Source organism: Podarcis muralis, chromosome 1 (genome assembly GCF_964188315.1).
Source record: "Podarcis muralis chromosome 1, rPodMur119.hap1.1, whole genome shotgun sequence".
Lineage (NCBI taxonomy): Eukaryota > Metazoa > Chordata > Lepidosauria > Squamata > Lacertidae > Podarcis > Podarcis muralis.
In genome coordinates, this window is record NC_135655.1 from 81,209,237 (window position 1) to 81,350,409 (window position 141,173).

The window sequence follows — 141,173 nt, forward strand, 5'->3', positions numbered from 1 at the left end:
ACATTACCAATTGCTTTCGAATAAAAAAAGAAACAAGAAATAAAACTCAGTGCCCGCTTCCTCTGCAAGAATAGCCGCGCTCTGGCCCTTTAAGAGGGCAACGCCTCCTTACGCAGGGGAGGGAATAAAGCAGCGTCCTCCTCCTCATAGCGGGACCGGGAATAGAACGGGACTCCCTGCACGCATGCGCGCCTCAGTGATCTACGCAAGAGGAAACCTGTGTGGTGGACTTCATGGGACTACGTCAAGACGCAGGGCACGCATCAGGGGGCGGGGTCCCGAAGCTGGAGAAGGATCCGCGCGGAGCCTCCCGGGCGCTGCGTGGGGCGTGGGGGGGCAGGGAGCCTCCGCGCCCCGCGAACCATGTTCCGCTACCAGGTGAGGAAACGCTTTGTCGGGGTGTGGGCGCTGCCGGGCCTCCCTCCCTCGCTCGGGCGGAAGCGCCCAGGGCCACCCTTGCCGTGACCTTTGACCCGTATTTGGAACTCTCGGCTCTCTTCTCTCCCCCCTCCCCCAAGCTGTCCGGCGCCGCGTGCTGGAAGAGAGGGGCCGCTCTAGGAGTCTGTGGACAATGACCCAGGAGGACCCCTGTCCGTGAACCCGGTGGAGTCTGATCTAGGCTGTGGGTGAGGGGGGGGGGGGAGCAGCCCCTTCCCGTTCCCTCAGCTCAAGGGGGCGGGTCTCCCAGTTGGGTGCCCTGTTAGGATGTGCGAAGGAGAGTGGCATCCTTTCCCCAACTCTGCTGCCTATGCCCTAAACAAGCGAATAACTAGCTGCTTTCATGTGGAGTGGCCTTTGGGGAAGGGTCTATTCTGAGGTGCTGATTTGTGTTTTCGGGTCCTGAGGGCCCTTTCCATGCCAGAAACATGGGAGGGGGTCAGTCATCTGCAGCATAGATGGAGTTTGTGTATGGAGCACCCACAAATCCATTGCTATTCTGGGAATCCCTTAGGAAAGTCATGTGGGAAGAATGTACCAGGTGAATGTGGAATGACTTGCCCCAGTGAGACATTGGGGTTTGAACTATAGAAGGAAATTCGGGGATGCAACGGAGGTTCGCATCACTGCGTGCAAAACTACATTGTATTAAGGAATAATATATATAACTGATTGGCTTTTGGACATGTGCTTTAGGGGATTTAACTAATTGGGCTTGCACATATTATCTATTCAGTAAGATACTCTTGCAAAGTTACAGGAGTTCTCCTTTGTCTGCAAAAACTGACAAAGGAGGCTAAAACAGCAGAAACTGAGAATTCTTGCATATTTTCTGTGCAGTGTTTACATTTGGATTCTGCTTGTAGATAGAACGTGTGATAGAGCTGTTGATAGGAACTGAAGAATACTGTGTTCTGAGGAACAGATCACTGTGAGACTTTTAGGATAGAGTAGTGTGAAAAATGTCATGCAATTTAGTGTACAGGCATACTGGATTGCACTGAGGCAGTAGCCTGCAGCATTCATTTGGAGGACTGTGTTCTGTGATTCAGGCATGTCTGTTCCACATCCTTTTTAAAGTATGCTAGGTTTTTTTCTATGGGGAACTTAATAGGCTGGAGCTCCTTCTCCATCTTTCTTCCAGTGTAGCTCCTCCCATGACAAAATCTGAAGTAGTTAAGCAAGGAGTGAGGAACCTTTTTCCAGCCTGAGGGCCTCATTCTCTTGTGACAAAACTTTTGGGGGCTGCATGCCAGTGATGGGCAGGGCAAGAACTGAATGCAGGCGGGACAACAGATGTGATTCTTTATCCTTTGTACAGTGGGAAAAGAGGGGAGAGTGCCCTTGTGCCGGAATCCTGCTTGCTGGTTTCCCACAAACATCTGGTTGGACACTGTGAGAACAGGTTGCTGAATTAGATGAGCCATTGGCCTAATCCAGCAGGCTCTTCTTGTGTTACATTTAAGTGGCTTAAGCAGCAGTTTAACACCCCTGGGATAGTCGTTTAAGAGTGCAGAGTCAAGGTACCTAACTTGGGATAGTTACCCCCTTAATCTTCTTTTAGTACTTTGTCTTGCGGCAAAGATGGTAAAAGCACAGCTCCTTTCTTTTCAGGGTTGTTCTGAACTGCAGGTCCAAAGGAGGACTAAAAAATGCTTGAGTGATCAGTTCTATTGCTTTATTAAAGAAAGGTGTAGACTTAGAGCAAATCAGCCTGCCGGGTCTTCCAGCCTTTACAGACACAGGACAGACACTGCAGCAGAGAGATGGCTTGTCCACACCCAAGCAAACATTCCTATGTTCTTTATACACAAAGCAGCATACATCACTCTGGCCAGGACTCCCCATCATTCCACCTGACTAGGTGATGGCATAGGTGGCAAATACCCAAATCTTACAGATAGTTCTCCTTTCTGGGCTTGGAGCCCAAGCCCCCCCCCCCCCCAAATAAGGATAACATAAAAGTAAGCCAATTAGCCTAAATCAAAGCAAGTGAATATAAACATATGAGCTCATCGCTAAAACAACTACAGGTATCAATTAATTGTGGGGTTATCTTGACTACCAAGATGGTGTTTGCGGAGCTTCAGGAATAGTTCACTTTTGATTCAAAACAAGGGTCTAGCAATTCCAATTTACACAAGTGATTGAAAGCTTGAAATTAGGTGGCTGAGTTTAATTCTTTTAAGTTTGTCAACATGAAATGCAAGAGTATCATCTTGTGTATGGTACAAGAAAGTGACTAGAAATAAAATGAAAAGAAGCTCCTAGCTTGCGTGGACACTGGGAGCATTGGATAGGCATTCTTTTTCACATTCTGAACACCATGTAGGAATCAAGGGAACTGTTCTTGTTTTATTACTGTGCAGAAAAAGGCCTTTTCCACATGCTCTTGTGTGTGGAAGAACTGCTTAGTTGTTACTCGTTTGCATAAATCCACATTTGAGGTTTCACTACTGTTTGACAGATGTCTCATTTTTAAATCGGACTATGGGGAAAATTAGATTTCTTCCATATTCTCTTAACTTATCACCACTAAATGGACACACCACTACTGTCCACCCTCCTCTGTTATGCTGTGAGTTTTTATGTGATTTAATGGCTGTTGGCTACACAAGGTATAACAGTCAAAAAGCTCTCCAGACTTTTCCTAGAGTCTTAAGCTGGAATCATCGGGAAGCTGCAAACAATTTTTTAAAAAATAAACCACACTTTCATTTCTCAGTCTCTTTTGCTGATGCAAGTGAAACTGATAGTTTCTTTTTTGGCCAGAAAAAGTAAATTGCACTTCCTATCTTGCTGTTTTCCCTCACTTCCAAGCAGACTCTGCTGTTTTGGCGACAGACCATTGCTCTTCCAACCCAGTAACCTTTGGAGACAGGATATAAACTGGTATAGAGCAACAAGGGGCTTGAACAAGGCTGATAGAATTGTAGTTACTGTGCATTAAGCCCAAATGTATTAGTATGCTCTGGTAGGTAATGGGTTGCCATGCAAATCCGTTGACCAGTCAAATATTGGTCCCTACGGTAAAGATATTTAAAACCAGGAATGCTGCTGTCTGGGTGGCATCTTACCTCTACAATGGCTTTTTTAAAGTTCACTTCGCTTTCTGTTTTAATTTCATTCTTGCAAGATCATTTTTGAAAAACAAAAACAAAAAAACTGTGCTGGTTTCAAAGTTCTGGATAAAAGTCAGAGAAAATCTAATATTGGGCATATTTTATATATTCCTGATAATGTATAATCATCTATGTGTTACAAAACTCTCTAATGTATTTCATGTGTTTACGAGGTTTTACTTGTACAGTTGTTGGCTTTATTTTGTTCTTTGACTGCGTATAAAGAATCTATATCTGATATTATGTGAATATTAACATTTTTACAAACTTGTTTAATGTTATTAAAATAGGGTGGTGGTTGTTTTTTTTTTAAAAACTATTTCATCCTTTCACCATGGCTCTGTTTGCACATAACATTAAGTCATACATAAAAGCAAAGCAATGGTTCACCATGAATGAACAGTGTGCTGCTTCATGCTGCTCAGTCACGATCACTTTGCTCTACCCACCTTGGAGCTGAGAAACTGATCAGGGAGGGGATGGCTTTGTGCTGCATGCAAGCCAGCAGTTGTGGTTTGTTCTTCCCAACAAACTATGAGCAGTAAGCCAAAAACAAAACTTGGCTTCGTCTCATGGATTGTTTGAAAAGAAACAAATCATGAGTCCTGCTTTGCACCTACTGCTAAGTCAGTTCCATGTTTTTGTCTCTTGGCAGCATAACTGAGCAGCATCCGCTAGCACACTTGCCCATTTGCAGTAAGCTGAGTTGAGTGTTTCAGACTATGTATGGCTTGCTGTGATGTGTGAACCAGGTCATAAACAGTCAACTATTTTGTTCTTGTAATTAAGCATCAAATCTGTTTAAAGTGTTCCATTTCCTTTTCTAATAAATTTAGTACTCTTAAGATATTTTACCATTACTTGACAATATTTAAATGAGTATTTGACTGGTGAGTTGACCAAATATGTTTTGCCTCTTTCAAATGCTTAATACTGGAGGAATGCTTATTTGGATAGACATTTTCTTTTCTTATCCTGGATTTTCATACACATTGGCTTATTTGCCAGAGGATCTGTCTGTAAAAAGGTAAACCATGTGAAATGATTCTTCATTCAGAAAAAACTCTTGGCTGGTTTCTGTTCCTCTTCCTATTACTTTTGTTTTTTGCTCAGTGCAGATACTTTGTTTAGTTTCTTTCTGTATCCGACACAATTCGGGTCGCATTGTTTTACCTAACTAGAGAGCAAAGTCTGGTTTGTGCTTTGAAAGGTGCTCCGGTCCAAATTTAGCTTGAACTGACTCATGAGTAAAACCACTCCCTGGATGAAATTCTTTCTGGCATGCCAGAAAGGAAGTGAGAGCATGAGAATACCAAAACTATGCAATCGTTTGCAAAAGGTGTGTTAAACACCCTTCTTGTTACAGGGAACATCAATGTGGAAAGCATGGTATAGCCAGTTTTCGGTCTTTGAGCCACTTAACTCTGCAGTTTTAAAGCAGAGTGAATGATTGTGGGATAGCAGAATGCCTTCTCACATTCATATAGTTCTCTGAAAATACAGGTAGTGAACTATGAGTGTGCTGCAGCCTACACTACTTATCTGCTTGTTCCAAACAGGAATAGAAAGACACTTGAGTTTTGCACACAGCTCAAGACCAGGTGTCCCCCACATGTCAACAGCGCCCTTTGCCTTTTTGAATCTCATGACACCTACAGAACTTTATATTCATAATAAGGAGTTGGTGTAGCAATATTACAAGACGGGAAGGAGTGGGAGGAAATCACTGTGGAAGAGATAAGTTGCTGTGGGGGTAGCAAAATTAAAAGTGGTGAGTTTTGGTATGATCTGCCACAAGTTGATCTTTTTGAGAGGCTTTTTACCATAACAGTGCTGCATTTGAAGCTGCAAATGGATGAGTACTTAATTTTGCCTTGTAACATAGGAAGTGGCTTTCAGGAAGCTGCAGACTGTGATGGTTTGTGTGGGGATGTTGTCTTCTCTCATGGGGATTTTGTGCCTAGTTAATTCAGAATTGGTGCTTTGGTGGTGGGTGGAAGGGGTATTGGTAGCATATGTCTTGGAAGGGTGAAGGAAGAACTGGTTGGAAGGATGAAGATGGGGACCCATCTACTGAAATTATGACTCATGCCTGGGGAGGAGGGGGAAGAGTTTGTGGGGAAATGCTTTGGAATACTACAAGAGGATGTTGAGATGCCTTTCTAGTTCCTGAAATCAATGCTGTGGGTTTCTTTTCTGTTAAGTCCCTTGAGGACTGCCCTCTGGATGAGGATGAAGAAGGCTTTCATAACTTGGCTGAGGAAGATGAAGATATCGACCAGTTTAATGATGACACATTTGGAGCTGGTGCAATTGGTGAGTTTGTCTAACAAGTGTACCCTGCCTTTTCATTCATATGCCGGAGGCTGTTTTATATATACTTCTTTTAATATAATATCCTTACCGTGCTGAAACATCCTTATTTCTTCCAAAGTTGCACTGCTGATATTTGGGCTGCTTGTTAAATCCCTTTGATGTTCCAATCTTTTGCCCCAGGAGTTGTAGGCAGATGCTGCTGCAGCTGTAGAACAAGGAGGGAGTGATAGGGCAAGAATGGCAGGATCTTAAAGAAATATATCCCGTGAACCGCCCTGAGACCTGCAGGTGTAGGGCGGTATACAAATTTTAGTAAAAAAATATAACAGCAGCAGTAATAATAATAAATGTCCTTCCTGTCATTCCTTTGCAGATGATGACTGGCAAGAAGCTCATGAAAGGTTGGCAGAGCTGGAAGAGAAGCCTGCACCAGGAGGAGAGCAAGTGGATCCGGGAGTTGCCGATGAGATGGACCTGCTGGGGGACCACGAAGAGAACCTGGCAGAGAGGCTCAGCAAGATGGTGATTGACAATGAGTTGGAAGATCCAGCCATCATGCAGGCTGTGCAAACTCGGCCTCCTGTCCAGGTGTGCAGCAAGTGATAGTGGGGTTACATAGTGGTGGGGAAAGAGCAATCTCATCTCTTTGGTAGGTTGCATAGGTTGGAGGGACCTCCATGTGACTTTTAATCCCTGTGTTCCCTTCTTTCCAGCAACAAGGTGGGCTCAACTCGAGCATCTGGGATGGGCCTTCAGTTCTCAGGCGCATCAGGGGACCGCTTCTGAATCAGGTGCAGTGCTTTGTTTCATCTAAAGGGAATCTTGGTTTTTCCATAAAGGTGACTGTCTTCCTCCTGCCTCTCGCCCCCACCCCACCCCGGCTTCCATTATCTAATGTTTTCTCTAGTGCACTGTACAGAAGATAATGACACTGTCTTTGCATGGGAGACTTGCAGACTTAAGTTCAATAGCCTACATTCTGCCTGCGTCTCTTCCCCAAATGTATAAATATTCAAAGTAAGTTGCTGGTGTGTTCTCCCCTTCTGCGCAGGAGGTCCCCTCTGTGTCAGTGCTGGAATATGCCCTTCCACAAAGACCTCCGCAGGCCCGAGAAGAGGAGCAGGACCTCTCGGAGCGGGCGCTGCCCAGGCGGTCATCTTCGCCAGTTATTGGCAGCCCTCCTGTCCGTGCTGTTCCTATTGGGACGCCACCTAAGCAGCCCACCATGCCCAACTTTAACCAGCAGGTATTGCTTCTTCCTTCTGGAATTGAGGGTGTGTGGATCTGGGATGGGGGCTTCAGCAAAGAACAGAATGAAAGCAAAAGGCACTCTGCTGCGTTGTGTAGCACAGAGGTTGCCACAGAGGTCTCAGTTTAGCATCTGCAAAGGCTAATGCTATTTTCCACCTGCGCCCTTGTCCCCTTGGAACGCTTGCTTACTTGCCCTTTTGCTGCTCTAGATGTCAAACTCTCCCATGATAGAAGCTTGTCTTCCGTCTGCCTGTCTCTGACAAAATGGGAAAACAGCATTAATTAAATATCTGAAACTTTTCATAAAAATGTAACACAGATGCCCTTTCAAGGATGTGACTTTCTCTCCAGTGGCGTTTTGAGTGTTCAGTGAAATGTGGGTCCAATCTGCTATTGAAAGAAGTGCTCTTGTTTGCTTTTGTTGTTCCCTTTCAAATGCAATGAAGGTGATTGCTAGAAGCATGATATCTTAATGGTTAGGATGCAGTCTGGTACCTGGAGTTGAAAGGAGCATTTGGTGGTGATGTTTAATCTCAACTCTACTGATTTGCTTATTTTGCTTTCATTTTTCTTCTCTTTCAATAGATCCTATGTCCAAAGCCTGTTCACATTAGAGTCCCCATTCAGCAGCGTTACCCAAGCCCCTTCAGTGAGAGAATGTCTCCAAACCAGCTCTGCAATATGACGGTAGTTCTGACTGAGCAAATCTCTGTGTTGGCTTGTGGTTTAACAACTGTTCTTGCCCTTAACTCTCCCCCAACATTCCTCGCTATTTAAAAATGTTCATGAAGGCCTTTACTCATCAATGTAACCTTCAGTCTCTCTTCTGTATTGCTTTGTTCTGAAATAAACCCCCTTCTGGCCTTGAACACATTCAGAATCCCTAGGGGGCAACACAGAGCCTGTCAGCTACAGGAGATTCCCAGTGCACTTTTGTGTGTTTGTAAGGTTTACTTGACCTTCAGTTTGGCTTTTGGTATAATTGTTCATTGTTAGACAAGAAAGCCTAAAACAAAAAAGCCTAAAAGGAGAAAGAGCTCAAATCTCCTGTCTTCTGTTTAATTTTCATGACACCCAATTTCATGTATTAAGATTCTTGGGTTTTGCCCTTGAAAGGACAGCACATACAACAGTTGAAATTTAGTGCTCCTGCTCCTTAGTGGTCTGGTGTACCCTTTTAATCATAAAGCAATTTAGCAGTATTGCAGCTTGTAATATCCTTCAGAAGAGATCCTCAGTATGGCTCTCCAGTGTTGAGATGTGATGATGATACTGTTTGCCTAATGCTAGAATGAATTATTTTGTCTTGTCCTGTATGATAGGAATGGCCAGTTATTTAAACGTCTCGTCTTGCTTGTTTCAGACGCTTCTAGCTTCTGCACTGCTCCTGCCTTCTGTTTTCTGTCATCTCAGTAATATCCAGAAGGAGGAACATAGGAATGTTCATGTTGTGTCAGACTGTTTCTACAGTCGGTGTGTTCTATTTTCCTTTTTCCAGAACTCCTCCCTCCTGGGCCACCCATTCCCTCCCAATGTTACTCCTGTTCTCACCCACCTTCAAAGAGCACAGCTGCTAGGAGGAGCGCAGGTAAACATCTGACTACTGTCTTGCTCTCCTTTGCATTTTTGTGGTTGCATCCTCTACAGCGGGGGTGGGGGACCTGTGAATCTCCAGAAGTTGCTGGACTCAAACTCTTAACAGCCCCTAGCCAGCATGACCAATGCTCAGGGATGATGGGAGATGGAGTTGAGCAACATCTGGAGGGCCACAGGGTCCTCACTCCTGGCCTATGGGCATTTGCTCTACTATGCAAGTTCTTCCTCCGTATACCTGCTTCTTGTGTTTGCTTCATTTGCCAGATCATATATTCGGAGGAGCCATCAGCAATGTAGCATTGGTATGCTTCTTTCTCTTGCATACCCTAGCAGATAAAGTTCTTGCAGTGATGATGCTGTTTTCTCCTGCTTCTCCCTACAGGCAGGGAGGCTGTCTCCCAGCCAGTTTGCACGTGTCTCTGGACTTGTCAGCAACCCTCTTGCGTCCATGAACCCCAAACTACTCCAGGGCCGAGTTGGGCAGATGATGCCTGCAGCTAGTGGATTTCGTGCCTACTTTGGGGCACCACCTGCCCCTTCATCGCAACACCATTCCCCATGTCCTGGAGCCCACCTGCAGAATTTAAGGTATCCCATTTGCTTCACCTTTCTTCCAGTAAGACAGCTAAGCTGAATTGCGTGTGGGTTCTCCATTGCCCTTTCCTGAGAGAACTTTATTCCCTAGGCCTCAACCGCAGATGTTCCGGCCAGATACGACCCACCTTCACCCACAGCACCGGCGACTCTTGCACCAGAGGCAGCAGCAGAACAGGAAGTGAGTGTTGAGTGCATCTGTGTGCTTCTGCTGGTGGAGGGAGGGAAAGCTTAAATGCCTTCCCAGCACAAGAAGCAAAGTTCTGCCAAGGTTGTGTATACCTGGTGTCAAGGAAAAGCTATTTCTGTGTCTGATGTAGCCTGTATATAAATATATATCAAGTGCCTACAGTATGTCTGCCGCAAAAAATCTACATAAAATCATATTTTTTTGGAAGAATAATTTGGTGGGCATCCAACTCATTCCTGTTCATTGGAGCCCTCATTTTCCACTGATTCTACAGAAGTGGATTCCCTGCAGCAACAGAAGGTTGGGCTTGATGGCCGTCTGACACACCTTCCACTCTGATTCTGTGAAGGACTTGGAGATTATCCTGGACTTCCGAATGGAACTGGAGTGGCAAAAAGAAGTAGGAATAGGAAAAGGAATGATTAATTCAGGCAGTTCATAATCTTAACAAAATTAGTTGCCTCAAGTGGAAGATAGCTGCTAGTTTAGATGGAAGGGAATTTAGACAGTTCATGGGTCTGTATTGATAGCAATACAGCCAAAATGGCTGGAAATTGAACCTCCATATGTTGGGGGCAGTGTGTCTCCAGGGAGGAGGTGCAGAGACCAAAAAGGGATACCTATTGCCACTAAGCTGTTTTGGAACATCTGGTTTGCCACTGGAAGCAAACTCAACAGATGTTTAGCTTTACTTTGCAATACAATTCTTAGGATGATAGGCCTCAGTATCCTATGCAGCTAACTCCCTATCTATTGCTTTTCTATTTTTTTAAGCCTTCACCAAAATCTGCTTGCGTGTATTGGCTTTATCTCTGTAACTAGGATGAGAATTTTGTTTTTATTGCCAGTTTTTCTGATGCGGTCTTTGGCACAGTGATCATACCCCAGAGTACTGTGTCTCTCTGTGGAGGTATTTCTCAACATCCTGTGGTTATGCTGGTCACCCCTTCAAGGAATATCCTGCAAGTAACTTCATGGCCTGTCACAACAGAGCAAACTGGTGACTGGGGTGAAATTTGCTTATTCAGAAGAAATTTAGCCTCTTTTACCTGCTCTTAAGTTTGGAAGCTTAGAGCCATGAACTTGCATGCTGGATTGACCCCAGGTTGTTTCTTGGGACATGTAAAAATACAGCTGAAGGAATTTGCTTGAGTGCATCTGTTCTTCTCAGACTTGTCTTGTGCCAAGAGACTTCGTATAAATCCCAGACCGCTGTCCTGGAGCACTTGCATGCTGTGTCCTACTGTGTACAGTGGTACCTTGGTTCTTGAACTTAATCCGTTCTGGGAGTCTGTTCGACTCCTGAAACTGTTCGAAAACCAAGGCGCGGCTTCTGATTGGCAGCAGGAGCTTCCTGCACTCAAGCGGAAGCCGTGTTGGACATTCGGCTTCCAAAAAACATTTGCAAACCGGAACACTTACTTCCAGGTTTGCAGTGTTTGGGAGCCAATGTGTTCAGCAACTGAACCATTCGGGAACCAAGGTTCCACTGTAATTGGTCTGTACTTTTCCTGAATTTTGTGGCACCCCTTTCAGTCAGCACCGGAGCTTAAATGGGTCAGCAGGGGACAGAGGGAGCCACCGGAATAGCCACCAGGAGCAGATCAGGAAGGACCCTTACGCCAATCTCATGCTGCAGCGGGAAAAGGACTGGGTGTCCAAGATCCAGATGATGCAACTGCAAAGCACTGATCCATACCTGGATGACTTCTACTATCAGGTTGGTGCTTCATGGAGGCCCATTGTAGCACTCTGCTTCTTGTCTTGCTGGGGACAAGTTTCCCGTCTTGGGTTAAAGGGTTCTGTGCCTCTAGGTTTCTAACCAGCTTTCTCTTCCTTTAGAACTATTTTCAGAAGCTGGAAAAATTATCTGCAGCTGAGGAAATGCATGGTGATGGTCCCAAAAAAGAGCGCACCAAACTAATCACCCCACAAGTTGCCAAGTTAGAGCATGCCTACAAGCCAGGTAAGTACCCTTGTGCACCAAGGACTGATCTGAGTGCATGTAGCAGGAGGAGGAACTAGAATCCAGATGTGGAAGGGAGGACTGTGCTACTTCAGCCTTGCATGGGGTGGGGGTGGGGTAGGCAAAGAATGCCCTGCAAATAGAAAAATAGCACATGGGGAGATGTGTTCCTTGTGCTAAGCTTCTATTCACGTGGTGTCTTTAATATGGAGGATCATTAGAAACATACTCCCCTCCCTCCCGCTACTTGTTGGGAGTGATTTAACCTGTTCTGCTCCCTCAGGATTCTACCATCTCATTCTGCTGCATATGAAAACTTCACCCTATATACCATTCCAGGGCTTGGGGAGTAAAGGAAGGCAAGCTTAGACACAAGGAACAGATTTCCTTGTAGGTCTGCATGTATTTGAGCCCAAAATATAGCCTCATTTCCTAGATGGTTGATTAGGAAAGCACAGTTTGGTTGATGGAGTGAAAATGTAATTGGGAAGGGATGGGGACATTATAATTTTGTGTAGCAATAGCAAGATGTTAGGGCAGGTAGGTTCGCTCATGCAATTTCACCTGCATTGCCTTTTATTTATGTTTGCAGTGCAGTTCGAAGGCTCACTGGGGAAGCTCACAGTCTCCAGTGTGAATAACCCCCGCAAGATGATTGATGCTGTTGTGACGTTACGAGGGGAAGAAGATGTAAGTTTCTCTGGCTAGGATTACTTGGGCTCCCTCCATAGATAGCATAATGCTATGGGTTTGTCATCTTTCTTCTCAAATATGGGTTCTTGCCGTTGTCAAACCTTGTTCCTGCTCAGGTTGCAGAGGGGAACTTTCCTGTTCAGTGGGAACTTTTCTTAGCATGTCTTGCACTCTTCCTTAGGAGACAAAGGAGAAGCAGGTTCGAGATAAAAGGCGTCAGACTCTCTTCACTATTGAGAAGGTAAGTCTGAGACTTTGGTGCATTCCCCCTGGAAAGCGGGAATCATCCAGTACAAGGTTAAAGGGGAGCTACTAACTCAGCCCTTAGTGGTTAAACTGGTGGCAGCGCAGTTTAACCATGATGGGTTATGCCATCTTGGATTTAGAATAGAGGGGCTACTGTTGAAATCACTTGTACATCCTTTTGGTGGTTTAGCCGTGATTACTGCTTCTATTTGGGGTCTCAGTTTCCTACTTAGTCTAGTTTCCTTTTAAATGAAGTTAATGAAGGGAGAACTTTCTGACACTGAGCTGGAAAGGACTCCCTCAGAAGGTGGTGGACTCTCCTTCCTTGGAGGTTTTTAAGCAGAGGTTGGATGGCCATCCGTCTGGGATGCTTTGGTTGAGATTCCTGGATTGCGGAAGGTTGGACTAGATGGCCCTCGGGGTCCCTTCCAACTTACAAGTCTATCAATCTAATTATCTGGACTTGGCCTAGTCTAAAGTTTTGGGGGAAGGTGGGGGGATGGCACAGCCTATCCATTTGGCAGTGTTATTCATGTATTAGGACTGTAGTCATATAAGAAGTGACATACGGCATTGAGTTTAGATGCATGTCTAAAGCCCATTTCTTGATTACTAGACATACAGCCTCCTCCTGGATGTAGAAGACTATGAGAGGCGCTACCTTTTGAGCCTGGAGGGCGACAGGCTGGCTTTGATGGAGGAGAGGAAGCAGAAGATCTGTGACATGTATGACAACCTGAAGGGGAAAACGCCCAACCAGGAAAGGTAAGAGTAAGATTCTTGTACAATTCCAAAAAGAAAATAGTTCCTCCCAATGTGACAGAGCAGATACTCGGGTGCACAAGCGGCTGTAGGGGGAATTAGTGACCATTGGCCTGTCCCCCAATTCCACAGACGGGGGAGCATCACATGAACACAACTCTGCTAAGCGGGATGCCCCACTAGCCGAAGCCTAGATAGACAGGATTGTGTTTCCTTACTGATAATGGCAGTATTGGGGCTGATGGAATAAGCATTGCAAGAATAAGTTTCAAAAACTAGTTGGTACAGATTTGCTTCTGGGGGGAAATACTTGTCAAACTGTTTCCAAGATATTAGGACAGACTATTTGGTAATAAACTTATTGTCATTCCCCGCTTCCTCACCTAGGCTTCTTGTTTTAGCAGCCTCCTGGCCTGTGGTGGGGACACAACTGTAGCCTTCTCCATAATTACCCCTCACTTCTAGGTTGTGAAGTGGATGTTCCCCCTTAGAGTGCCATTCCTGGCCCAGGGAGCTCCCTAGTTGCCAACCCAATATGATTTTAAAGCTGTTTTGGCTCAAAATAATTATTTGACCTTAATGAGGCCACTGCTCCTGATGAAATGGGAGAACTCTGCATAGGTTGCTAGATGCTGTACCTTTCATGAAGAATGTTGTGACTGTGAGCAAGGCTGTGACTTTCAAAGCTACCCCAGCTCTGCATGCCACTTAGAGAGGAAGTTCGGTGGGGGAGAAGAATCACATGCTCTGGCGCCACCTAACAGTGATTTGTGTGCTCTTTTCTGGCAGGCTGTGTGATGATGCTTTTGTGCAGATCATGTGTATTCGGAAAGGAAAACGTCTGGTTGCCCGGATCCTACCTTTCTTGTCCACTGAGCAAGCCGCTGATATACTTATGGCCACAGCCAGGAACTTGCCATTCCTAATTAAGAAGGATGCTCAGGATGAGGTAAACACTGCTGAAGAGAGGCCACTAAGGAGTTGTCTTGAGTGTTACAGGAATGGAAGAGTTCACTTGCATAACTAATGCCTTCTCTTACTAAAGTAAGAGGAAAGTACAGTAGTCCTGTTTGTGTGTGTTAGGACTAGTCTTTTTTGGAATTGACAGGGGTATTTCAACAAAATGACTAAGGCTACAGTCCTGTGCATGCTTACCTGGGTGTAAGCCCCATTGGACTTAGCAAGACTTAAACATAGGAATCCTCTGTAAACCATGACAGCCATGGTTTTACAGACAGATTCCAGCTCCTGTTGGCAGTCTCCCTTGATAATCTGGAGAGGCCGAAGCCACAAATAGAGCACATCTCTTCTTCCAGTCGTCCCATCTCCTTCCTAGTCTTTTAAAGTAGGGTGTTAACTAGCATTTGTAAGAAAGTTTATAACATGTTTAAGTACCAGAGGCATAAACCTGAGAATGTACTGTGTTTATCAAGACAAAGGCTGATAAAAGTTCAAGAAACCAGTTAGAAAGCGGCTTTCTTGAAAGGGTAGGAAAATGAAGATGGAGAGTCTGTTTCTCCCACTTTAAACTTATATTTATCCATTATACCCCACTGTTTGAGGAGCTTCCTCCAGAAAGCAGCTTAGTTTCCAATAAAAACCATTTCCACCTGATAATAAAATATAAAAAGTACCAGATACAATACAATGAACAATAAACCAGCATTTTAAAACAAAAACAAACTCAGTGCTATAGCAATGCTATGCACAGCACTCAGCATAAAGGAGTTTTACTGCAATATATTAATGATTAGACTCAGAAATTAGGATGTCAGTCTCTGTTGTGGAATATGCTTGTCCTGTGACAAAAGCATGGCATTTTTAAAAACCTTTTCCTCAGGTGCTACCCTGCCTATTGAGGCCGTTCTCCCTTGTTCTCTATCATCTTCCGCTGGGAACTGTCGCCAGCATCCTGCAGCAGCTAATGAACCTACCTCAGAGCACGACGACGACAGCATCGGCCAACCTGCACCTCACAAATGTGCTCCAGAACAAGGTTTCTTCTCTTTACTCCACTTTTATCAGTGCTTAGTGTACCACTAGACTTTTTTATGGCTAGGCATTGCTTCAGGATAGAGGAGGTATTAATGATTAGGCTTTAAAGGCACAGCTGCTTACAAAGATTTGCTAGGATGCAAGGAGTGCCCTTGCTCCCTCACCTGAATGAAGCTCTGCAGTCACTATCTTGTTCCTAGGCAGCTGTTCTCACATCTCTTGATTTTTGATATCAGTTACTTTTCTTTTGCCCTGTCTCTTCTGTACAGCTGACCATTTTACGTTGTTTTTTAAAAAAAATCAGATTGGCCCTTTTAATTCTAAATGGAAATTTAGTCATTCTTTAAAGTAAGATGGACTTAACTGGGGAATAACTTTTTACTGGAGGTGTACACAGGGTTGCAGCATTAATTTTCCTTTCTGTTCTCCCCCCCCCCCCCCTTCCACTTAAGTTTGGCCTCTCTTTGCTGTACTTGGTCTTGAGCCGTGGGGAGGAACTGCAGAGTTCAGATTCTACTACAGAGCTCTTGCAAGACAACCAGTGGTGAGTCTGGGCAGCCCGGCATTTGCTGTGTCTACTTTTCAAATGTATTCCTTCAAAAATGAAATATTTTGAGTTCGTTTTTCAGACGAATGCAGCTAATCCACAACAGTAGGTGAAGACTAGTTTGCATAGTTTCTGGTACATGTTGGTAGCACCTGAGAAGCAAGTTACTTAGCTCTACAGGTTTGCACAATTCCTCCCTTGATTCCATACTGTTACAATTGCCACTGCTGTACTGCATGTGGGGTGGAGTGCGGAGACATTTGATTGCTCATCTGTTTATTGCCCTTCTTTCAGTGCACATTTTGTCTTTGCCACCATGCTGGCTGTGTTTGCTTGGGGAGGGAAAAGCACTCTGTATATACTCAAACACTCAAAGCAGGTTCTTTAGCTGCTAAGTTGAGGCTGGTAGTCCTTGCTTTGATGTTTGCACAGAGATGGCTCACCATGTGCTTAAGAGCCCGTCAAATTACACCTAGGAGTAGGGCAGCAGGCTTGAAGCTCTGGTGATCTTGTACTGTACAACTTAAGGACTAAGTATATTTGGACCTGTTCTCTTCATCTCGGCCATATAGCATGTGAGAGCCATAGTTTATTGCATTTATGAACCTTCCTTGAGAAGGATCCCAAGGGGAAGGAGCATTTTTATCTTAAAATTGCTGGGAAGAGTAGAGGGGGAGGCAGAAAGCTGCAGCATCCTCTTCTGAAAGTCTAGCACTGTAACCACTTATTGTAAATACCCACATTGGTAGGTTCAAGACCTCTCTCCTCCTCCTCCTCCTGTCTCAGCCTTGCAAAAGATCAGCAGCTGGAATATTGATCATGGCTTTTTTAGTGTCTACTAAAGCTGTCAAGGTTGCTTCCTGATTATAATTGTAGCTCCAGAGGACTCTCAGCTGTCTTCCGTAAACTTGGATCACCGTATTCCTTTTTGCCCTTTCAGCCTCCTTTAATATCAAATGGGATCGCGCTAAGGAAACAACTTTTCCAGAAATGGTCTCATGTTTGCCGTTTCTTCACCAATTGGTAGTCAAATCTAAGTTGTGGCCAAAGACAAATGTTCTGAGAGCAGTGCCCCTGTTGAATTGATCAAGTTTGACTTTAGAACAGTGTCATGTGGTGTGAAGTACTGTCAATCTTGCTGTGTCCATCCTTGTTTCCTAAAATATCTGTCAACATGGGGTAATTGTCTCTTATCTCCCAGTAGTAAATCCCATCTATTTACGGTAAAAAACATTTTACCTGCTCTACCTTGCAAATACAATTCTGGAGTGGGTTACAGATCAAATCCTATGATGTGCTAGGCATGTAAACTCAAGCGCCTATCTTGGCAAACCTCCACTTCCATGCCCTGCAAGCCATTCTTACAATGACCATTACTTCCTTGTCTCTGGCAGGACGGAACTGATGTTCATGGCAACCAGAGAGCTTCTCCGGATCCCTCAGGCAGCCTTGGCCAAGCCAGTGTCCACCCCCTCTAATCTCCTGTCTCTCTTCTCTCGCTATGTTGATCAGCAGAAACTAAATGTGCTAGAGACAAAGTTGCAGTAAGTATTGTCATGTTATCCGCACATTAATAGAAGTCAGGCGTGGAAATGGAGAACGGGAAGGAGAAATTGTGTCTCCAATATATATATATAATTACAATTATATATATAAATATATTTAAAAATGGAGAAAAGTGGAGAAGATATTGCTGTGGCACTGATTCTCACACTCGCAATAGTTCCACAGTAGGGGTTAATTGTTGGAAGTGCACTAATAAGGACTGGCTGGAATGAGACTTTCGTGTCAGATCACAACTGTTGTAGTTTTTTGTAATATTTAAGTTTTGAGGAAGCTGTCTGGCATGGGTGAGGAACCTGTGGTTCTTCAGATGTTACTGGATTCCAACTCCTATCGGCTCCAGCCAGCGTAACCCAGGCTTTCTCAACTTTGGATGTTGCTGGGCTGTAACTCCCATCATTCCTAGCCAGAATGGTTAGTGATCAGGGATAATAGCAATTGTAGTTCAAGAACATCTGGGGACGCAAGGTTGAGAAAAGCTGGCGTAGAGCCAGTTGTCATGAATCATGAGAGGTGTATTCCAGCAGTGCCTGGAAGTCCACAGGCTCTGCACCCCTTTTATATGGATATGAAACAAAATTGAGCTGGGGAAAAAGGGAATCTGGCTGCAGTAGCTAGAAAGAGTACACATTCTTGACAGTTCTTGCTGCTTTTTTCTGTTTCAGGTTAATTCAAGGAATACGATAGAAGGCCTCAAACTGCTGCCACGCTGGTCCCCATCACTGCTGCCACCTCCAGAGTATTTTAGTGGGTGAAGAGGAGGCAGTGCCTTCTCAGAATAAATCCTTGTGGGATTGTGTCTCTGGTCCAGCACAGAAGATTGCTCTCTTGCTCTGAGCTTGGCTGGGGATGTGCTTACCTTCTCCGCCCCTCATTGCTAGTTTGCAGTTCTGCATGTCCTTGCTGCATTGAATCACCCCAAGCCCCCCCCCCCACTTTCCCTCAGCACTTTCACAATGGCTTTCCCTCCCTACACAGACCCCTTTCTCCTCAGCGCACTACTGATGGACTAGCAAGGAAAGTAGTTCCGCTTTCCTGTCTCCTGTCACTAAGAACACCGGCCTGGGTAGGAGGAAGAGAATAGTCCACATTTATTGTGGAAATGGAGAGACCTGTTGGTGTCTCCGTTATGTTGGGAGTGTTTTTAAATGACGGGAAGTCCCTCTGATTGGCCCACTGGTGACTCTGTCTCCCCACCTCTTCCAGTGCCACATGCCTCAATATGGCGTCACCCAGTCCTGCAAACTGATCCGCCTTTTCTGAACCTTGTGATGAAGCAATGTCATCTTTGCACATTTGTCTAGTCTTCCTGAGACTCACTTTCTACCTGAGCTTTTTGTCTGACCTACACCTTGCTTCAAGCTCCAGCTGGCCAAGATCCCTTGTAGACTAACCAATAAGGTACCAGGAATGAATTTTCCTGGAACAGATTAATCTTAGTGAGTTTCAATATCATACACTGCTAGGTCCTGCTGTTTTCTTGCTCCTTTTTTTGGAATGTGGTGAGGTGTTTTTTTTTTATTCTTTCTTTGCTTTTAAAAACAATTTGCACATGTAGGTATTCTACAACCAGTAAACGCCTGTTACTAACTGGCTGCCTCTCCACAGTATTCTCCTTACACCTCCCTTAAATCCAGATTTCTAACTTACTTTCTCACACCTTCCTTTTCCCTACAGCCTTTCAACCTTTCTTAATCCTTTTCCTCTACTCTTTACTCCTCTCCGTAAACACGATCAAGTGGTCCATTATTATTATTATTATTGTGCTTTTACTTTTTGGTTTGGTTATGATTAATGAAATTTCTAAATTTACATTTTTATAGGGTATTGTAAATAAAAAAAAATTCTATACTTGTGGGGAGTGTGCATAGTGTTCTGTGTATGGATTTTGCTTTTTATAAACTAGGGGGCTGTCTCATTCAGACCCAAACAGCAGGTGTTTCCGTATGGGCTGCTGGTGCTTGACAAATCTAATATAGTAGTAAAGTGTGAATAAAGCCTCTAAGAAAAAATAAACATTTTGCATGAATCAGTTAAGTACATTGGCTTAGGTGGTACTACCCCACATCAGTTCTCTTCATTTTTCCTCATTGCCATGGAATGGCTTGTTGGCAGGGATTAGAGCACACCTTGGCCCAGGAATTTGGCATATCCCTTGGAGCTGCACTTCAGGGTTTTATCCATTGCCATATCCACTATGCTTAATTGTACTCAGGTACAGTGGTACCTTGGGTTACAGCTGCTTCATGTCACGTGTTTTCGGGTTGCGCACCACGCCAAACCTGGAAGTACCAGAACGGGCTACTTCTGGGTTTCAGTGCTTGCACATGCGCAGAAGCACTAAATCGGGCTTTGTGCATGCGCTGAATCGCAACCCATGCGTGCATAGACACGGCGCTGTGGGTTGCGAACGTGCCTCTGGCACGGATCACATTCACAACCCGAGGTTCCACTGTACAGCTGTCTGTCAGGGCTGGGAAGCCATTGCCCCCTCCAGATTTTGCTGAACTACAACTCCCAACAGCCTTGGCAAGCATGGCCGACGAGCTGTAGTTTAACATCTGGAGAACCAGAGGTTTTTTTCCAGACAGAGCTCAGCTCTAGTATCTCTCAGGTGGGTGCCACTGCCATTCTAAAAGAACAAGGGAGAAGTTCATGGTGAGCTCCAGCACCTCTTTTGCTAGAAAAGTAGCACTGTGGAGAGCCAAATGTTCCCTATCCCTGGTCTATGTAAAGGTTTTTGTTTTGTTTTTTTCTGTTGAGGGCTGCATTCCCTTGAGAGAAATCTGAGAGCCAGGGTGGTCAGAATACCCTTTCTCTCCCCCCCCCCCCTTCTGCTATACCATCCTCTTCTGCTTTCAGGATTTTCCCTTTGCCACCTGCATGAAATTAGGCCTTGCTCTAAGACTAGTTATATGTAGACAATGCTAGCTTTTCATATTCCCCCATTAGTGTTTTTCAGTTTGTGTTCTTGGCTACCTTTAACAAAAAACAAACGAGCTATCTTGACATTTCTTGAGCTCCTTCTAAATTTTACATTGCTAGGTTAGGATTAAGATACTGCCATTTTACTGTGAGGGGCAACAGTTACTAAGCTTAAGGGAAATCAGCCCTTTTCCACAACATGTTAGCCAGCTCTTGCAGCAAAGAGCAAACAAGATTGCCATTTAAGATTAACAAGGTTGGATTTAAAATGGTTTTTCTTGTAAGAAATTCAGGTGCAGATTTATTAACAGTGGTAGGGCAACAACAGCCGTAAGAAAAATACATTTGAACAATTGTTTATTACTGCATTTATGTTGCCTTTCTGTGTGCACTTGAGGTGGTAACCATTTGAAATAACTTAAAACAAATAATAAAATGGAAAGATGGAGCAACCCAGCAGTTTCTCTCTCAAGGTTTTGGCAATCTGTTCAGGAGGAGAAAGCGCAACAATTGTCACCTCCAGCTTAAGAGTTCATCACACTGGCCATTTCAATACCAGTTTGGAGCAATCTGCTTGGAACTCTTCACAATCTGTGTTTTACCACCCTGAATAATTTGATGTCTTAAGCAAACACGGTTATCCCTAACTCTAGATTGTGTAAAAAGCACCAGCCTCAAGAGATCCTTGGGGCCCCCCACTTTCCTTTACCAAGAACTCACCATTTTATTCCTACTGATCCATAAGGGAGCTGGTCCTGTTAGCCCAATGCCGGCAGGATTATCCCCATAAGGTGTAAGTTTTTGCAGCCATATATTTGAGCTCCTACCTAAGCCAATTTTTGGAGGAATTAGACCTAAATACATTTGCTTGAAAGTTAAGTTCTTAAAACGGAGTTGTCAGGCAATTTGGGGCCAGAACCTTAAGTGAGGCTGGAATCTTATGCGAGCCCCTGGAACTCGGTAGACCTGTGTCCTGGTAAACAGGAACAGGACTGGGCTGCTAGGGCGCAAATGGCATTGGGTCTGGAGCGCTGGCTCGTCCTCTTCACAAGCGCCCATTACCGTTGGCTCTCAAATGTCATTCGCCATCTAGCCAACAGAGCTCCCGTTCCGCGATGACGTCAGAGACAGCGTCTTTGCAACGCCCCCCCCCCTCCATGAGCTGCTTACTGGTTTTTACCTGCAAAGGACAAGAGAAGAGGCCAATAGGAGCGGCGAGAAAGAAGCCTATTGGGAAGCGAACGACGCCGCCTCACCGGCCAATGCAGCTTCAAGCCACGCCCCCTGGGCATATTTGGACCAGTAGCAGCCGCGGAGGCGGTACCAAGCGGGACTCCGGCCCCTGGAGTGGGCGTCGCTGCTAATGGGGAGGGTTGGGTGACGGCGCGACGCGCATCGTTTGGGGGGAGGGAGAAGCCAAGAAGGAGGGAGGCGCTCAGCCTCCGGCGGTTCCTGGTCTCTCGTTGGCCGAGGCAGTTCGGGGCTCGCGAAGGCGGCGGCGGTGCTGCGCGGTGCCATGTCGGAGTTACGAGCGGCGGGACCCGGCCCAGCGACGACGCCTGGCGGAGCGGGCGGCCCCGTCGCCTCCGTCCCAGGAGCGACCTGTGGGCCCGGCCCAGCGCCCCCGCTACCCTCTCCGGGGCCTGGCGGCGGAGGAGGCACCCTGGGCCCTGGGGGACCGGCCCCAGGGGGGGTGACAGGCACTCCAGGGGGGAGCTCTACTTCCGCTTCCGGGTCCACCAGCTCCACTTCCGGGTCAGCCCGCGAGGGCTGGCTTTTCAAATGGACCAATTACATCAAAGGGTATCAGCGGCGCTGGTTCGTGCTGAGCAACGGGCTCCTGAGCTACTACAGGTGAGGCCACGCCCCGTCTGCCGGCCCTGCCAGGGTGGCCGGCCACGCCCCTTTCCTGCTCCGGTCGCGCCCAGGGCGCCTCCTAAGGCCTGTAACCCTCTTTCCCTCTGGCCGGCCTGCACCCGGCTGGGCATTCCTCCCCCTGGACAGGCCTGCGTGGCAGGAGCAGCAGCAGTAGCCTCCTCTGTGTGGAGCAGCCACTTCCCTGCCACGTGGCATGAGGGTGTCATGGCTTAGCCACGTCTTGAGAAGCATCAGGGGGGCTTCCACACCTCTGAGTCTCCCCTCAGCTATTCTGCCTTACATTCCTACCCCCACCTCAGATATGCATGGCATGTACAGTGGTACCTCGAGTTACAGACTCCACTAACCCAGAAATAGTACCTCGTGTTAAGAACTTTGCTTCAGGATGAGAACAGAAATCGTGCTCTGGCAGCTGCAGCAGGAGGCCCCATTAGCTAAAGTGGTACTTCAGGTTAAGAACGGACCTCCAGAACGAATTAGGTTCTTAACCCGAGGTACCACTGTACTGCATTCTGACATGAAGATGAGGGTGGTGATAGCCGCATTATTTCCCCTTTCTCCACACCTGCGACATTCTGCGGCTTTCTCCTTCCCTTGATGCCAGCCAGCAGAAAAGCCAAATGTGTTCTAAGACACCCTCCTCCTCCTCCACATCCTTGGCAGCATCGCTGGGCCACATCTTTTTGATTCTCTGTTGCAGCCAATGGCACGGGCAACACACAGTCTGAGAGATACATCCTCTGTGATGTGTTTTGGTGTACAGTACTTGATACTTAAAAAGAAATGCAAAAAATGTAGCCCTGTTGATATAATGCTATGATGGTCACAAGCCATTTTTCCAAAAGACCTGTGTTCTGTGTTCTGGGTGTGGCGGATTTGGCAGAGGGGCCACATAAGCTGGGAATAGAAATAGCTTTTCGGAAATCACTGCTTCTAACATTCCTTGGTTAGGAGAGAAATTCTTCCCAGCAAGTTAGAAGCTGCACATAAACTGTATTTGCCCTATGCATCCTTCCCTTGTTAGGATTGAGAGCTATGTTCAAATTCCTGCTTGGCTGTGAAGCTCAACAAGTAGCCTGGGGCATGTAACTAACTCTCAACTTAATCATCCTTATTGTGAAGAAAATTAGGATAACCCTGTACTCCAAGCATCCCCAAACTTGGCCCTCCAGATGTTTTGGGACTACAGTTCCCATTATCCCTGACCACTGGTCCTGTTAACTAGGGATGATGGGAGTTGTAGTCCCAAAAAACATATGGAGGGCCGAGTGGGGGGGGGCTGCTGTACTCCATAAAGGAAGGCTGTGTTACAAATGTAATGAAACCAAACAATGAGGCCATTTATTTATGACAAAACCTACCTTGTGTTACTTACTTAAACTGTGAGTTCCCAAACCATCCGTGCTTCAAAACTTTTCTTCAGATGATTCAGTTTCTTCATGAGTCTTCTGCAAATGCAGAAACAAATACTTAGCATTATATGTTGCCTGTCTAAGCAACCCTTCATAGCTTTCAGTGCTGTGTTGTATGTCTGCGCCACCCTTGTGCTTTCACATAAATGTTACTCCATATCACTGATGAATAGTAAAGCCCCAGCAGTTTTCACCTACTTTCTTCCAAACTGCATGTGCATTCCTATTCCAGCTACCTCTGCATGTTAAGTGAACATATATTTGTGAATTAGACAAATCTCTTCAAACAATTGCAGCCCAGCTGGTGCCAAACATACTGCTCTGCTTTCCTTTGGACCACAGCAGTGAGGCTAAGAGGAGGGTTTTGTTGCCTGGGCATCCCAGGACCTCCATACATACTGCCCAAGCTTGCACCTATTGTGCTTACTTCAACTAATTGTATTCCACTCATAAAACAGGAGGATTGTCAAGCAGCATATCAAACAGAACTTCTGGAGAAAAACTATTATTCCAGCTACCTTACTAATCAAAAGTATGTTGAAACTAACTTAATGGAATGCCTCTGGGATTTTTAGGGAGAGAGCTCAGGTTCTCATTTTTGCCCCTGCTTTGCTCGTCAGCTGTGTTATTTCCTAAAGAGAAGGGAAATCTAAGTAGTGGGAGGGTGAATGGAGATATGGAATAATGAGAAGTGTTTCTGGAATCTGGGCTCCCAATCTTACGCATGTTTGCTCTCATTATAGTCAATGACACTTGCATCCAAGGATAGCAGCCCTAATCCATGGGTGGAGAACTAGATTTGGCCAATGAGCCAGATTGTTATTTTCCCCACCTCTTGTGGGTCAAGGTTGACAGGTGGGTGGAGCCTAATCCAGTGTCCGGTAATAATTAGCTGTGTAGCAGGTGTTGCCTTACTATGCCATATGCATCTTTTCTTCTCTGTTGATGTTCTTTTGCATTGCTGTTAAGTCTGGAGTGCGAATGAGGCTCCTTCAACAACTTTCCCCTTGCACATTTTTTGTGGGGCCTCTGTTAACTTAACATTTTGAACTAAAAGTATGCATTTTCAGAAACAGACCTTGAAGGTGCAGTAGTAAAGGGAACAAAGAGTGTGGTCAAATAGTAATAAGGAGTCTTGTGGCACCTTAAAAGCAAAAAATTTATTGTTGCATAAGGAAGGTTTCGTAGATCAGAGTCCACTTTGTCAGATGCATCAGGACTCCAACCTTGAAAGCTTTTGTCATAATAAATCAGCCTGTTAAATGCCTGCTAAGAGGCTAGAAGCTCCTCCTCCATGGCCAGCATGGGAAAATAGGCTAGTAGCATCTTAGAAAGCGGACCTTCTACCAAAAGGGACAGAAACCCTTTCGTTTGTGGCCAGCGTGAAATGCAGCAGGTTAGTGAAGGAGTAGCACATTTCCTTCTTCCACCAACCTGTTCACTTACCTGCATGGAAGTCCTTGTTGCAAAATGCAAGGTTGTAATAAATCCATTAGTCTTTAAGTAGCCACAAGACTTTGATGTGCATGTTACAACAGACTAATATGGTGGTGACCAGTTTGACAGAGAAAGAGCCCCTTTTCACTAGTGGGTTACAGGAAAGATTATTCGCCCAAGTTTAGGAAAATGCTTATTTTTCACTCATAACTAGCTAAGGGCCCATCTGAACTGTGTTCTCATTCACTCATAGGCTGTGTACTCATTCACCCAATAAATCTTGTCCTCTGACCTTGCAACTTATTTCATTGTCCTCTTTGACCAGTGACATCTTGTTGGTTGATCTGCTCTGATACACACATTGAGGTTTATGGCTTTTCTGGCTGCCATGAGCTTATCTGTTATGGTATCACATAGTAGGTCATAAATGCCTTTAGACCAGGCAGCTGAGGAACATCAGAGAGCCCATAATTGGAAACCTGAAGCTCAGAGCAGCTAAAAATGGAGAAGAAAAATCCAACTACTTTGAATTTTGAGTAGACCCAATGTTTCAATGGGTCTTCTCTTAAATATGACTACTGTTGGATATTGCCAAATCATTTTTTTCTTTTTAATATTTATAGTGTTTCTCTTTTAAAGCAACTGGATTTTAAAGAAAATCTTAACTGAGCACACATTTAAATTGTGCACATGCAGGTTTACATGATATATACATATATATATATACAGTTGTATCTTGGTTTTCGAATATCGTAGTTCTCGAACGTTTTGGCTCCTGAACGCCGCAAACACAGAAGTGACTGTTCCAGTTTGCTAACTATTTTTGGAAGCCGAATGTCCAGTGCGGATTCCGTGACTTTTGATTGGCTGCAGGTGCTTCCTGCAGCCAATCAGAAGCCACACTTTGGTTTCTTAATGTTTTGGAAGTTGAACGGACTTCTGGAATGGATTCTGTTCGGGTTCTAATGTATGACTGTATATACAGTGGTGCCTCGGGTTAAGTACTTAATTCGTTCCGGAGGTCCATACTTAACCTGAAACTGTTCTTAACCTGAAGCACCACTTTAGCTAATGGGGGCCTCCTGTTGCCGCCACGCTGCTGGAGCCCGATTTCTGTTCTTATCCTGAAGCAAAGTTCTTAACCTGAAGCACTATTTCTAGGTTAGTGGAGTGTGTAACCTGAAGCGTATGTAACCCGAGGTACCACTGTATCAGGGGTGGCCAACTCCCAAGAGACTGCGATCTAGTCACAGAGTTAAAAACTGGCAGTAACCTACCCCCTTTTTGGAGATTCGGGTTAAAGTTGTTGAGTTTTTTCAGGGAGGAGGTAAAATGTTGAGCTTTTTTTAGGGGAGCCACAGTTGTTCAGCTTCTTTGGGGGGATCCAGTGATCTACTGTAGACGTCCAGTGATCTACCGGTAGATCACAATCTACCTGTTGGACATGCCTGGTATATATAGCGGAGAAGGGCAGGTGTTTGGGGGAAAATACTTTGGCAATCCCACCCACCATTGAACCCAGTGTGTTTTGACCATATGCAATTTTGGCTTTATGCGCTATCCCCAGAACGTAACCCCTGTGTAAGTTGAGAGGCGCCCGTACGAACAAGCAAGTGAATGCTTACACATAATCTCTAAAACTTCATCATGGCCATCTATTAAGCCCTCTGATTTGCAGCTTGCTTTTCTATGCAAAAACAAGGTCTATTAGAAAATTATTCAACATCAGAGATCAAGCAGTAAACGTGATACATTGCTGTGTCTTCCTGTTGGAGACCAGTTATCCAATGCATGTGGATCTAGGAAATGTCATACTATATAACACCACAAATATCCAGATTGGTTGGATTGTACTGTTTTCCACCCTCCCAACATCATGCGTCCTGTGGCATGTTCAGTTAAATGTTGATGTTTAGGGCTTTAAGGAAGCAGCATGGATATTATTTCTTTCTAATGCTGGGAGAAACACTGTTTTGTCCGCTAAGTACCAGCTCTTGCTCCTTGAAAGTTCTGGACACCATTATAGCTCAACTGTACGCATGTTTATTTGGAAGGAAATCTCACTTGATTCAATGGGACCTGCTTCCAAATAAGCATGAGTAGTATTACAGCATTAAAACCCAAACCTGTGTACAGTGGTACCTCGGTTTATGAACTTAATCCATTCCGGAAGTTCATTCTTAAACCAAAACCATTCTTAAACCGAGGTGCACTTTCCCTAATGAGGCCTCTTGCCACCAGTGTCCTTCCACCATTCGGGTTCTGTTCCTAGACCGAGGTAAAGTTCTCAAACCAAGACACTTTCCTGTTTTGCGGAGTTTGTGAACCAAATCGTTCTTAAACCGGACGTTCTTAAACCAAGGTACCACTGTATGTCTGTTCAGAAGTAAGTGCCCATTGTGTTTAGTGGAATTTAATCTCAAGTAAATCTACATAGAGATTGCAGCCTTTAGTCTTCAGGTAAGTGATCTGGCATGTGAACAGAGAAAGCCAAGCAGAAATCTTTTTTTCTCTCTGAACAGATATCATTCTGCAGTGCAAAAGGCATGTTGGCTTCGGGATCAAAGGTTTTGGTTGATCCTAGGTTATACAAAGGTTCTGTTTAGTTACTACCCAATAGATCAGTACACTTGCTTGTTCAGGAAATGCATACATTTAAAAATGGCAATACTGATTTAAATCAGTACAGCCAAACTGAGGCTCTCATCATTTAAATTGGATGTTATAGACTTTGGAATGGGTCTTATTAGATCCATGGGGTGGTTTAGAAACCCGTAGGTGAAAAGGAAAGGATGGTGCTTTTTGCTTATATATGTGATGGTGTGACACATAGATTGAGGTGTTGCAGTTAATATCCTATGCTTTTGCCAGGTTTGGGTTGTCCTGTGTTAATGGGCCATACATAACCTATTGTCACTTCCATGTTTAAAAAGGATTATGAGGGTGATGCTTTGGGTTCTGACTGATAGTAAACAGTAAATTATGCAAATCTAATACATGGCCAGTTTTGTCTTCCTTTCTGTTGTGAATTGTATGCTCCTCAGAAACATAAGAGAGTTAGTCTCTAACTTAATAATAATAATAATAATCATCATCATCATCATCATCATTTATTACATATACTATGCCCATCCGGCTGGGCCTCCCCAGCCACTCTGGGCAGCTTCCAACAGGATATTAAAAACAGAGTAAAATATCAAACATTAAAAACTTCCCTAAACAAGACTGCCTTCAGATGTCTTCTAAAAGTCAGATAGTTGTTTATTTTCTTGACATCTGGTGGAAGGGCGTTCCACAGGGTGGGCGCCACTACCGAGAAGGCCCTCTGCCTGGTTCCCTGTAACTGCACTTCTTGCAGTGAGGGAACCACCAGAAGGCGCTTGGAGCTAGATCTCAGTGTCCAGGCAGAATGATGAGGGTAGAAATGCTCCTTCAGGTACACTGAGCCGAGGCACCTCTGCAATAGTTTGAGTTAGCTTTCACGCTTTCCTGCAAAGGATATTGAACTGTAGCTTTTTTGAGGAGCCCAAGGCCCCCATTGTTGAGGCTGAACACAGAGCTGGGCAGGAGCGATGTCAGGACGTTGCATCAGGCCCCCTCAATGTACTTTGGAAGGTAGAGCCTCTGGACACAACTATAACTTCCAGGAACCCTTGGTTAGGAATTGTGATAGTTAAACCAATTTAAATTTGTAGTGGAGACATGTCCCTTTCCAGAGTTATTGCTACCCCTCCAGATCCTGGTCTACTTTACATACAATTTCTCTCTGACGTGCCTGGATATATGACATATTTACTGATCGGTTGAATGTATCACAACATCAGTTGTGCAGTGCTGTAGGCACAGGTAGTAGGGTGACCTTTGTCTTTTTCCTATGAGTCCCATCTGCCCTCTATTATAAGAATGTGCTAATGAGACACTAAGTCCCTTCTGATGAGGTTTTGGTAAAGTACTTGCACTAGTGATGTTCACTTGGACTATTTGTTGTGCTCTACTTATCTCCTGATCCATATTTTGTGAGGGTGGCAAGGAGGGTGGCTTTAGCGGTCCTATAGGAAGGAATGTTTTGTACAAACCTCCAAGGAAGACTAAAATAGCCAGTATCCAGGAGTACTGGCTACTGTCAGGGGAATGCCATGGGATTATTGGTGTTGAGATTCGGGGTCTGCTGCCTCCAGACAAACATACTATGGATGACTGTCTGCAGCCCCTTCTTATTAATGACTCCATCAGTGTGTTGTCTACTCATCTTTGAATGAAATCAAACCTATATTGTTAGTGCAGACCCTTCCTTTCCTCACACCAAATCTAGCCAACGGTATTAAAATCACCCTGTGCCACTTCTTTGGGAATTTGCCCCTGTGTAGGCATCCTGGCTTTTAGCCAGCGAACATATATTTTGAGGGAGCCATGCCTTAGGCAGAGATGGCTGACTTGTTAGCCCCTCTCCCGTAGTTTGGTCTGTATTATTCATAAAGTAACTGGACTCTGGAGGATAAGAATAGCTGGCAAGCCAGGCTCATATTTCCCCAGTGGACTCAGCCTGCTGGAAGGAAGGAATGCCAAGTTACCCTCTGTCCAAGCTTTAGGAGGAAGCAGTAAACTCGGGGCCTCTGCGATGAAGCATTCTGGCAGTTTCTCTGTGCCAGCCCCAAGCAGGCTGTGTGTGTGCATTGTTGTTGCCTATGTGCTACTCAGCCTTGCAGTGGAAAGGAGATGGCTCTGCCTTGTACCAGGTCAATACATAGGGAACTTTGTTCTTGTCTTGGGCTGAGAGCGGGGAGGGGTTTGGCGAGCCTTAAGGTAGGCGGAATGTATACTTAGTCGTTTCTGCAAAACTGGGAAAGCTGTAAGCGCAGCCTTGGGCAGAGGGAATGTTGAGAAAATTGGGGACTGAAATGAATGGTGGCCTGGCTGTCTGGAGGCCTTTTGCATTCCAACTGCCTCATCCACACTGGGCTCCCATCCATGAGACTTCCTGGCAAGCTCTGGAATTCCCTGTAGGCCTGTGTCTTGAGGATATGTGATACACATATACTGTATACAAACGTGCAAATGAATCGGCTGAGTGGTAATTGACTTAACTTTTACTCTGAGTAGATCCGTTGAAATAACACACTCAACAGAGCAGTGCGTCTGCTCTGTTGAATAATAGCTATAAAAGATAATGATATCTTTAATAATTGTACCTATAATAATATCTATAATAGATATATTACTGTTTTCCATTGTAGAGTGGCTCAAGTTCAATAGGTTACATGTAGACCCAATATCAAACTTGGTTTTTCTGGATGCTACGGCAAATTCTGTCTATCCCCGTAATTCCTTCAGCCCAATATTTCATTTCATTGTTTGGTGTTGAGACAGATCTCTCCCTGTGTTTTGAGGGAGAGGGTAAAAATGCCCAATTTCTGGACATTTGAAGGAATCGCAGAGAATTTTTCTGTGTTGTGGAATTACCATTAGACTTTATCTGAAACACCCATCAGTGAATGAAACTATAATATAAATATTCATATGTTTGTGTGTGTGCATTGCATTAATGAGCGTGTAGACAAGAGTCTTGTATCTTGGGAAGGACTGTGGTGCACAAACGCACGCACGCATGCATGCACACCCTTATCTTGTGAATGTGCTTCTTGAAAATCCAGCATTTTCTCTGAGTTTAGACGCATTGGTCTGCATCTAGTTCTGGCTTTAACGCCCCCAAACTCCTACAAGTCTGGCCGAGTCCCAATATTGAATGTAAAATCCCCCACCATCTGGCCTGTCCGCTCTTGCGTGTGTGGCTGGGACGGCCAGCTTGTTGAAATTATCAGGACGCTCTGCAAAGTTCAAGAGATTGCCCTATTAATAGAAATGCCTGCCACTAGTGATCACAGTAACAGAGAGGAGACTTTTCCCTTCCCTTCTGCCCCACTCAAGGGGGTCATCCCAGCCAGGGAATCACTTTACATATTTTGTAAAGTGGGGAAACAACTTCTATTTGGGCTGTGCAGTATTGCCAAGCATTTGAGAAAGTGAGTGGTAAATAACTTGCTCACTAACTTTCAGCACGTCAGTTTAATGATTAGTCAACGCAAGTGACAGGATGCCTACAACTTTGTGCAGACTGTATCTGATTGCCATACATTGGACAAATGACAGTTTGGTTATACAGTGGTACCTTGGTTCTCAAACTGAATCCGTTTCGGAAGTCCGTTCCAAAACTAAAGCATTCCAAAACCAAGGTGCGCTTCCCTTAGAAAGTAATGCAAAATGGATTAATCCATTCCACACTTTTGAAAACAAACCCTAAAACAACAATTTAACATGAATTTTACTATCTAACGAGACCATAAAATGAAAGCAATAAACAATGTGCTGCAGTCACAATCAATCAGTCAGTAGCTGAACTGGGTTCCACACAGTCACAAAAACAAACGAAAAAGAGCCGCAGAAGTAAAAATGCAAAATAAATACCAAAAGCAGACAGACCTCAGCGTAACACTCAAATGGAAGTGTGGCACTCAAAACGGAAGTGTGACACAAATGGGAAGTGTAACACTCAAAACAGAGCACATTTGACTTCTGAAAAAAGTTCACAAACCAGAACACTTACTTCTGGGTTTGTAGTGTTTGGGTTCCAAGCTGTTTGAGTACCAAGGTGTTTGAGAACCAAGGTACCACTGCACCATTTTGGGGAAACGGGGTAGGACTTGGAAACCCAGCTAATACAGTCCAAAGCAGGAGACAGCTCTGGACAAATAGCCCTCTGGTAAAACTGTTCCTGGACTTTAGTACCTCAGTCTGCACTTGATTTTCATGTTCCTCCATGGACCATCAATAGGTCCTACACAAAGAAAACTAATATGGCAGCGGGAAGGCTAGATAACTAGATACATAGATCATATGACTGAATCCTTCCCATGTCAATCACCTGTAGTATAATCCAGCCATGTTTTCATGCATGTTTGTTTTTATCTAAAAAGCCTCCTAAATGAGTCAAACTAAGGTCTCCATAATCCATTTCTGCCATGGACTCATTAGCCAAGTTGCTAGTTTCTTTTCCATCCATAAAGTATTATTCACCTGCCTCACCAAAAGGAGTATTTGTGTTTGCTGCCTTTCTGGAAATTGCTGCCTCACCAGGTTGTCAAGAGAGCTAAAGCACATCCAAAACGTTTGCAAATCAAAACAGTGCTGCACAAAGGATAACTAGGGGTTGTGTGAAGTTTAGGGTGTGCCTGTACGCTAGAGGTATGTTGAAAGGATCAGAAATGCGAGACAGTAGAATTCTTATTGGTAGTTGCACTAGACAGAAGACGTTCTGCTACTGTCGCAGTCCACTTAAGTTTCCAGCCAATCCCCTTCCTGTTCTCAATCTTTTCATTTTGAAAAAAACCCCACCTGCACATTTCTGCCCCCTCTCCTCTAGCTGACTTCCATTGTTCCAAGAACTAGACATCTGCCTTTTTTATTATTTGAATCTCATGGCATCAGGTGGCTCCTATTCTGCAATCTGCTATGGTGGACATTCTCAGACAGCTACCTACATGTGGGAATAGCAGCAGACAGTTTACATACCAGTCAGGGAAACACAGTGGTGTTTCTTCCTTGTAGCTGTTGACCCATCATTCCCTATTGCCCTGGAAAGGACAGATACCTAGGACTCTCACTTGCTGTCAGTTCCCAAATGTGGTGCCCTTGTCTCATTATTCTGCGTCTTGAGATTAGACCTCTGAAGCTTGTGCTTCTTCATGCCCTGGTGACCGCCCTCCTACTTTGTCCTTCCGGCAGATCGAAGGCAGAGATGCGACACACCTGCCGTGGAACCATCAACCTGGCCACGGCTAACATCACAGTGGAGGACTCCTGCAACTTCATCATTTCCAACGGAGGGGCACAGACCTACCACCTGAAGGCCAACTCAGAGGTTGAGAGGCAGCGCTGGGTCACGGCTCTAGAGCTGGCCAAGGCCAAAGCTGTCAAGATGCTGGCAGAATCAGGTAAAGGGTGTGTTCAGGGCAGTGCAAATGAAGCAGGAGGTGGGTGTGGGTGAGCGCTGAGAAACTCAAGAGAGCTTATTGTGGAGGGAGACACCCAGGAAAATCAATGAGACAAATGGAGAAATGAGATCTTCTGAGCAGATTTGGTGTTGGCTAATAGCACTGGGGCAAACAGGAAGTAGCTGAGTCTTCTGTTCTCCTCATCCTACCCTGCTTGTTTGTTTGTGATTTTGGGCTACCCTTGGTAGGTAGCCTCACCTGTGAAACGCATATAGGCTAAAATACCTGCAGAGAACAATTCCTAGTCTATTCTAGGCCATGGGGTTAACATGAGGGCGCATCTCTTCCAGTTTGTCCTGTTCCATCCTATTTAGAGCACCAACTCCTTGGGGCAAGGTTTTCTGCCAAACACCAAATGTTTGTTACTCATACAAATTGCTCGGTGTCCTTTGCCTTGTGCGTGTGACATACCAAGGAAACAGGCCACTTGGGGCCATTGTGGTTTATAGCATGAGGCCTCTGGAAAATGTGGCTATATTTTTAAGCATCAGGCTTTTCAGAATGGTTAGCTTTCTGTTTCCCAAACCAAAAGTGCATTTTAGCAGTCAGTACCAAATCTGCTTTGCACATTACCCAATCAGCTGAGCCTCGCATTATAATCTGGTGGCTCCTGAGCTAAAGCATCTGTCAGTAGCTGACAGTAGCTGATGTATCTGATTAGGTAAAATAAGTGTCAAAAGCAAGTGCCCAATGTCCATTTTTGTATTGAATAAATCATGCATTGAATTGAAGGAGTTTTGGTCCCTCGACTCCTGGGTCCCCCCATCTGGTGTCTCAAACATGTTTGTCTCTTCTCCGTAGGACATATTTGCTCTGTGTAGAAGGGGAAAGAAGTGGAAAATGTGCCACCAGCTACTGATGGGGGTTTTGTTTTATTTTCATAGAATTCTAAAGAAAAAGAAGAGGTATCTGGCAGCTTTACCAGAAAGAATTTCTTCAGTGTTTTCAAAACAAAATGTCCTTTGCCCAGTAACATTAGATTGTGTTGTGACTTAGGCATCAGAGTTTCCAATATTAGCCCTTCTTAGCTCTGTTGAATTTTCATTATCCTGGTCCCCCATCCCCTTTTAAACCTAAAGCTAAAGAAATAATGGGAGAGAGAGGCATTTATTTGTGTGCATCGTCATTATCCACAGCACGAGATTCCAAGCTCATGATACTGAAACTCCGACTCCCAAATGTTAATACCTGCTCTCTCTCTCTCCCTGTTTGCGTGTCTATCTAATTTATCTGCTATGTTGACACTCAAAATGTTGCCGTCTAGATACTGTGCTCTCATGTACTCTTCCTCTCAGCGACTTCATGTCTCATTGTTGAATAGTATTTCTCTTGATTGCTTGCAGCAGACATTCCCCCATCCGACCGGATAGTTTTTTGTAAGTTCCTTATCATTCTACTTTGGGACTCATTACTTGTTGGTAGTGACGAAGCACAAGAGTGAGCCAACCATTTGTGTGTGTTTTTTAATCACTAGAATGTAAGGACTGTCTTGCTGAGTTGGACCAAAAGTCCATCTACTTCCTCATTTTAAGAGCAGCCTGCCATATGCCTCTGAAAGATCACAAACGGGGCATGAAAAGTGATGGTCTTCCTCCAATGTACCCCCCCCCCCAAAAAAGAGAGAGAGATGGGTCTTCTGTTGTTTATCTCCAACATCTTGCTACTGAGCATGCGAGTTCCATTTAAGTATCATTGCTAATAATACCTAAAAGACACATTCTAAATTCATTTTGTCCAATCTTTTTCAAAGAAAAACAAGGGGCCATTTTTATTTAATGGTTGCTTACGGTGTTTGAATTCCATATGTTAACTGCTTCAAGAGACACAGCTACTTTTCTTTTGTCTGTCTTGGACTTGCCACCAATCGGTTTCACAGGGTAACCTTGAGTTCTGGTATTGCAAGAGAAAGACCTGTACCCACACACTCGCCAGAGCATTCCTAGCATTATAAACCCACTGTTGGAGGGAGGAAAGTTACACAAGAGATTGGGCTCCGAACAATGTAAGACTTTCCAGAGAAATGGCATGATCTAGCAGTGTGGAGAAATGTGTTTAAACATCACAACTCTTATAAATAGACTCATCGCTTGCAACTAGGAGGTGTTGCATACAGTAGGCGTGGGATACTTGGTTTTGCCAATATATTTCTCACTTCTGCTTTAAGGAGCACAGATAGTGAAATCAGACCTTAAGGCTGCTACTTTTCAGAGGTTCCCAATGATCTTAACCCTTTGAATATTTATACTGTCTTTATTGCTCCCAATTAGCTTTGGGATTATTGTTTTTTATCACTGCAAGTTTTATTTCTGCTTTGATTCCACTGCTTTGCCTATATACTCAGAAAAGGATTTAAAAAAAACCAAAACACCACCAACCCTGAAATCAATAATATCTGTAGTACCACAATTTACACCTTAGTTCCTTGCTAAAATGGAGGGGTGGGATTAGAAATCCTGTCCTTTGCTTCAACAAACCATTGAACTGGCAAGAGAGATTTCCCTGTTAGCTACCTATAGCCCCAACATTGGCCAGTATCTTCACTGGACTATGGGAAGGGATCACATAATGATGGCGGGTGGGGGTGGGGAGAGGAAACAGGCTCCCTTTAGTCCCCTGAAGCTAGGCGCCAGTGCTGAGAATAAAGGAGGACCTGGAAATGCATCTGCTTCTGGGGTGAGCCTTGCCTTGAAGGTGTTAACAGCTGCAGCCTTTTCCCCACAGACGAGTCGGGTGATGAAGAATCAGTGTCTCAGACAGACAAGACGGAACTGCAGAACACCCTGCGCACCCTCTCTAGCAAGGTGGAGGATCTCAGCACCTGCAACGACCTGATTGCCAAGCACGGGACGGCCTTGCAGCGCTCGCTCAGCGAACTGGAGACCCTCAAGCTGCCTGCCGAGAGCAACGAGAAGATCAAGCAGGTCAACGAGCGCGCCACCCTCTTCCGCATCACGTCCAATGCCATGATCAATGTAAGTGTGCTGCTGCCAGACGCTCTGGCTCTGAGCCGGCCGGCGGGAAGGGGGCCGCTGGATGCTTCCCAGATCATTGGCTCTGCAGGCTTTAATCATAGAACTTTCAGAGCCACTGCAGCATTTCCCTCTTTTGAGAAGAGAGATATGATCTGGTGGGTTTTGGATTTATAAGCCGTCTGTGACATCACCCATTTTAGCAAAATATATAAGCCTCTGCTCATCCTGAATCCCCTGTAGTTAGCTGGCTGTGCTTTCTTAGCCCAGTGTGGCCACACTGTGGCCAGTCGAAAGAATTGCATTGAAGGCACGACTCAGTATAAGAAAAGGACGTGATGGGAATTGTAATCCATAAACAGTACATCAAATCAGATTTTTACAATCGTGGAGCAAACCAGAAGGAGAAGTGTAAAGAGAAAGCCTTCAGAAGAATTAAGGGCTGAGGGCCGTAGGATGCTGAAATTTTGCGGACTTGATCACCAGACCCATGGCATCACAGTTGTAGCTTTGTTTCCCATCTACTGGGGGTTGCCATCAGGCCAGCCTTTGAGAACTTTGCAAGGGGGTTATTATTATTATAAATATTATAAATATTATTTATTAGTTGCTTTTTTGCCACAGCAACTCAATGTGACTTAAAGTATTTTGAGCAAACACATACATGCATTAAACCAGCATTTTTAAAAAGTCTTTTTAATATTCTATTCTTAAAAAAACTAAATTAAAATATCTCACCCATGCAAAAAAGCCATAGGTCTGACAGAAAAGGAATGTTTTTGCCTACTGCCTAAAGATACATAATGAAGGTGCCAGGCGAGCATTCCACAAGCAAGGAGCCACCACTGAAAAGGCCAATTTTTGTGTTGCTGCCCTCCGGACCTCTGGCAGATTGGGGACATAAAGAACCTCCTCAGATGACAATTGCAGGGTCTGGGTTCTTTCATATAGGGAGAAGCGGTCCTGGAGGCATTGGGGTCCTGAGCTACATAAGGCTTTATAAGTCAAAACCAGCACTTTGAGTTGGGGTCGGAAACTAAATCGGTAGCCAGTGCAGTCAGGCCAGGATTGGTGTGATGTGCTCAGACCATCTTGCCCAGTGAGCAACTGGGCCATTGAATTCTGCACCATCTGCATTTCCCAAAGACAGCCCCATGTGTAGTGCATTGCAGTAATTTAGCCTAGAGGTTACCGGAGCAGCATAGACAACAGAAGTTAGGCTGTTCCTTATGGAGGCATAGCTGGGCCACCAGCTGAAGCTGATGGAAGGCACTCCATTCCACCGAGGCCACCTGAGCCAAGTGGCAGCAATCTATCCAGAAGTGTCTCTAAGAGGGCAAGAGATCCCTGAGCAGTCAGAATCCCAGAAAGGCTCTGAGCTACAATTCTGTGGGGGAGAGCTCAACTGGGCACAGTGGAACAAACAGCTACATGCGGTTGCACTTTGTGTAGTATTGTTCTTGGTCCTTAAACTTGCTCCTCTCTCCAGTTTCCAGTAGTTACCAGCTCACTTGAGCAAAGTACCATCTAATGTCTCACAGTAGCAAAGCTGAGAAGGTCCTTTTGGTAAATTCCGGTCTACTGTTGCTCCTCAAACTCTGTACTCTGGGATGACTTTAATGCAGTAGAGACTATTGCAGACGGGTTTATCTTTGGACTCAACTCTGGTCGCTGCCAGTATTGCATGTCTTCCTTCTGCATCCCATGTTCCTGGGATTTACATAAGTGTGCACCTTCCTTGCCTAAATCAGGTGACAGTCTAATTCACCTCCCACCTTTGCAGGTCAACCACTGTATGGTTCAAGTGTCAGGGAAGGATTTCTGTTTTGACCAGGGCATGGTACAACCCTGGGGCAAACAGTAAACTGTAAAGCAAAAGATTTATGCAAACACTCCAGAAATATGGAGAAGACCTCTAAATTGTCCCAAAGTTCTGTAAGTCATTCCTAGAAAAGCTATAGCTTGTTCTCCTCAGACAAGTAGATGCTATCATTGGTGTTTTTGAAGCAACTGGCGAACTGTAACAATGAAGCTGACCACTAGGTGAAGCCCTCCCTTAAAGTGGGAACATGACAGCCTTACACATATGTCAACAAGAATTACCAACTAGCAAAATTGTTTACTAGCCAGCTAAGAAGCTAGTGGGCTATGCTTCCTTGTTGGGTATATACCAGGATCAGAACAATCCATCCCTTCTCCACCAGCCCACTTACTGGTTTGCATGGAATTCTGTGCACTTCCTTGCCAGTGTGGAATTCTTGGTTGCCTATGGCTACCAGAAGTTGTTAAATACAAACCTGGAATCCACTTCTTTGAAGATGGAATGACATCACAATAGCTTTTAAACAGAAAGTTTTTAACTAAGCATGGACAGTTTTATACCACAAAAGCCTACCACTGTGGATTACTCAAGAATTTGAATAGGAACTACATTCTATAAATTCTGTTGTTAACCACCTTTGCCCCTCAGCTATATAGCAAACCTCTAGGTGGGTTCAAAAGGAAGTCAAAAAGAAGGCAAGACCTGTTTTGGTATATATTTAGGAGCAAAGGATTACTTGGTCTGAAAGTCTTACCTTTCTTTGACCGACATTAATACCATATTTACACGCATCTAATGTGCAATTGAACCTAATGCGCACCTCAGTTTTCAAAACCTTGAAACGAGAAAAGTATTTGCTGGCGAATATAAATGCACCATCAAATCTAAAGCGCACCCTAATTTTCACTATGTGATATGGCCAAAAAAGGTGTTTGTTACATTCGAGTAAATACAGTATTCCATACATGTCTGTTCATTTTGCTGCCTTAAGCAAGGATGCAAGATTTGTATTGATGCATTTCCATTGCCAGATATGCAGAGCATCTTATCAGACAGGCAAATTTCCTAGCATTCTTTTATTTTGCCTTTTTAAGTGTGTGCTTTTCCACAAAACCTTCTGGACAGATACTAAATTACAGCATTTTATCCCAAATGCTCAAACTAAAACAGTCCGCTTAAAGTCTCTGAGTTTAGAGCAGAGCCTGGGAAGGTTTTCCCACTTTTGACCCTTCCTTGCCCCCTGTACAGACCACAGTCTCAGCTTTCCTGCCCCTGAGTACTGGTTGTTGAAGTTCCCCTCCTTCCTTCCTTTTTATTGTGTAACTACTGCTCCATTTTGCACTTAGGACAAATTAATCAACTAAGGGTAACATTTAAACAGCTTCTGTTTAATTCATGAAGGTCCAGGAGTCACATTTTCAGTATTTTGTGATTTGCCCAGATTTATTTGCTGGGGGTGTGTTTGCAGCCTTTTGCATGGAATATTTGGTTGGGCTTCTAGCAGACGAGTGTCCCTGCCCATGTCTCTCTGAGCATCTCTGTTCAGTGAGTGTCCATGGTGAAGTTGCTAGGAGACTGGTGAATGCTTATTGGGTCTCCGAGTGGGAGGGGCAGTTAAGAGCAAAGTGTCCTGAAAGGGCACCTGTCCCCAGCAGTTCCTGTTAACCCACAAGAGGACCCACTTACCACTTTAAGAGCAGGGGCAGCAAGAGGCGCTGCAGTGCAGCTTGACCTGGGCCAGAATCGGGGCCAGCCCTACAATGCTACAGAGCAAAGTGATCACCCGGTGGCACCATGGGGGGAACTATATGAAGGCAGGAGTTGGCGTTTGACTAGCACAGCAAGACAAGAAGTGTTGGCCTCACAGCTGGAGTGACATTTGGGCCAGCCGAGTGTCCGGGGCCCATACAGACCAGAGTGGTGAGTGCCGCCTCGCTTTGGTGCTCCCCACAGGCTTGCCGAGACTTCCTGATGTTGGCCCAGACGCACAGCAAGAAGTGGCAGAAGTCCCTTCAGTATGAGCGAGACCAGCGCATCCGTTTAGAGGAGACCCTGGAGCAGCTGGCGAAGCAGCACAACCACCTGGAAAGGGCCTTCCGTGGAGCGACAGTTCTACCAGCCAATGCCCCCGGCAGCATGGATTCTTCTAAAGGTAGGAATGGAGGGCTTTGGCCTCCATCTCTTCTATCAGCCAAGCTCTAGCTCTTCTGCTAGTCTCCATTGCCCTTTCCTTTGTGGGTTCCTACTCAAAATTGCTTCTGTTGTGGGATGCTTGCCCCAAAGTCCCAAAGTATTTGGAATCAAGTACTAGTAACTGAAACCAAGAAAGATAACATCAGCATGTGTTCCTCTTACAGATCGATGTTGCCCATCAAAGGGAGATATGAGTGATGAAGACGATGATAATGAGTTCTTTGATGCTCCTGAGATCATCACCATGCCTGAAAGCATGGGCCATAAGTAAGTGGCGCCCCTCTCCCATTCAGCTGACAGCTTAGCACCCATCAGCCTTTGGCACTGCAAACTTGTGAATCTACGGAGGTGTTTCCCTCACCTTGAATGCTTTCCCACTCCCATAGCCTGTGCCATAGGTTAGAGGGGGACAAACTGCCTGGGTGAAATTCAACATACCAAAGCAGGTTCTGTGTGTTCCTCCCCTGTTAAGTGTGTTTTATAGAACTGGGGCATCTTGCTGCCTCAGCCTTCAAAGGAGAAAAAGGAAGAGAGAATGGAGAGGGTGGAGGAAAAGGTGGAGAGGAAATCTCTTGAATATAAAATAAAAGTGATTAGTCCACCTAAGTCAATGCTGTCCACTCTTACTGAGAGCTCCCTGAGATATTCAGGATCCAGATTACTTCGTGCAGGGATGTCTTAACTTGTGACTCTACAGATGTTTCTGGACTACAGCTCACATCATTCCTGGCCGTTGACCATGCTGGCTGGGGCTGATGGGAGTCCAGCAACATCTGGAGGGGCACAGGTTAGTTGCCACTGACATTGTGCTTTAAAGGTCCAGACTAGCACCTGAAATTGCACCCAAGGACAGCTAAGACAACATTGTTTTCCAGAGTGGGTGAAACATGATCAGACAACCTTACATTGTCAGCAATTAGGCAACTGTGCTCCATGCCAGCTTATGTTTCTGGAACACATTGTTGCAGTAATTTAGTTGGGTATGGCTGCCAGTGACTTCAGGCTCAAGCAAGCAGTGCATAGCTTCAAAGGAGAGAGAAATGGAAATAATACATTTCTGTCACACCCCCAAACAACATGTACAGCTGTCACCAGACAACAGTCTCATGCTTCATTCATGCTTCTAGGTTATTTAGATGTAAGAGCATACAATTGCTGTGATTCCCCACTCCCAATTGCAGGTTAAATTAGTAAAGGGACAGGATAGTAATGAGGAAAGTAGAACAGGAGACCTGGCAAATCAGTACACTACACTGACTCCTTAAAAGTAGTCCATGGGCACCATTCGGTAATTTTATTTTGCCTTTTAACTTAATAAATAAAGATCAATAGATCCATAGATTGGTGGCCCTGGTTATACTTGCTGTCCAACTCTGACAAACGAGATACTCTGTTTGGTGTTTGGCAGCACTGTTCTCTGTGCATATTTTTTTCCTGATAGCACATTACTTCAACTGGAACATCCTAGTTTTCTCATGGTGTGTCTTTCTGTAATTCCTTTAGACGAACAGGAAGCAACATCAGTGGTGCTAGCAGTGAAATCAGCCTCGATGAGCAGGTAGACCATGTCTTTGATCTGAGGGGGAGGGAAGCAATATTTTTCACCAGATGCTGTTGGGACCCTGCAGAGGGAGATAGCTGGAACAAGTGGGTGCTTCGCAAGCTTCTGGAGTACCTCAGCAGTGTATCCCCTAAATGAGCCACAGTCTGCATGGACGATGGGATGCAGAGCACCACCTGGAGGGTTGATGGGTCTCATTAGTCCTCCTGTAAGCCTACAAGTGCTCAATATACTTTGAGGCATACTTTACGATGGAGCTTATTGAAGGCTTGGGAAAGCAGGGGTAATGTTGGCTACAGGATCTGCCTTGTTCCACGTTTCTGTCCATTTGGGACAGGTCTTACTGCACTGAGCTTAGTGATTCTGGGCATTGCCAAGAACCTCTTTCTGCATAAATGAAGGTGCTCAAGTCATGGAAAAGTTGTTTACTTTTCCCAAGGCTTATAGTTAAATTGGGAACCTCTTTTACAAGACTGTATAGAATTCACTGTCCAGCTTATGCCTTCCCACCTGTCTTGACTAGTCTCCTTTCTCTCCCAAAGTATAAACACCAGTTTATGGAAGACACCAAGAAGGAGAAGAGAACCCGAATTCCTCACAAACCAAATTACAGCCTGAACTTGTGGAGCATCATGAAGAACTGTATTGGCAAGGAACTCTCCAAGATTCCCATGCCAGTGAGTCCCCTTAAGTCTAGCTTGAGTAGTAAGATCTGGGGCTTGCTGTCCTGTGGAGAAAAGGGGTGGGAAGCCATGACTCTAACCCAACAAGCTCTGTGAAACGAGACTCTGTATGAACATGGAGTGTGCTTGCTGCATCCAGACTTGCCTTGCATACTTCTGCCCCAGAGGGGCTGCCCTGCCTAACATCTGCTGCTTCTTCCTCCAGGTGAACTTCAACGAGCCCTTATCTATGCTGCAGCGCCTCACAGAGGACCTGGAATATCACGAGCTGTTGGACCGGGCAGCCAAGTGTGAAAGCTCTCTGGAGCAGCTCTGCTATGTGGCTGCATTTACCGTATCGTCTTACTCCACCACAGTCTTCCGCACTAGCAAGCCATTCAACCCTCTCTTAGGGGAAACCTTTGAGCTAGACCGGCTGGAGGAGAACGGCTACCGTTCCATCTGTGAGCAGGTGACTTTGAGCTGGAATACTTGATTGATTCCAGATGCATGGAAGATACATTTCAGTCTTAAGCAAATTAAGTTCTGTTGTGTGTCAGTAGCACTTCCTTTCAAGTCAGTGTGCTCAGGGGATGTATCTGTTGGGGGTGTCTGCTGTCAGCTCTTCCTGCTTCTACATATTCCTGGCGACTCGCCTGCTGAATACACTCTTCTTCCTTAACTTCTCTCTGTCCTGCCCTCTAGGTGAGCCACCATCCTCCAGCTGCTGCCCATCACGCTGATTCCAAGCACGGCTGGACCCTTCGTCAGGAAATTAAAATCACCAGCAAGTTCCGTGGCAAATACCTCTCAATTATGCCCCTTGGTGAGTCTTTGCCTTGAGATGCCTGCTGTTTTAAAGGGACATGGAAAGCTAATGGTGCCCATTGACAGACGGAATTCCATCTGTGCTTCCCATCTTTTACCAAAGTCCAGGGTCTCCAGCCTGGAGTCAGGCTGTCTGGAGACATAGCTGAGCCACTTACAATGGGCATCTCATATGCACAGCACCTTTTAGGGCATTCATTAGCACATTCACCCTTGCTGTGTCCCCCTCAGGGGTATTAAGAACACATGCGTAGCTTGGGTGCTCATAAAATGGGCATTTGTGGAGAACGGGGAAATCAGGTCATCCTTAGCTGACCAGGGATTGGTACCTAGATCGACCAGAGCTGAGTCAAAATGCTGTTCTGCACTAGACTTTGATGTATTTTTCATCCTAGCAAGGATTCTGCATCAATGTGAAATGATCCTAAGCACATTCTTATTTCTAGGTACCATCCACTGTATCTTTCATGCATCTGGCAATCACTACACATGGAAGAAGGTTACCACCACAGTGCACAACATCATAGTCGGCAAATTATGGATAGACCAGGTGAGTTAAAAGTGGTGGTGGTGGGGACTGTTAAGGCAGCATTGCAGCCCAAAGTGTGCTTGGAGGGTAGTTCTGATAGCCAGGACTTTAGAGGTCCATTTTCCATATTTCCCATTGAGTTGCTACTCTTGATGATCTGCTCAGCTGTTACAGAAGCATTTTAGTGGACTGCATAAATAGTCCTGAACCTGCTTGACTTTATTCCTCCCTTTTTTTCTTTCCAGTCTGGTGAGATTGAAATTCTGAACCATAAGACTAGCGAGAAGTGTATTCTCAAGTTTGTTCCATATAGCTACTTTTCAAGAGATGTGGCTAGAAAGGTAAGAGATGTTGTACTAAAGCATTTTACTGTGGGGATGGCAAGAACAATGTCAGCCCCTCTACAACAGAGAGAGGTAAAAGGCCTGTTTAGTGGTAGGAGGGGCCTTTTACATAAGATGAAGGGTCACATGGACAGCAGTGACCTAGGCAGCTAAGCCAGTACCTCTAGAGAATGTTCTTTGAATATTGCAGCTGCACTCTGGAGTCCTAGCAGACCAGCTCCTGAGAACAGCTCTGGGTGCTTTTCAGCTTCTTTGTTAGCCGTGGGGAGACTATAATGCAATTCTGACGCCTGGGTGGGCTTGTACATAACTTTGCTGGACCTTCTTGAACTCCTTTCTATGGCAGGTTACTGGAGAGGTGTTAGATCCCTCAGGAAGAGTGCACTTTGTGTTGCTGGGCACCTGGGACGAGAAGATGGACTGTTTCAGGGTGACAACCAGTTTGGAGAACGGTGGCGACAGCCGGCAGAGAGCGCACGAAGCAGAGGACAGCAGGGTCATGCTGTGGAAGAGGAACCCACTCCCGTGAGTAAGGGAGGTAGCCTGACTCCTCACGTGAGGAGCTGGTGCACGGCCATGCTCTGCTTTGCGTAACCAAGATGACTATCGTCTCAACTGGCTTTTGTGGATGGCAGAATATGGTTATGGTTGTTGCTTTTAGAGCATGCCTTTGTAATCAGCAATGCCTTTGTGTACTGTGTGTGTTCCTCCCAAGAAAAAGTGAGTTGAGACCTGTATAAATTATGGCAAGTGTCCGGGTCCTGTGGAGTGCGGGAAATACACTTTCTGCTAGTCATGGGCTAAAGAATGGAGGACACTGAAGAGCCTGGAAATCCAGCCTCACCTTTCCTCCCTTATCCATCAGGCATTGTCCACACATGCAAGCCTATTTTAAGAGGGAATGGAAACAGTCCTCCAGGTTGCAGACTTCTGTGTTTGTGTGGCGTGGTCACAAGAAATACACAGCCCTGGGTACAAGTATACTGACCCTTTGAAAAGGAGCTGGTGACCTAGGGTCTTAGATAATGTGTGCGTTTCTTTCCTGCCACCCTAAGAGGAAGATTAAGCTCACTTTCTACACCAGAACTTAGGCTGCAGTGTAACTCAGAGCCTTTCTGCCATCTGAATTTGTTCTCTCTCTCCCCCCCCCCCCCTTCCTTGGTGCAGGAAGAACGCTGAGAACATGTACTATTTCTCTGAGCTGGCTTTGACGCTCAATGCCCCAGAAAGTGGCACTGCTCCCACAGACAGCAGGCTTCGGCCTGACCAGCGACTCATGGAGAACGGGCGCTGGGATGAAGCCAACGCAGAGAAGCAGCGCCTGGAGGAGAAGCAGCGCATCTCTCGCAAAAAACGTGAAGCTGAGGCCGTGAAGGCGACAGAGGACGGTAAGCGCTTGCCCAACTTGCCCCCGCACTGATTTTTAAAAGGCAACAGGAACATATGAAGCAGCCCAAGTACAGTGAGGTGGTTGGTCCTCCTAGCTGAGTCTTGTTTGTTCTTGGCTGTCAATGCCTCTCCAGCTTATTGGGCAGAGCGAATAATAATAATAATAATAATAATAATAATAATAATAATAATTTATACCCCGCCCATCTGGCTGAGTTTCCCCAGCCACTCTGGGCGGCTCCCAATCAAGTGTTAAAAACAGTACAGCGCTACATATTAAAAACTTCCCTGAACAGGGCTGCCTTAAGCTGTCTTCTGAATGTCAGGTAGTTGTTTATCTCTTTGATATCTGATGGGAGGGCGTTCCACAGGGCGGGCGCCACTACCGAGAAGGCCCTCTGTCTGGTTCCCTGTAGCCTCACTTCTCACAATGAGGGAACCGCCAGAAGGCCCTCGGCGCTGGATCTCAGTGTCCGGGCTGAACGATGGGGGTGGAGACGCTCCTTCAGGTATACAGGACCGAGGCCGTTTAGGGCTTTAAAGGTCAGCACCAACACTTTGAATTGTGCTCGGAAACGTACTGGGAGCCAATGCAGATCTCTCAGAACCGGTGTTATGTGGTCCCGGCGGCCACTCCCAGTCACCAGTCTAGCTGCCGCATTCTGGATTAATTGCAACTTCCAGGTCACCTTCAAAGGTAGCCCCACCTAGAGCGCGTTGCAGTAGTCCACTGCTTCCTATGATCCTTTTTAGCTGGAGGTGCCTGGTATTGAGTCTGGGGCCTTGCATTGCAAAGCCGTTATTTATGATTGGGATTTTTTATTGGGATTCTTGCCAGCTCTTCTGCATAAGGTCCCGGGAGGGGGGTGTACAGCCGGGTAAAAAGCACAATGTTAAAATCAGTTAAAACAGTTTGCAATCAAAAGAACAGGTGCAGCTCTGCAGAGAGGGAATTCCACAGTTTAGGGGCTGCCACAGAGAAGGCCCTCTCCTGGGCTGCCACACCTTGCCTTCCAAACTTCCAAGGGCAGAGGACATATCAAGAGTTGCTCCATCACTGAACTATGGCCCCTCACTAAGGGAAAAGCATAGCACTGACTTCCCAGCAAAAATGCCAGCCAAATGCCATTTGTTGTTGTTAATTTGAGAATTCTCCCTCTCTCCCTCCCTCCCTCCCTCTCCTGCTGCCCCTTCCTTCCTCCCCTGCAGGAACTCCTTATGATCCCTACAAAGCATTGTGGTTTGAGCGGAAGAAGGATCCTGACACCAAGGAGGTGTCCCATGTGTACAGGGGAGGCTACTGGGAGAGCAAAGACAAACAGGACTGGAGCATGTGCCCTGACATCTTCTGAGCTGGAAGCAGCAGGACTATTAACGAGGATGGAGGGGAAAGAAGAGGGTAGTGGAAGAAGGATGGAGGGGGAGCGGCTGATCATGTGACTTCCTGCCTAGTGCTTTCCTCACCGAATCTGTCTGTCTTAACCAATCACTTGTTTTGAATCAATCACCCAAAGCAGAATCCAGCAGTGGTGATTGGCTGGGTTGCCTTAGCTGATTGAAGCTGAAGTTGGTGTCTGGATTCCTGGATGGCTGGGGACAAGTAGAAATAGAGGACTGTGCCCTCCATTTCCCCACCCAAAAGAGAGTATTGTTCTGCTCGCAGACCCCCACCTTTGGGGAGGAAGAGGGGGAGCAACACCGTGCTTACATGGATTGCCCTCCCTTTCTACTTCCAGATAGGGGCCCGTAGTCAAGACCTTGAATGTATGCACCAAGAGAATAGCTGGGGAAGATACAGGGACCTTTTGACCATAAGGGTTGCTCTCTTTTTCCTCCTTCCCAAGCCCTGTGTGGCACTCTACCTACAGGAGAAGTTTCTGAAACATCGGGTGGGCAGGAGGAGGATGATAGGTGGATGCCAGTTCTCTCCAGGAGCCACTGTCTCTTTGTTCACACAGGTGGCAAAGCAACTAATTGTGCCCTAGGGAAGCGGGCACAGGGTGGTGGCAGTGGGTGGGTGCAGGTAGCTCTGGTTTCAGCGGAACCCGCCTTTGTGACATCACCAGCTGTTCATACGATGGTAGGAAATAAAACTTACTTGTTCTCCCTTCCCCATAGCAGGCTTCAGATTTTCCCCACATACACTTGGGTGGAAAGCGGCGATGCAGGACACAGCCTCCCCTCTGCCTAAAGCAACCTCTGGCTTAATGCGCACCTGTTTATATGTATATTATATATATGTAGAGAGAGAAAGAGAGTGAGAAAAAAAGAGATATAATTTTTGTTCTGGTTTTCCCCCTCCTGTACCTCCTATCCTGCAGACCCCATTTTGTAACACTTGCCCCCAGCTGTCCCCCTCCACTGCCACCGGATCCAGGGAGACGCTCTGCAGAAAGCGTGACAGTCAACAAGGGTTTGCTTGCCTTGCCTTCTTTAAAATAAAATTTTAAAAAACACTATCTGATGCAGAGCTGGAGCTCACTGGCATCAGGCTCCTCACTGTGCAGGCACAAGCCAGGTGTCCATGGATTCCGCTGTGAAATAAGGAGGCTGCAAGAACTCCCCAAACCGGCCTTGGGACAGCTCTGCTCTCAGCTGCCAAAGCTGGATCCTAAGGTTGACAGAGGTGCTGCCGCTGTGTTGAAGTGGACAAGGGCACAGAGGCTGCCCTAGCCAAGCCAACACTCGGGGGGGGGGGGGGGTGCGTGTGAATGTGTATGTGTATGTATGGACTATAAGGCAGCCCCTGCCCTTGGCTAAGGATCACACAATGAGGTGCCTTCCTTCTGTGTTTCCTATCCTCGTTTTTTCTTTTTCTTTTCTGTGTTTTTCTTTCAACTTCCAAACTTTAGCCACTGAAGGGGTAAGAGGTGGCGGCGTTCCTGCCCTGGGATGCTTGCGAGTGGGATGGAATCACCTTGCTGGCAGGTAGAAATGAGGCCGTGAACCCTGCCATCCCCAGCAGCAAAGGACAGTGCTGCTCAGTGGGAAGGAAAGGGGTTTTGGGTGGGGTCTCTGTGCTCTTTGCTGCTCAGTCCCTGTCTGAAGCCTGTTTTCTGCAGCTTGTAGAGGCTGACACATCCTTGCATAGGATATTGGCAGGCGTTAAGAGAGAGAATATTCCTGCAATTCTATTTTTGGATTATTATTTTTTGCCTTATTGTCTTTTTTCCAAGAAAACTAAATTAAATAATAAAACCTGAAATATCCAAGAGTGCTTTTTGTGTGTATCACTTCAACTATCAGGCCTGAACTGACTTCTTTGTCCTTTTCAACTTCTTCCCTGTTTTGTCAGTTTATTCTGGTCTAAGGGGCAAAGATTAAGAAGGGAGCACACATACCTCTGAACCTTTGTCTCCTCCTCTCCTGGCACCTTAGTAGGGCCTGAAACGTTTGTCTGCCTTTTCATTTGGACTTGGTTCTGACGAGGCTCTTCTGAAGTCTCTAAGGTTCACCAGGCGTGTGTCCTGTTTCTTGCAGGGGCAAGAAAATCCTTGTTTACTTAACTGAAGCTAGACAGCGCCTGCTTTCTGCTAAATGTTGAACCCTGCCAACAATCTCACTTGGGATTCCTTCACTCCCAGTGCTGTGTGTCAGTATCAGTGACCATGGAGAAAATACTGGGGATGATCACCATTTATGTTTCCCTAGGCTAGGACTCTAGACTGGATAAGGGTAAAGTAGGCTTTTAAACTGAGTATACCTAGAAAGCAAGCTTGCAGCACTTGTTTCAGTTGTGACTGATTCCATGGCATGACAGGGATGACAAATGGAGTGTCTTTCTAGCTCAGGGATGTGGGACGTCAGGCCTTTGTCACTGGCCTCAGGACTCTCAAAGTCACCCTCCCTAGCACTCTTCCCCAGTCCACACTACTCCCTTGCCTTCACAACTTTCTTGAGTGTTTTTTGCCCAGCTGGAATCAGTCCTCAAACTTGGATGATGCCTCTTACTTGCCTTGATGAAGGATGGAGAAGGCTATGTTAGTGTGGCCTCTATAAGTTTGCCCAGAAGAGAATGTGGCCCCCAAACTGAAAAGAATTTCCCCACCCCTACTCTATATACTTTCAGTGCCTAACATCTTGTCCGGGGAGCTGATCAGGGTTCCTTGTGTATAATATTTGACAGAGTCCAGTTTATTTCTTTGGCCCCATATCTATGGCCTCTTCTACCTTTGGGGCCAAAAACAGAGACCTGTTTGCTCCAGCCAAGTGCAAAGAGTGGCTGTCTTGAAAAATGGAAAGCTGAGACTGCTTTCTCCTTTTCCACTGGATGGCTGATTAATAATGGGAGGTTTTCTAGGTTGCAAATTGGCTACCCTATTTCTGTCCTGCTGCTACCTGAAGAAATTTACCCTCTTTGGAAGGATAGAGAATAGCCAGTGCTTTGCCAGTACCACCTATATGTTTATTAACATTTTATACTGCTTAATAGGGACGTGGGTGGCGCTGTAGGTTAAACCACAGAGCCTAGGACTTGCTGATCAGAAGGTCAGCGGTTTGAATCCCCGCGATGGGGTGAGCTCCTGTTGCTTGGTCCCTGCTCCTGCTAACCTAGCAGTTTGAAAACACGTCAAAGTGCAAGTAGATAAATAGGTACTGCTCCGATGGGAAGGTAAACTGCGTTTCCGCTGCTCTGGTTCGCCAGAAGCGGCTTAGTCATGCTGGCCACATGACCCAGAAGCTGTACGCCGGCTCCCTTGGCCAGTAAAGTGAGATGAGCGCTGCAACCCCAGAGTCGGTCACGACTTGACTTAATGGTCAGGGATACCTTTACCTTTACTGCTTAATAAAGTAAAAAGTGGTATACATAAAAATGAGTGCAAAGTAATTTTCTAAAAATGGTATAAATAGCAAAGCTATCAGGTAAGCAGTGTACAAAACAGAAAATATTAAATTTGGGTAACAATTTTTTAAAAGGTTCTTCAAAGATCTTTCCTGTGTCTGGTTTACCAATGATTGAGAGGGCTTTGCAGAAGGTGGGGTCTGTCATCAAGGAGGCCTGCTTCTGCACTCTCACCAAATGACTAAATGCTGCTCTGGTCACGTAACAAACAGGAGGGTCTCCCCTCACCCCAAAAGATCTTAAAGATCAGCTTGATCCGTATTGGAGGAGGAGGTCTGATAGCTATCCAGGCCCCCAGCTCTGAATCTGTTCACAGGAACTATAGCTTTTGCACTTTTCAAAGCAAGTTGTTTTCACTGGAAATTGAAAACTGACGCACATGGTGAAAGTGTGGTGTGTACCTCCTTTCATCCACCCTCTTACATCTAACTTGCTAACTTTTCTGTTGCAAGAAAAACAGGCACACCAACCCTGGACTAGGAGCCATTTGGGAAATCTCAAATAGCATTTGCAATGAGCACAGAACATTAATGATGGGGGTGGTTTAAGACTTGTGGACTAGTGCCTACAGACCTGCTCCTGCTTTTTATAGATTATCTCTGGACCCTCCCACCATGTATGGTAGGTTAGGCTGGGAGGCAGTGGCTGGTGCAAGGTTGCCCAGCAGTCCACTACACCACAGTGATTCCCTTTATGTCAAATGAAACTTAGGTGCCTTTTGAGTTTTCCACCTCAGGCCCTGATATGTGATAATACAGGTGGGAGTGCCAGAGTCAGGCACAGGAAGCTGAAGAACCCTGTGCATGAGATTGAAATCATTTATGATTTCTCCTGGTGTGCCTTCACTGCACCTTAGCAATCTCCCCATAGAATAATGCCTGCTTGCAAACAACAACAGCTAACCAAAGTTGCAATCCTATGTGTGCACATTTACCCAGGAATAAACCCCCCTGCACTCAATGGGGCTTGCTTCTGAATTAACCAGGACTGCATGGTAGGCAACGAGGACTTCTGCTTCTTCTCTTTGGAAGAAAGGAAGGAGTCGAGCATGATAAATATAAGCACATAACTGAAAATAGATTAAGCACAATGCAATCGGTATGTTTTAAAAGATTCTGGAAGAAAACCACTGCAATCCTATGCAAGTCTATTGAGAAGTAAGCCCCACTGAGTTCAGCGGTAGTTACTCCTAGGTAGGTGTGTCTAGAATTTCAGTCTAATTCCGGTGGAGGGCGAAAGAAAACCTACCTGCTCTCTTCCCAATGTTTTTTGTCTTCGCTTCTGATAAAAGTTCTGTTCAGGAAGAATCGCCCGCAGCGCGCTGCTGCCTTTGACGCAGCTCGTTGTGCTGCCACCTTGCGGCCTCGTTTGAGAATGGCACTAATGTTTCGAGTGGGGACGGAGAGCACGCATCTATCTACACGTAAAGGGGAAAGGGGGGGGAGAGATCAAACTTTGTTACTATTGTTCCAGTATGAAAGCAAACAAGCATAATGGCGTGCTTCCGCAGAACATATCTGAGTCCCCCCCCACACACACCAAACAGCCCCTTCTCATGTCTGGTGAAAGTGTAAGATTTATTATTAGTTAGCCAACTATAGTTGTCAGTGCTAAATGAATTCTCTTACATTTGTTCGTGTGAAACGTGCCCCTTCCAGTAGTGCTCTGTCGGACGCACTAATCCTGGCAGGCAGGGTAGCTAGGAGATGGGTTTTGAACTTCTGCTACTACTCGATGCAGCTTGTTGAATGGAGACGCTCTTCGTCCAGCGGGGGGGGGGGGGGGGGGGCGGATGTATCGCGCGTCAAAAGGCTAAAGTTATTCAGCTTATTTCATGGTGTTTTCAAAGTTGACCATAATTACCAGAATGGCCGAGTGGTTAAGGCGTTGGACTTAAGATCCAATAGACATATGTCTGCGTGGGTTCGAACCCCACTTCTGGTAAGAGAAGGAGCTTTTGTTTGCTAGTCCGCTTTAAACTTCCCCGCCCCAGTCATTTTAACTTTTTGTCTTCTTGCTCTCCGCCCCGGATGGAGCTGCAATTTCCAACCTAAAGCAACTGCTTTATACCTCCCCAAGAAAACTTCCGGCAGATGGATGCCACTGTTTAGGTAACATAAAAGTGTCCTTTAAGGCAGAAGAGGTAAGCTAACGCGCGGCTCTGTGGCGCAATGGATAGCGCATTGGACTTCTAGCGTAGTGAAGTGATTCAAAGGTTGTGGGTTCGAGTCCCACCAGAGTCACAGGTTTCTTTTGAGGATGAAAACAAATTTGCCAAAGATCCCAATACCCACTGGGGAATTTGCATTAAGTTGTGCTATTATATATCTTCCGAGTGAGCTGATTCCAGACATTTTGTGCATGAATATCCTTAAACTCCCTAGCTCTCCAACCCCCCTGCGGGCTTTGCACTAAAAGTCCGCTGCTTCGCGGCAGTAAGGGCTGGAAATGCTCCGGGGTTGGCAATGGGGGTTCCTACGAACAGTTAAAAGGGGCAAAGCAAAGGGGTTTCAATGATGGAAGGGTCACAGTATCAATCACGCGCCGGAGAACCTAGCGCTGGGCGAGGGGCATCCCTTTTTGGGACGAAGCTGGCACTTTCCGATATATTAGCAGCGATGGGGTGAGCAAAGGACTGAAGGCAACCCGTTTCAACACTCTGGGAATGGGGAACGCCGTCTGGGCTCAGGGCGCAGGATCTGCTGCTTCTGCTTTTGCACTTAAAAGAGTTGCAGAAGAGCAATGTTCGAATGTTCCCCATATTGATTGTATTTATTATCTTCTATTCAGTGCTTTTTTCTGGGGGGGGGGCGCATTCCCCTAAACATTTTGTGAATCTTTGTACTTTTCCATTTACTGTATTTATTTTTCCCGATTAGAACTACTGAAATGGCGATTTTCTTGAGTCAAAATGAGAGGACCCCTAAACATTTTTAAAGGGGAGGGGAGCACTACTCATCCCTGAGCTCTGGCCTTGCTAGCTAGGGGTGATGGGAGTTGTAGTTCAACAACATCTGGGGACCCACAGGTTGAGGAAAAACCCTACAAATGGCACGCCAGGCCGGAGGGCAACTGACTGGCTGGATCCCTATAGGTGTTTCTTTCTAGTCCTCCGCGCAGACATCGTCCGCCCACCGGAAGTGGTGTGCTGCAGCCGAAGCAGAGGGACCAGTTCCGCGGCTGTAGAAGCGCCTCTAAGACAAGTTGGCCGCGGTTAGAGACCCGTGGGGTCCGCGGTGTCCTGGCAAAGAGGGCGAGGAAGCCTTTCCTAAGCAGCCCGTCCTCATTTAAAACTTGGAGAGGTGGCGTAAAAATCCTCCTTGCCGCGTGTTGCTGGAGTGGCTTCTCGCGGTGTGTGAGCCCACGTGGCTGCCCCGAGGGGTCGCAGCCTGAAGCTGGAAGGCAGGTTTCTTAGCCCTGGTGAATCTCAGAGTCGGGGACCCCTGGGCTTCCTTTTCTCTTGTTCTAAGGCCTGCCATGGGGTCGAGGCAGGGATGCTTTTTTTACTTTGTCACGGCCAAAGGGCTTCCGCCCTGCTTTCTTTCTGATCCTTTTACCCGGAGATTTCCGGGACTGAACCTGGGAATGATCGCCTCCCCCTGGCGGGCTCGAGCACAGGAAAGCGGCTACCGGGGATACATGCGCAAGGATTTTTTTCCTAGGAGGAAAAGCTTTTTTTCCTTTCACTTGCATTTGTTGCTGCCTCGGGTCGGGCGGAAAGACAGAAACTCTCCTCCAAGTCTCCCCGCATCTGATCCCGCGGTCTGGAGAGAGCAAAAGCGGCGAGAAAACTCAAGGAAGTCTCCTCGCGGCAAGAGGCGGAGAAAGTTTCCTCCGGTTCGTGCGAGGAGGCATCGGAAAGCTCTTTCCAAGTTTTCATGGCCGGGGGGGGGGGAGCTCAAAGTGAAACATTAAGCCAGCTGCGTATTATAGGGAGAAATGGATCCATGTATTTGAGCGGTGTGAACACACACGCACGCGCGCACACATCCAAAAATAAATAAAAAATCGACAGCTGCAGGAGATAGTCCCCTGTCTGTCTGCCTGACTCTTAGGTTAGCTGCTGCTTCTGGTTCACTAAGGCAGATGGGCATCAGAATTTCAGCATTGGCTAATAGCTGGTGAACTTTGTTAAATAAAGACGCTTTCATAGTAACCCGTATTTCGAACACTGCACTTATTCACCTTATTCTGAGGAGTCATAAAAGTTAGCCACTGGGCCGCTCTGTAAACCATGGCTAAGGCGTAGGGCTTGAGATCCAGTCGACACATAAGCCTGCCTAGGCTCGAACCCCACTTCTGGTGCACAGATTTTGTTTCTCTTATTAGTCCATTTTAAGAACCCCATCAGTCATGTCGGTTCTTTTCCCTTCTAGTACTCGCCACCCCAGCCTTGGCTGCAATTCCAAACGCAAAGCAAGTGCTTTCTGCCTCCCCATGTAAACGTTCTGGATTTCCTTCAAGTGACCTGTAAGTCTCCTTTTAAGAGCCAGAGGGAAGAGCGTGACCCGCGGCTCTGTGGCGCAATGGATAGCGCATTGGACTTCTAGCGTGGCGCAGCGATTCAAAGGTTGTGGGTTCGAGTCCCACCAGAGTCATTTTTGAGGACGTAAAACAAATCCCGCACGGATCCATCCCAATACCCCTTGGAGAACTTCCCATCGCGTTGTGCTGTCTCTCCTGCTGAAATAGAGCGAGTCGCCCTGAAGGAAAGAACTAAATCCGGAGCTCTTCCTGCTTTTGCCAATTCACTCGCTTTGCACAGGAAGTCGCCTGTCGGACACTTTTACGCGTGATCTAATGTGGGGTTTTTTTTGGGGGGGGGGGAGGTTCCCAGCTCACTTTGTTCTTTCCCTCCCCCTTGGATCCTATGAAAGGTACCAGTGTGACGAAACTGCAGCAGCGGTTCATCTCTCCCGTAGTTTGGGCTTTGCGGCGGTTGCACAGGTTTGTTATCAAGCCAGGCGTCCGCGGGCCGCATCCTGTCATCAGCGAACCTCGAACTCGGCGACAGAGGCGCCTTTCGGCTCCGCAGCCCCGCGCCCGAACCCCTCGGCTATCCAGAACACTAGGCGCCCAGTCTGCTAGTATGGGAGGTTCCATAGGCTCAACAGCCTCGCCTGCAGTCTGGGCGGGATTATTTAGCGTGGGGGGGGGGGGGATAAAATAGCAAGAATCTGAGCTACTCCGGCGAAAAGCTGGAGCGTGTTCCTTTGGGCAGCTGAAATTGTTTCTTTCTCCCCGTGCTACTACTTACAAAATATATTAATTATTCGTTGCAGGAAAATGCTTACAGAGATCGTCATGTTTCGCTCACCCACACCCACAAAATAAATTTCTCATTAACGTTGCATGGCTGGATTCTCAATGGCAGTGGCTAACGACTTAAAATTACACATCTCTGTGATATGCGATCTTGTAGATCCTTCGTGCAGGATCCTTCGCACGTATCTGAGAAACACTCGTGGACTCCTCTTCCTGAAATAGCACCGACTCCCTAAAGTCCCCTGAGAGAATGTTGGATCTTATGGAAGCCAATGGGAGCTGCAGCTGCTACTCAAATTGCTCGCCAACTCCCCACCCCGACCAAATCAGTCACCGGACTGCTCCTTTTTGAGAAAATCATTCAGTGCCTTGTGTGGTGAAGAACATCAGCTTGGATACAAGGTGAAGAAATCAAAAAGCAGATTGGCTCTACAGATAGCAGAGGACTAAAGCGGTAATATGATACATTATGCACATACTCTGCAGGTAAACCAAAATCTTGTGTGCAAGTGGATCAACCCTCTTATGCCAAGTTTTGTCCTTAAAAAGGCTACAACATCCACTAATTTCACCTTTTAAGCTTTTCAGATGAGAGCTCTTCCCCCTATGAGCTTTATATGGGGGGGGGGGCAGAACCAAGTTATCTGTGATGCAGTAGGTCAGTTAGTTAAGTATTTTTATTTATTTACTTGATTGGGGGGGCTGCTGCCCCCTGCACCTCCCTGGCTACGCTTCCCCCCAAAGTTGCTCAACTCAGCTCCACTTTTGTCATTCCCCCCCCCCCCTGTACATATTTACAGAAAACAACTTTTCAGAGAAAGCAGTGCTAAAAGAGTTGGTCTTTAATGAATAGGCATTATACAGTGTTGATTTTTGATGGGAGCACATGGATGAAAGATGAACATTTCAAAATGGCAAGAGGAAAAGATGGAAAGCAAACAGAGAAAGGAAAGAAATTGTTCTTTTTCCGAGGTGGGGGATTTGGTTCTTTCCAAATGTTCTTGGACTGGCAGAAACAAAACAGTATGTGACAGGGTCGACAGGGTGCAGCACTTCTACTGACCCAAATCACCCACTGGGTATGCCTGTTGTGCTGCGCTAACACTGAGGCTCCTGCTACTACAGCAATGGGCAACCTGTAGCCGCCCAAATTCTACTGGACTCTTAGCTCCCATCTGACTCAGTCAGCAGGCATCAAGGATGATAGGAGTTTTGAGTCCAGCAAAATGAGGGCACTGACAGGTCCCTGATCACGGCTCAAATGGAAAAGCTCATTTGGACAGCAACCTTTTCTTCTTCTTTAGAGGTCTCCAATTACTACAACTCAATTTCTCCCTGTTGTATGGAGGCCATTGGCCAGGGCTCTGATCTCGAAATGACCTTGCATAACGCTGCAAGGCTCAACAAAGAAACAAAGAAGCAAGTTAAGGTTGTGACAGGAAGAAGAAACATCCCAGGATTCCACCTTCTGCCTTTTTTCACACCAGCAATTTCACATCAGTCTCCCCTTCTGAATCCTTCTGATGCACAGCACCCGTGGCTTAGGGAAGAAGGACATATGATGGTCAAAACATGAGAGCCTGACAACCAGACTTTAGCCTGGTATGCAACCAGAGCCTGTACATATTTACACAGAAACAATCCCCAAAGTTATTGTTCTTGCTGGTTACGATTAATTTAAGGTTCTAGGGTGGGTTGCATGTCATGGACCACCTGAATGAAGCACAGTTTGGGGACCCTTGTCCTAACTGGAGAAACAGTGCTGCAGGAACTTTAGCTAGAAGCTGTTTTGCTCCCCTGTGCTCATCCCAAGAAGTTCATTGGACTAGTAAGAGCAGATCAAACTTCCAAAGAGATTGAACCCAGTTCTCACCTACTTCCCAAGGAGTATTTGCAAACAGATAGGAATTTCCAGGAAGCAGCATAGTCATTCCAGGTCACAAATCCTGAGGGAGACAGAGGGAAGGAGGAATGGTCAAGTCACAAATGTTGTCAGTGCCTCAAACAACTCCAAAGCATGGATCCAAGGTCTGAGTTACTTGATTAGGTCCCAGCTGATTATCCATACTGCTGCATCATGCTAGCCTGCCATGAAACAGTTAAAATATGAGACTCTCTTACAGGAGCCCCCCCCCCCAAAGAAGCACATGTTTTCTAGCAGAGGAGCCACAGAATACTACTGAGAATTCATGGCTGCTTCCATACTGGACATTTATTTTAGAACAGTTCACTCACTTTTTATAGGGCATCTTCACGATGTCATTAACAAAATATTCTCCTCTCGTGTTTTGTCTGCTCAGCTTCTGTGGGTTCTTTCACACACACACCCCAGGGTCTGCTTCCTATTTTATTACCCTTGTTACCAGTGTATGAGCACACACACAGAGACACACACATGCCTAAGGAAATCCCTGATCCCTCCCAAAAAAGCGCTTTGCAGGGGAGGGGAGTTTGTTTTTCACCATTTTGCAAAACCCAGGATCCCAAGTAGTGTTCGCCTGCCAGTCCATCAGGCTGTGAAGGAGGAAACGTCCGGTAATCAAATTTGGAACCATCTGTCCAGACAAAGTCTCCTTCCTAAGAAAAGATCAACAGAATCTTGAGCTAAAACATTCACAGGAAGAAAGGCTTGCTAAGTCTTCCAAAGAAAAAAAAGAAACACAGATTACATATTGTACTAGGCCTATAAAAAGCCATGGAAAAATGGGGGGAAATATATGCCACCTCTCAGGGCAAAACCCTCCCAATATGGAGCACAAACAGCGTATATAAATATATATATAATTAAGCTGAACTTATTGGCTATTCTGAATGGCTAAGTCAGCATAGTGTACCTTGAAAGTGTCATGAGCACCAATCCAGTAGGCCTTTCCTTTGGTGTAATCCAGTGGCTTGCCCATCAGGTGAAAAATGAAGTCATTCTCTTCTGGGCTGTGGATGGAGGCTAGGTGAGAGTCCCTGTCATATCTCTGGCAAGCCATCTGGGGGAAAATGCACAGGGAAATAAATCACTTCCTGCTTAATTACAAAAAAAAGGTCTGTTTCACAAGAACCAAATATCTGTGCAACGCCTCCCTTTTAAGCAGAGTTTGAAAATCAATGCAGTTGGTGTCTAAATACTCTCAGACATTTCCCCACAACCATAAGAACGGCGTATCTCAGCACAGTACCATTAGAAAGCTCAAAAATTTCCATTATTTATAGTTTGAAAACTTTCTAGTTTGAAACTTGACATAGAGAGAAGTTATTTGTTATTTATTTATAGGCATTCATAACCCACTTAATATATTAAAATCTCTACATGCTGATCTCCAAGTTACCTGGTGAAGCAACAAAAACTTCAGATCAATCTGATGAAGTAGAACAGCTGTGTTTCATTAGTATAACTGCTTTGTAATGAAGTATAGAGCTCCTCTGGTTGCAACTGTTCTTGCTCTCATCAAAATATGCTTCCCGTTTATCATTTTGCTGTTTTTAATTTTGCCCCCCAAATTAAGGATGTTAGAAAAGCTTGCCCTTCACTGCTTTGGTGCAGATCTGTCATGTATTCACATGGTTTCAACTATCACCTTTTAATCAGATGCTTTTGTGAAGGGCAAATCATTCAGCACTCGGTTGTTTAGCGAGTGGAGGCTCCTCCCAGAGCAAAATAACTGGCAGCAAAGCAGTAGCAGGTGGGTAGTTGGGTGGGTGGTTTAAAGTCAGGGTGCTGTGACTGTGTGTGTTTGTGTTTGCGTGTGGGGAATCCTGCACTTTGTATATGTGCATCGAGGTGCTCTTTGTGTTTAGGACTGCCTCTGGAGACTGTCACCTTTCTGCTGGAGGGATTCAAGCGCATGCCATCAATTGAGGTATATAGCCTGATTTCCCCACTACTTCATAAGTACCCAGGGCGCACAGGGCAATTCTATAACTCCCTGCTGCTCTCAGATACCAATCCTGCGACAACATACAATGTTGCTAGATTCTGCACAGCAGCACTCAAAATTCGTCGGAGGATGACCTGTGCCACAAACCAGATTTAATGAACATATCAGAGTGCTCTATAAATTAATAGTTAAAGTCTTTTATGCTCTTCCACACCCGCCCAGTGCTCCTATCCCTTCTTTTAGCTTCTTTTAGCTTCTTTTAAATTCTTACAGACTTTTATATTCACCTTCTGTTTTAATACCTTTTAGCTTTCCAAACACTTTTCAGATTTTAAATTTTTGTATCCCACCCTTTTATGCTGGTCTATGACTGTAATAAAGATTTGTATTCTATGTATTGAGTTGTGCACAATTAAAGTGAACTAAAATGCACTTGAGTGAGATGGGCGCACAACCCCAGAGTCTGTCAAGACTGGCGCGTACGGGCAGGGGTACCTTTACCTTTACCTTTTTAAAATGCACTAATGCAAACAAATTAACTTTGAAAGAAGAAACAGACTTTTTGTGGTTTGGAAAGCAATGGGGGAAATCTCATTGAGAAGTGTCGGGTGAAGGCATCAGAGCACATCCATGGCTGAGAATGGTACCTGTTTTGCTCCTGCTTAATTTCTGTTAATATGTGGCAGTGCTTGGCTACGTGGTGACCTATTTCCCTGCTCCCTGATAAAGATCAGTGGCTGTCCTCTTTGGGGGGGGGGGGCGAAGGAGAGCTGGGGGACAGAGCATTGCATCATTATGACACAAGTAATTGCCACTAGGTGATATGCCAAGGGGGAAAGAGATAGTTGTGTGTCTGCCTGGCAGAAAATAAGTGTTGGTATTTAATCTGACCTCAGTTTTGTGTTTTCCACAGTATGTCCAAAAATAAAAAGGGTGGTGGACAAATCGATTGTATTTCTAGGTAATCACTATTTATTTTCCCCAGAAGGACAGCAAAGACCTCTGCAATATGTTTTTCAATAGAGCAGCCTCCACTTCTCCTACAAATCTGGTCTAGTCAAGGACGTGTGACTGGTCTGTTTCTGTCCCCTTTGACATCACATCAGTCACTTGCCTCTGCATCGGTCCAGGTCATTGGTTGTGTCACAGCTTTATAGCAGGCATTCTGATACTGCACCCAGCCTCTCTCACAAAAGCCACGGGCACAAAGGCATGTTTGGGAACAGGTACCTGAGGCAAAGAGAAGGAACCAAGATGGAGTTAAGAAGTTAAGTCGAATGAATTGGACACCCTGCATTTCAAACTCTTGCACACTCCTAGAATCCTATTTTTTTCATTTACAAAGAGGCATGGGTACTAATGAACATGGTGGCCGTAAACCAAATGGCTCTGCTATCTTCTACCCCATCGATGGGAAAACTTCAGCCCTGGAGACCAAATGCAGCCCTCCAGTTGTCTTTCTAGTCCTAGAGACTCTCCAGGCAATCTCTGCCCCTTAAGCCACATCCCTTACCTGAGCATCCCTGCACCACCTCTGAGTGCTCTTGCCTGTCTGAAATGTGCCATTGCTGGTGGGGAGGAGGTGAGCATGCATTTGTCTGATTACATTGCATGTGCTTGGTTGCCGTGTGTGTGTGTGTGTGTGTGCATGCGTGCACATTGTGCATGTAATATTCATACTTTCCCTGGTTTGTAAACATACCCGTGGCAACCCCTCCCCCCCCCCATTCTTCCTTTTCAATGTGCTAAGCCTACAAATCTCTCATACTCCAGTTGTTTCCCTTGCTGCTTTGGACAAATCATAATTTGCCTTCAAAGGATAATTAGAAACCACAGCTTTGGAGAGGTTTCAAGCATAATTTCCCCAGTTCGGACACAGTGGGCAAACTTCCCAAATCAGGATGGGACAGTAACTGAGCACAAGGGGGTGGGAGTGTGAACTAGAGGTAATGCTGTAATATAGGTCACTGTCTGCTATTATCTTTTCCCATGCTATAGATGGTAGGCTGAGAGACTGAAGGCCCCTGTGCTAAGTCAGTGCTATCTCAAACTGCTAAAAATCTTTGCACTGTAGGAATTGCTCCACACAGGAGAGAAATGGTATAAAAACGTCAGTTATGAGCTATTGATTCACAAGTCCAATGAATCCCACATGCCATCTAGCCCAGCTCACTCCCTGATGACATGATATTCTGTACTTTAGAGCATCCCACAGCAGCCTTTGTTGGATTTCCTCCAAGAAACAAGAACAAGGTATATTGTTCTGGCTATGAGCCGCTGTTTGGCTCAAAAACATTTCTCCCGAAAGGTGAGAACAAATATACCAGCCCATTAGAGCAAATACAAAACAAATAGGTTGCCCACCAGTGGAGTGATAGGCCTGCCATTGTTAGAAAGAAGCATTCAACAGTTAAGAGGTTTTCAGGATGCATCCCCAATCAATTGCACTGCTGAACTCTGTGGAGCTTCCTTTCAGATAGGCATGCACAGGATCCAAATGAAAATGAACACCTAATTACTTTCTTGGGCAATCAATCATTACTGACATCATCTTCAAGTTTTAACCTAATTTGCATGTGTGCTTAACACTTGCTAAGGATAGCTGTACATGGTGTAAACAAGCTTGTCAATTTATTTAAAGTCCTTAAATTCTTATTTTCCCTATTCAAAACACTAAATCAGTCTAAACTCACCATGGATGAAGGCAATCAGAAGGAAGGCACAGAGAGTAGTCCAAGTTCCCATTTCTGCAAGAAGGAGCGAAGGCATGAAAGTCCAAAGTTGCTCTGTACTGTGGAGAGGAATGGGACCTGTTTTATAGGCTGGCCAGCTGTATTTCAAGAAGAGCAATTTTAAAAAAGTGAACCGGATTCAGGAAGTTCTTAATCGTTTTTTAGATCTATGCAAATCAGGGGAATGCTTGTTTTTTGTTCAGTTTCTTTCCCCTTACCTAATCTCACAACCACACTATCCCAGCAGAGTCAACACATCAGAGGGTCTGTGTAATCCAGGAATTAGTACACTTCACCCCTTCCAGAGCTGGCCCAAGACATTTTGCCACTGAGGCAAACCACAAAATGGTACACACACACCCAGCCAGGGATGACCCTACCTTAGCTGGAGATGGACAAGAGGGGGGAAGAACAGGACCCTTTGGTTTGATCAGGCAAGGCTATTCTTACGTAGCAGGGATATTTACAATAAAGCTACCAGGACATTTCCCCCTGCTTTTCTATATCCATATGATTACTGCGGTCCAGGTGTGCCAGGTATTCAGGAATTATTATTATTATTATTATTATTATTATTATTATTATTATTATTATTAATAATAATAATAATAATAAAAAACCAAACACGTCTTTCAAACAAGAAGCTGGATGATGCGTTCTCAGTTTGATTAAGCCAAGAGATATATCAGTGCCTCTTGCCACCCCAAAGAAACACAAGTTAAGATCCATACATCAACATCGCAGGAGAGAATTAATATAAGAATGTATTCACGTTAGCATGAAAATTGTTTCTCATTGTTCAGTGAGCTGCTGAGACGGTGCTTAAAAAACTATGTCCTTCTTTGCATGTCTGCTTAGAAGTAAGCTGCACTGAGTTCCACGGGAATTCATCCCAGGAAAGCAGCTGTAGAACTGCAGCCTAAGAACATCAGTTTCTTTTTGAAATGGTCTATTTAATTAAAACAACAACAGCCCAATAGTTGAACAATGCTTTATTGGGACTAACTCAAATGTCTCAAAAGAATGGGACTTCCGGGTTGACGCGATCTGGAAATGGCGGATTCCCTCCGAGCTGCGGAGGGAATCGGCTCTACCGAGGACGGGTCTTTGTCGCGCCGCCGGCGCGGGGACCCTTAGAAACCGCAGGCGCGGAAGCCTGCGGACTGAAGACTCGGCGGGTGCCTTAAGCGCCCCCCCTGATTCACGAAGAGCCTTTTTAAAGGCTGCGGAGAGGATACGGGGGTGGCGTGGCACTGAGAGTCGATCGCTACCTCGGTGGAGCGAAGCCGCGAGCCATGACCAGAGAGCGCTGACTTCCTTCCTTGAAAATTTGGACTGAAAGAATCACCCATGAGTAAGACAGATTGGGACTTTAAAAAAGTTTTACCCTGAATTGGAGACGACCGGGGGGTGTGCTAAAAGGAAGTCCGCACCCCCCCCCTGCAGACGATCTAAGCAACGACATAAGAGCTAAGCTGGAGAGCCTACCCTTGGTGGGGTGAGTTAAAAAGGACATTATCTTTCAAGATTTAGCTAAAGGAAATTTTGGGCTGGAGAGTGGAGTTTTGGAAACCTTCTTGTTGTTTTAAACAACCCCCCACTCCCGGGCTCGGGAACGTCCTGCCTTTGTGCCTGTGTAAGAGCTGCGGAGTTTGACAGCTGTCAAAGCTGTCAAACGGGCGGTTTAAAGTGGAAAAATCGCTATCTAAGATTCCTCTGGACTAAGACGAGTTATAATTGAGCTAAAATCGTTGGAAACAAAGTAATAATAATAAGTTAAAGGACTGTTGGAGAAAAGTCTAATAAGTAACTAGATTCCCCCTAGGGGGAACTTCGTGAAACTACAATGGATACAATGGCTGTGGAAGGAAAGTTACTAGCGGAAATCGAAAGGATGTTTCAATTGGTGGGAATCTTACAAGAGCAGAGCTTGGCCATGAATAAACAACTTGTGACTATGACCTTGGGAACAGGCAACTCTGCTGTTTGTATTGAGGACCTGAATGAGAAAGAATCCACAGCTGAATGGGAAACAATATCTACAGAGGTGGAAGAGACTAAACAACAAGAAAAAGAGGAAGTAACCTTGGGAAGCAACAACCAAAAGCTGACATCTGTGGAACACAAGCAAGGAGACTCTGGGAACATATCTACCACAAGTCTGCGAAAGACACAGAAGAAGAAGGAGGAGGCCCCGGGACAATATGGAATACAGGAACTTAAAATAAAGAAATATGATTGGGGCCTCCGTTTGGACTCTGACTTTCAAGACACAGGCTTTGTGGAAATTTTTCAGCAGCTACTTTCAAATCTCCTTGTGGGAAGAGAATATATTTTGATGGTGAAAGAATTTTTTCCAGACTCGACGATTGATATAAAGGACTACCAACAAGACAGGCGGAGAGGGACTGAAAGAAACTTGAAAGCCTCGGACGTGAGGAACCCAGGCTGAGAATTTCGACTTTGGATTTTTATTGGGAAGGGACAAAAACCGGGGATGGGAGGGAGGGAAGAGGAGATTCTTAAAAACTCTTAAGACTTTTAGGTTTGGTTAATATGACTCTTAATTAAGATAAAATGAAAAATCGATGGAAGAGAACTTAAGTCCAACTTAGGAAAATTAATTTTTTATTATAAAAGACGCAATAAGATGAATAAGATGGTTAAGAGGAGAAACACCAACTTGCTGTTATAATCTTGGGAACTGGGATGCACGAGGGGGGGTGGGGGGAAGTCAGGGAACAAGGTTATGAAACGGGGATTTGCTGACTTTATACATGTTTTTGTCTTGTGTTTCTTTTTTGTGTGTGTTTTGTTTCTATAAAAGCAGAAAACCCAATAAATTTTTTAAAAAAAAAACAAAAAACAAATGTCTCAAAAGAATGAGCAAGCATTTGAGTTGCAGAGTTGTTCAGGGCAAATACTGAGAAAAAACACGAGGGGGAGGAGAGGGAAATAGCCCCTTGAAAGGGATTTGTGCTTCTGATATGGTGCATTACATGGACAGCTTTCAAACGGGGGGCTGGGGGGCTAGCCTGTGTCCCTCCAGATGGTGCTGGACTACATCCCCCCACTAGTCCCAGCTAGTATGGGCAATAGGAATGATGGGAGTTGTAGTCCAGCAACACCTGGAGGGACACAGATTAGCCACCTGTTCTAAAAGGCATTGTAAAAGTAAAGTGAGTGGCACCGAACCATAAGGAAAACACACATCCTTATTAGGGCAATTCCATTATTAGGCTTACCTATTGCAAAATAGTGTGCAAAGTTCAACCATCGGGCTAGATGGTGAACAGAGCAATGGGGTGGTGGGTTAGAAGAAATTTGTTTCTGGCTGATATTGAGGCCACTGAGTCTGTAGGGCTTTTAAGTGCTTATGCTCACAATGTTAAATAAATAAACCAGAAAATAACACTTGCAACCATAAGTATCTTATTTTTCCTTCTTTTAATATTTTCAATGGGGGGGAGGTGACAAAAAATTTTCGGCACCGGGTACCACCTGACCTTGCTATGCCTCTGGGAAGAAGGGGTGAGTGAAGAGCTACATCAGGAAGAAGGGATTGGGGTAAAGATCTACATTGGGAACAAGAGTGGGAGGAGACCAGCAGCACCTCCTATTTGCCAAGAGGTCATTGTGGGTGAAGAGCTGCAGAGAAGATGGCAGATCTGGCCTCCAAGGAGTGTGCTGCAGCTACCACTGCTATCATGGCGGCGGCAGCAGCAGCAGCAGCAGCAATGAGCAATGTATTCCTTGGAAGGCCGATCTGCTTGCCTTGTGGATCTTGCCACCTGAGGCAGCCACCTCACCTTGCCTCATGGGTGGGCCAGCCCTGTGTACTGCTATGCAAGGCCAATTGTCCTCTGCAAAACTGGCAGAATAATAATCGGTTCCAAACCAGATTCGTCTCTCTTTTTCCCCAAAAAACAGGGAACCATGGATATTGGAAGACAGAACTTGTGTTTTAGTTGTGGTTGTCTCTAACAGTGATGGTCACTTGTTTAAAACTATTTTCTAATGCTGTGTTTGGTATTGCTGTAACCAGCCTTGGGACATTCTGGTGTGGCCCATAAAAGATCTCCCCCTAAAGGCTGAGGTGGCATTTCTGTTAAACTCATTATCAGCGGGGCTAGTTTCACAGCTGCAAGAGTGCAACCTGACCACAAAACTGGTAATAACCAGTGAAGGAGGAAATCAACAGTTGACTGTTAAAAATTAAAAACAACTCCATTGAAAGTGCAAGGAAGCTCCTGATACGTACAGTGAAAAACAGGTTGAATAAGTTGCATTTCAAGGACTGTGGTGGGAGGAGATATGGTGAGGTGTTAGCAGTGATGTAGCAGTCGGCGTCCCGGGTGCGTGTGCTGGGGAGCAAGGAATGGAGGGTGGCCTCACCAACCCAAGCCCTCATCACTGGCCGAGCCACGGTGATCTGAGCTGTCAGCGAGTGAGGTGAAGTGAGGAGAGGGAGAAAGAGGCTTGAAGCTGTCCCTCAAGGAGGGTGGACCTGAGGGCTGTTCACAAAAGAGGGGACAGCTGCCAGAGGCTCTCACCTCTCCTTGGTTGGTGGCTCTCTCCATCCAAGCTGTCCCAGTGGTGGGGCAAATGAGGGTGTCCCTTCACCAGCCATGAGGAGAAGGAGACGCCTCTAGTGCCCCAGTCCTGAAGGCCCGTCCTGGGCGCAGCTTGACTTGCCTCCTCACGACTCTGCCTTAATGAAGTATCTTGTCACTGGGGCGCCTTTTTGCGCCCCCTAGCACCTCCTCAAAATCTGCGCCCAGGGCCAGGGCCCCACTGGTCCTCCCCACATTATGCTCCTGGGTATTGGGTTGATTGGGATGAACGCTTTGAACTCTATTCTGTAATGCACTGCTGAATAAAACTGACCCACTGGGAATTGGGTGTGAGCTTTCATACTAAAGGATGCGGGTGGCGCTGTGGGTTAAACCACAGAGCCTAGGACTTGCTGATCAGCAGGTCGGTGCTTCGAATCCCCGTGACGGGGTGAGCTCCCGTTGCTTGGTCCCAGCTCCTGCCAACCTAGCAGTTCGAAAGCACGTCAAAGTGCAAGTAGATAAATAGGAACCACTCCGGCGGGAAGGTAAACGGAGTTTCCGTGTGCTGCTCCGGTTTGCCAGAAGCGGCTTAGTCATGCTGGCCACATGACCCGGAGGCTGTACGCCGGCTCCCTTGGCCAGTAAAGCGAGATGAGCACCACAACCCCAGAGTCGGTCACGACTGGACCTAATGGTCAGGGGTCCCTTTACCCTTTACCTTTACCTTTCATACTTGAACACCCAAGGGAATTTCCCTGACAAGGCTTGACAAGATGGCATTAAATTATGCTCAAGATACAGATTCTTGTTCTTTGACTTAAGGTGCTCCCCTCGCATGCTTGCAGCCCTTATCCACCATAATGTTTCTTGCTATGGGTTTGAGGAGGCACCAGCTAGCATGAAGATTTTACGCTGGAACATGTAGTCCCTGGGTCTGGGGTTGGGCCATAGGATAGAGGGAGAGCATCTCTTTTGTATGCAGAAGGTTCCAGGTTCAACCCTTGACATCTCTAGGTGGGCCTGGGGAAAAGACTCCTGCCTGAAACCCTGGAGAGCTGCTGCCAGTCAGTGTTGACAGTACTGAGCTAGATGCACCAATAGTGTGACTCATAATCAAGGAGTTTCCCATGTTCCTAGCAGGACTCAAACAGTAGATTGGCATCATCCCCATTGGTCTGTAGATTGGCATAATCACACTTGTCTGAAAGCAGCTGGAGTTTAATAGATACGCATAGTGCTTAGCTACTTTCTTAATGTCATGGTACAAGAACTATGCCGGATGGGCACAGGTAGGAATTGGCAATTGCATTTTGAAATGCTACAGCCGAGTTCAAACATTCATTGAACACAACTGTGGTGCTTCCCCCCAGCATGGCAAGACAGATCTTTCATTGTCTTCGCAAAAAAATGGACTTCCCCAATGATTCCAAAAGTCATCAATATTGCCCCATTCTTCGGGCACAATGTGTACCTTCTTCTTTCTTAAAGAGCTGCATACTTGCTAAATTATCTAAACATACTTGCTAAATTCTCTAAACATTCTTGTACCACCAACTTTTTAAAAAAGGAAACCAGTTCTTCTAGAGTTGCAAAACTGTTCTGAGAAGTAGGAGAGCGAGCAGAGTTTGTGATGTCGCAACCACCATCCAATTGATGCTATGCATGGGGGCAGGGGGAATTGTAATGAGCTGGCAGAACTGTCTCCTGCCCTTGAGAGGGCTAGGTATGTCTAAAGTGCCCTCCCACTCTGCCACTCATATAATGTGATGAGTGGAGAATAGTAGGCGCTGTGTGCTTGTGACCTGCATGAGTGTGAATCTTTCATGTGTTCTCTGTGTGAGAAAGGGAATATGCAAGTGAGAGGGTGAGTTAGCCAGACCAGTGCTATTTTTCTAGAAAAAGTGGTGCTGGAACTCACCATGAACACCTTCCTCATTCTCTTAGGATGGCAATGGTGCCCACCTGAGAGGTGCTGGAACGGAGTTCCTGAGTTCCCCCTGGAAAAAGCCCTGGCCATTCTAACTGCCTGTATGTAACCTCCCTTGTGGGCGCATGCACACGTGCACACGCACACACACACACACACCCCTCTGCCCAGGTTTGGCCAAGGGTGATTGTGGCCCCTGGGTTCATATATGTTAGCCACCCCTGGTGTATAGCATAGTCAATCTATTTTTACATCTTGCAATTAACTTTCTGTCTGCCTTTCCTAAATTTCTATCCTACCCTTCCTCCCAAGGCAGCCCCAGGCAGCAAATAATAAAGTAGCAGAAGAATACAACTTTAGGCTATAGTGCTAAAGGGAACTACTTACATATTAGGATCATCAAAAGCAACCCTGATTTAGAACACATTATGACTCAGAATACTTGGTGCATATCAATTATGTGAAAATCCTCCAGACTTAATTCCCACTAATTAACTAAAATGCTTTCCAACATATTACAGGGAGCATTAGCGAGTAAACCAGTCTGGCAAGGAATGAAAAGCTTATTAACAGTAATTTGGAAGCAAAAAAATCCCATAGTAATAAAAATGATATTAAAAGCAATGCGAAATATTTATGATAACATCTGAAACAACCAAAACCTACTAAAACCAGCTTGGAGCTCCCAAGATTACAGGAGATGGCACAGCTCACCCTAGAATAGTAAAATATAAGACCACAACCAATACTGTGCTTTCTTTCCCAGTGCAAAAATCAAGGCTGTGGGGGAGGAAAGGCGTCAGAACTGGGGCATTTTGACCAGTCCTTGGACACTTTGCATACAGATGTGGACCCAGCTTCTGGGGCTCAGCAATCCTCGAATGTAACTGAGGAGGACCATGTTAAGGGAGAGCAGTCTCTGGACCACCCGGGGGGGGGGGGCTTGACTTTAAGCAAAATTTCTCAAGTGCAGAACTGAAACCTGCAGTTCTGCAACATCACTGGCTCACTCAGGGTCCTTCACTCCCTTGTACATCTCTAAAGAGAGAACCCCACTGGAGCCAACTAATGACACCAGAGGGCATGGCTCCAAGCCAGCCATGCAGCTGGACTCTGATCATTGTAGAAATCCAGGCTGAGGAGCTTTTGCACCCCTGCCCTGATGTTGTTGGAATATGACTCCCATCATCCTTGACTATTGACCCAACTCGCTGGGGATGATGGGAATTGTAGTCCAACAGCATCTAGAGGGCCACAGGTTCCGTTTCCCTGGTAGAGGTAGTGCCTGCTCACCAGCCTCATTTATCCTAGGAGCTCTCCTAGGTCCTGCAGTGCCCGAGTTTGTTCTGCTACTTGGCATCTACAGTGGTACCTTGGTTCTCAAACGCCTTGGTTCCCAAACACTGAAAACCTGGAAGTAAGTGTTCCGGTTTTTGAATGTTTTTCGGAAGCCAGACGTCCAATGCAGCTGTCAGCTATTGTTTCCTGGGCGCCTGCACCAATCAGAAGCCACACCTTGGTTTTTGAACATTTTGAAAGTCAAACGGACTTCCGGAATGGATTAAGTTCGAGAACCAAGGTACCACTGTATTTGGCGCTTTTGTTTTTGCTATTTATTTTGCGTTTTTGTTTTTGAGGCTTTTTCGGTTAATTTGGTTTTGTGACTGTGTGGAACCCAGTTCTGCTGCTGATTGATTGATTGATTGATTGATTGATTGGTTGTGTGACTGCGGAAATGGATAAAAGCCCCCCATTCAAACAATGACTATCATCAGTGCAGGTAAGAAAAAGAATTTAATTTTAATTTTTATCATTTACAATACTGTCTTTTTTATTTTATAGTACATTGTAGTACAGTACATTTCATTTTATGGATCATTGGTCTCATTAGATAGTAAAATTCATGTTAAATTGCGGGGTTGTTTTTAAAAGTCTGGAATGGATTAATCCATTTTGCATTACTTTCTATGGGAAAGCACGCCTTGGTTTTGGAACACTTTGGTTTTGGAAAGGACTTCTGAAACGGAGTAAGTTTGAGAACCAAGATACCACTGTACTAATGTCTACCTGCTGCATCCCTGTAAGATGACTCTCCTCACACCTTGGTCAGAACCTCATTGGTTCACAACCTGGCCAGAATTGGATACCTTGCGTGGCTGCAGTGAACACACTTGTGATGACTTTACTGCATGTCCATGAACTAAGAAGCTCAGTTCTACAAGTTGTGAAGTAATGGTAAAGCAGATAATATTTCTAAGCATATTCAGAACACCATTCTGTGGTTCCTGAGTAACTGTAAACTGCTTTGAGGTTTTATTACAATCGAGTGAGATATAAAAATGTCGTGAAATGAATAAATAAACACAGCCCGTCCTGCATACAGCTGCTGAGAGGCCTTTCCTACACATTTTCCAGCCTGCAAAAATCACTTCTCTATAAGAAAAAATGGAGCGCTTACACTAAATGTCCACATGTAATAACACCACATGTCACAATGTGCTGAGAAGCTGCCGTAGCCTGTGGCTTCCCACTGCGTCTACAACCCGAATACAGAAAATATGCAAAGGAGTTTGTCACAAAAGTTGCTTTCATGCTTTTTCCTACACCTTTTCTATGTAAGAAAAGGTCCACAACTAAAATGGCTCCATCTCTCACACTGTAATCCTTTGCATGCCAGCTCATACCACTGAGTAGGCTTGGCATGTAGACTGCAACCTTAAAGCATTTCAGAAAGAGGTCTAGAAGGAAGCCGTCTGAAAAAAGTAAATGCTGCAAGGACCTCACCTTTATTTTTTAGACTTTTTGGACTTTTCCTTTAAAGCATTTTTAGGAACATAGGAATAGCTTGCTGGATCAGGCCAATGGCCCATCTCATCCAGTATCCTGTTCTCATAGTGGCCAACCAAATGCCTGTGGGAAACCAAGGAGCAGACCATGAACACAAGAGAACTCTCTCCTCCGGTGGTTTCCATAAACTGGTATTCCGAAGCATTGCTGGTAGAGCATAGCCACCATGGCTAGTAGTGATTGGTAGCCCTCTCCTCCACGAAATGGTCTGTCTCCTGGGTGAGTGAGTTTCATAGTTTGACTATGCACCATGTGAAGAAATACTTTCTCTGTCCAGTTGAGGGGAGATCTAGAGTGCATGTCCCTGGCATGGGGTAACTGGGACAGATGAATGATTCTACTGGTTTACCTCCCGCCTCGCTGCCCAGCAGGCTCCCTGCCTGAGCTGACAGAGCTGGTCTCAGCAGTGGTGTTGAAGACTCCCAGATTGCTGGTTCTGGGGGGCTTCAACATCCATGCCAAGGCGGTTGGCTCTCAGGTTTCTCAGGACTTCCTGGCTGCCATAGGGCTGTCCCAACATGTCATGGGAGGCTACCTGGGAAGCACATGGTGCAAGAGACACGATAAATGTAACAAATGACCCCTGTTGGGAGAGGGAATGGCATGTAATGGCTGGAATCCTCAACCAGGTTGTACTTCCAGAGAAGTGTCATTTTCCAGGTGAGAATCGATCACATATTGGCAAATTCAGGTACAGCAATTAAAAAGTGGGTTTGGCGTCCTTGCACAACAAGCCTGCTTAGAATTCTTTTTGCAGTAAGGAAAGCGATCCTGCAACCATCCTGAAAACAAACTGGGAGAAATGCTCAATCAACCAACCCCCTGAAAGTGTCCACAAAGCATTATTACTATTAATTACCCACTGTTCATCCTCAGGTCTCAGGGTGGATTGCAACACTTGTGACCTGACTCGTAGATCGTGCTGCAACATTATCCGTTTGAAAAATTATGTTTAAAAGCAGCAGGAAGGTTGGAGACATCTGGTTGGCCACTCTGAGAACAAGATGCTGGACTAAATGGACCATTGGCCTGTTCCAGCAGGTTCCTCTTAGGTTCTTATGAGGGAGTGAAATGTTGGCACCAAATTATGGAGAAAAATTTGTGACCACACAGGGAATAGTACTTAACAGCTGAAATCCATAAACTCCTCAGTTCAGGGCTCCCCTCGCTGAAGTCTAGACAGTTTCAAGGCTGCTATAAAAGTGAGCCTGCACTGCTGATCGTAATAGCTGATGCCTGTAATTTTGACAACCTTGGCTTTGATCTTAGTCTTCAATAACAAATTAGTTTCACAAGTACAGAACAAAGCAAGACCCAAGGTCTTTTGCAGTTCTCATTCACTTAGGGCACATGAAGATGAATTGCAGGGTATATATAACTTGTGAGTTCAGAGACAGGGAGTGGTGAAAAGTAATCTGAACATATGACCATTCTTAGAACTTTATAGGGACTTACATTCACCCTGAATGTGCCTGTCACAGTGTTTGCTTAGGAAGAAAAGGCTTGATTTAGAAAACCTGTTTGCCGAGTCCTCCCCCCCCCCCATAGAATTGTAGGTAGATCTCTACTGCAGAGATATGTAGTCTGGCCCACATCCAATTTTTCTACATGGTGTATTTGACCTCCCATTCATTTTCTGTGGGAAAATGATTGCTTGTACAGGAGGGCATGAGCAAAGTTCTTATTGTTACAGGGTGATCTCATAGCTAGAAGCATCCTTGGAGCATGAACAGCGCGTGAACAGCTCGTGCTGTCCCATATGATTGGCTAACGTAGCATGGCCTGATCGCTCGCATGGTCTAGTACCAAGGTCTTTATCTGCTGGCTAGAACAAATTGCTTGACTTGTATTTTTTGTATCTTTCTGATTTCACACAATAAAAGCTGTGCTGCATCAGCCCTAGGGAGCAGCCATATTTCGGAACCTAATAAGGTGTGAGACTGATTTTTCTTTGAATGTCGAGTTGCAGCTCGACAATTGGTACCCCGTGTGACTGACTTCGGATTTCACGTTGCTTCTCATCGTTCAGCGCTCACCACGCGTCTTTCATCCGCTTCGGATCCCGGTGAGTGCTCCCTTGCTACCCCGTGTGACTGCCTTCGGACTTCACGTTGTTTTTCATGATTCAGCACTCACCAACACGTCGTTCATCCACGTAGTGGATCCCTGGTGAGTGCTCCCGTGTGATTTCTTTCGGACTTCATGCTGTTTTGCAACGTTCAGCCTCACCTCGCCCGGCAGGGCTGTAGACGCGTCGTTCATCCACGTAGTGGATCCCCGGTGAGAGCTCCCGTGTGAATGTGATTCTGGACTACGTTACGGACTTATCAGCACTTACCTCGCCCGGCAAGGGCTTCAGGCGCCATTCATCCTTCCGAGGATCCCTGGTAAGTGCTCCCTGCTCTTTTTGCAACTCTTGCAATCATGGGAAAGTCTCTCTCTGCACCACAGAAAATTTTTTTTAAAGACCTTAAATTCCTTTTGGCCAGTAACAACCTTGCTGTTCGGAAAGCTGACCTTAAGTCCCTTATAAAAGCCCTGGACACTCACTGTCCCTGGTTTCCCCAGGACGGAAATTGGGAGTTAGACGATTGGAAAAAAATTGGACACTTCTTTCAAAATCATCCTCAGATTGATGTCAAGGTTTTGCATGCCTGGGGTAACGTCTACAAAGCTATGTCGTGCTTAACTCCTTCAAACATTCTTCTGGCTGCTGCAACAGCTTCTTCGCCCGCCCTCCCAGCTCCCGCTTTGCCTGCCTCAAACCTACCTCCTAAACCGCCGGACATTCTCCCTTCGCCTACTCCTGTCTCTCCCCTGCATTCTTCAAATTCTGCAGCACCCCCCGCTCTTCCACCTCCTCCGCCCAAGGCATTTGGCACTGCTTCTACTACTCCTCTTCAAGAATCTCTCCGTGCCGCTGCTCCGTTGCTAGCTTTTGATTCTACAACTCCTAATCTTTTTCCTGTGATTGCTCCTGCCGCGCCAGGGGGAGGCCCAGCCCGGCACGAACAGTTTGATTTGAGATTCATAAAGGAACTGTATTCTTCTGTCAAGGACAATGGCCCTGCACCCCCAGCTCCCATTATGCTGAACCAAACTGATGTTCTTGATGGCTTAACTGGCGAAGGCAATTTTCTTACTATTGCCCAACAGTTGGCCCTTGATCCTATGTATTGGGCAGCCACCACCGCTGCCGCCCAAGAAGCTTTGTCCTCTGTTCCTGATGACAAGAATGAGAGCGGTGGCAGCATCAGACAGGGCCCTACAAAGCCCTATGGACAATTTGTCGATCGCTTGGATAACACTCTTAAGCGGCAAGTTCAGGACGAAGCAGCCCAAGAACTGATTGTCCGCCAGCTTGCGTTTGAGGACTGTAAGCAAGCGCTGCGCCCTTTGATGACAACGCCAAATATAGCCATTGCAGATGTGCTTAAAGCCTGCCAGTCAGTGGACACTGAGACACATAAAGCTTGCCTGCTAGCCACAGCTTTGTCTTCCACCGTGTCCCAGAATCCTGCAAAGGATAAAACCTGCTTTGGATGTGGCAAAGTGGACTATTTTCGTGCGCAGTGCAGATCTACCGCACAGCAATGTCACTCCAGCACAAAGTGCCCCATCTTTGATACAGGCCAGGACTTGTCAATTTTCTGAAGCACATCTTAGATCACATATTGGTCACCCTGGTTATTTGGCAACAGGAATTTTACGCCTGCTGAACTTCATTTCTGGAAGGAAGAAATATTGCAGCGTCCTTTAGTGTCTTACAGGTTGCTTCCAGATCCACAGTGGAAGGGTCCAACTCCCTTGATTTCCTGAGGACCTCCCACTTAATCTCAACCTGCACTGCAATTGGAGACATCGCCATATTGATGTGCCCTGGATAAAGTCACCTTCCACAGTTGTTCTAGTGTTTCTTGGCACGTTGAAAGACCATCTTCATCTCCACCGCATTGGCCCCCCTTTTTCCCTGGGAAGCCACTTCAACCATCAAATATCGTTACAGTTTTGTTGCTTCTTGTCTGGGAAATGAACCTGGCTTTGAAGGATGCCCTCGCCGGACTGGCATCGCTTGGATTTTACCCCCCAGATATTTTTGTTTCTCCTCCCTCAGGATTCCTGCCCTATGATGTATTCCCCTGAGCATGTACAGAAAGCTGTCTTGGAACTATTGTGGACTCTTGGCAGGGGAGGGGGTGAGGGGATTTCAGTGTGTTCCAGTTGTTTCATTCTTGTGCTTTGGCATGGTTCCCGGACAGAGGGCAGGTTGTGTGTGTTTCTTTATCAAGGCCTGAGAAGACAATGGGCTCTGTTCTCTACCTTGTTGCAATTATTTTTTTTAGTTACAGCAAGCAGCATATGCTTTGCTACTGCCTTTTAGCTACTAAGAAAAATGATTTTGAAAAGCTTCTAAAAGTTTTGAGCTTGTTTTGGTGGTGGTATTCCAGTAAATGCTTCATATAAGATTAGCAATAATATGAAGGACAATCGTACGAGTTCACCTCCTGTGTTTTTATCGCTTGTTGAAATAGCGCCTCATTGTTTTCATTTTAATCACAGTAGCAAAAAATTTTTAGGTCATTATCCATATTGTAATTGGACATATGAATACATTAATGGATCTTCTTGTTTTCTTAATGTTACAACCATGAGTGGCAGACCAAAGGTTTTAATTAATAATGTCACAACTTACATGACCTATGAACAACAAGCTGCGTGTAGAGACTTTTATGTTTGGTTCGACTGGATGAGAAAGAGCAGCAGAACTACATGTTTGCTTCAATCTGACTTATGGTTATTTTGTGGCACACATGCCTACAAAGAAATCCCCTCTGCCTTTTCTGGTACCTGCACGTTAGGTATAGTAGTACCCTTGGTGTATAAAATAGATAAGCTCCCAGCGGTTCGTTTGCGTAACAGAAGGGAAGTTCAATCACCTATTTCTCAATATACAGGGACAGCCATTTCTAGGTCCCTTCTGCCTTCTTTAGGTGCAGCCATGAATTACCGTGATTTGCATAAATTGGCAAACTGGACAGAAAATTTGTTTAATTCCACCATTTTGGCTTTAAAAATGATTAACAAAGAAATATCAGAAATAAGAAATGTAGTTCTTCAACATCATTACGCTTTAGATGTGATCCTTGCTTCTAAAGGTGGAATTTGTGCCTTAATTTATTCTCATTGCTGCATGTATATAACTGATCAATCGACCAATATCTCTGCTACTATTGATCATATGGAACAAATGATAGCCCATAATCCTTTGAATCCACCTGAAGTTTTTGATCCATGGGAGTGGTTGTCTTCTTGGTTACCTAATGGATTATGGTTAAGAAAAATATTATTGATTGTAATTGCATGTATTGCTGGCTTCATTATGGTGTGTTGTTGCATTCAATGCATACCCTCTTTGATTTCCCAATGCACTGCATGGTGGTACCGACCACGGCCCACCACAGGGGTTACAAGAGGAATTTATGTTGCAAAGTGTAGACGCTTAGGCAATGAAGTGTACGATTTGGACTAATGGTCCCTCTTTTCCTCTAAATAATATAAACAAGAAAAGGGGACATGTGGGAAAATGATTGCTTGTACAGGAGGGCATGAGCAAAGTTCTTATTGTTACAGGGTGATCTCATAGCTAGAAGCATCCTTGGAGCATGAACAGCGCGTGAACAGCTCGTGCTGTCCCATATGATTGGCTAACGTAGCATGGCCTGATCGCTCGCATGGTCTAGTACCAAGGTCTTTATCTGCTGGCTAGAACAAATTGCTTGACTTGTATTTTTTGTATCTTTCTGATTTCACACAATAAAAGCTGTGCTGCATCAGCCCTAGGGAGCAGCCATATTTCGGAACCTAATAAGGTGTGAGACTGATTTTTCTTTGAATGTCGAGTTGCAGCTCGACAATTTTCCCTTTGTATCCTCCACCACCTATGCCTGGGCTGTACCACTTCAGACTGCAAAGAAGGGGTCTGTTCAAAATATAAAATAAGCATGCCAGGAAGACTATCCAAATCCAGTGGACACTGTGAATGGTGTTGCAAGTTCTAGGACACAAGTTAGCACTGTCTTGTAAGGGTCACTGCTGATACTGTTGGTAGATAAGCTCTAGTAGGCTTCACACATTTCAATAAAATGTGCATTGCATCTGCTAAATAGGTACTCTACTGTTAAATCAGTTTATGCCAACCTGATGTTCTTTAGATGTTTTGGACTGCAACTTTCATCAGTCCCAGTGTGATCCACTCAGTTAAGTCATGAAATGTGGATCTGCGCACAAGTATGGACCCAACAATATCTGTGGTTTTGTCATAATGACACCAGAGGGTGCAACTGCACAGTATCACAAACTCTGCAAGCTTACCATCCTGCTGTCTTGGGAAACACCATCATGCTGAAGTATTTGGATTAGGGGTTTTTGCATTTTCTTCTAACACGCCTCCCCAACAAATAAAGGAGGACTTTTTTTTTTTGATACATGGCAACATTTTACTGTATTTTCAACACAAACTCTGAAAGCAATATCCATACAATCCCAGTATGGTATGCTAGGATCTGGAATGCTTAGCTGCTTCCTTAAAAAGCTCTTTAAAGAGAAACTGACTGTCAAAGCAGAAGGCCAACGCCCGATGTAAGAAAAACAAAACAAAATCATTAATGTAAATGTTACTCCTTTTGTTTGGAATTAATACTACCCATTATTAAAAATATTTATTATTTTTAAGTTTGTTTCTGAACATTTGAAGTTCTGTCTATGTGTATTGAGTGAAAAATAAGTATGCAATATAGTCTTTTTTAAAATGCATTTAAAAATTAAATAAAAGGCCTTCACCAATAATAATTATAAAAACCGTCCCTGTCCAAGAAGTTTTAGGAAGCTAAAAGATTCAAATATGTCAAAAACATATTTTATCTACTTGATACTATTTATATACTGCTTGATTGTAAAAAAAACTTCAAAGCAATTTTCAAAAAGAGGAAAACAAAAAAACAACAACCAGTAAATACATTATAAAACTACTAGTTGAAACATTCAGATAATAATAATTAACATCAGTGATCATCATAGCAACACAGACCACTTGAAAATTGCTGAGGATCATGGCAGACCCCTTCATGATTTTTTCACCGGTTGTAGCAATTGTAATGTGCTGCACAAATGCTGTATAATTTTTCACTGTATTTTTATTGCCTCTTCTTTTCTTGTATGTTATCACGTTACAGTTTGAATTTCATAGGGTTCAAATAGCAATACAATAAAATGCAATATAAGAAATAAAAAAGCAATTAAAGATACAATTAAAAATCAATATGAATGTTTAATGCAACAAACAATGCAGAAGATAAACTGAAGCTGAGGAGGTGGGATTCACCAACAGTGTCTTTCAGGGTCTTTCAGGCTGGTTTCTAAGCAGCAGTGCCTTCAGGACAGGACTTTGGGGGAGATGTCCAGGGCCTCATTTTGCTTTGACTGCCACGTACAGTGGTACCTCAGGTTACATACACTTCAGGTTGCATACGCTTCAGGTTGCATACGCTTCAGGTTACAGATTACTCTAACCCAGAAATAGTACCTTGGGTTGAGAACTTTGCTTCAGGATGAGAACAGAAATCGTGCTCCGGTGGCGCAGCAGCAGGTCCCATTAGCTAAAGTGGTGCTTCAGGTTAAGAACAGTTTCAGGTTAAGAACGGACCTCCAGAACAAATTAAGTACTTAACCCGAGGTACCACTGTAATCTAACCTCCCCACAAACAAATCAGAATAAATGCTCCTTAAACAGCCAATGCCATCTAATCTCTCTGCAAACGAATTGGGATTAATATACAGGTCCTCTGGAAATGCTCCCACATGATCCAATGCACCACTGTTGTAAACGTAGCATTATATCTCCCAGTATTATGACAGTGATCGTGGCTTCTACTTTGACCCCAGAATGTCCCTATTTCCCCTGCTTTAGAGAAGCCGTCCCGGTTTCTGATTGGATCGGAATGTCCCACTTTTCCTTAGGATGTGCCTATTTTCATTAGAGAAATGTTGGAGAGTATGGAGCTATTTGACTCCTGAGACATCTGAAGGCAATCCTGTATAGGGATATATATATTTTTTACGTTTAATGTTTTATCATGTTTTTATATGTGTTAGAAGCTGCCCAGAGTGGCTGGGGCAACCCAGTGTGGGGTATAAATAGTAAAATTATCATTCTGGAATGGGACGTCCCTATTTTCATTGGAGAAATGTCAAAGGGTATGTAAGAAGTCTTGATTTTTAAAAAAATGCTTTGTGCATCCACATCTAATCTTGCTCTATTTATTTATTGGGTGTGTGTTTTTCTTTTTGTAAATCTACCAAAAAATAGAATAGAATAGAATAGAATAGAATAGAATAGAATAGAATAGAATAGAATAGAATAGAATAGAATAGAATAGAATCCAGGAGCTCACCAAGACAGTAGCTAAGTTCCTCTATTTGAATTTTTGTCGCCGAAGTAGTTTGGATTTGATATCTCGCTTTATCACTCCCCTTCAGGAGTCTCAAAGCGGCTAACATTCTCCTTTCCCTTCCTCCCCCACAACAAACACTCTGTGAGGTGAGTGGGGCTGAGAGACTTCAGAGATGTGTGACTGGCCCAGGGTCACCCAGCAGCTGCATGTGGAGGAGCGGAGACGCGAACCCGGTTCCCCAGATTACGAGACTACCGCTCTTAACCACTACACCACACTGGCTCTCGGGTTAAGTACTTACTGGTAATTCGTTCCGGAGGTCCGTTCTTAACCTGAAACTGTTCTTAACCTGAAGCACCACTTTAGCTAATGGGGCCTCCTGCTGCCGCCAGGCCGCTGGAGCCCGATTCCTGTTCTTATCCTGAAGCAAAGTTCTTAACCTGAAGCACTATTTCTGGGTTAGCAGAGTGTGTAACCTGAAGCATATGTAACCTGAAGCGTATGTAACCTGAAGCGTATGTAACCTGAAGTGTATGTAACCCGAGGTACCACTGTACTGTTGAAATGGTGACGAGATCACACTGGCCTATTTATTCTGAATGTTTGTATGTGATGCCAGTAAAGGTTTGACGATGATGAATAGAATATGGATTCAGGAGTTTTCTCAGGTGGAGGGTGTGTGTGCTGTGTCCCGTTGATGGAACTGCTCTGTGGGCGGGGGGGGGGGGGGCAGACATGGGGTTGTCAACGAGCATTAGTTGAGGGGAGTGAGAAATGTCTGTGTTTTCACCTGAGGAATGTTGGAGGGTATGTAGCCATCCCCAAACACCAGCCTTCTCTACGCAAGGGCTGAGTACACGCTATAACTTTAACTATAATTCTGTGAGGGTTTTCCCCTGGATTTGGGGGCAGGCGGGTGGGCTGGGACAGTGCTTCAACCTGCTTCAATGTATGGTGAGTGTGGCAGCCATAGCAAAGGGAGAGGGAAGCTGTTTCCGGCTCCAGGGTGAGGGCCAGCTGTTGTTGACCCATGCAGAGCAAGAGGCAGGAGGGAACTGGTGTTGCATGCTGCGGTTATTATAATGTGGTGCTCATAGAGTGTTTTGTCTGCTGGCTCGTTTGCTGCAGAGGGAGAGAGAGGTTTTTTCTGGCCTGCTGGTAGAACCTGCTCTCAAGAGAGGAGCATGAGAGATGGTGGCTGGATTAATTGGTGGTTTTTCTGTTTCTCTGCAATGGGGTTAACCGATGCTCCCAGCACACAACAAGTATGATGGATGGGTGCGTTGCAATGTTGCTGTTTTGATTAATTTATGGCACTTTGATTGTATATTTCTTTTATATTCATATGCTGCTCACTGCTTTCGGCCACCCAGCGGTCTATAAATAAGTCATAGCATATACCTCAATTGAAAACGGCCATTTTGGTCAGAAAAGTGCAGCAACTTTCAGGCAGGCGTTGGGCCCGTGCTGGCCAGGGGTGGGGGAAAGCTCCTGTCATCCTCCTGAGAAGAAGTGATTCAAAGAAGCTGTCCACACCAGACAACCACCTGAACGGGACAGAAACAATATGCGGAAGTCTGTGGCAAAGCAGCACAATCGGTGTGTTGCCATATCCTCATTCTGGCCTCCTTTTTTTATGGTCAGGGCTGTGGCGGGGGGAGTCCCGCCAGCCCCCTTTCCCTTCCACAATATTTTCAGCCCTCAACTGCTTCTTTGCCTGCTGGGAGCACCTGTTTCCTGTAGCTGATGGAAATTATGTGTGCCCATTGAACAGCTGGGGCTGCGAGTGTGTCCAAAGGCTGCTGGGGGAGGGGTGCAAAAACGGACTGAGGGAAGATCCAACCTGATCACAGCATGCCACGCTCTGTGTTGGAGGGGCAACAGGGTGTGAGGAGGAGAGCAGCCATTTTTTGTTGTTCCACACTGCTTTTGTTTTACCCAGCACACATTGGGGGTGAGGGTAGAGTTTAACTGGAGACAGGGTTTAAGCCTCTGGATGTCTTTCCGAGCCATGAAATATGCGAGAAGTAATCACAGAAGGCTCCTTCACAAGGCTGTTTTTTGTGTGGCTGCACAGCAATTGCTGCCAAGCAATTCATCTCTTTCAGGGACTCTGTGTGGCGGCAGCAATATTTGAGCTGTTTCCCCCCCGGTCAGTGTAAGCAGTCGTGTGGTAAGTGTGCTGCACAGCAGCGTGGAAGAATTCAGTCATAGAATTGTAGAGTTGGAAAGGACCCTGAGGTTCATCTAGTCCAGGCATAGGCAAACTCGGCCCTCCAGATTTTTTGACCTACAATTCCCATGATCCCTAGCTAGCAGGACCAGTAGTCAGGGATGATGGGAATTGTAGTCCCAAAACATCTGGAGGGCTGAGTTTGCCTATGCCTGATCTAGTTCAAACCCCTGCAACGGGGATTGAACCTGCAACCTTGGTATTATCAGCACCACGCTCTAACCAACTGAGCTATCCGGGCACTCTCTCCTTTATTTCGCCCACCTCAGAGGGGGTGAGGGCGTCTCAGAGAATCCCCACCAAACCGCAGTTCCCAAGGTTCTTTGGAGGAAGCCATGGCAGCTGAATTGGATGAAAACCTGGTTGCGAAGAACAGCGTTGCCACATGAGCAGAGGCCCGTGTAGTATTTGTGCACAGGAAGAAAGAGCAATCTCAGAGAGAGTGGCACCCTGTAGGGCCGTGCAAGACCAGCCCAAGACATTTTGCTGCCTGTGATGCAGCAGAAAATGGGGACCTCCCCACAAGTTAAAATGCTTTGTACTCAAGGCAGACCAAATTGTTTTGGCACCTGAGCCACAAGCACTTCTTGTGAAGGTAACAGCAGCAGCAGCAACGACAACAACAACAACAACACCACAATTTGCTGCCCTTTTTGGACCCCAAAACCAGCTGCTTGAGGTGGCCACCTCATTCCATTGGGGCTGGGCCAATGCAACTATGTACAGAGAAATAGGCAGATCAGCTGGGATCATATGCACATGCAAGGATCAAGACTGGCACAGCTGAGCAGCCCAAGAATTGAGCCCCTCAGAGGATCCATGTGGCTTTGGTGTCTACCTGGTGTCTTGCACCAAAATGCTGGCAGAAGAACCTCCTGCTGTAGCTTTCCATCCCCTAGAGTGAAGCTGGGGCCTCTCTCATGGCAGAGCCCCACCACCATCAGTGGTCCTCCTCTCCACCAGAAGAAGCCAGTGGGGAGCATCCTAACCCTATACACCCACGGCAATTAAAAGATGTTTTCAGAGCTCCAAGCTCAACTGTCTCTGTATGACTCCAACTCCAACTCCCTGGTTGGTCCCTCCCCTGCACACTTTTCATAGATAAATTTACGGGAAAGCCGGCAGTCATGTGGCCCTGCCTGTGCAATCCAGAAATAGTTTTACCACATGACTGAAGGAAGCAAAAACTTACCCCAAGAGATTACTGATGAAGACGACAGCAACCGATTTTGACTCATTTATTTGAAATCTTTCTATACTACCCCTCGGTTTTAAAAACTTCTCATGACTGCTTGACAACTCATCAAAAATAAAATTTAGTCCAGCAGCGCATCCAAGCACAGTGCTCAAGCATGAGTAAGGAGCAATAGCAGCTAAAAGAGTGAAATCAGCATTGTAAAAACAGATTCCCTCTAAAGTGCTTTGAGTGTGAGCTCCCTACATTGAAAGCACATTCCTTGCACATTTAAAGGACACGGCTTCCCCAAAAGAACCCTGTGAAGGGTAGTTTACCCCTCACGCAATTATAATTCCCAGCACCCGGTTCCCAGAATTCTTTGGGGGGGAATGTGCTTTTAAATGTATGGTTTGGATGTGTGTTATACCAAGAACAAGAAGGACTAAGGAGGAGCAAAGTATCTGTGAGCATCCCTCTGTGAGTGTCATGTTCAAGCGGTCCTGGCAAGCCATACTTTGGCTTTGCTTTATCGTTTTGTGCAAACCAATGTTTCGTATGATTTCGCACCATGAATCGGGGGTCAGGGAAGGAAGAGAAATAATTCATTGAAATGTTTTAGAGTTACTTCTATTGACCCAACAATGTACCAAATCAGTTCTCCCATGTAGGGCCAGCCTGTCCGTGAGACAGATGGAGGCAGCTGCCCCGGGTGGCAGAATCCAAGGGACAGTGCCCTTCCAGGTCCAAGCGATATCTCGCAGCATTCTCATGAGATCACGTGGGAAACTGCCGCTCCTTCTCCTTGCTTCTCTAGCACTGTCGTAGACACACTCACACCCTGCCAGGAAACTGAAGAGAACATTGGTGGCCGGCAAGATATTGTGGGGCTCTCATGAGATCTTGCCAAAAGCTGCCACTCTTCCCTTTCCCCAAGACTGGGGGATGTCCCCCTACCTCTGCCACTGCCAGAGAAGGGAGGAGAAGTTGTGGCTTCTAGGTTTTGGTGAAATCTCACAGACCTCTCACAAGATCTTGTGGACCTCTTGTGAGATCTTGCTGAAACCAAGAAGACATGCTGTGGCACAGGGCCACCTTAAGCAGATGCGGCACCGGGGTGCAAATATCTGCCCAGTGCCCCAAATTACCACGGATAGTGTTGGGGTGGTCGTAGCTGCGCACTGCCAGCCATCCGGGGGGGGGGTGACTCTCCCCCATGCCGCTGCGGGAGAGCAAGCCTTGCAGAGGCTTGGGAGTGAAGTCGCACCCCTCCCATGCCTCCGCGGGAGGAGACCACAGCTTCCCTCCCAAGCCTCCTCTGAAGGGATCGCTCTCCTCCCAAGAAGGCTTGGGAGGGAAGCTGGGCGCCCGCCAGCCATATGGCTGGTGGGGCCAGTGGCGTAGTGTGGGGGGTGCAGGGGGGCCGGCCGCACCGGGCGCAACATCTGGGGGGGGCGCTCGCACTCGCAGCTCTCTGCCCCTACTAAAATCCACGGGTTAGGGGGCGCAAATTACTTGCCTTGCCCCGGGTGCTGACAACCCACGCTACGCCACTGGGTGGGGTGCAGCTGATGGGCATGCAGGGAAAGGGGAGGCCGGCAGCAAAGCCACACAGCTCCCCCACTTGCTGGGGCGCCCCTGAGAGGTTGGCGCCCTGGCGCAATGCACCATTAAGCCCTATGGGAAAGACAGCTCTGCTGTGGCACTCCATAAGAGCAACACTGAGACTGGTAGAGGAAGCTGATGGGCAGTTGTAAGAAGGCAGGCAGGTGGGGGCTGATGGAGGGCAGACTGAGGTTAGTGGGCAGTGCTCCATTTGCCCTCATGCGCCAGTCTCCTGTGCTTACCTCACAAGCGAGATCAAACTTAAGAGGGATGAACTGAACTAACTGTTTGACCTAGAGCTGTGGCAGCCCATATGGTGCCCACCAGGGGTGGACTAGAAATCCTATCTGCCACAGCCAGCATGACCAAGGAGCATGGATCATGGGAGTTGTAGTGTCATCCACAACATCTGCAGAGCACCAGGCTGGCTACCTCGGATTTCGAGAATCATTTCACTTCCACCTTGTTAGAAAAGGTCAGAACACAATAGCAGAAATGAGTAAGTCGCCAGCTGTGAGGACTAACCACATGCTTCAGTTTCTGCTTTTGAATCTTTCTCAGCCCCAATCTGTTCTGAAATGAGGAAGTTAGAAATAATAAGACAAACGAATACAGGAGCGAGTAAAACCCCTGTCCTTTATTTGTGGCAGCAAATTGCTACAGGGAAACAATGATTTTAAATGAATGGTGCTGTTGCAATATTTCAAATCAAGGCTATCGCATGATTAGATTATGACATAAAAACAACTTATATCAAGTCTCACCTCCCCTTCAGACTGTTCCTTCCCCCTTTTGTTGTCTGCCCCCCCCCCCCCACCTTGTACATATTTCAGCTGCAAACTGAGACTGGAACACTTGCACTTTCATTTCTGCTGGCAACAGATTCAGTTCCACTTTTTTACTCACATGGCTGCAGGGAAATGGTTACGTGCAACAATCTGAACTGGAACCCCACCCCAGAAGCATATCACATCAACGAAGAACAAACAAGGAAACAAAAACCCAGTTGGGTAATTCCAAAGAGACGAATGTAACATTTGTAAGTTTCTTGCCATAATATACTGCATGGGTAGGCAAACTAAGGCCCAGGGGCCGGATCCGGCCCAATCGCCTTCTCAATCCAGCCCGCGGATGGTCCGGGAATCAGCGTGTTTTTACATGAGTAGAATGTGTCTTTTTATTTAAAATGCATCTCTGAGTTATTTGTGGGGCATAGGAATTCATTATTATTATTTTCAAAATATATTCCGGCCCCCCACTATTGGACCAGCCCCCTACTGAAAAAGTTTGCTGGCCCCTGATACACTGTATTGTGTATTATCATGGTGCATAGTCAGGAAATCAGATCAGAAAACAGCCATTCACAGTCAACTAACCCTTACCACCACCATTCTTATGAACATTGTCCAGGCAATTCTTACTATAAGGCACCAGGCAGAAATAAGAAATGGCTGCTTCCTGTCACTACAATGAAAGAAAGAAGTCATAGCTTCTTTCTCTCTTTTCCTGTGGCACAAAGCCCATTCCCTCCCATAGCATTATGAGCCATTCTGTCTTTTTATTTATATTCTTCCTTTGACTTGGCTGTCTGTTGGTTGCACTAAAAACAGATGCTAAGGAATCAGTGCATCAGATCACCTTGGCCATTATGGGTGGTCAGCTTTGGTGTGGGAGGAGGTTCTGAACGTGGCTGGTGGAGAATGAGCATGTGATGTGATGGGGCACCAAGGAAGTTTCCCAGTTGCTGGGAATCGCAAGTGGGCAGAGTGCTGTTTCACTCAGGTCCTGCTTTAGGCTATTGAGAGAACAGGATGGTGGACTTGGTGGCCCATCGGCCTGATCCAGACAAGGCTCTTCTTATGCTATTAAAGGAACCGCTTCCATTTGTCCAGAAAAGTTGCTAAGACAATTCTGGAGAGAATAAGAAATGGTGGGTTCTAGCAGTGGTGGACCGACCCTTTGCAACCAGCAACAAGGTCTGAGTAACCACTGCTACCTTCTTCAGCGGGGTTGTTCCATCATCACATTAAAAAACAACAACTACTGTACTACATCTCAGATTTTGATTAAAATTTCTGTACTGGATTGTCTCCCAGGTCAAAGTCACTGGTGTGAATAAAATCCTATTCTTTATAGTTTTCAAGTCACATGACTCAACTTTGGTCTGCTAGACGCAAACATTTTAAGCAATGTGGACTAAAGTCGGCTCTGGGGCCCCTCTGGGATTAGGGGCCCTGAAGTTTAAACTTCATTAGTTTCATAGTAGATCTGCCTCTGGATTTCAGCAAAGCTGCTATTGTTTGGGGGCCAATGTATTGAAACTGTTGCTGCCTGTTTCTAGGTGCCTCTTCCTGAACCTGCATAATACCTGCTCAGTAAAGCTATAAGGAAACAGATTTCTGCAAATATGCCCCAGTTATATTTCTTATTGTGCTGTAAGCCTATCAGAGGCTGCTCTAAAGTTTGTCCAACCTGAGAAAGCGAAAGTACCATATAAAGCAGAATAGTTTTGCTTCCTCTTTAAATGATTAACCTTAGCATAAAAAGAAGGAAGCCTTTACCAGCAGTAGAGAGAGAAGCACATTGAGACCGTTCAGATGCTAGCTTTTCCTCTACACTGGTCGAGCCATGAGTAATTGGACAGGGATCGTTCTCTCCTTGACGCTCATAACTTGGGTATGTCGGGCACAGGAATCACCCTTGTGCCGTCCTTCTGTCACTGGATTTCAGGCATGCAAACAGGTCTTGAATCTTCCTGCACTGGAAGTTCTTCCTGGAGGTGGTTGGGATAACCTGAGGAATCTGGATATGGCAAGAGTGATCAGCCTAAACTACTCTTCGTGCAGCACTACGGAAGATGGGGCTTATTTCATCCCCAACGGGTTTTTTGCCATCGCCCGTAAACAGAGCTCCCTGGAGATGAACTCAGAGATCATAGAGTCTTGGATGGATTACCAGTGTGCCACCTCTGTTTCCATCAATGCAGAGGTGTCCTTTCTTTCTATCAACGGAAGGTTCTCCACTGACTTCCGCAGGATGAAAACCCACCAAGTGAGAGATCAGGCTGTGACCACCAGGGTTCAGGTCAGGAATTTGATGTACACTGTGAAATTCAACCCTGGTGCAATGTTAGACGATGGCTTCCAGCGGCAGCTTGTCACCATTGCTAGCTATCTGGAGAACAACCACACACGAATGGCTGACTACTTGGCAGAGATCTTGGTCCTAAACTACGGCACACATGTTATCACGGGAGTTGATGCTGGAGCCAGCCTCATCCAGGAGGACCAAGTGAAGTCCTCCTTTGTGAAAGATGGCAAGTCCTCGAGAATTTCTGTCACAGCTGCGGCTGGGGCCTCTTTCCGCAAAATGCTCCACTTTGACATTAGCACTTCAGTGGCGACAGAAAACGCTTTCACCCAGCAGTATCAGGACAACCTCACCAGCTCCAGGGTGGAGAGTATTGGCGGGGTACCATTTTACCCTGGCATTACCCTGAAAACTTGGCAGGAGAGCACCACCAACCAGCTGGTGGCTGTTGACCGTTCAGGCTTGCCTCTGCCATTCTTCATCACCCCAGGAAATCTGCCGGGATTGCCCACCCCCACTGTGAAGAAATTGTCCAGGACTGTGGCATCTGCCATCTCCCGTTACTACACATTCAACACCTACCCTGGCTGCATCGACCCTGCCTCGCCCAACTTCAACTTCTATGCCAACATGGATGATGGGAGCTGTGAAGGGACAATGACCAACTTCACCTTTGGTGGAGTCTACCAGGAGTGTGCTCAGCTGGAAGGTCCTGATGCTGCTGCGCTCTGCCAGGACCTGGAGCAGAGGAACCCACTCACTGGAGACTTTTCTTGCCCTGAGGGTTATGACGCAATCAAGCTGCGCTCCCAGTTACTTGAGGAAGGCTATAGCCACTTGGAGTGCCGCCAGGATTGCACACTGTGGATATTCTGCAGACAGGTTTGCAATGATGTTTTCATCCCTTCCATGGTCCAGTTCAGCTCCTATTGGTGTGCAGCAAGAAACTCTGTTCCTCAACAGTCAGGGTTCCTTTTTGGAGGCCTCTTTAGTGCCCAGAGCCCCAACCCCATGACCAACAGCCAGTCCTGTCCCTCCAACTATTACCAGCTGAAGCTCTTGGACCAGCTCGTAATCTGCGTCAGCAACGATGCCCGGGCACAGAGACACGCTATTCCTTTTGGGGGGTTCTTCAGTTGCCAGGTAGGAAACCCGCTGACGGGACACCACCGTGGAACAGATGATGACCCCTACTCCAAGAGGTGCCCAGCAGGATTTGGCCAGCACCTGGCTCTGATCAGCGATGGCTGTGAAGTGCAATATTGTGTCCAGGCTGGGCGTTTCACAGAAGGGGCTTTACCCCAAGCCCGGCTCCCTCCCTTCACTCGCAAACCTGTCATGAGCTTAATTGCCACCAACACCGTCCTGGTGATGAACAGCCATGGTGACCAGGTTTGGATCAAGGACACCCAGACCCAGATGTGGAAGATAGGCAGCCCTGCCGATCTGCACAACATGGACGCTGCTGGTGGGAGCTTCTCAGGTGGAGAGACAGCAGGGGTCACTGTTGGTGCCACCACTGGCTTGGCCATCCTGATTGGCCTGTCGGTCTATGGATGCAGGAGGTACAAGAAAAGGGAGTACAAAAACATCGGGGAAGAGGAGAGGAGTTTGACCTCAAGCAACAATGCCTGTGATTTCATGGGCGAAATAGAGGTTGAGCAGGAGCAGGAAAGACAAACTGTGTAGTGTGTGTATGTGTGTGTGTGTTACTATCAATTACCGTACATCAGGATGGGAACCTGTGGCCCTGAAGATGATGTTGGACTCCAGCTCCCATCAGCTCCAGCCAGCATGATGGGAGTAGTAGTCCAGCAACATCTGGAGGGACACCTGAATGCTGCTGTATGTCAGCCACCCACAACCTGCTGCCCTCTAGCTGTTTGGGACTAGAACACCCATGGTCCTGACTGTTGGCTACACTGGAAGGAGCTGGTGGGAACTGTAGTTCAAAACCTCTGGAAGGGGAAGGCTAGTACAGTATATGTTAATGTGCTTTGCTGCAAGTGCATGGCTACGAGCTTCTTCCTCCTACTGTCTCTTGTTCCTCTTCTCTGAGGAACTTTTCTGAGGAAGCAGAGGCACAGCAGCTCCCATAGGCATTTTCCATTAGGTCCAGGGCATTGGGAAGCTGCCGTATGTACTTAGCTGAATCCTTTGGTCCACCTAGATCAGAAGTGCCTCTTCCGACAAGCAGCAGCTCTCCAAGATTCTTTTTTGCTTTAAAATGATTTTTATTAAATCTTTTGTTTACAAAAGCACACGCATTGTCTCTTTCTTCAGGCTCTGTTTTCTACAGATCAGTTACATTTTTGTGAGTCATTGGTGTTATATGCAGTTTAGGGTTGGGAAGAAAAGGGGGGTGAGAGGAGTGGGGTGGTAAAGCTTATATTATTTTACTTAGTGCCTGTGTGGGGTTTTTGTGTCAGCGTCACTTGGGTAGGTTCTCTTTCTATTCACTTGTTATGTTTCCTTGGTGGTGAGAGAGGTTGGGGGTGGCACAGTGTGTGGCTGATTGTCTTTGGTTGGCTGCAGTGGGGTTTGTTTGTGGATGGGAGGGGGGCATTGTTGGGTTAAGTTAGCCATATTGATTCACATGCTGTCATTCTTGTTGTTGTCTTGTTGTGCTGTGTTTGTGATAAAGGGGAGCCACACTGGGATGAAGGCGTCCTATTCTATTTCTCCCTGTGTCAGTTTCAGTCTATCGGTTAGTAAGGCCATTTCCCATACTACTTGATACCAGCGCCCCATGTTTATTTCTGACAGGTTCCTCCAGTGTCTGGCTATGGTGTTTCTGACTGCTGAGAGTAGATGGGTTATGAGCTCTTTATAGTGTGAGTGGGCATTTGTAGCATTGCATTTCTGATGCGAGTTTCCCCCAACCTCATCTATGGGCATAAGGGGCACATGCCTTTTCCTGGGGAGTTAGACTACAACAGAGGTGTGGCTTTCCAGATGCTGTCCGACTCCCAATCCCATCAGCCCAAGCTGGCACAGCCAATGGCCAGGGATGATCAGAGCTGGAGTCCAGCAACCTCTGGAGGGCCTCAGCTTAATCTTTCCCCCCATGGGATATACAGCCACACACAGTAACTTCACCTTTCTTGAGGATACCTGCCTGTACTGCAAACAAATCACAGGTTAGATGGTGGTCCCATGGGGTGTCATGAAGGGTTGATGATGACAGGACAGGAGAAGACCCTTAGCCTGAAAAAGGCTCCCCGCCCTGATTGGGCCCCAGTGTGAAGAAGTTGCAAAAGCTTTACTTTTTTTAACCAGAACTGTTGTAGAAACAATACCAGGATAACAACTTGTGCAAGTCCTAGTTTTACTTCCCAGGTAGAAGAGAGGGGCTGTGTAGCTACTTTGGGGAAACACTTTGAGCTGCTCAGATGGGAGAGGAAGCATGCTTACCGTATATTGTCACATGCACACAAAGCCCGGGGCAGCGGCAGAGTAGAAAAGGGGGATGTGAAGAGAGAATGCAAGTAACTTCAAGATTCAGCCCTTGTTCAGCTATAAAAAGCACTGACTTGCAGCAAAAGAGCTGCAAGGGCTTTTTCTCTTTCGGCAAAAGGATTTTCTCCCCCCACAAGTGCATCTTTGAACACACTGGCCTGGTGCATTAGCAAGATTTTATTCTATTGAGAACAGCTCCTCTGTGCTCCATCAGCAGCTTATGCTCTATTAACATATATCCTCCCGGAAAAGGATGGCAGGAAATGCTTCTTCCAGACTCTGTCAATGAGTCAGCCACTGATTTGTCTGCAAACCAAGGCAGGTTACTAACAGTATATTGAATTTTTGGTTTTATTTGATCCAGTAAAGGCAACTGCATGTATCCATATATAACAATAAATTTTATTTTTTAAAAAACCCTCTTGAATGCAATATATATATATATATATAGTGCTTTTTCATCAACATGCAATGCAACATGCCTGAAGGGAATGAACGTCTTGTATTAAGGGAGCCGTCAATGAATATCGTCGTTTTTCAGCAAGTTGCTCCCATTTGGTTCTGCTTTATTGCTTATTTCTCCAAGCTGGTGGAGGGAATCAGTTTTAAAGGACATAAGAAAGGATGTAGGCACTTAGATCTCATGTAAACAAAGAGAGGAAACTACACACAAGTAGTAGATCAGTGGGAAAGAATTTGTACAGCTAGAAATCGCCAGTGTTTTATGTACTATTTCTGGATTCTGCACTCAGAAAAATGAAATTGTGCCATTAGAGGTGTGTGAAATATATTGGTATAGATTTATTTATAGCGAAAATAGAGGCTAATTAGGCAAGCTATCTCACAGTGTGGAATTATTTGGCAATGAAACATGTGATAATAAGGAATGGGAATTAGAAGGCTCAGGAATGAAACAGTGGGAGAGTCACATGTAGCTGTGCAGTGGTGTGAAGAGGCATCCCCCTCAACCTTCGGGGCCTAGACGAGCCCCACCCTGGTTTCCGAGTTTTTAATATAAAACACCGCACACTAAATTTCCAGTTCTTCCTGGCAACCACAGAGGCAGAGACTCAAAACCTGTTGGTTGTTTTTTAAAAGTTTAAAGCCAAAATATTAAAATGGCAAATGGTAAACAACACGGCAAATTCTGTGCTTGGCAGGGCAACACATGGAATAGATATGACAAGAATGGCTGTGCGTTCTTGATTGGAATGAGAGAACAGTCTACTTTCACCAGTGTAATCTTAAGGCAGCCTTTGCCAACCTGGTGGCCTCCAGGCACAGCCTCTTAGACACAGCTCCTGTCAGTCCAAGCTCACCTAAGGGATGAGCTTGTGGTTTCTAACCCTCTTCCTGACAGGCTTTGCACCTTTCATCACCGCATCAGAGGCAGGCATTCCCAATTTCTCCAGCATGTCCAAATTTCTCCAGCACGGCATCGTAAGGATTGGGAGAGGAGAAAGAGAAGGTGCACCTGTTTGATTCCTGCAGGCCATGCAGCTGTTAATGGCACAGTATCTCAGAAAAAAGTTGGCAATCTGAAGTATGAACAGCGAGTATGAACAGATTGCAAGATTAGATCCAACTCAAATTAGAAGTTTAGCAAGATGATCCTGTTTTGTTCCTTCAGTTCTTTCCCTGCCTTCTGACACCTACAAATGAAAGATTTTGATTCTGTCCAAAATCCAAGAATTAGAAGTCCTTCACTGGATCTAAACCTTTTCCTTCAAGTTGTGTAGTGAGTTGGTTTTCCATCAACTCTCATCTCAAGCCGAAGTATTTGCTTTCCCTGAAGCAAATTCCCCCTTGTGGCTGTTTGAAAGCCAATGTTCTCCCAGCTAAGTAAACTGCACACATTCACCTGCTCAGGAAGCAGCAACAATGAACAAAGGACAGACTCACAGACTCAGAAAACACAGACACGAGACATTCTTCAAAATTGGCAGTGGAGTTTTCCTTTTATTGTTGTACCCGCCCCCCCAAGGGTGCCATCCTGACGCAATGCAACAAACTAGAGACGGGCAAAACGCACCGTTCACAAACAACAAACAAACAATATACATCATGGCTTCCCCCTCACCCTGCCCTCCCCCCCCATCCCCAATACCACTACCAGCACCCCCACCACAACCTGCTTTGGGACTTGAAGAGGACAAAAAGTGGAAGAGAGAGACCCTCTTCCCCCCATCGCCCTCGACAACAGCGTCACATCAGGCTTGTCATTCCCTACGAAGTACAAAATTATCAACGGCTGGAGAGTTCAAGGAAGAAGTAACTCAGCCAAAACAAAAGCAAAATAAAAGGCAAACTGGCTCCCTTCAGTTGGGAGAGGACCGTGGCTGGAAGGTTGCCCTTCAAAATCTCTCCCCTATCCTGGAGGCTAAATCACATTTGAGGGAATGCCATGGTGTGTGTGTGTATTTGAGGGTGGGGCAGAGAGAGGTTGGATTTAGAGAGTTTAACAAGGCTGGGTAAACTCCCAAACGGGTTTTTCCCCCCTGCCAACTGAACCACTCAATCAAATCAAATCTATTAGGGGGAAATCCAAGAAGGAAATGCCTGGCAATATTTATTCAGAAAGGCATCCCTACATAATGTATGATGGCAACCCAGTCAGATGAGCGGCATATAAATTTATTTATTTATTTATTTAGATGATGATGTAGTAACTGAGTAAAAATTAAAAGGCTTAGACTGGCACTCAACCAAGTTTTACACACAGTAAACCCACTGACGATGACTAAGTTAGGACCATTAATGTCAATACGTCTATTCCACGTAAAACCTAGCTGAACATGTTCTTGACAGGAGTGTTGATGAGAAAGGAAGAGGAGATTCTCCAGGTGACATGTACCAAGGAGCCACCGATGATTTATTAAGAGCCTCTTTAAAAAATCACAGCACACTTAACAACCCTTGTGATGTCTCTGGGCTCCTCCACATTCACACACACCCTGCCGCCACCAAACCAGACAAGCATGCAGTCAGACATCTCTACAGACATGCTCCTTCCTATTCCCACATGCTCTCTCTCACACTTTCCATCTCTTTTATTTTCTCACCCGAGCCTGCCCCACAGAGCTTTCACATGGGTTATTAAGGTCTTCGCACATACAAAATACGTCAAAATATTTTATTCAAATATCAGGGGTGGGCAGGGAAGGGCAGGGACCCAAAGGGCTGTCACTCTTCCTGGGAGAGCCAATGTGGTGCCCTGCAGGTGCCGAATGACTCCAGCTCCCATCGACCCCAGCTGCTATGGCCAACAGTCAGGGATGATGGGAGTTGTAGTTCAGAAAAAAACTTCTGGGAGGGCCCCACACGGACGCCCCCTGCTCTGTGCCATGGCAAACTCTATCACAAGCTGTGCTTAGCCTCCAGGTCTAACTTAAGTACCATTGTATTACACATCCTAGCCTCAAAGCCTTTCTCATACATTACAAATATATATATAAATATATACATATATACGACAAACCCCCCAAACATGAGGTAAATAAATTCAAATCAGTATCCAGGGGACTCCCCCATACAAACAGTTCAAAAGAACCCACCTCAGGAGTGTGAGGAGGCAAAACCTGAAAGTGTCTTGCCTTCCACCACTTCTGTAAAGCCTCTCATTCCAACCCTCAACAGAAACAGATCGGACATAAAACAACCCCCCTAGGATGCAATTCACAAACAGAAAGAGAGATCGGGGCACATGGCTCTGTATTGGTCTGGAGAGAAGTAAATGCAATTGAGACAGGGAGGCCTGACCTAAACCCTAGCGAAGTCCAGGGGCCCAGCTGGATTGGGCAGATCCAGCCACAGGAGCAAGACTTGGGCTGCATGCACACCACGCCTCCAAGGCACATTCCAAGCACAGTCTTTCCCTCAAAGAATTCTGGGCACTGTAGTTTGCCAGAGGTTGCTGGGAATGTTCGCTCTGTGAGGGGTGAACTACAGGGCCCAAAAGACAGGGCTGCAAATGTGCTTTAAAGGTATATAATGTGTACTTTCTCAGCCTCAGTCTGGAATGGACCGACTTTATCCAGAGGCAAGTGTGGGCCAGATCCAATATGCCAACTTGCAGGGAAGCAAGGGGTTTATTGCATCCACCTAATGCAGTATAGATACCAGCTGTGATTCAGTTATTCTGCTCATCCAAGTTTTGAGTCGGATGCAAGGGCTTGCCTACAGCTGACCCAGTTTGGAATGCATCCAAGAGAAGGAATTCCCAGCCTGCTTCCTCAAGGAACTGGGGCAGGCTCTAGCAGGAAGTGGGCCTGCTTCTTAGCTATCTTAAAATAGGGACGGAGAGGCAGCCTCAGAACGTATGAGAGTGCCAGAGAGCACCAGACCAGCAAACAGCACATTTCTGACTCACACTGAGCCACGACATGAAAGCAGTGACATGACAACATGGAACCAGGCACCTAGCTGGGCAAGAAAGAGAGGCCAGGGCCAATTTTAATCCTCAGTGCCTTTGGGACGGACAGCCACCTTTCTTAGCTCCGAGTGCTGCCACCCGAGACGCCTGCTTGCCCCCAAGGCATACCTTCTGTTGTTTTCACAGAATTTAAAGTGGGTCTTTATTTGCCCCTCCCCCCACAAAAATGCCAGGCCAGGTATCGGAGCTCCTAACTATAAAAGCAGCTTTGGGTGCTGAGGTTAATATAACCTCAGGCCTTGTCAGGACACTGCAGCCCAGGCCCAAGACAAGCTGGGTACGGGGAACTTTCCCAGGCTCGTTTGCTCCCAGCAGCCAAATGCTGTAGGACTGGCGGCTTCCAACCTGAGCGAGCCCCTAAGCGGACTGCTGGGCAGGCAGAACCAGGCCTTTTAAGAGGCAGATGGTGGCTGTGGCAACAAGAGGCAGAGAGGGCAGATCAGGCACAGTGGACGAGGGAGAGGGACGCCGGCTCTTTTTTCGTAGCTCCGCCCCAGGCAGGGCAAAGCCTGTCCCCTCCCCTCCCCCAGTGCCCTCAATCCTTCTCCTGGAGCGTACTCTCCTCCGTGATGCCCTGAGCAGCCAGTTCAGCCAGCACATTGTCCAGGTAGTTGGGATCAGGGTAGCCGTGGCCCGTGAGGTTGGAGCCAAACTCTGTCTTGTGGTGGATCTCGTTCCAGATCACCGTGTCCGACTCGCCTGTGGTGCTTGAGGTGCCAATGGCAAAGATCAGACGCCGGTCCCAGGCTACCAGAAGCAGCTTCAGCACCTGCCAGAGGGAAGAGGGGAAAGGGGTTATGGGGAGGAGTTTGCCCAAAGCCCAGCGCCTCGTAGCACAGACTACTTCGCAGAAGAGAAGCCCTGCTGGATCAGGACCAAAGGCCCATCTAATCCAGCACCCTGTGCTCACAGTGGTCAACCAGATGCACATAAGCAGGACCTGCGTGTGACAGCACTCTCCCCACTTATGATACCTGGCAACTTGTACTCATATGGCCTCAAACACAGAGGAATAATAATAATAACAACAGTAATAATTTTATTATTTATACCCCGCCCACCTGACTGGGTTTCCCCAGCCACTCTGGGCGGCTCCCAACAGAACATTAGAAACAGAATAAAACTTCAAACATTAAAAACTTCCCTAAAATACACACAATGTGCACCTGATACACTTGCAAACACTTGATGCTGTTGGTGCAGGAATCCGTTCAATAAGTATAGACAAGATTCCACAATCTTATGCTTGCAGCAAAGGTGTGTTAACACTACAAGTGCACAGGGAATGGAGGCAAGGGACTGTGCCCAATGCAAGGGCCTTGTGCAAAATGTCTTACACTTTGAAAGACCAGAGGACCCCTTTTCTTCCAAAAGGGGAAATCTTGTTATAGCCTCAAGCATGTAGAAAGAAAGGTAAGGCACCATTTCCCCCCAAAGATCTTGCAAAGTGAAGAACTGCCCCAGGCAAACTGGGTCACCTTTTCCCCCACTGATATTTAATCCACTTTTAAAAAGTGAGAGTAGGGAAGATGGCATCCTAGCATATATGAACAAACAGGGCTTCAGCCAGGGAAGACGGAGAATGTCACTGAACATTGACTTTTTTTAATGGTTTATCTTCTAGACCTTGTCCTCACACTGTCATTGGTGAACCTTTGGGGTACTTCTAGCATGCTCCCCATAAAGTAGGGCAGCTGGCAACAGCAGTAGCTCTTCATGGTGTGTTCCCACAGTACTCATTAAATGAACTGAAGTGCCTCACACATTGGAAGTGTAAGCATGTACAGGCCAAATCTGTAACATGAAGCAGGATTTTGTGAAAAATGAATTAGGAAGGCATTATGAGCCTATTATCCTGCTGTATCAAACTCTCCCCTCCAATTCTCTCTGTTTTAACTTTCCCCCATCTTCCTATGATCTTTTCTATGTCACATTAATACCACTTATAATAAGGCATTCTGCAGCACCATAACTCAGGAAAGAGGATTTCATGCTTCAATTCAATAATATGTGGGCATTTGAAAAATTATCCATCTCAGCTTCAAAACCAGGAGATTCCCCACCCCCCACCCCCCAGTTTTCAGAGGCAGAGAGCTTCTGCTGAAGGACTGAGAGTCAATCTGCAACAAAGTTATGCCGGGGCTTTGTTTGAAAAGACACAGGAACATTCAAAAACTGCTTTTAACCCTCCACTACCATTTATTTTGACAGTTTCAATCTGCTATTGGGGCCAAATAGATCCCTTTTAAGTCCTAGCTGGAAATAAATATATGGTATTTCAATACACAGTCTCACACAAAAACTGCTGGGGTACAATTTTAAATTAAAGTTTGTTACTGTCGTTCTTGTTAAAAACAACAAAGCATGTGCAGAAAGCAGCAAGTATCTGCGTGTTTGGTATGGGCAAACCTGTGATGTGTTATTTGGGGTAAAGATACAGCCCACCAATTAGGCAATCCTCATGAAACTATCAAGAACAAGACAGAAACCCCAAAATTCCTAGGTAAAATATTGGTTTCAAAGCATGCTATTCAATGTAGTGCCAAGGAGATAATTTCATCAGTGTGCACTGATCCCCACACCACCGCTGCAAACTGTTACAGGGGTTCTCTGTGACCCTCCAGAGTATAAATGGGGAGGAGGGTTGAAGCCCCATTGTGCTAGCAGGAGCCCTCATGCTGGCTTCAACTAATGGAACAGGGTATCTGAATGTGGCCCAAAGTAAACAACCTAACCCTTAATATTATAGGTAAGAAATACACGTTGCGGGTTTGCACGGTGAGTGTCCTTGCTGCGTCAAGGTAAAGCCAACATGGAGCAGAACCAACACGCTACTGTAAAGCTAAGTGGTATAACCACAATGAATGGTTGTGCTTGAAATTCCTACAGCACGAAGATGCCACTTACCTTTCTGCCTCTTTCACTCTCTGGGAGGTAACAGTGTCGGGGGAAGCCCCGTGCAGTGAAGCTCTTCCCAGGATTGGGATGCTCTGGTCCCTAAAAAGAATGAGATGCACATGAAAATGAATGTGACTTTTCAAATATCTTTGAAGGAAGTTCACAGGATGAGAAAGGCCCCACTAGTCTCGAAGCATGAAGCTGGTTGGGAGATAAGACAGTAGGATCTATCTGAGGGTCATGTGTGTTCTGTAATGAAGCCAGAATCTCACCTGGACCCCCGGTGGAATGTTGTAGATAATTCGGATGGTTTTACAGTCGAGGTGCCCAGGCAAGGAATGGGGAATAAGGTGATATTCCATCTTCCCAGGAGGTTGGGTGCCAGTCTTCACTCCATAGATGGTCTTGCAGGTTGGACACTGCAAACTCCCATCCTAAAAGCACAGTAGGCAGGCTGTAATGCTGGGCAATAATTTTAGAACAGCACAGAATAAAACGACACCAGGCTGACATTATAATCACACGGCCACAAAGAGCCAGCAGTGGTGGTGGAAGAATGGACGGCTATTATCTCCTCTTCCAGAAAAGTAGGAAGCACTTTGCAATCTCATCCATCCCCAAGCGGAGAAACACAAGCACACAAAGCAAGGTTAGGTTCCAAGGCCCAGTCTTACATCTAAGCCCTGTGAATCTTGCCTTCACTTGGTCCCTAGCCCCCCCCCCCCAATTTAGCCTGTCGCTATTCCAACTGGCAGTAGATCTCCAAAGTCTTGGTCAGAAAGGTTTTTCCCATGAACCTGCAAAGATCTGTGTGCAAAATACATGCCACCACTGAATGGAAGGCCTTCACATCACGTTTTTGTGCTTTTAGGTATTCGGCTGAGACATCTTAGGTCATCTTTTAAAAATGTACATGTGTGAAACATTTTTAAGCCCCAGTGAAAAAAAACCAATTGCGGCAGAAGCAGCCAAGAAATGTGGGAGCAAAGTAGTGTTATCTCCAGAAAGATGATGGGTTCAGGAATGTTTTGGGCTCAGCTCAAAAGGAAAGAGTTTTAAGTCTGCCCACAGAAGAATTTGTTTTCATGTTAGAGCTGTTACGTTACTAGGGCTATTACAGCCTTTTTAAAATGCAGTATGGAATTCCAGAATTAAATCTCTCAAAACCATGGGCTTCAACTGGGACTAAGTGTACTTTGCATGAATTCTTTTTAAAGGAAAAAAAAAAGCAACGTTCCTTGGAAAGTCAGTGTTTGCAATTAATAAGTGGGACACGCTTGCCCTTAATTTGCACAACATAAAGTGCTTTTTGCTAGCCAAGCAGGAAAGACAAAGAGTTTAGCAGATTACTGAGGCCCCATCACTGTTTGGCTTCTAAGCAATTTCCTAGCTATACCCTGTTCCTCTGTATGTTTTTTTCTCCATAGCCAAATGGCTCAGAAACATATTTTTTGTTTTAATAAAAGCTCACTTTTCAGGATGCTTGTGTCATGCCATCACAGAAGTGCAGAACGTGCAGTCTTGGTTCTGACTCATTAAAGACAGAAGCATTAAAGAGGTCTGTTATATGATAGGGGTGGGGAGCCTCAGAGCGCAGGCCAAGCTTGGTTTGCCAGGGGTTCAAATATGCCCCAAGAGACAGTTTCCCCCAAACCATGCCCACCTGCCCCAAACCTGATGCCCTATGTGATGTCAGGTGTGGGGCAGGTAGGGATGCAACTGCTGGTGCATAGTCGGGAGCTGTACAGGGCTCTCTTGCTTATGCACTGGCAAGGGAAAGCATTAACTGAAACATTAGCTGAAGCCTCCTGGATTGGCTATACAAGGTGCTTTGAAGTCCTGACTTCTGAACTTCAAAGTGTTCCATCTACTGGTATCACTGTGACATCAGATGACTGATAGGTGAGCAGCCCCACCCACCCGTCTGGCCCGACTCATGCGGCCCCTGGAAGGTTGCCCAGAAGGGAATGTGGCCCTCAAGCTGAGAAATTTTCCCCACCCCAGCAGTATATAAATTAACCAACCAAATAATAAATATATAAGCCACATCACAGTGACTTTCCTATATCAGCAATATCGTTGCCTGTCAGTACTATCAAGTACCAAAAGAGCTGTTCAGTCCTGGCCAGAATTCATGGGTACCCACTCCAGAGACTGCAGGCCTCCCTCCGCCTTCCCCACCCCAGGAACGCACCTTGTTCCCGTTGTTGTACATTGCCACGAGGCAGTGGAGGTGATACATGTGGCCGCACTTGGAGAGCTTTCCCACCAAGTCTGGCTTGATGGCTGGCTGAGGGCCCTTGTACCCTGAAGGGGCGGAGAGGCGCTCCATGCAGATGGTACAGTCCTGAAAAGGGGCGAGAAATGGCGTTGAACACAAGAGCAGAACATATGCGCACATAGAAACATTCGCCTGAAGGAAGCCCAGCCTGCTAATGGCTGGCACCCTTGTCACGTTAATGTCGTTCTCGGCAGCAATGAGATAACGGCGTGAAGTTCACCTGCCACCTCCTGCCGCTGCCATTACTCTATGCCGCAAATGGCGAATCTGTGACGTCCCAAAGTCATTGGGACTACAACTCCCATCATCCCTGTTTTGGCACCTGAGGTGGACCCCAAAATGGAGCCTCTCTCCCTGCCAGGGAAGAAAGGTTTTGAGCGAAGACCTACATCAGGAACACGAGGGGGAATAAATATCTTTGGTATCTCCAGGCAGGGCTGGGATAGGATCCTGCATGAAACCTTGGAGGGCCACTGTCAGTCAATGAGTGCAGATAGGGTGACGCTAGAAGGCCCAGCAGCAGCTTCCTGTAGCCCATGCCCATTCACTCACTATTTGACAGTCCATGTCCCCTTGCCCTAGCCAGGTCATTGGTGCGATAGAGATTATGATGCTTTCAGAAGAAGCCTGCATCTCTGCTCTGCTCTCAACAATGCTCAGCACATGCTCAGTGCTAGAGAAATGGTTTGTTGCAGTAAGGTTAAGGCAACCAACACTCTGGGGAGCCTGCACCAAGAAAACCTATGCCCAGGTCCAACACGTTAGCTGCTGTACTACACTACAGACATGCTGTACGTAAAAAAACAGACTTGCCTCTTCTGGGGGATGGCGCACCTTCTGCAAGTATTTCTTCAGCACCTCCTCTGGGGTTTTACCTGGACAAGGAGGGGGAAACAAGAGAAGATCAGCAAGTTGCAGGCATTGTTCCTGAAGCCAAACAGCAAGGTGAAAGGCAGGGAAACAAAGGGGGAATGAGAAATTTGGAGGGCACAAGAGAAACCAAAGTTGCCATCCCTTGCTTTGTGCAACTTGGCTATATTGCCCCCTTCCCCCGTCACCTGGAGCTATTTACTTTGCACATACTCGTTCAATCCAGATGCCACTATACTGAGGTTTGTGTACCTCAATCATGGTTTATGCGTGATATCCAAACTGACCAACCAGAGTCTGCAATTAGCTGGCAAACCAGAATCAGAAGCCATGGGTTGAAGTGGAGAGTTTGGTACGATGTCCTGATCAATATACTACAGTTAGGACTCTTTGTCTCTGATCTGCCCCTAGCCCAGTTTGTGCTAATGATGGATCTTTCCACCATGCAAAATCAAAATAGGACCAGTAACATCAGTACATTTTTTTTTTTAAATTGAGAAACATGAGCAAGAATGGTAAGACTCCAATTTGAAACCTTAATTCACATCTCCACTCTTACCGCCCCCCTGCAAACTCACATGTGTGCAAAGGTCATGTGCCTGTTGTCTGTCCCTCCCAGGGGTGCTTTAGTGTTCCTGAAAAAGACTCTGCCCAGTTTGTGCTGCAGTCCAGTGTTGGGCTAAGCAACTTTTCCTAACTTATCTCCAGGTCCACTGCAGACCTGGCTCTTGTTTGTGCTGGCAGAGGCACCTTCAGCCTCCCTTGCTTCCACCCGAGCATCTCAAAAGCTAAGTAAGCCGAGATGTGATTGGACACTGAAAGGATCTTTGCAGATTGACAAAGGAGCAACCATGCTCAAGACCAGAGATAGGGAACCTTTTCTCTGCTGAGGGCTGCAATCCCTCCGGCAAAACAGTGACAGTCTGCAAGCACCCCACAAGGGCACCCCATGCTGCAACATTCTGTTGCATGCCCCATTTGTTCAATCCACTGTTGATAATTTTTTCCCAGAGTTCTTTGTTTCAGATAGTTAAAAAAAATAATCATTAAACATCTGCCATGTTTTCCCCCCCTACTTTCTACTGAATTCACAGCTTTTTCTTTCTATTTTGTGCGTCTAAGAATGTAAACTCAAGTCTTTCCAAGAACTTGATGTCTTCATACGACTTTATAAAATGTAAGGTGGGAAGGGGGTGGAGTGCACTAGGTTTGCATTCACAGGAATTTAATTGCAAAATACCAAACAGCTGCCTGTGGGCCAGATCAATTGCAGCTGGATCCTACTCAGAAACAAGCCCAACTGTGACCAACTGATCTTACTTGAGGGGAAGGGTGTATAGCACTGCAGCCTTAAGCTGGCCATCTGGGAAAAGACAGCAAGGGAGTGTCATGCTGTCAGCAAGAGCCTTTCTGTTTCTAGAGAAAGAGACGCTGGAACTCAAAGAGTGTCCAAGAACACCACCCCCTTATCTGGAAACCCTTCAGGCTGATCCCTGATGTGTGGGATTCTGTAGGAACCTGATGAGGGAAATGCAGTCTACGTGCTCTGGGGCATCTTAATATATTCTTAATTAAAATGCTCCAGGGTTGATCCTTAGAACTGATAACCGATTTCAGTGCTCCGCCCTGGATCTCTGAGCCTATCTGCAAGCCTATCTGCCCTTGTCAGCATTGTATGAGGCGTGCTGGATGCGATGTCAAGGCCCCCTTTGTTGTCAGCTCTTTGCTCCTTCCTCCTTTACAGATGTGCAACAGGCACCAGTGAAACTGGTTAGCCTTATGGAGTCCCTTCCTGGATTATTACTACCTGTCAAGCAGACGTGAAGTACTCTGGAGAAAGACAGGGAGGGTAGTACAGTATGCTTGCTACAGCTGGGCCAGGAAATTATGAGGGGGTGGAGGATGTGTGCAAGTCAACAGCAGGGGACATGTGTTAGGTAATGCTGCAGTTGGGAGCCGTCCAGGATAATGTTTTGGAAGAACACTGGTTGGATAGCTGCCATTGTCTGGCCATCAACAGATGCAGCCACACACTGGTATGGGACAGAGAAGCGGGAGAAGTGCAGGGAAGCAGAATGATGGTTTAGAACCAATGTGGTGCCCTCCAGATGTTGCTGGGGCACATGCAATAGTCAAGGGTGTGGTAGTTGCAGTATTACAACATCTGGAACACACTATGCTAATTATCCTTGCATTGGAACAAGGTTTGGGTGGCAGCTATAAAGGGCCAGGAAAGAAATCGGAGAAAGGGGAAGGGTCCACAGACTGATGAGCATAAAGACAGGAACATACTGTCTGATCTGCAAAGATGAGTGCTATTGAGCGGGCAAGTCCTCAGCTAGCTCACCGTCCTGTTCTAAACCCTTCAGAAGGAGTCAATCAGTGATAATGCAGCAGCACATGGGGGTGGGCATCAGTCATGAACAGCTTGGGTCTGCATCTAGGGGCTCTGTTAGGAGGAGAGTGAGCTGAACGAGGAACGTGGTGTGAGCTTTACACAGCAAAACTAAGGCTTTATTTTCCATTGCAGATGGGAGTCTCAAACCATGGTTTGACTTTTAACTGTAGTTACTGTAAACCATGGTTTGGCGTGATGTCTGGATGGAGTTACTTTCTGCAGCGCTCTTTGTGGTCTGAACTGTGTAGATTGACAAGTGGAGGGCAGATGGCTTCTGGGCTCCATTAAGGTCCTGCTGTGGCCTCCTGGTACTCTAGTTTTAGAATCCTATGAGAAGAAAAGGTAGAGGGGTTATCCATTCTTACCTTTCTTGGTCTGCTTTTTGGTGGTCTTGCGGCAAGTATTGGATATCCCAGGGATGGATTTGATTTCACTCTTGCTGACTGGAGGGGGATGCAAAACTAGCTTTGGGGGTCGAGTGAGGCAGACCGGCAGACCAGCAGCACTCATGAGGATCCCTGTGATGCCTGGGTGGGACAGAGGGGTATTTGAGAAGTTGATTCCTCTTTGCTCCCCCAATGCTCCATATTTCTCCATCCATTTGCCTCCTTAGGCCAAAACCATTCATTAACAAAGGGAACACCCTCCGCATTACGTTGCAAGGACATGGTGCTCTGCAAATTCATTTTCTCTGCAAGCCCTTATCTAGAGGAGACCCCAAGTGTTCTGCTTATGGTACCCTGTGTGTTGGATCTCACCTTCATCTATGAGGGTGGGATGGCAAGATCCTACCATTCCTAGCTCTTACAATATCATAATGTAACAGGCAAGTCATAATGTAACAGGCAAGTCAGAGGTAAAGGCTGATAATCCTTGGAGACCTAAGCAATTGTTATTTGTTATTTGCAAATTAAAATTCAAAGCTTAAAAGCTTGTGTGGTAATTATTCTGCAATTACTAACAACAGTGACAACAAGGTAGCTTGAACTATCCTGCAGTCCATCATGGAAATTAAAGCTTCACTTCTTTAAAGCTGCACTTCCTGCCCATGGCAGTGTTTATTCCATTGTGGACCCCCAATATTGTTTAGACCCCCAACTCAGCCAGCATGGCCAATGGTCAGCGATGATTAAAGTTGCATTTCAAAAACATCTGGAGGGCCACAGGTTTTGTACCTCACCAAAGAATGTCACCATTACCTCCCTTTTAATATTTCTTTGGGCGTGACTCCTGTCTTTAACCCATATGGCAACTCTGCATATCCTCTGCATTCACTGAATAAACATACTGCACAGACGAACGCCAAACCCTCATCAAACTTATTACAGCTCCTTAGATATCCCTTATTTAGGCCAAGCAACAGCCATAAATCACTGATGACTGCTCTGTTTCTACAGTGACCCTAACCCTCTTACCTGCCAGTGCTGGATTGACTGGGCTTGAGCCATTGAGGTTTTTCACAGGAACTGTAGGGACCCTGCAAAGAAAGGAGGCACCGCTTACAAGTGGCTGTGGACACATTCGGAATCATTACGAAAAGCAGAATACTCAAGAACCAATTCTCAGAGAGGCAGATGCACTAGTCTCTTGAGGAAAAACAGCAGCAGAATCTTGTGCCACCCTAAAAGACTAACAAGTTTATCATGGCATAAACTTTCACAGACTGCAGAAATTCAAGCTAACGCTTCAGGCATCTGATGAAGCGGACTGTCGTCCATGAAAGCTTAAGCTATAACAAGTTTATTGTCTTTAAAGTGCCATGAGATGTTTTACTTTTCTTAAGAACCAAGCAAACATGGAAGGAGATGAGGCACAGAATTCAAAGGACGCTTTAGAATCCCTTTGAGGAACGAAACTGGAGATTCTGTGAGGTCGGGTGTGTGTGTGTGTGTGTTGGCGCTCTATGCTACACTGGGTGGCAGGTTCCCTGCCGTTTCTCTGATCCCCAGACTGGTTTCTGTTAAGACCCTGAAAGTGACGAAAAGCAGCGTGTTCCCACTAAACTAGCCTGGCAGGTTGCATCCCTGCCTTTGGCTGCTAGTAGCCTGAGGCACAAACACAAGCCCTGGCTGAGTAAAGAACCGCGGCCTGGGAGAGGCAAGCGCACCTGTATGTATCTGAAATAAGGGTGTGTGCCAGAGACAGCAGGACGGGTTTGACGAAAGGGCAAGTCTGTGGTTGTGACAGCCTTTGTATCAGCATGACTCCTGAAAGGCGTGTGTATGCAGGGGGATGGGGAAGAGGGTCAGGTGTGCACTAGCTGTGGTCTTCTAACCATGATGATCTTCTGCCTTCCTACATAGCAGAGAGGGTCAACTACAGTGGTACCTCGGGTTACATACGCTTCAGGTTACATACGCTTCAGGTTCCAGACTCCGCTAACCCAGAAATAGTACCTCGGGTTAAGAACTTTGCTTTAGGATGAGAACAGAAATCATGCTCCGGCAGCACGGCGGCAGCAGGAGGCCCCATTAGCTAAAGTGGTGCATCAGGTTAAGAACAGTTTCAGGTTAAGAACAGACCTCCAGAACGAATTAAGTTCTTAACCCGAGGTACCACTATATAGGACTGGGCAGTGAGTGATCATAGTAACAGTGGGGATGGATTCCCCAGAGAGAAAACGTTATTGCTTTTTCGAGGACCACTTCCTGGAAATACTTGTACCCTGAAATAGGCTATTATTCACAGGGGTGGGGAACTGGTGGCCCTCCAGAAGTTGTAGCTCCCATTATCCCTAACCACTGGCCATGCTGGCTGGAGGCTGATGGGAGTCAAGATCACTGAAATAACCTGTATGTGCCTGATTCCCACCCCACAAATAGTGACGATCTGAAAATGCAAAGTGATGTTGAGGGAAATTTGAAAGCTTGAAGTTTTAAAAAATAACATGATTTTCTTCTTCTTCTTCATGTGCTGTCTAAATGGAGGAAAAACCACCGAGAGTGAAAGGGTTGTGGAGTAAAAAATAAAAGTGTAGTCCCACAACTTTTTTAGAACAGGTCCACATGACTGCTTCATGCATTCCTGGTTAGCCACTGTGGGGCAGGATGTGTCCTACAAAAGCAGCAACTCAACCCCCCCCCCATGTTCCAAATATTTGGGTACCCTTCGACCTAAGTCATGAAGCCGGCAGGTGGACAGTACAGTGGAACCTCAGTTTTCAAATGTCTTGGCTGCTGAACATTTCGGAAGCCGAATGCCGAAAACCTGGAAGTGAATGCTTCCATTTTTTTAACGTGCCTTGGAAGTTGAACGGCTTCCAAGGCGCGTTTCTCTATTTTTTCAATTGAATTCTCTGACCACCCATTGAGCTTCGGTTGTCAAACGTTTTGGATGTCAAACGGTCTTCCGGAATGTATTATATTCGACAACCGAGGTTCCATTGTACAATCTATACTGGGTCCTGTCAGCCATGCAAGGCCAAGAGACGCCAACCTCGCCTGACGAATCCTGCCTATGCCTGTACGACGCAGAGAATTTGTCTGGCCAAATTCTAACAGTGGCTTCACATATCAGAAATAGCCATTCAATGGCCATTCTAAACTGTATGCCCTTTAGAAATGAACAATCCTCAAATTGCTCCACACACACACACACACACACACACACACACACACACGGGAAGTCGAGGCATCTGGGACAGGGACGGATGAAGTATGCATGAGAAGGCAACAAGGCCTGAATGACAAACAGAGCGAAGGACCTTTCTAGCTGGACAATAGTTGCCGTAGAGACAGACCAAGACCTAACTGGAGACATAGAATCCTCTAATCTAAAGACAGAGGCATTGGCCCACCCCTCTCCCATTCCCTAGCACTCCTCTCACTGCGCCTTTCTCCAGCTCTTTAGAAACCTTGGTCGTGTCTCCAAGTTATTCACAGGGCCTTTTGTTCCAGCAAACATCGCCTTGGCCCCTTCCTCCCTTGCTCTCTTCCTTGGGAAAGTCTTTTGGAAGGGTCACGGGCAATGGGGCGGGGGGGGGGGAGCCACCGGGCGACAGAAGGCCGATGGCAGTCAGACAAAAGGGGAGAAACACGCTAATTAGATGACCAAGAAAGAGTGTTTTGGTCAGGGGAGGGTGGGGTGTCTTCCAGATCAGGCAGTGGCGTGAAAAGCTTTCAATAGGGCTTTTGAGAGGAAGGGTCCCTAGATGTGGAGGGGAGAGAAAAAGAATGTTTCACTTCCTCATTAGTATTCAAAAGGGGTTTGCAGGCATCTCCCCCCCCCCCCCCATTTTCATGGTTAAAGGGGTCTGTGGTATTTGCTATAAGTTGGGGAACGCGGGAGCTGAGAGAGGCCGAGGTGGGGAGTGCCAGCTGTAGGCAGTCTTAGATCTTCATTAGGGATTTTTCTATCATGCCGGCATGTCAGGCTGCATACATTAAGCAACACCACAGCTTGGCCCCATCATGTTCTTCTAGATTCTCAAGTCAGGCCCTCTGACTTGCAACTGGCTCATGCTGCTGGAATCTCTAGAGATGCCTCAACTGCAACATTTTTGTTGTGTTTATTTAACATATTGTCCCGTTTCCCATGTTTTGTAACCTACTCTAGCACTGCCCATGACAATGAAGAGTAACAAATATATGAAATTAACGAACAAGTCAACACTTAAGAAGTCAGACTCTTTTCAACTGAACCCCCCCCCCCCCAATGTTTGTAACCTCCGAGCTTAGACTTCATGTCAACCTTTTCTCTCCTGTCCAGGTCCATATTCCCTTGGGGATAATTTGTTTAGGGCCACATGCAGACTGTGGGCAGGGCCAAAGTCAGCACTGGGATGGGAGGCACAGATCCAAAAATGGGGCAGGGCTGCCCCTTCTCTCTCTCACTCCCTTTCTTCCTAGATTACTCTTCCCAAAGGCCACACCTGGTTGTTTGCAAGGGAGTTGTAGGAACATAGGAGCTGCCTTATACAGAGTCAGACCATTGGCCCATCTAGCTCAGAACTGTCTCCACTGACTGGCTCTCTCGGATTCCAGGCAGAGCTCTCTCTTAGCCCCTCCTTGGAGATGCTGGGGATTGAACCTAAGACCTTCTACATTAGCAAAGCAGATCTTCTACCGCTGAGCTACAAAATAGAGCCGAGGGCTGCATATGGCCTGGAGCTTCAGATGGCCCAGCTTTGCTTTAGGAAGCCTTTTTGCTGAAAAATCCTTTCACAACACTGAAACTTGGCTTGCTATGAAAAACAGTAATCATTTTCAATGTGAGGCAAGATCTGGTTTGACTCATCATTTGTCTTGACTAACTGAGATGGGTGTTGGGCGTCTGTCTCTGCAGACCACGTCAAGCAGAGACAACAGATTTGGAGGGTGGGGGACTCAAAACAGCTTCTCCCACGTGATGACCCAAGGGTCCACCATGGTAAAACAGCAGTGACCCTTAAGAAGAGCCCTGCTGGATCAGGCCAAAGGTTCATCCAACTGAGCATCATGTTCTCAGTGGCCAACCACTGGATATCAACAAGCAGGCCCTGAGTGCAATAGCTGTCTCCTCATTTCTGAATCCTAGCAGCAGAGGTATAGTGCCTTCATCAGCAGAGACAGAATTATTATTATTATTATTATTATTATTATTATTATTATTATTATTCAATTTCTATAACATCCTTCATCTGAAGATCACAGGGGAGTTTGCAATATAGCCTTATCTACTTGCAGAGTGTGGACTCCATATGCAAAAAAGGGGAGGAGGCACTAATCTGTACAGTCTATAGGTGCTCGATTCACTCACAACTCAGGTTTCCTACCCCAGTGGTTCCCAAACTGTTCTCCTCATGGACCACTTGAAAACTGTTGAGGCTCTTGGCGAAACACGTAAGGATTTTTCAATTGTAATATGCTGCACTAGATACTGCATGATTTTTAACCGTATTCCCATCGCTTCTTTTGGTTCTTTTCTATTGCACTTTGTTGTATTCCATTGAATTCAAATTGTAACACAAATAATTTAAAATTTAAAATTATGCTCTGTCAGTGCAAACATTTCAGCTTGCTGGATGGAATGCCCCCCCCCCCCGGTGAACTGCTCTGAGGGTTCTCCCGACAGTCCGCTGCCCTGCCAATCTAGGGTGGGAAAAGAGAGGAAGGGAAACCCCTGTTGCACTAGTGAGTTGAATCTGGTCTGATGCAAGAAATAAAAGAAGCAAATAACAACACCATTAAAAATCAATAGGACTCAAATAAATAAAAATTAGTATGACCATTCTATGTGACTGATGTGCTGTCTGCTGTCCTCAACTACAAATCCACAGACACCTGAACGAGGCTGGTGAACCACTGGTGCTCCATGGACCACCGTTTGGGAACACTCACAGTCACACACCCCACTGTACAAGACAACTGCAATGTACTTACCCCGAGGCAATCAGCACACGGGACTGCGCAATGGCTAGGCGCTGCAGGTTGGTACGGTTCAGTGTATTAAGGCTGGCGCGGGTCACCTTGCCGTTGGCGCTGGTAGGGCTGGCGGGGGAGCTGGCTGTGGTGAGGGCCGGAGTGCTGGCTGCCTGCCTCCGGCTCACCTGAGAGGCCAGGGTCTTCAAGGAACTGCGCATGGTAGCCGCTCCGTCTTGGGGCTTGTGGATAGATGCTGGCATGGGGAGCTTGGCGCTGCCAGAAAGGGAGACAGCTTTACGGGGAGGCGGCGGTGGTTGTGCGGGCGGCTGCTGCTGCTGCAAGAGCTGCTGCTGGCTGACCGAAACGCCAGTCCCTCCGTTGCTTCCAGCTGCCACCGCCGCCTTGATGCTCATGACGAGGAGGCACTGGGGGCAAGTGCAGGCCGGCGCAGGAGGCGTGCTGGCCACCCCAGGGCTCGCCGGCCACGACTGGGATTTGGGCAAGGTGCCGGTGACCAACGGGTAGACCATGTCGAGGCGGCGGCGGACACGGCGCTTGCGCTGCGTCTGGCGGTTGATCTGCCCCATCGTGCTGAAGTCAATGATGTAGCAGAAGCCGATGGCAGTGAGGTCAATCCAGGGGTGCTGCTTCTCGTAGGCATGCTGGATGGTGATGCCCACCTCCATGTCGTAGGGGGTCCAGGTGCCATTGTCATTCTCCCACTCCCACACCACGCCCTTTCCCGGAGCCGAGGAGGGGTCGTAATAGCTGCGCCGCACGGGGCGAATGGTGCCTGTGGGAAAGAGCAACGGGACGAGGGTAAACAGAAAGGCCCAAAGAGTTTATTATAGCTCAAGGTCACACAAGCCTACTTGAGAATGAGGCTCAGAAAATGGTGTTTTTTTTTGAGAAGCACTAGTAGACAAGAGAGCTGGTGTAGCACAGTGGCGAACCTGTAAGTCTCTGCCTGAAATTTGGCAACCATCACCAAATCGCTGAGTGGCCCTGGGTCACGTGGATGTTATTGGCCTACCTCACAGGGTTGTTGCAAGGACTGCTAAGCTGCAGTACATTAAGTACACTGGTACCTCAGGTTAAGTACTTAATTCGTTCCGGAGGTCCGTTCTTAACCTGAAACTGTTCTTAACCTGAAGCACCACTTTAGCTAAGGGGGTCTCCTGCTGCTGCCACGCCGCTGGAGCCCGATTTCTGTTCTTATCCTGAAGCAAAGTTCTTAACCTGAAGCACTATTTCTTTATTAGCAGAGTGTGTAACCTGAAGCGTATGTAACCTGAAGCGTATGTAACCCGAGGTACCACTGTACTTTGGGCACCTATATATATTAAACAGAAACCCAACGGGCAATGGAGTGTCTTTGCGTGTGTGAAAGCTGTGTCTGATATATTCCAAATTTTCCCCCATTATGGAAGCAGGGGGTGGATCTATACAGTTCCATGCCATAATAGGAGGGTAGTAATTGGACGTTGATTGGCAGTCAGTGATTTGTGAGGGAAGCTGGGTAAGTTTGGGGGGCAAGTATCAGCAAAATGGATTTCTCTGGAAATTATCCACAGCTTGCTCACTGACTCAATTTCCTTTCAGCAAACTCTTTCGGTCTGAATAGGCAAAGTCGAAGTGGATTATAGGGCACCTCTCATCTTCTGTGCTTGGCTTTTGCCACAGAACTGCACTGCAGTTGAATCTCAGAGACTATGAGGCCACTATTGAAAGTTTGACATTCTCTCAGTCATATTCTAAGGATATGCACTGAATCGTATTGTATGGTCTATCCACTGGGTCACTGCTACTTTGCTGAAATCCCAGTCACGCCAAGCAATCCCTGAGGTGGTCCTCAAGCTGTCAGAAGGTGCTTTAATCTAGCAGAGGGAGGAAGACCATTTTCACCAATTGCCTTCCCCTTAGCGCGCGCACACACACACACACCACCCAGATCTCTCACATTGTCCCAAAGCTTCCTCCATTACCTCCTGGAGCAGATTTGAGAGTGGAGATGCATGGAGGAACGCAGGACAAAAATCACCTCTCACTCATTCTTCTGATGGGAGCCCATGCTGGAGGAGTGAGCTACCATGTGCATGAGGACCATAACTGAATACAACCCAATAGACTGGCACAGATCATAGTATTCATTATTAATACACTGTCAATTACTGTGCATTATGAACTTGAAGGCACTGCTTTCCATACAGTTCCACAACACAGTGATTACTCCTGATTTAAGTACTAGTGGTTTTCCAAAAATAATGTGACCTCTTTTTAATGTCCTCCCCCACTCTTTGTTTTGATTCATATTCATATTTGATCCACATTCATATTCTTACAGTGAAAATGGTGAAAGACGTGAGTGGTGCTTGGAGCAGTTTCAAAAGGAAAGGGGGGGCCACACAGGAGTCCCACTGATATGTGGGCTGCTTCACATGTTACTAATTAATAAACAGGACATGTATTTGTGCGTGTTTTTATGGGATCCTGTTGATATATGTGCCGGCTAGATGTGTTTACTTAACCATGTGTACACTGCAAAAGAAACCACTCAGAACTGCAACTGCCTCCCTTCTCCCTGTATCATGTTTTCATAGTGATATAAATGCTGAGATATACATAGCAGATAGTAACTTCTGAAGTGGCTTTGAGGGCGAGTCTTCAGCTCCTTGTCCCCACACCCACTCCACCCATATAATTCACTGTATTTATTATGTCCAGGCTCTGGGTGTCATTGTTTGTGCAGCCAAAATACTGCCACCCATACAAAAGAGGTCTGTAGGCGAGCAACATTTTTGAAGAAAAAACTTGAGCTCCGCTGCCACAAAAAAGCATGTTCACTGGCCATCAAATGCTGCTTGACTGGGCATAGCAGGGGGAGAGATGGGAGGAGGTGGGAGGGGGAATGCCTTGAATTCTTAACGGCAGCACTCCACACTGCAACATTTTGTTGCAGATTCCACTTGTTATTTATTAGTTCCCTGTCCCTTGCACACATGTGACCTGCCAATCCTTAATCTTCCATGCTCTTTCCACTTCTCCTCTTAATCACCACATTCTTTTTTTTATATAAAAAAAAAACCCTCCAACTTCTTTGACTCCTTTGGAAGCAGAATAAATTATGCAAAAGCAAAGAAATATATGCTTATTCCCAAGAGTATTTTGAGTACACAATCTGCATTACAGCCCTGCCTTTGTGCTTCCGTCTCTTCACATGTGTAAGCTACCACAGCTCAGAATTTTAGGTGCTGCTGAAATAACAATCCAACACTGCTGGAAAAAATAAGACATAATAAACATTGGTGGGGGAAGGAAATTGATCTCTGCAGTTTCACTGCTGACCCGGTTTCTAAATACATCTTTCTCCTCCTGGGTAAAATCACCTGAGGCCTCAAGTACACAACCATTATTTCACAATAATTGTAATGCCATTAGTGTTGACTAATTATAACACCATCATTAACTCCTGCCCATTGATGTAACCAAGGATCCCATAAGTTTTCATCTACAAAACACACACAAGCTTATAGGCCTGGTGATAAGGGATTCATACCCAGTGACAGAATATTTATCCAACCACCAGAGGTTAATAACCACCACACCCTTATTCCACAGCTGGCATTAACCCGCAGACCTCCAAAGCCGTATCACAATACAGTGGAACTTCGGGTTGCGGACGTAATCTGTGACAGAGGCATGTCTGCAACCCACAGCGTTCGTAACCTGCAGCACCGCGTCTGCGCACACGCGTGATGCGATTTGGCATTTCTGTGTATGCGGGAACGGCGAAACCCGGAAGTAACCCTTTCCGGTACTTCCGGGTTTCCCACAGTCCGCAACCTAAAAACGCGTAACCCAAAGCGTTTGTAACCCGAGGTACCACTGCATGTGGAAGCAGAAAACAATTCAGCACTTAAACAGGCAGCTACCAATGTGCATCACTGTTGCCAGTGCTTTTTTTTCTGGGGTGACGCAGGGGTATGGATACCCCTAAACATTTTGTGAATCTAAGTTTGGCCGCATTGAGAGGCAGTATTTCAATCTGAGTAGGAAAATGAGAGTACCCCTAAAAAAAAATAATGGGGGGGGGAAAGCACTGGCTGTTCCTATTCCTTGTGGTATTTTGCTAAATATATGGGCCTAGCTCTATACTATTTCAGTTTCCTTTATATAAAAATATCCAGCTTGCCATTTCTTTCTGTTCTGAACTATGCTGAGAGGGAGAGCTGCAATAGTGGCTGGAACTGCTAGCAATGAAACTGCACATTATCATTGCTGATAATGTATGAATCCCAACAGGAAGGTTACAATTTGATGGGATGCTCCAACAAACACACACCCTATTTCAGGCCAAAGAGGTAGCTGGAGATTTCTGACATACTGCCCTATTTCACCCACAGAACTTGCTAACAAGATTTCAGAACTATTTCATCTTTGGCAGTAGAGTTAATGGGCTTAAAGATAATCTGATTAGCTACATTCTGAAGCATTAAATCCATGGTTCTCATGTGTGAGGGGTGGGCCTCCCCCTAAGGAGCAGAAGGCAAATATGAGGGGAAATATAAGCCCCCTGTCTTCCCTGACACCACCAACAGACCAGTTTTTCCTGTGCAACTCTGAACAAAGTACATGAGGGAAATGCGGGGTCACTAACCCCCATCTTTACCTCATAGTTCTAATGCAAGTTTGGGGGCATTTGCAGGGGAGAACAGGAAGGAAGAGGGAGGTATTGTTCAACCCCTCTCCTGCTTGTGAATTCTCTGCTGCATAACCAGGTTTCGGCAGCCTTACTGTCCTCCTGGTGTTTTGGACTACAACTCCTATCAGCGCCAACCAGTATGGCCACACTGGCTGGGGATCGTGGGGGTATTAGGCCAAGATACGGAGGGAATGGCAGTGGGGCAGGGGTGGAACAAAAGGCTGGAAGGCAAATGATTCAACCGAAATTAAGCAAGTCTGAGTCTGGTCAGTGCCTGGGTGGGAGACCACCAATGGTTGTGTACAAACCATACATTTAAAGCACATGACTTTTCCCTTGCCCAAATAATTCTGGGGACTGTAGCTTGTTAAGGCTGCTGGGAATTGTAGCTCTGTAAAGGGCAACGTTCCCAGGATTCTTGAGTGGTGAGAGGCATGTGCCCCTTACAAATGTATGGTGTGAAGAGCTTATGTATGCTGCCCTCAATTTCCTTGCAGAGGAAACACAAGTTATATAGATAATCAATCAATCAATCCCACCCGTCCCAGGCTGGCCTCCAAGCCCATGTGTAGTCTTCCAAAGCAAGCAGTTGTGTGGTCAATAGCTGCTATGTCATCAAATGCTGTGACAGAATGGCACTCATCAGGGGTGACTCTGGTGAGCGGACTCATTTGCAAGGTAAGGGACATTATCATGAGAGGGTCTTGTGCAGCTGACTGTGAAACGTAGGAGCACAGAGAAGGTATTGCAATTCCTTCAGAGGCTGTTTTCACTAGTCCTTTAAAAAGGCAGTGGAAAAGGCATACGTTGTTAAACTATTTGACAGAACAGGTGAAAGATCATTGCAAGCCACCCATCAACCACAATTATTGTGACTGTTCCAACTGTTACCACAAATCTTCTTTCACTCAGTTTACCAGGTTCAAAAATGATGAGCCCTGTTGAATTAAGACAGGGCAAGCAAGTAGAAGAACAACAACAGGAGAGAATGCATATGGCTCCACATTCACTGACCACTGTAATGGAGGCAGTGACGTGGGGTAGAAGTTTTCCACTCCTTTATTTTTCTGAGGGAACCTTTTCTGTTCTTATTAGTAACAGTGAATGGATGCCAAATGCAAATACAGTATTAGGCAAGCATGGCAGTTTCAAAGTGTTTAGTCAAAACAAAAAAAATTCCTTCCAGTAGCACCTTAAAGACCAACTAAGTTAGTTCTTGGTATGAGCTTTCGTGTGCATGCACACTTCTTCAGACACTAAGTGTTTAGTGTTGTTAATTTGAATGTGAGTAAATTAAATATGCTAAATTAGATCACTGTGCAGGCCCTACAGTGTAAACTGAGATTTTTCTTATGCAAATTACTCTATACAAGTTAGCCAGATTTGCACAGGAAAATTTCCCAATTCAAAAGTTTTGGTAAAACTTACTAGAACAGAAATGAGGACTTTCCACTTATAATCAACATCATTGATAGAAATGAGAGAACAAAGGGTGTAAGAACAGAATCAGTTGTTGATTATTCTATGAAGGAAATGTTAGAGGTGTTAAGGGATTCTGGCATATTAATGCTTTTATTATATGTTGCAGAACTTTGGTGAGGCAGCAATTACGAGTCTTAACCTCAACCTGACTGGCTTAAGGTATGATCACTCTGAGTTGTCTTCAAATTGTGTGTCTCACTGGTCAGCTACTGCCCACCTTAAACCAGGACTGCAGGTGGCTGAGAGGCAGAGAGAGAAAGAGCAAGTGTTTTGAGCCCTCTGTAGCAGACAAAAGAGAGTTCCGCACTGCAAAGTCTACGCTGTCAATACATGGTTCTTCTGGATGCCCTCCATGCCAGAAAAAGGTGCAGTTATTATCTCGGAGGCTGCTATTTGAAGCAAGTCTGGTTTTTTGTAGAGAGGCAATGTCAGTATTGAGCATTTTCAGCTCATGGTCAATGATGGCCATCATCTGCGAGTCGTTGACCTGCAACAGGTCTGTGGATAAGCCAGGACACATGGCCCTGACATTCCACCTTGCTAGGCACAAGAGGGTTTGTTTCTTTTCTTTTTCTTTTTGCCTGGTGCAGAAGTTCAATCTGCTTGTTGAGTGATACTCTGAGATCCAAGTACCCACTGAAGCAGGCAGATATTGGCAGTTTGTCTTCAAAGACTCCCTGAAAAAGACCCTGGTGTTGGGAAAGATTGAGGGCACAAGGAGAAGGGGACGACAGAGGACAAGATGGTTGGACAGTGTTCTCAAAGCTACCAACATGAGCTTGACCAAACTGTGAGAGGCAGTGGAAGACAGGAGTGCCTGGCGTGCTCTGGTCCATGGGGTCACAAAGAGTCGGACACAACTAAACAACAACAGGTGAGAAGAACTTCCCACTCCTCCCCTTTAATTTCCCACTGGAAGTGGACTGGGCCAGGAGAAAAAAATCCCTTAAGGATGGACTGTGGAGAGTTAAAGTGGAAGAGGGAATAGGTTCAGCTCTCAGCACACACCTTCTGGTGTAAGAATCAGACCTTCCTGCCATTTAAATGTGAACAGGGCAGAATAAACAAGTATGGCTGCGCTTGGGGCTGCATCTCTCTCATCAATTACCCTAAATGCCTAAGCCTCACCCTAAATGCTTAACCCTCCCATTTAAACAAATGGGGCTTAAACACACATAATTCTGGCTTACTCATGCCCTTTATCAGCTGGTGTCTTTTAGCAGAAGCAGAAGCTGACTACTTTGACATAATTTGGGTAAAACTAATTGTTGGCAGGTACACCTGTACTAATCCAGCACATGCTAAAAGAAGGGGTATAAAAGCTAAGCCTACAATTGCAGAGAAGCAAGTGTGTTTTCCTAAAAAATAAAAATAAAAAAACTCAACAATTTTTAAAAACTCAACAACTTTAGGGGTGTCCAGATTTTTACTTCTTGAAATATGGCAACCCTATTGTATGGGGAAGGGGAGAACAGAAAGATTTAATATGGGACAGTGAATGACAAAACTGAAACATAAACTGACAATAGTGCTGATCTGGCCTGGATAGCTTGCTAATTGGTCACTAAAACTGCTGTACACACTGAGGATACAGATGACTGGAAAGCAGGATAATTAGCTAAAATACATGTAATTTGCACGCAAGGGTATAAAGCTACTATAGAGATTATGTGAAGAATGCAAACTATTCATATTTAGGGATTGTGTTTAATTCACTTATCTCTGTTTATAAACTACAGTCTCAGGCAAATAAATATTTCTGACCGGGGATTTCCTTTTAAAAGAAAAAGTATTCAAAACAGAGGGTGACTATTTACTGAAGCAGGTTTCACAACTTGTTTTATACATGGGTGGTACAAAACTGGAAAGTTGGCAATTTCCCCAGAAAAAAACCTAGTTCAGAAGAGGACACTGAGTAAGATCTAGTTTATACACCACTACAACCTATATTTACCAGGGCTCTGCCCAGAACAAGAAACTGGGAAAAATAAAAACTATTATTATAACGAAGTAAATGTTGTATACTTAATTTAGCAATTGTGTAGATTTTAGTTTAAACTTGAGTAAGTTAATCAAAACAAAAAAGCTCAAGGTGGGCTACTTGGCACCCCAAAATATTTCTAAATCAGTGTGTTTTTCTCCTCCTTCCTTGTTAAACAAGTATTACCTTTGCATTGCAAAGTGAGAAAAGGATGATCAAATATTGAAGTACCCCAGGAGACAAATACTGTGATAATTCTAGAGACTCAACTGCTTAGTTGAGTCTCTAGAATTTCTTCTTATCTGGCGATTCCTTTCTCGTAGAGGACTTTAACATGTAGGTGGTGCTCCCCAATCCTGCTCACATTTTCAGACACACACACACACACACACACACAGAGAGAGAGAGAGAGAGAGAGAGAGAGAGAGAGAGAGAAGCAGATGCAAATTGCCTTTCTCCAAGCGAATAAGGAAGACTGCAAGGTCTGAATTAGGGCAGTGACAAACTACAGTGACTACTGAATATGTCTGCCCAAATGTTTTCAAAAGGACGGGGGTGGGGGGTGGAATGCCAGAGCTAAAATGACCTTTGCCCCATGATTCCAAATAAATACCCAGTATACCTGCACAAAAACAGGGTTGACTGACTTTTCACTTCTTTTATTCCAATCCTGCTTCCACACAGAAATAAGAGGCTAGGCCGTCTTGAAAGAAAGGTAAGGGTACATTGGTGCAAGAACCTGAGCTGAGTGAGTGCATGAAAGTTCTGGCCCAGTGCCTGGATGCAGTGCTGGGCTCAATGTGGGCCAATAAACTAAATTTAAATCCTGGCAAGACAGAAGCACTACGGATGAGACGTTCCCGTATCAGGGAGATAAGCCAGTTGGGGTGGAACTCGTTTTGAAGGAGCAGGTACACAGTACTCTTGGCTCCAGCTCAGTCACTTGAGGTTCAGTGGTGAAGAATGCCTTTTACCAGCTTCAGCCAGTATCCCCACCACAACCATTCCTGGATTGGGATAGGTTAGCTATGGTGGTTCAAAAGCACAGGTAACCTTGAGGATACCTGTCTCTATCTATGTGAGGTAGATTTTGCAGCCTGGATGTTATACATTGTCAGTCGCCCACACCCAATAACACCTGTGATGAGGGACTTTCACTGAGTGTCAGTAAACGACCAATGCTATCTTCAAGGACTTACTATTAGTACATAATAAAGCCCTGAACAACCCAAGGTCAGTGCACTTAAAATATCACCGCATCCCCTATACCCTTGCCCTGTCTTTGCGATCAGCCCTGAGGCAAGTCTGACTGCTCCTGGCAGTATAAGACTGTCCTCAACAAGCAGCTGTGCACCAGGATTATCGAACTCTACCAAATGAAATCAAACGCCAGTTGTCTGTAATGAGTTTCAGGCGTCAACTTAAGGCTTCGTTATCTCAGCAAGACTTCATATGAAAATGAATTATTATTCTTATAACCTTCATATCAGATGATCCATTTTGTTCACTTCCATTCCTTTAATGTATTTTGCTTTGATCTTATTAGTCATATTGTTTTGGTTTTAACTGAAGTATAGATACCACGTAGATATATGTTTATTGATTCTGTGGTATATAAAAGAATACCAAAGAAGAAGAAGAAGAAGAAGAAGAAGAAGAAGAAGAAGAAGAAGAAGAAGAAGAAGAAGAAGAAGAGCTCAACAAACAAAGCGGATCAAATATAAAAAACAGATTTGCTACCTTTTGTTAATGGTTAAAATGCCAATGGAGAATAACTTATCATCAAACGATGTGCCACATCACTCCCAGAATCTGCAACTCCAAACAAAAGTGGATGTGTGGCACCAAGGTGATTTGGGGTTCCAATTTATGGAAAGCAGCCTCCACCACCCTGAGCAGTTCCAGAAATTGCTTCTGAGAGTAACAGCACCATGCAAAGTTGCACAAGGAACAGGTGCCTGGCACAGATGGCTGAACACTCTGGATTAGCAAGTGATCAAACAATGAAAAGGAAAGGATAAACCTGGATCATTTATTCTGTTGGTTGTAGTTTAAGCCTGAATTACATGAAATGCTTTATAATTTAGCAGCAAATGCACTGTAGCAAGCTCGTCACAAAAGAAAGGCGCTGCTGTGATTGGATTTTGTTCCATTAAAATGTCTGAAGAATTTATTGCTGGGGTGAAAGAAGGTGGGCATGAATTAATAAAGGCAACCAGCTTTCTATGGCTAACACCTGGATATTCCCCCCACTCCCCGTTTTGATCTCTTAAGAATTCCTTGCCTCCTTAGGCTTGAGCGAAGTAAATACCATGGATCAGGGAAGACCACACACACCATAACAAGGTATTTCAGGCAGAAAGGGCATGTTCTGAAGAAATTATGTGGGGAGGTGGACTCTTAAGAAATAATCAGGCAATACAATGGAGAAGCCTGTTACAAGCTAAACCGCAGTACCGCTAGTGCAAACCCTATAATTTATTATAATCCATCACAAGAAGGGGAAGGAACCAGCATAGAAGGGGGGGGGGGGTTGCTGGAATTTCAGCATCTGGCTCCATCCATCAACCTTGTGGGAAAATCCTCCCGCCACTCCCTGGGTCATTCTGAATCAGGCCTTCAGCCTCCCATTCAACAAGGGAAGAAAAGGGACAATAGCTATTCAAGACCTTGCCAGGGTCACAACCCCTCTACCATCAGAACTCCTTAATGACCCCAAACAACAACATTCATAGCAACTGGAGAGGGAGAGGAGGGGAGACAGGCAGAACAATCGCTCTTTCAGTCTGGGGTGTGAGGGGATTTCTGCCCACCCTCCTCAGAGGCAGCTTCTCAACAGGATATTGACAGCATTCCCCTTTCTCAAGGAGCCAGTAGATCTTTGGCTGCCAAAAACCGGCCTGGTATCCTAACCTTAAAAAAGATCTGAACAACCCCACTCACATTTAATGGGATCTGGCCTATGTTCACATGCATAATTACTCCAGTTTTAATGGATTTTTAATGCACTTTTGTGTCTATCTGTTCTCAATCAAAGGAGTTTAAAGAGCACCGGGAACAGAATTACACCTTGTCCTTGAAAAAGAATGTCCTCCCCCCCACCTGAAGTGTCAGTCCAGGTAAATATTAGTGTGCCTTCCATTAGTCATGGCAAAAAATGATGAAGACTTCACACATTACAGGGGGGGGGGGAGGATTGTACCTGAATACTGTGTGTACCCACAGTGTTCCTCAATATATGTGAAAGGCAACCTTCTTTCTTCACCCTGTGTCTATGCAGTATGCACACCATGCCGGGAGTGGTAACCAACCCCAGGTCTTGGCAGCATGCACACTTAGTAAAATAGAGAAGAGTAGTCCTAAAGTGTGGAATAGGAATTCTAATTTGTATTAGTGACTGTATTTATTCTGCAGTAATTAATTTAGAACGGACTAAGTCTGGAGTACCGGAATTACATATATTCAATTCATGGAGGATAAAACCATCAATGGCTATGAGTCCTGGTGGCAATTTTGCCTCTAGTAACACACTCAGCTGCTGGGGACCATGAGCAAGACAGTGCTGTTGAGTTCATATCCTCCTTTTTGGGTTTCCCATAGAACCTTCTTGATACAGAATCCGTTCATTGGTTCATCTAGCCCTGTGCTATCTGGAAATGCCAGGGATCAAACACAAGACCTTACGCATGCAAAGCAGATGTCCCACCACTGGGCTACAGCCCTTCTCAAGCAACGGCATCTTGTTGGCAACAGCGAGAACAAACTAGAGAGGTCTTTGGCCTGATCCAACTTGGTTCTTCTTAATGTTAGAAGTATGGTCTTGTGAAAGGTCCCTGTACAGAGCAGAAAGCACTGGGGTGGTTGGGATGGGGACCAGACCATGAAGTTGTTACAGCTCCCGCCTCACTCCTGAGAAGACTTTAGTTTGAATAAGGTGGACTTGCTACCCACACTTCATCAAAAGATGCCACGATGGAGCACAGGAGTGTGAATAAAAAATAATTCACACAAAACACATACACACAATTTAAATCCAACATGTAAATGTAGCAAAATATCGGGAGACAAAAACAAATTAAACCCAAACAGCTAAAGAGCAAACCAGAAAGAAAGAAAAAGTATCTAAAATGCTAAAACACTTCTCTTGGTGCTTAAAAGCTTGTAGTCTCTTTCTCATACACATGCAGAGCAAAACCCACCATGCTCTTTAATGGTTTTACCCAAGTCTCTTGCTGCCTCCTTATTCAAATATTTTTTGAATTCAAATATTTTTTGAAGTACAGGATGCAGGGGTTATGTTCTTTATTCAGACCTGGAAAGCAAGCTAGATGATGAACTGTACTGTATAATTCATCAGACCTTCTAGTGCAATGTGTTGAATCAACCAGGGTTCAAATATGAACTCAACCATGGCTTTATAGGACACCTGAAAGGCACTGTGGATAGACTTGTCTGTCTTAACCAGGGAGATATGGGTTCAAGTCCCCACTCAGTCATGAAACGTAATAGGTGACTTCACCTAAGGCTGCTGTGAGAATAAAATGAGGTACCTTTAATAAGATATAAGTCTTTGATATGTCCCTCAGGACATGGTCTTACAGCTGGATTCACTCATGCAATGCATTTAATCGGTCATGTGAGGGAAATTCTGCCTGCACTAATTATCCCCCCATCCACACTGTTGACATGGCCACTGTAACCCCCGTCTGTAAAATGGGAGGAATAAAAAATTCACAAGCAAGTTGAAGTCCTAAAAAACACCCTGAAAATCAAAAGTGAAATATAAGGACAAAGAAATTAGTCTCTAGATAAAATTCTAAATATAATGGGCAGAAATCCTTTACTGTTCTTTCCACAGGCAAATGAATGCCTCCCCTAACTGCAGAGACCCTGCTAGATTTGAAGGAAACTTTTGTTTATTTGTTGGTATTCTTCTTCAGCCTTTCCTTTTCCAAGAGCAAAGCAAACATTAATCTCTGCCTGTCTCAGAGCTGACAAAGGCCTATAGACAGGCCGGCAGCCTGCCTGGCCCACTTTCTTTCCTGACCCACTGGTTCTAGCGCCAAGATGGGACGAGCTTAGACTTCAAAATTAGTTTGACTTTGCTTCAGCAAAATTCAGCGAGGGAGGTGGAAGGACAGGCAGACACATGGCTCTTATCACCGTGGCAACCACTCAAAGAGGAGAAGGACAGTGCTTTTATTCAAGAGGAAGGGAGTGAGTTCAGGGAAGGGGTGGGGAGCGAGGGAGCCCAGGCCACCACCACACAGACAAGAGGTGGCCTGCATGCTAATGGCTCAGGAGCAAAAGCACACCCTGCAGTGCTAACTCCTTCAGTAGTAATTGCATCACAATGTTCGGCCCACATCCGCCATGCTGAGGAATGGAGTGGCCAGAATGCTAGTTTTAGAGGCACCAGCCACATCTATACAAATGTACAGATATGCACAACCAAATTCTGCAGATGATCCATCAATATTAGTGCAATTGTTGCATCCTCCACAATTCTCCTTTATCAGGATAGCAAAAGCTCTGCCTATAAATTCCCTCCGTGTGTGTGTGTGTGTAAAAACACATTGGCATTAAAGTGGCCAATGAAATTGATGAGCCACAACTGGAGGACAAAATCTCTCTAAATATCTCTTCACGCGGTGCATTCTCAGCTTACAGAGTACATTTCCACATGGTTTTTGGATGGTCACCAAACACCAATTCCTTTTTTAAATGGGCAGGTTGAATTCATGGAGAATAGGATACTATCACCATAGGCAAATGGTACCACACACACCTCTCTCAAGTCAATGTGCATAGGATCAAATACTTGCCATGTTATTTTGGTGCCAGAGACACAAAATCCAAAAGTGCCACTCCTTGAGACTAAAAATATGTTGATTCAAATTGAATAACTTAACAAGTTTCTGCCCTTTTTATGACACTAAAATCCAGCTGCCTTGGGCAGCTGCCTCTCTCTGCCTACCGGTAGGACTGACCCTGCCAGACCTGGCAATCTCTCGCAAGTTCACAGTGTAAGCTTTCCCACTGCATCTGGCTACTGCACAGAATGCTCAGCTAGATTATTTTTTGTCTTGCTAGGCCAGACCATTCTCATGTTTTTACAGGTTCTGGGCACTCAAACACGGCAACCCCTGAACCAGGATTTCAGGGGTGGCTAATCTGTGGCTCTCCAGATGTTGCTGGACTCCAGCTCCCAGCAGCTCCAGCCAGCATGGCCAATAGTCATGGGTGATGAGAGCTGTAGTTCAGAAACATCTGGCATGCTGAAGGTTAGCTTCAGTTGATGAATATCTGATAAATCAGGCAATAAGTTTAACCTTACAAGTCTCTGTTTCACAATCGACAAGTGGAAAGCCACAATCAAGACTTTGCCTCTTCCCTTGCCCCAGCATCCATCTGCTCACTGATAGTTCCTTATGACATGATATATGTGTGCTGATATGCGTGAATATGTTGCATCAAAATGGCAGCTGAAGGGGTGCTGGGAGCCACAGCAAGCAGTAGGCAGGTAATAGCTCTTTTACTGAGTGTCCAAGGCAGTACATCTTCATTACCTTGTTAATCTTTCTACCAGCTCTGTAAACGTGGGCAGGCCATATTAACACTCCTTCTAACAATCCTGTTACGTGCCATATTAATTAGCAAGACTAAATAAAAAATGCTAAAAGCCTGAAGGAACAAGGCTCTTTTGGAAGGAGTTCCACAACCAGTGTCCAACAACTAAAAAGGCCCTGGATGGACTAAAACTGTCTAGCTTGGGCTGACGTTGACATATGAATCAGGAATACCCACTCCATAGTTCACACTCTTAACTCACTCTACTGCACCACTAGTATAGCAGAGCTAGATTTCCAGACTGGGGTTCCTAACATATGCATTCCAGGCAGCTATTGCACTGCTCCAAGCAGCACACAAACTGTCCCATAAGTCTTCTGTGCTCCTAACACTTTATCCACACACCAAACATTCTTTATGTGTGTGCCCATATTTCACGCAGAGAGGCTCTGAGATGAATTTCATTTCACAGTTGTGAGGTAACTTCAGCGCCGCAGGGATGAATGCCTCCACTTCACAGCCTGCCTTCAAGGCCGGGCTTCAAAGGGTACAGCAGAAGCAAGGCAACTAAGCCTTATCGTGGAAAGGCCCCAGAATACTCAGAATACTCTCATGATTCCAGAGGGGAAATAAAGCATTATTGGGTGGATGGGTGCATTTTTGCCCCCCGGGTGGGGGGTACATATAGCAATGGGAGGACGCTTAGGTAGGTGGGGTGTCACAACTGTTTGGTGGGCTGGGAGGAGCATGATTTACATAGCACTCCCAAACCCTGGCAGGAAAGTATTTGTGGCAGTAAATTCTGTGGCAGGGCAGCGTGGGCACCTGAAACAAGCCATACAGAAGGTGTGTGAAGGCGAAATGTTACTTGCAGGATGCCCAGATAAGATCTAGAACCATTTTAGTCATGCTAGTTGAGAACCTTCAGCAGGAGACAAATGGAGGGAGTGTGTCCCTGTTGAACCTTGCAGACTTTTCTTCAGCTTTCAGAACCATCTCCCACAGTATCCTTCCAGACTGCCTGACAGGCGTCTGCTTTTAACAGATAGGCTGGTAGCTGAAGGGGGTGACAGGAAATTGCAGTTCCAACCTTATGGGAATTAACCTGTGGAGTGCCACACCTTTCAAAATCAAACTATTGGGAGAAGTAGGCTGATGACCTCCAGTAATCTTCTTTTGTAGCCCAGGAAGGCAATTGATTCTTCAAACTGTCTCTGAAGTTAATAGTGGGCTGAATGGGGGATAATAAACTAAAGCTTAATCCATGTAAGTGAATGGATTGGTTGATCTAGTACTGGGGTGGGGAATCATTTTCCACCTGAGGCTATGCTCTCTCAGGACCAAACTTGTAGGGGGCTGCATTGCCAGTGTGCCCCCAAAGCACACTAGGTCAGTGTTGGCACAAGCACAGCACACACACACTGTTTGCACATACATAAAGGTAAAGGTAAAGGTACCCCTGCCCGCACGGGCCAGTCTTGACAGACTCTAGGGTTGTGTGCCCATCTCACTTAAGAGGCCGGGGGCCAGCGCTTCCGCAGACACTTCCGGGTCACGTGGCCAGCGTGACAAAGCTGCATCTGGCGAGCCAGCGCAGCACACGGAAACGCCGTTTACCTTCCTGCTAGTAAGCGGTCCCTATTTATCAACTTGCACCCGGGGGTGCTTTCGAACTGCTAGGTTGGCAGGCGCTGGGACCGAGCAACGGGAGTGCACCCCGCCGCGGGGATTCGAACCGCCGACCTTTCGATCGGCAAGCCCTAGGCGCTGAGGCTTTTACCCACAGCGCCACCCGCGTCCCCTTGCACATACATATATGCACACAAACATACACATACATACACAATTTTTTGCTCTCATCCCCACCCCCAGCAGTTGGGCTTGGGGAAAAAAAGCATTCTAGCTTTTTCCAAGACTAATTGGCAAAGGAGGGGGGGAGGGCTTTGATCTTCATGGAGACTGCAGATGGGAAGTGTTAACCCTTTGTTCTCCAGATATGACCCGTCCCCCAACCCACACACAAACGTATACACTGCATTTGGCCTTGAAAGCCTTCTCTGGGAAACTGTTTTCAAGCCTAACTGATGCTGGGGGGGGGGGAGGTAGTCTGTGGGCTAGACAGGAAGGCCCCCACAAATTGCAGCGAGGATGTTGGCTTCCTGTTCCCCACCTGGGATTCACATGTCTAAATGAAGTAAGAGAAGTGATATCATGCAAGTGTTTTGGAAGGCAGTTCCTAGCATACAGGGCACCAAGAAAGAAAGGGCAGAGTGGAAGTCCTTCAGATAGTTGCTAGTGATGCTGTTGTAGGAATGATTATCACAGTCATGGATGTACTGGGGATGTGTATTCTCCACAGTGCATTAAAGCTCAGCTTGAGAGTCCCTATTATGAAGACTACAAGTATCTATTTGTTAGATACCCTCTGTTTGGTACTAGGGAGGCCTGGGCCATCAGCTTCTTAGGTAAAGGTAAAGGGTAAAGGGACCGCTGACCATTAGGTCCAGTCGTGACCGACTCTGGGGTTGCGACGCTCATCTCGCTTTATTGGCCAAGGGAGCCGGCGTTTGTCCGCAGACAGCTTCCGGGTCATGTGGCCAACATGACTAAGCCGCTTCTGGCGAACCAGAGCAGCGCACAGAAATGCCGTTTACCTTCCCACTGAAGCGGTACCTATTTATCTACTTGCACTTTGTGCTTTCAAACTGCTAGGTTGGCAGGAGCAGGGACCAAGCAACGGGAGCTCACCCCGTCGCAGGGATTCGAACCGTCGCAGGGATTCGAACCGCCGACCTTCTGATCGGCAAGTCCTAGGCTCTGTGGTTTAACCCACAGCGCCACCTGCGTCTTCTTACCTGTGTTCAAAAGGATAGAATCACAGAATTGTACTAAAGCATACTTGACAGGTGGTCATCCAGCCTCAACTTAAAATCTCCAATGCGAAGGAGAGTCTACAACCTCTTGTGGGAATCTGTGCCACTGTGTCTACCAACTCTTAGTTTCAGAAACTGATGTTTAGTCAGAATCTCCTTTCATAACTTGGGTACCTGCTCTTTAGAGTGACTGTGAAGTTATTTGAGTCTTAAGCTACTTGTTTTTGTGTTTAAACTGATTTTCATTGGTTTATCGTATTTTCCTATCTGTTTTATACAGTGGTACCTCGGGTTACATACGCTTCAGGTTACAGACTCCGTTAACCCAGAAATAGTACCTCGGGTTAAGAACTTTGCTTCAGGATGAGAACAAAAATCATGCAGCAGCAGCGGGGAGGCCCCATTAGCTAAAGTGGTGCTTCAGGTTAAGAACGGACCTCCAGAACAAATTAAGTACTTAACCCGAGGTACCACTGTATCTGTAAGATGCTTTAGAAACCATTTTTGGTAGGAAAGAGGGATAAAGGCAATAATGTGTGTCCAGAGAACTGGGCCTCTGCCTACAAAAGCTTAGTCCACAATATATACAGTATTTGCCATTTGTTAAGGTAGCCTTTGCCAACCTGGCACCCTCCAAAGGTTTGGGACTACAATGCCTAGCAGCTGATGGCAGTCCAATGCATCTGGAGGGCACCTGGTTGGCAAAGGTTGCTTTAAGGTGTTAGAGGACTCCACTGATTTTGATTCTCTTCATACTGTCATTTTTATATATATAAAAAATCTCACTTTTATTTTTAAATAAACTGAAGGTAAAATGTACTTAGAGATGATGGGGGGGGGGGAACACTCCTTCAAAATGACAGACCAGATACAGGGTTTGCTTCAGCCCTGGAGCGAGCAGATCAAATGGCCATAGGATCGGCTGCTGATTTATTACATTTTCAGAGCTCTCTTGAATGGAATATTTAGAAATATTCCCAGCTTCTCAGCACCCAAAGTTAGAAATCTGACTGTAGATCTCTTGCGGTGTCCCCCTTGCCCTCAGATGAGCTGTAAGCCTCCTTCTCTCGCCCTTCTTCTGTTCGGTTAGAGCATCCTCCCCTAAAATATTCCTGTTCAATTCCTCTGTTTTGCTTTCAACATCTCTTCCTCCCTCATCTAGCTTCAGTCTATCCAAAATGCAGTCTGCTGCACCAGAAGGGGAGGCTCTCATTCCTATGCACTGTGGTGGCCTGATTCACCTGTTATCTCCTCCCAGCTCTCCTCCTGATCCAATAGCTTTACCTCTTCTTGACGTGAGCTCACTGGCAGTAGCAAACCGGGATTCCCAGCCAAGGAGGCTGATGGCTTTCCCAGGGTATTTTCCTCTTGTCAGCAAAGACAGCACTCAGTCTCTCTCTCTCTCTCCACCTACAATTGATTCCCACCCCCCCTTCAATCATGAGACTGCAATTGCATCACTGAAGGTATTTCAAGAACATTTTAACTAGAGGCATTCAGCCCCTCCGGTAAATCCTTTGATCAAGGTGCTTATAAAGGGGGGGGGGGAGGGGGAAGGCGGAGAGCAAGAGCAGCACCAGCACTGAAGCACCACCCACATCTCAACCAATGTTTCCCCTGCCAATCAGGAGGACTTTATTCGGTTTGCTATTCAATATCACACTACTATTCCAGCCTTGTGGGTCCCCCCCCAACCCTATCTGACAGAAGAAAACGGAAAGAAAGCAGACAACTGACAGAAAATGGAAAGAACTTTCATTTTTCACACATGAGTTCTAAAGGTTAGCATACATCCTTGATGGATGTCCCTAAACATTTATTTTGGTCAGAACCAGTAGTAAACATCCATCCACTCAGAGGCATATGGGTTGTTGTTTTTTCCAAGACTCCAGGGTGAAGGAGGAGTTAGAGAACCCTCAGGGTGCAAACACAGTTTCATTTCACTCGGATTTGTTGCTACTCTTTAACAACCTTTTAATCACCCTGGGTAAGTAAACCACTATCTGTCACTGCCTGTCAATCCACAATTACAGGGGAAGTGGGATATTCTAAACTGCATTAGTTTAGAGGGGGGGGGACGACGACTGACTCCAGACCACTTAAGATGCAGTGCAAAGATTTTGAGTACAGTGAACATAATATTTCTTCACGATTCCTGGGGAATGGCTATTATGAAATTCTGGTTTTCCTTGTTGCTCGGACTTGCTCTGACCCAGTACCTAAAAAGTTCCAATATATCCCATATTATTCCCCCAATCTTCACACTTCTCTCCCTGGACCTAGGTAATCCAACTATGTTTCCACTCTGTTCTGAGGCACACGCAGTCCAATTCTATGCATTTTTTACGCAGGACTAAATCCCACTGAGCCCAATGGAGTTTACTCCCAAGTAAGCTCCCCCCAATACTGCCTGTGGCCCAGAAAGCCCTTTCCACCCCGCAGTCGCACACTTGCTTTTCCTTTGCAGGTATGCAAGCGCTTGGGAGTTCATGAAGGCTAAGCAAGGCACTTGAGACCAACTAGCAACGGCACTTTCGGCTGTGAAGATGACTGGGCTGCGCAGGCAGTTCCCAAACTTGCACTCGCGTTAATCCAAAGTACAAGGTTTGCCCAGGTTAAAGATGAACTCCGAAGACATCCAGGTGGCCGAGAAACCCTTAGATGAGCCTCCTCGTCTTATTTCTGCCTTTGCAGTCGCCTGGCAGGTTAGGGACCTCTGCCACGCCAGCGTACCGCGCGCACCCACCTCGGGTGACTCCTTCTCCAGCCTCCCCATCGGTTCCTCTCTTACGCCGCCTTCCCCTCCCGTGCCAATCGAGGGGCTGATCCCACCACGGATCTCCACCTAGATTACTTTGGACACCACATCTCTCGATCCCAGGGGTTCGATCCCCGGTGTAGCCTTTTGTTAGGCAAGGGAGGGAGAGGTAGGACCGGCCGGGGAAGGGGAAGGGAGGCGAGGACCGGCTCCCGGGCCACGCGGTGGGGTGGGCGCTCCAGGCCACGCCGGGGCACACTCACCCGTGTCCTGGCGGAACTGGTGCATGGACTGCAGGTCGATGATATAAGGCGACAGGCGGTTGTCCACCTGGCCTAGGACGACGCTTCCCCCGACTCTCGGCCCGGATCGGATCACCGCCTCGATGTGGTGGCTCACGGCGGGGCTGTAGGGTCTCCAGCGCCCGTGCTCGTTCAGCCATTCCCAAACCACCACGGCCGAAGCCAGCAGCATATTGGTGGCGGTCTCCTGCAAGCAAGCAAGCTCTCCCGATCCCAAGCGGCGCCCGGAGGAGCCCCTTTTCGCCCGGTCAGCGTCCGATCGGTCTCATCAACCCCCTTTAAACTCTGCAACGTCACGGCCACTAGCTGGCTGGCTGCTTCTTGGATCAGTTCCAGATCTTGCTCTTGTCAAATCTCTCCCTTTCTCTCCCCGGCAGCGAAGAGCTGGGCTTTGCGGGGTTCACAAGCGCCTCGATTCTGCTCGCTTCATGCACCTTTTTAAAAAAGGCTTCTAAAGCTCTCATCCCACCCACTTGAAGACTCTTGCTTCACTGCCTATAAAAATGCATGCATTTAAAAAATAACAAGGATCCATCCACTCAGCGAGCTGGAAAAGCAGGTTCCGTCATTTGCTCTGCAAAGTGGCTCCGAGGGGAATTTCTCACTATCTTTACAGCGAAAGGAGGGTGACTCAGTTACACCAGTTGCATCTCCTCCTCCTGTTTTCCTCTCTGCAGCTGCACGGGGGATCCTTCTCAGCGAGCCCTTCTCGGAATTTCATGCTCTAGTTTTCCCCCTCCTCCTCCTCCTCCTCCCCGTGCACTAGATGCAGCAATCCAGCTCCACCTCCCTGTTGCTTTTCTGCCTGCCTCCTTTCTACGAGGAATCCGGGTGAGTGGGATTTTCTCGGCACAGCAGGAGAAATGCAAGCCTCCACCAGACGCGATGCCCGCTTTCCACAGCGGAGAAACAATCACCCATTGCACCGCACGGGCACTTCACGCCTGCCTATTGCAACCCGCAGCCTCTCCCGCTACAACTTCCCTGCCTTAGCAAGGTTTTGGAGTAGGAGCCGCAGCACGAGCTCCCCGGGAACGCGACGTCTCGAGCGCGCGAGCTCCCTCCTCCTCTCACCACCATTACCTCATGCTCGGCCCCCCGCCCCTAAGCCCACCCCTCTGGCCAGCATCAGGGCGCCATCTGCTGACCGTAGAAAACGAAGCAGCGGCAGGAGGGACTGAACCATCGCACGCAAAACACGGGGGTGGCACTTGCCACCACGAGCAAGCAGAGAACGTGCATGCGAGGAAAGGCCCGTCTGCAGAATCGTCCGTGCCATTGCTTTCCAGCCAGGCCCACTGATTTGCCACAGCTCCTCGCCGCAGCCTCTAGTGCCCTCCAGCATTTGCAGAGAGGAAAATTAGGTGAAGCAGTTGGATGTGAGAGTAGTTCCTTCACAGCTGAGATCAGAGGAGGCAGTGGCGACGAAGCATTCCTTTGGGTCATTCCCTGTTAAATAATTTTGTAACTTTAAAATGCAACGTTAGTCCTCTCTCCTAAAAAGCACAGCTTTCTGATATTTTCCAGGGGCGTAGCTGTGGCACCTTAAAGACCATTGCAGCATAAGCCTTCCTTGTGATAATACTTCAAAAGTGCTATCCTGAGTTACAGGGACATATGTACGCTATAACTCAGGATTCACACATCTGATGAAATGGAGTGTAGTCCATTTGCTTATGCCATGATAAATTTGTTAATTTTTAAGGATGCCACAATGTTCGTTCTAGATATGACAATTCTACCTTTATCTAATCTATCTTGCTAGTGTAGAAGCCAATTCCAATTTTTTTAAAAAAACAACCACCTATGGTCATTGCTTAGAGGCTGGATCAAAGCAAATCAAGGAAGCTAAAAATTCTGGTGGCCATATGAAATATACTCAGAGTCGCAAAGTGATTTCATGCTCTTTATTCAGCTCATAGTGGTGAGGAGGAATGAAAGTCCCCTCAAAGTATCTGCTTTATATACATTATTTACACAATGGGCTGCACGTGATTGGCTAATTCCGGACTTCTTCTGTAGGCCAATCAGGTTGTGGATTCACTTCTATCTGGACCTGGATTGGGTGACTCCTGCCGACCAATCATACTGCTGCATTGTTCTAGGACCAATCAGACTGCTGCATTCTGAATCCTATTGTTCTAGGACCAATCAGACTGCTGCATTTTGGATCCTATTGTTCTAGGACCAATCAGACTGATGCAGTTTGGATCCTATTCAACTCAGTACATAACACCATATTAGTATGATCTAGAAATATTTTATTTGGAATTATTTCAAAAGCACTTTTCTGTGTACAAAGTGCTTTACACATCCTATTTTTAACTTCACATCAAGTGTTTGAAGTCAGTTAGGCTGTACAGTGGTACCTCTGGATGCGAATGGTATCCGTTCTGGAGCCCCATTCTCATCCTGAAGAGAATGCAACCCGCATCTGTGTGTGTTTGCGGGTCGCAATTCGCCACTTCTGCACATGCGCGTGACGTCATTTTGAGCATCTGCGCATGTGCAAGTGGTGAAACCCGGAAGTTACATGTTCTGTTACTTCCAGGTCACCGTGGAGCACAACCCAGAAATGCTCAACCTGAAGCAACTTTAACCTGAGGTATGACTGTATCATTAAGTATGAATTCAGTGCATGCCTGAATCTAATATATACATGTGGCCAGGATATCTGTTAATGGTCACTGATTGCTTTACCTGAGCAGCCTGGCCATTCTTTTGTGAGGGTAAATACTTTAATTCCTGAAACCAGGTCACAGGCTCGCTCTATTCATACACAAATACGCCCTTAAGACAGGTAAGCAAAAGACAATGGAGAGGCTTTCCTGTTTCCTTCCTCCTTGCAGAGAAATATTTGAGGTCAATTTGGGAGTCAAAATGGTTTGGGAGTCAAAATGGCTTCAGACTGCTCTCCTGTACTATTTCAGACATGTGGTTTATGTACTTATGTATCTGTTTGCCTTGTTTATTTTGTATTTGGGACCTTAGAATTCTTATAACACATGTTTCTTTATTATAGATATTTCCCTGCTTCCCACCAGCAGTAGTCAATATGGAGCGGGAGGGAAGGGGAACTCATTATCTGATGATTTCATGTTGTAGGCAAAACCACAAACTACAGGGAAAGGAGGGGAAAAACAAGAGATGGAAAGTGTTTTCCCATCACAGCCATAATCCAGCATCTTACCTGAAAATGTTTGGATAACATATTGCAAGCACTTAACAGTTTTAAAAGCTAGCATGTCTCTAGAAAGTGTAAACAGTAGAATTATTTATTAGGAATCCTTCTCCAGTCCCGAGAGTTCAGAGCCAACTCTTCACATAATGCACAAAATCAGCCATTACCACTGCTGAGTTTCATGTACAGTGGTACCTTGGGTTACCAACAGTTCTGTTTACAAATGCTTCAGGTTACGAACTCCACAAACCCAGACGTAGGTGTCCTGGGTTGCGAACTTTGCCCTGGGATATGAACGCAATCCGCTTCCAAGGCCACAGGAGGCCTATGTAGGGAATGTGCGTCTCGAGTTAAGAATGCTTCAGGTTAAGAATGGACTTCCGGAATGAATTAAGTTCGTAACCTGAGATACCACTGTACACTATACAGGATCTAATTGCACAAACGTATTTCGGGAGGAATGGCAATCCTGCTTTTATTGTTGTTCGTAGAATTGTAGAGTTGGAAGGGACCCCAAGGGTCATCTAGTCCAACCCCCTGCAATGCAGGAATTGTGCCCACGGCCATCCCTGGGTAGGCTTGAACCACTAACTTTCTGGTTAACAACCAGACATATTGAACAAGGTTCATATTGATTCTTCACATACATATGTATATCTGTGGCCTACACACCAATTCTCCTGGATGGTTGTTCTGATTGTTAGATGCAGTTGTTAATTCCTTGAAATCTTAAGGTATGGGAAAGGCTGAATTTTAGTTTACACTAGTGTTATATAATGCAATTTTTAACAGTGTTTCAACAAATGCACTTCAGGTTAAAACTCTCTGAACAATGGTGTGCAAACCCTTATATAGACTTTTGAAATTGTCCACCCTATAGCTCAAGATCACCCCCCAAAAATATCATACATACATCACAGAAGGTGGTGGTCTACAGCAGAAATCCTGCCTGCCAGGATACCTATTCATGGTTACTGATTGCATTACCTGGGCAGCCTGGCCATTCTTTTGTGATGGTTAATACTTCAGTTCCTGAATCCAGATCACAGGCTCACCCTATTCAATCACAAATATGCCCTTAATACAGGATTTGTAAGCAAAAAGACAATGGGAAGGCTTTCCCCATTTGCCCTCCCTCTGCAGAGGAATATTTGAGGTCATTGGGTGAGTCAAAATGGCTTCAGGATTGCTATTTCAGGCACATGGTTCATATATTCAGATATGTGTGCATTTATGAATAGTTATCCTGTATTTGAGACCTTAAAATTCTTATAACACTCCCCCATTGCCCTAACGGATCAGCTTCCCTTGGTTGAAGCTGATGTAACATGCAGGCACAGTACAAGAGGCCTTTTCAGGGTGGAAAGATAAGGCAACCAGAGCTTCCATGGCTCTTGGCATTGCATCCGAAGGCCCCCGAGTATCAAAGCTGTTGAGAGATACCGTGAAGAGTTTCCCCCTTGTTTTTAGCTGCGAGGTGGGGAAAGCCTTCCCGCTGTACCACAGCTGTTTCATACAAGATTCTGCGCGGCAGCTGTTCCAGTCAACTTAAAAGAAAGGTCAGTCTAGAGTTGTAGTACGCTTGGACATCTCTTATGCTTCTTTCCAAGCATAGGTCATTCAAGTTAGTTACTCCATCCCTAAACTCATCATCATAGATACGTGCATCTCTGCAGATTGTCACAAATTCCCCCATTGACTGAGGATTGCTGACCTCCGATCCTTCATCCATATAGTAATGAACCTGAAATGTGTCACATCATTTGGCATTACTTTTTCTCTCTCTTATTACCTCTCTGCTTTATATGGCCATCCAGTTTTGAGTGTATCGGCTAGAAACATTTTTAACGACATAAAAGTTGTATGTTATTGTATCGTGATGTTTGCTGTGGCCTAAGGCTTATGTACTAGTAAATAAGCAACTGATAAACCCCAATTCTGTAATTCCTGCAGGTTTAAAGTATAAGAAATGCTTAAAATTTAATAAATAAAAAAAGGTGTGTTTGTGGGAGGGTCGTTATCGGTTTTAGTTTTTATTATGTATTTTGTGTTCTCATTTTGTATTTTTATGTTGTGAACCTCCCTGTGATCTTTGGATGAAGGGTGGTATACAAATTTAATAAATCAGATGAATAAAGCTACAATAAAAGGGCAGCTTTACCCTGAATGAGTTCCTTTAACATTTTCTACAAAGATAATATCACCACCTATTATTATCCTCAGGATATGTCAATAAAACACAGGTGGGGTCTCAGTAAGAAGCTGCAACGGTTCACTTCAAAGCAAGAGTTGATGTGAACAGCTGAGAGCCTTCAAACAGGCCAGGCAGAACCCCATGTTGGGGACTTCAAAGCCAGGACTTTAATTCAACATGCCAACGGTAAAAATCACTGCAATGAAATAATGTCCTGGAAACAAGCTCTTTGATTTACTTTCGCTAAGCGTGGCTCTGTGAGTGGTGATGTTGCCAGGTGAGCTATTGATGAATTCAAAACAGAGCCTGCTCCTGAGAGGCTTGAGGCCAACCACTGAAGGGGGAAAAAACTTGCCATTTCAGGCAGCTACTAATGAAAGAAGACAGCCATTTAACTCTGTGATTTACTGGTAATGGACGCTACGTGTTTCATGCCATGACTGCTGATGGCTAATCTCGGGAGCTTGATTTCTAGAATAAAGCCAAGGTGCACACACTGGGTGACTACAGAAAGCACTGTGGCACTTTCAACATGCAACTTCACACATTACATTTTTTTAAATGCAAAAGCGCCCGTTTCTCACATGCCAGGATCCTATGGAACTGGTTTATTGTGAACTGGAGTTTTGCTAAACACAGTCTGCTTCACTGCGGGGTGTGGGACCATGTAAATAACTCTCCGTCCCCAGAGTCGCAGAGAGACTTTCCCCTGAGAGATAAGGTAGCATAAACGCCAGCCCTGCCACGGTAATGTGAGAACCATACAAACATAATGTTGGAAGATCCAGGGCAGACTAATGGAAATACTTCCTCACACAGTGGAATTCAGTATCACAAGTTATAGGAATGGCCACCTACTTCAAAATGGGATTAGACAAATTAATGGAGGGTATCAGTCACTGCCAATTGTTTGTGCTGCTTATGAGGTGGATATAGTGGCATGTTTTAAACACCTACTTGTGCAGGATTTCTCTGCACTTGTCCTGCATCCAGTGACTCTTCCTGGACTAGAGACCCATGTCTGCACCATTAGTTACATCAAAGTCAGTACCAGAGGAAGATGGAACACAGCTTAGGGTACATATTGTAAGTCTTCTTTTTTAAACATATTTTTATTTGATTTTACAAGTATAAAATTATAGAAATAACATATCGAATTTCTGGACTTCCCACCATCCCCTCCATGGGTTCTGTTATTAATTTTTTTCTACTGCCTCTTTTTTTATACTCCATTTTAAAAAAACCAAAATAAAATGTCATTCTCTCCATAATACCCAAGACATTACAAGTGCTATTGCAATCCTGCTAATGTTAACATCTGTTTACAGTGGTCTCCAAGATAAATTATAAACTTTTCCCATTCCTTGTCAAAGTTTTGGTCTTCTTGGTTCCTGAGCTTTTGGGTCAATTTTGCTATTTCGACATAGTCCAACAATTTGATTTGCCATTCTTCTCTGGTAGGGACTTTATCTTCTTTTCATGTCTGGGCTAATAGCACCTGTGCTGCTCATATTGTACATCTTCAATAAGTTTTCTTGTTTAAGTTCCTATTACCGATAATAAACTGAAAGCAACTGAACTTGATTGAGAACACACTGGTTCAAGGAATTCAAAGTCTTATTGATTGAAGGAAAGGACAGAAAGAACCCCAGTAAATCATAAGTGAAACTATGACATAATATATGCAAATTAATTATGCATGCACTCTAAACACTATATAGAAATTATAAAATAATTAACAGCACATTCCAATTCCCCAAGTGTTAAGAAATTCAATGGTATTTTTATTTCCTTTGGATAAGAGATATATAAGCAGAGTGTGAGGGGAGGTTTTAATGAGTGTGTAGCCAATATACATGGCTAAGCAATCATGTAGTAGCCTGGTATTCACCCCTTATTTCAGTTCATTTCACTTCTTTTGTCAACACACTTTGTGGCAAGGAAAATGGGGTTATTTCCTTACTTATTTTATTAATACAACACAAATTCTACTACAATGATTTTCCTAAATCCACACAACCATTTAATCTCACTCATACTCTTTGCGCCCTTAACTTATCAACAACCCTGGTAACTGTGGGATATAGGCATGGTTGAAAGCCAGTCAGATAATAGCTACTACATCAAATATATTAATTTGTGGAGTCTACTTGACTCCCTAGTATTCTCCAGAGCTTAGAGCACTGAAACAAATGGGAAGACAGCTTGAATGCAATTGAACACTGGTGAAGGCTCATCATTTAGCTGGCTGATACTTTGCTGACTCCATTGAATCTTCATCATGCCGTCTGACAAAGCTTTTTCCAGGTAGTATGGGGCCTTTTACAGTCTAGCACGAAGGAACTAGCAGAACTGACACTTGTTCGCTGTGATTTGTTTGTGAAGTATTTTGAGGATAAAAATCGCTTGAATCTGCTGGAACCTTGACTCCACTGTTACAGCAGTTGGATCTCAAGGGGTGTCAAGAGCAATGTCTAGTCCTGTTATGTTGGATGAGTTTCAGTTCGTAAGGCTTGAGGATGCATACAAGGTGCATGGATCTGTCAGGGTGACCACTTGCACTCTAGACCCTTGCCTCTCTTGGCTGATAAAAACTAGCAGGGAAGAGAAAGCTGGCTGGGTCAGGGAGGTGATTAATGCCTTCTTGAAGTGGCAAGGCCATTCCTTAAAAAACCCTCCCTGAATTCAGAAAATCTAAGTAATTATCAGCTGCCAATCTCCCCTTCTTAGGCAAGGTTCTTCATTAGGTTGTGGACCAGATCCAGGTGCTCTTGGAAGAAACTGACTTTCTGTTCTTCCTCTTTTATCTCTCAGAGGCTTTCAATACCATCAACCATGTTATCCTTCTGAATTGGATGTCCAAGTTAGGGTGGGTGGCACTGCTTTGAAATGATATATGATACATGTTTTTAAAAGCGTTGTATGTAATGAAGCGTAACTATCTTTAAAAATGCAAAATGCAATTTAATCAATTAATAGGCCCTATATATCTTCCAAATTTCAGACTGAAGGATCATCATAGAACATAGATCTTTTAATCCACATCCATAGGCTCAACACACACGGTAGACTCTTCTGTAGCATAAGAAGCCTGTTGGAAAGGACCAATTTCAGAGTCATACCAAGATTTATCCTTCTTTTCAATTGCTGAGAGGATTGACGTCATCAAATAGCCAAATTCAATTATGCTGCGCTCCTTGGAGTTTTTTTCATAAATGTAGCCAGCAGCATGCATTGCAACAAGTTGGCCATCTCTATTAAACACAGGTGAACCTGAAGACCCCCAGAAAAAAGATGTATCATAGGTGACTACATCAGGGTTGTTGAAAACAGCAAAGAAAACTCCTGGATTGAGCATATGGATGCAGCTCTTGGGATCATAACCACAGTTGGTGTTGCTATGTTCTGCCTCATTACCCTGCTGCCAACGATCAAGACATTCCTTCTGACGCATAAGCACAGTGACAACAGAACAGGCATCCAGAGACTTTGTTTCTCCACCTGGGTGACCAATGATGTAAGTAAGCCCATCAGATGGTGGAGTGGAGCATAACTTTACCAAGCCTGTAGGAAGTCTACTTTTGTTTCCATTTTCCTTCAGTTTCAGGATGGCAAAATCAAGAACAACATCATATATTTCAAACCACTCCTCAAGTGAAAAAAAGTCTTCATCTTTGGGGTGGTCGCCTTCATAGGAGAATGTTACATGGGCTGCCTCGCTGATTTTGGATGCCCACTGCTTTTCTTCAATCTCTTCTCCAACAATCATTCTTACCACATGGTGGCAAGTTAGTATGTAGCTATTACACAATACAAAGCAAGTAGCTTCACCCTCCTTTCTGGAAATGCCCCACTTTATGTACCCAACTGACTGACTGAGAGTTGCCTGCTTCTTTAACATCTTAACTGTTATGGCATTGCTTATCTCCTTGCCAAAGTTTACTCTGCACACTCTGAGGACCTCCCTTTTATGCTTCTGTGCCTTCTTGGTTTTTGCAAAGAATTCATCCATGATCTTCTTTTGATCCTCTAAGCCGGGATAGAAGCTTAGGAGATCACTTTTAAAATAATGACAGGTTTGGAGCTGCCTCCCATGAGGCACCTGGGGAATCTGTTGGCTATTTGCACCGCCACCAGGTCTAGCATATTTCGTCATTTCCACATAAAAGGTCTTGTTAGATAAATTGTTAACTGAATGAGTGTTAGCTGTGGCCTTGCTACCCTCCATCAGTCTCCAGTCTTTTTCCTTTAGCTCAGGCTTGAAACGACCATCACTGCACAGGGCATCTTTTATGGTTTCTCCTTTCGGTGCAAATACACACAGCAGGCAGTATTCCTTAAGAAGTTGACTGCATCTAATCAACTTACTGCTTTGTGCCGGCTTGGGGTCAATGAAGAACAAAATGCATTCCTCCTCCCTGTTATCATCCTGGCGATACCCTAAGCCAGCAGAGTCCTCAAGTTGCTGAACCTTAAAACATTTCATTACACAATGGGAGCCATCCGGCATATACTTCAGAGGCATCCCCAGATTAATGCAACCCTCAATCCCCTTCTTCCCTATAAGGTAGATCTCTTTGTCCT

At 45.7% G+C, this 141,173-nt stretch overlaps 7 protein-coding genes, 2 long non-coding RNA genes and 3 other non-coding genes across 13 annotated transcripts in view; 8 read left to right on the plus strand and 4 right to left on the minus strand.

Moving 5' to 3' along the window:
* Window positions 1–220: 220 nt before the first annotated feature.
* PATL1 (PAT1 homolog 1, processing body mRNA decay factor) lies at window positions 221–19,133 on the plus strand. Of its 2 annotated transcripts, XM_028738013.2 has the most exons (19): window positions 221–378; window positions 5,765–5,876; window positions 6,250–6,464; window positions 6,590–6,667; window positions 6,928–7,122; window positions 7,713–7,814; window positions 8,626–8,715; window positions 9,106–9,311; window positions 9,409–9,498; window positions 11,044–11,227; window positions 11,350–11,473; window positions 12,066–12,163; window positions 12,348–12,407; window positions 13,029–13,177; window positions 13,964–14,123; window positions 15,015–15,170; window positions 15,622–15,713; window positions 17,111–17,260; window positions 17,945–19,133. In XM_028738013.2, the coding sequence occupies exons 1-19, from the start codon at window positions 364–366 to the stop codon at window positions 17,964–17,966; spliced, it is 2,298 nt and encodes a 765-aa protein (XP_028593846.2). In that variant the 5' UTR covers window positions 221–363; the 3' UTR covers window positions 17,967–19,133. The 2 variants fall into 2 exon arrangements, with proteins under 2 accessions (XP_028593846.2, XP_077788990.1); XM_077932864.1 differs by lacking the exon at window positions 8,626–8,715.
* A 2,435-nt stretch (window positions 19,134–21,568) lies between these two features.
* On the plus strand, window positions 21,569–48,488 carry OSBP (oxysterol binding protein). The gene is made up of 14 exons (XM_028738029.2): window positions 21,569–22,058; window positions 32,711–32,919; window positions 35,701–35,951; window positions 39,724–39,922; window positions 40,128–40,230; window positions 41,467–41,521; window positions 42,067–42,201; window positions 42,413–42,658; window positions 42,892–43,012; window positions 43,461–43,564; window positions 43,789–43,884; window positions 44,234–44,412; window positions 45,055–45,275; window positions 46,486–48,488. Exons 1-14 carry the CDS (start codon window positions 21,721–21,723, stop codon window positions 46,626–46,628), a joined length of 2,400 nt encoding a protein of 799 aa, XP_028593862.2. The 5' UTR covers window positions 21,569–21,720; the 3' UTR covers window positions 46,629–48,488.
* LOC144328682 (uncharacterized) lies at window positions 47,974–51,902 on the minus strand. Its single transcript, XR_013393880.1, has 3 exons — window positions 51,748–51,902; window positions 51,368–51,536; window positions 47,974–48,749 (listed from the first exon to the last, which is right to left on the minus strand). It is a non-coding gene; the product is annotated as an uncharacterized LOC144328682 (long non-coding RNA).
* A 78-nt stretch (window positions 51,903–51,980) lies between these two features.
* Window positions 51,981–52,063, plus strand: TRNAL-UAA (transfer RNA leucine (anticodon UAA)). Its single transcript has one exon. It is a non-coding gene; the product is annotated as a tRNA-Leu (tRNA).
* Window positions 52,064–52,101: 38 nt separating this feature from the next.
* On the plus strand, window positions 52,102–55,272 carry LOC144328680 (uncharacterized). The gene is made up of 2 exons (XR_013393879.1): window positions 52,102–52,262; window positions 54,496–55,272. It is a non-coding gene; the product is annotated as an uncharacterized LOC144328680 (long non-coding RNA).
* Window positions 52,277–52,362, plus strand: TRNAR-UCU (transfer RNA arginine (anticodon UCU)). The gene is given in 2 exon segments: window positions 52,277–52,313; window positions 52,327–52,362. It is a non-coding gene; the product is annotated as a tRNA-Arg (tRNA).
* TRNAR-UCU (transfer RNA arginine (anticodon UCU)) lies at window positions 54,632–54,717 on the plus strand. Its single transcript is given in 2 exon segments — window positions 54,632–54,668; window positions 54,682–54,717. It is a non-coding gene; the product is annotated as a tRNA-Arg (tRNA).
* Window positions 55,273–56,206: 934 nt separating the features above from the next.
* Window positions 56,207–62,223, minus strand: LOC114601044 (C-type lectin Cal-like). Its single transcript, XM_028738053.2, has 6 exons — window positions 61,947–62,223; window positions 60,368–60,483; window positions 58,219–58,365; window positions 57,847–57,961; window positions 57,258–57,330; window positions 56,207–56,924 (listed from the first exon to the last, which is right to left on the minus strand). The coding sequence occupies exons 1-6, from the start codon at window positions 62,020–62,022 to the stop codon at window positions 56,882–56,884; spliced, it is 570 nt and encodes a 189-aa protein (XP_028593886.2). The 5' UTR covers window positions 62,023–62,223; the 3' UTR covers window positions 56,207–56,881.
* Window positions 62,224–73,320: 11,097 nt separating this feature from the next.
* Window positions 73,321–77,147, plus strand: LOC144328683 (endogenous retrovirus group PABLB member 1 Env polyprotein-like). Its single transcript, XM_077932880.1, has one exon. It carries the CDS (start codon window positions 75,793–75,795, stop codon window positions 76,843–76,845), a length of 1,053 nt encoding a protein of 350 aa, XP_077789006.1. The 5' UTR covers window positions 73,321–75,792; the 3' UTR covers window positions 76,846–77,147.
* Window positions 77,148–87,342: 10,195 nt separating this feature from the next.
* Window positions 87,343–90,549, plus strand: MPEG1 (macrophage expressed 1). The gene has a single exon (XM_028738064.2). It carries the CDS (start codon window positions 87,406–87,408, stop codon window positions 89,554–89,556), a length of 2,151 nt encoding a protein of 716 aa, XP_028593897.2. The 5' UTR covers window positions 87,343–87,405; the 3' UTR covers window positions 89,557–90,549.
* A 2,706-nt stretch (window positions 90,550–93,255) lies between these two features.
* DTX4 (deltex E3 ubiquitin ligase 4) lies at window positions 93,256–132,291 on the minus strand. The gene is made up of 9 exons (XM_028738078.2): window positions 131,176–132,291; window positions 110,565–111,339; window positions 105,621–105,682; window positions 104,571–104,732; window positions 101,751–101,812; window positions 100,851–101,003; window positions 98,929–99,090; window positions 98,666–98,755; window positions 93,256–96,527 (listed from the first exon to the last, which is right to left on the minus strand). Exons 1-9 carry the CDS (start codon window positions 131,384–131,386, stop codon window positions 96,294–96,296), a joined length of 1,911 nt encoding a protein of 636 aa, XP_028593911.1. The 5' UTR covers window positions 131,387–132,291; the 3' UTR covers window positions 93,256–96,293.
* Window positions 132,292–137,667: 5,376 nt separating this feature from the next.
* The window catches only part of FAM111A (FAM111 trypsin like peptidase A), a 3,653-nt gene continuing 147 nt past the window's right edge, over window positions 137,668–141,173 (minus strand). Inside the window, exon 1 of the mRNA XM_077932891.1 lies at window positions 137,668–141,173. This exon is cut by the window's right edge and continues 147 nt beyond it. Coding sequence (XP_077789017.1) covers window positions 139,624–141,173 — 1,550 coding nt within the window. The 3' untranslated portion in view covers window positions 137,668–139,623.

Excerpts from the sequence above, each read along its gene's own strand:
- PATL1 (XM_028738013.2), top strand. Across the intron at positions 6,668-6,927 it reads GGGGACCGCTTCTGAATCAG|GAGGTCCCCTCTGTGTCAGT; the intron begins GTGCAGTGCTTT and ends CCTTCTGCGCAG. Across the intron at positions 15,171-15,621 it reads CAAATGTGCTCCAGAACAAG|TTTGGCCTCTCTTTGCTGTA; the intron begins GTTTCTTCTCTT and ends CTTCCACTTAAG.
- OSBP (XM_028738029.2), top strand. The coding sequence starts at position 21,721 with ATGTCGGAGTTACGAGCGGCGGGACCCGGCCCAGCGACGACGCCTGGC. Across the intron at positions 41,522-42,066 it reads AAATCAGCCTCGATGAGCAG|TATAAACACCAGTTTATGGA; the intron begins GTAGACCATGTC and ends TCTCTCCCAAAG. Across the intron at positions 44,413-45,054 it reads TGGAAGAGGAACCCACTCCC|GAAGAACGCTGAGAACATGT; the intron begins GTGAGTAAGGGA and ends TCCTTGGTGCAG.
- LOC114601044 (XM_028738053.2), bottom strand. The coding sequence starts at position 62,022 with ATGCCTTCGCTCCTTCTTGCAGAAATGGGAACTTGGACTACTCTCTGT. Across the intron at positions 57,331-57,846 it reads ATCCTGGGTTTTGCAAAATG|GATTTGTGACCTGGAATGAC; the intron begins GTGAAAAACAAA and ends TGTCTCCCTCAG. Across the intron at positions 56,925-57,257 it reads AAATACTCCTTGGGAAGTAG|CCACGGGTGCTGTGCATCAG; the intron begins GTGAGAACTGGG and ends TTCTTCCCTAAG.
- LOC144328683 (XM_077932880.1), top strand. The coding sequence starts at position 75,793 with ATGAAGGACAATCGTACGAGTTCACCTCCTGTGTTTTTATCGCTTGTT.
- MPEG1 (XM_028738064.2), top strand. The coding sequence starts at position 87,406 with ATGAGTAATTGGACAGGGATCGTTCTCTCCTTGACGCTCATAACTTGG.
- DTX4 (XM_028738078.2), bottom strand. The coding sequence starts at position 131,386 with ATGCTGCTGGCTTCGGCCGTGGTGGTTTGGGAATGGCTGAACGAGCAC. Across the intron at positions 111,340-131,175 it reads CCAGTTCCGCCAGGACACGG|GCACCATTCGCCCCGTGCGG; the intron begins GTGAGTGTGCCC and ends TCTTTCCCACAG. Across the intron at positions 101,004-101,750 it reads TGCGCCATCCCCCAGAAGAG|GACTGTACCATCTGCATGGA; the intron begins GCAAGTCTGTTT and ends GCCCCTTTTCAG.